Below are 144,179 nucleotides of genomic sequence, written 5' to 3' on the forward strand. Positions count from 1 at the left end.
GAAAAGGGAAAGGAGACAACTTGATTTACTCTGGGCCTAGTCTTGGGCATATAGCCTTGGGGTTTCCTGTAGGCTGGCTTAGCTCACTGGGACAGGGCTTCCACATAAGGTTTTGGGGTCAAAGTCCCAGTGACCACTTGCTTGGCCTTATCTGCAGTGCAGGTGTGTAATTATGGAAGAACAGGATTTGAGCTCAGGATCCAAGGTCCCATCCCTATAAGGCCAACCACATAGGTGGGTTATTAATAGGTATGGCGATGGATTTCAATCACCAGAGCAAAAACTGTAGACAAGTTTGTATTCTTCTGTTCACTCTACTTAGAATATGAACCTTGTCTGCCCAATACTGTTATGTAAAAAGATACTAAGAGTATTCTGGACAAGAGCACAGGGTAACCCTGGGGCTGCTACTATTCCTATTGAGATAGAAGTAACATGACGGCCTGTACATGTGGATTAGGGGCTCCTCCAAAGTGCAGTGACTCAGAAGCAGCTTGTCCCCCCATGCCTGGGGGTTGCTGTGTCAGACTGTAAGCGAGCCAGTCTTTTCATGCAGACACCCAGGCTACAATTTACAGCTGTGACTGGTCACTTTAGGAAATGTGTTCACTCTCACATATGGGTGTGTTGCTGCTTCTTCTGTGAGGTGAAGGCTTGAGAATCTGGGACCTCAATTAGGTGTCCCTAGGTTAAGAGTCAAACTAAGAATATATACATATTCTCATATATATATATGTGTATATATATATATATATATACACATATATATATAAGTATATATAAGTATACACACAAACACACAAGCATACACATATCCCTGGATTAAGAATCATGCTAAGAATATGTGTACATTCTTATAGATATAAGGATCTATATAAGAATTAATAATTACATATATACACACACACATCTATATACATACATATACCCCTAGATTAAGAATCATCTATTTGATTTTATACACACACACACACACACACACACACATATATATATATATATATATATTATGTTTCTGATATGATCAACCTGGAATATTCTTAATCTTGGGTACCTAAATGAGTATGGAAAGGAAGCAATTCAGCTCCCATTTTGGCCCCTGGCTCCAACTTCCACGACTAGATTTTTATCCTGGTGACTCCAATCTCCAACTCCCCCACCTCACTATCCTTGGTCTATTCAATTCCAGTGACCTTGACCTTCACTAAACTTTAACCACACACTCTTATGGCCACATTCTGGATTTTTCCCCCCAATTTTTTTTTATTTTTTTATTGAGGTGTAATTTACATACAGAGAATTTACCTTTTCTGGAGTACAGTTCTATGCATTTTGCCAAAGAATTGTTGCTTCCACCACAAACAGGATGCGAGACAGTTCCATTTCCTCAGAATATTTCTCTGTGCCTCTTTATAGTCAACATTTCCCCTTCCTCAGCTCCTGACAACCTGACAACCTCCTGACAATCACAAGGACAGCTGCCTTCTGTCCTTGTGATTTTGCCTTTCTGAGGATATCATATAGATGGAATCATATAGTACGTACAGAAGATTCACCCATGTTGTGGCATCTACTTTATTGCTGAGTAGCATCCACTGTGTCAATATACTGATTTTGCTTATCCACTGACTGGTTAAAAGATATTTGTGTTATTTCTAGTTTTGAGAAATATGAACAAAGAACTATATACTATGTGAACCTAAGTTTTCATTCTCTTGACATACACTAGGTTTTTAAAAAACTATTACTGTGGTTCAAAAAAAAAAAAAACTTAACATGAGATCTACCCCCTTAACAAACTTTTAAGCGCAAAATCCAGTATTGTTAACTACAGGTGTAATGTTGTACAGATATTTCTAGAACTTACTCATCTTATATACCTGAAGCTTTATACCTGTTGAAAGCAATCCTCCATTCCCCCTCTCCCTGGTTCCTGGCAACCATCATCCTGTTCTCTGTGTCTGTGCGGTTGACTATTTTAGATATCTCATGTAAGCAGATCATGCAGTATTTGTCCTATGTCTGGCATATTTCACTCAGCATCATGTCCTCTTGCTTCATCACTGTTGTCACATGTGGCAGGATTTTCTCCTTTAAGGTTGAATAACATACCACATCTTCTTTATCCATGCATCTGTGGATGGACACTTAGGCTGTTTCCATATCTTAGCTGTTGTAGATAATGCTGCAGCTCCATACTGATGACTCACTAATCTCTGTACTTTTCACACAGAACTCTCATGAGCTTCAGACCTATAAAATCAACTGTTCATTAATAATGCCCACCAGCCTGTGAATTTTATGAGCATCTAAAATACAACATGTCAAAAAATTAACTCATGTCTTTCTCTCCAAACTGGCTCTGTTTTCTCATGCTCCTCATTTCAGTGATAACACCCATTTAACTGTCAGCCAAGCACAAAGCACAGCCAGCAATCATTCTTAACCTCATCTTCTCCTTCTGTCTCCACATGCAATTAGTCACTGTGTCCTGTGAATTCTCTCTCCAGATTGTCTTTAAAATTTGTTCTATCTCTACCTAGTTAAGGCTCTCATTACTCCTTGGCTGGATTATTATAACAGTCTAACCAATTTCCCTCCAAATAATCATCCACACAGTAGCCAGAGGGATATTCCTAAAATGCAAATAAATCTAGGCAATTTCTTATGTATCTTTAGTGACTCACCTTGCACCCAAATTATTAAGCATGACCAACAATGCCATTTCCTGGCACCTCCTCCTTGTCCAGGCTCCTTTCTTGCTATCACTCTCCAGACCTACACTTTAGCTACAATGGGCCATTTGATGTGCCTCCAACATGTCATCTCTATAATGGTCGAGTCCCCTTTGTTGGAGCTTTTCCACATGTTATATCCTGAGGCTGGCATGCTTCCTTGATACCGTCTTTAAAAAACTTTTTTAATTAAAAGATATTATTTATTTATTCATGAGAGACACAGAAAGAGGCAGGGACATAGGCAAAGGGAGGAGAAGCAGGCTGCATGCAGGAGACTGAAGACCTGAAGGCAGATACTTGCTCAATCACTGAGCCACCCAGGCGTCCCTTTAAAATGTTTTGAATTTAATTTTCACTTGCCATGGTTTATTTTTGGGGAAAAGTTATATTTATTTGTATTAATGTGTTTATATTAATAGTAGACTTGTAAATTAATCTTTTCCCCAGGTTTATTATAGTATAGTTGACAAAATTGTAATATATTTGAAGTGTACATGATAATTTGATATGTGTATGCATTAGGAAGTGGTTCTAATAATCAAGTTAATTAATAATTCATCACCTCACATAGTTTCTTTCTTTCTTTCTTTCTTTCAATGCTTAAGATCTACTCTTTAAGCAAATTTCAACTATATAATACAACATTATTGTTTCCCATATTGTACACTAGATCCTGAGAATTTATCATATTATAGCTGAAAGTTTGTACTGTTTGACCAGTACATCTCATTTCCACCACCCACAGCTCCTGGCAACCACCAATCTACTACCTGTTTCTATGACTTGAAGTTGGTTTTGTTTTTAAGATTCCACTTGTAAGAGATCCCATATAGTATTTGTATTTGGCTTTGTCTGGCTTATTTCACTGAGCATAATGTCTTCTACTTCCATGTTGTTCAAAGTAGCAGGATTTCCTTCCTTTTTTTAAGGCCAAATGATTTTGCATTATATGTCATATATATATATATATATATATATATATATATATATATATATATATCTTCTTCATCCATTCATTCGTAGATAGACACTTAGGATGTTTCTATTTCTTGGTTGTTGTGAACATGCTGCAATGAACATGGGAGTACAGATATTTCTTTGAGATAACAATTTCATTTCTTTTGACATATACCCAGAAATGGAATTACTGGATGATATGGTAGGTTAGTTTAGTTTTTTGAGGAAACTCCATACTGTTATCCATAACAGCTGTTTTAATTTGCAATCTTATCAGCAGTGCCTGAGGGCTCCAATTTCTCCATATCCTCACCAGAATTTGTTATCTCTTATCTTTCTGATAGTAGACATCCCCAAAAATATGAAGTGATATCTCATTATGGTTTTGATTCACATTTCTTTGATGATTAGTGATGTTGGACAACTTTTCATGTTATCTGTTGGCCATTTGTATATCTTCTTGGAAAAATGTCTACTCGGGTCCTTTATACATTTTTAAATCAGGTTATTTGGATATTTTTGCTATTGACTTGTAGGCGCTCTTTATATTTTGGATTAATAGCCACATATTATAGGTATATGGTTTGCAAATATTTTCTCCCATTCCCCAGGCTATCTTTTCATTTTGTTGATTATTTCCTTCCTGTGCAGAAAATTTTTAATGTGATATAGCCCATTTGTTTATTTTTTTTGTTGCCTTTGCTTTTATTTATTTATTTATTTATTTATTTTTTGCCTTTGCTTTTAGTGTGAAATTCAAAAAGTCATTTTTAAAAAGATTTATTTATTTATTTGAAAGAGAGAGAGAGAGCTTGTTGAGGGGGCAAAGGTAGAGAGAAAATTTCAAGCAGATCTTCTGTTGAGCATGGAGGCCTACATGAGGCAGACATGGGGCTCTATCTTATGACTTGAGCTGAAATCAGAATCAGATGCCCAACTAAGCCACCCAGGCACCCCTCAAAAAGCCATTGTTAAGGCCAATGTCAAAGAATGAGGTTTTTGGAACAGAGAGGAATTTTTTTTTTCAATGGATAGTCTTAGGGAGAAGAGGAATATTTCTTCTACTGTTAAAAAAGTTAAATGAATTTCAGATGGCATTAGTTGAAAATGAGATCATAGTTAGAGCAGAGGATTTGATGGCACTTCTTATCCTTGGCTATATTTCTTCTGTGAAGTAAGAAATGAACTAGGAAGGGGATCATATGCTGGAATGGAGTTGGGAGGAGCTTGGTGGCTTACATTAGGAGATAGAGTACAGCTGAGGTCCTGCACTTCTCATCTTCAATAAAATGATTATGCTCTTATATCCTGTAGAACAAGGGTCCCTTGATGGATTAATGCAGAGATAGGATCTTGTCAGGCAGGTATTAGAGATCAAAAGGCAGAAATGAGATTGAGGGTAATATCACAAGAGTAACCAAATCATTGATTCTAGGGCAGGTAGGGAATGTAGTGATAACAGAAGACTCTTCTAATAGATTGAGGACAAAATCAGGTGTTGAAGGAAGTAGGGACCTCAATGAGGGAGTGGGATCTAGAAGGATAAGAGGATAGGATTATAGGTAGAGCAGATTTTTGGTGGTATCAAAATCCAGGGTATGTATGATATAGTCCTACTTGCTTATTTTTACTTTTGTGGCTTGTGCTTTTGGAGTCATAACCAAGAAATTATTGCCTAGACCAATGCAATGAGACTTTCCCTGTATGTTTTCTCCTAGGAGTTTTAAAGTTTCAGGTCAAGTCTTATATTTATATTTAAATGTTTAACCCATTTTGAGTTGATTTTTGGGTATGATGTAAGATAGGATCCAATTTCATTCTCTCACTTGTAGATCTCCAGATTTCCCAACACCACTTTTTGAAGCAACTATTCTCTCCCACTGTATGTATATTCCTGACACTTTAGTTGAAGGTCAGTTGACTGTGTATGTGTGAGTTTATTTCTAGGGTCTCTATTCTATTCCGTTGGTCTGTATGTCAATTTTTATGCCAAAATCATACTGTTCTAATTACTGAAGCTCTGTAATATATTTTGAAATCACAAAGTATGATGCCACCAGCATATTTTTCTTTCTCAGAATTGTTTTGGTTACTGGGGTTCTTTTGTGATTCCATATAAATTTTAGGGTTTTTTTTCTATTTCTGTAAAGAATGTCATTGAGATTTTTATAGGGATTGCATCAAATCTGCAGATTGCTTTGGTTAATGTGGACATCTTAACAATATTACTTGTTGCAACCCATGAAGATGGGATATCTTTTCATATACTTGTCTTTAATTTTTTTCATCAATGTTATGTAGTTTTCACTGTACAAGTATTTTATTTACTTTGTTAAGTTTATTTCTAAGTATCTTATTCTTTTTTAATCTATTGTAAATAAGATTGTTTTCTCAATTTCCTTTTCAGGTAGTTTGTTGTTAACATAGAACACAACTGATTTTTGTAAGTCAATTTTGTATTCTGTAAACTTACCAAATTCATTTGCCAGTTCAAACAGGTTTTTTTGTGCATGTGTGGGTGTATAAGTGGACTCTTTAGGGTTTTCAATTTATAAAATTGAATGTTATCTGCGAACATAGACTTTCCCAATATCTTCTCTCCTTATTTCAACTCCACTCTTCCCCAAAACTCAACTCATATGCCCCTCCTTTCTTGTATCCTATTAGGTTATGGGCCACTCCTAAAGCTCCCATAACATTTCATACTTTCTTCTACCACATCACTGATCATATTATATTACAGTGGTCTTGTTACATAACAGAAAGAAATCTTTAAAACTAGAGGCTATGTTATTCAAGAATGGTTACTACTAAAGAGTCAGTATGATATGGAAAGAGCATGAAACTTGAAATTACAAAGACCTGAGTTCAAATCTTGACTGCAAATTGTGAGTTGTGATTATGGGAGCCAAATGAGATAGCTATTGAAAAGTACCTCGTAGAGTGTCTTGCACTTAGAAAGCACTAGGTAAATGGTCATTATTATCATTATTGCTGGACTGCAGTCCTTGGAAGATTACTTAACTTCTTTATTGAAGCTTTGTTTTCTTCTTTTGTAAGATGGGGATGATAGCGTATTTAACCAAGCAGACACATGTAATTCTGATTCTTCTTCTTTAGTATTTCTCTTCTGAAATGCTCGTGTGTGTGTGGTGTGATTGCTCAAACATTTATTCTTCATTAATATTCCTCCCTTTTGCCTTAAGAGAGAATTTATAGAACTATTGAATCTCAAATCCAGGTCTGGTTTGAGATCCTAGCTCCAATCTGATGATATCAGGGAGTGAGAGTTCTTTAATATACTACACCTATTTAGATTTAAGAAATTTCTCAGCTAGTTAGCTCATACGCTTTCATTGACTTTTATTGTGTGTTTACTGACTGAGGGCTCAGTTTCTTAATTTATGGTGGTTATTACGGGGTCAGGGACTCTCCGAACAAAGACTACCTTCATTGGTTGAGAAACTCAATATGGCATAGAACAGATTTTATATAACTAATTACTGTGATCCTGTTATTATGATAGCTGACAGCAGAGGATGCTTTAGTCAAATTAATCTCAAAATTTTAACTATGAAATATTCAATTATACAAGAGTGTAGATTAGGGTTGTCCAATAGCACTTTCTACAATGATGGAAATGTTCTATAATCTGCTTCACTGCGTATGGCAGTCACTAGCCTTCCAGTACAGTAGTCACTAGTCACATATGTCATTGAGCACATGAAATGTGGTTAGTGTACTGAGAAACTGAGTTTTAAATTTCATCAAATTTTAATGAATTTAAACCTGAAACGAATTAGCCACATGTGGCTAGTAATTGCTGTGTTGTAAGGGATAATATTGAAAAGCCCCTTGTGTCTACCACCCAGATTTATCAAAGATTTTTCATGTGTGCTTCAGACTTTAAAAAGAAACAATGCAGTTACAGATGCAGTTAAATTTCCCCTATAATCACTGTCTGCATCCCCCACCCCCATTTCACTTACATCCTTTCCTCACCAGTTATAATCACTCTTCTGAGCATAGTTTAACATTTCCATGCACATTTTTATACTTGAACAAAATATCTATCCATAAGCAAGATGTTGATGTGTTTTGCACATTTTTAAACTTGGCTTATATCATACTTTACATATATTTCTACAACTTGTTTTTCCCATATGCCCTTGGGATTCATCCATTTTGATATAGATAGCACTAGTTCATTTCTTTTGCCTCCGTATTCTACTCCAATAAATGAACATAGCAGGGTCTGTTTACCTGTTCTCCTGTAAATGGAGATTTAGGCTGATTTGAATCTTTCACATTTACAAATAATGTTGCAGTTAACAGTCTTGTACGTATCCCTGAGTGTGTGAGAGATCCTCTACAGCTAGGACTTCAGTCATTAGTGTATATGTATCTCCAACTTTACAAGATGCTGCCAAATTGCTCCCCAAAAGGCTCGTCCGAATGCAAACTTCCACCAGCAGTACATGACCATGATGATTACTCCACACCTGGGAGTTTCCAGAAAAAAATGTATTAACTGGATACCTCCACATATCTGCCTTAGGGTATGCACAGGTGTTTTGTGCATCTCTCCTGTCCACAAATTTTGTATGAGAACTTGACAGTAAACCATTGACCTTCCCCAGGGTCTGTATTCTTCGGTTATATTAAGAAATGCTCTCTCATTCATTGCTTAGACCTCTCCTTCCCTCCATCTCTCCTTTCCTCAATCCTTGCCTCTCTCTTCCTTCCTATTCACTAAGGAAGCAAACACAAAGGCATTTAAAATGTAGATGGACATCAAGATGAAAGGCACAGCTGTTTTCTTAAGGAGCTCCCAGCTGAGTGCACACACAGGGCTAAACCCCTGTGCACACAGGCTGCTGGCCGTGAAAGATGGAAGCATAGAATTCATGACAGTCTGAGTATCAGGAAGGGTTTTCTCTTAAAAGATGACATCAAAGCAGAATAAAACACGGTTTGGGCAAAGAAACAGGCAGGGGGTATTTCCAGTAGAGGTTTAGAGGTGAAACAGAAAGCGGGGCCTTCTCCAAGAACTGCAGGTTGTTCCGCACCATCAGAGCACAGTTAGAGTCCTAAGAGATGAGTCAGGGGAGGGAAATAGGGCCAGATGGTAAAGGCCCTTGTATGTCATGCCAACGGGCTTGTATTTCATCTTGGGGGCAGTGTTGTACCATTAGTAGTAGCTGTCTGTTGTTTCTGTCTGCCACGCATTCCATTTCCTTTCTCTTGTGAGATGGCTTCCTTTTGCCCATCTTCTGGTCAAATTGCCTTTCTCAGTTCCCCACGGTTCTGGGGAGCTAGCCAATCACAGCCTTCTTCCACCGGCGTGATCCAGGCCTGACCAATCACAGTCCGCCGAACTCTTCGTGGCTCAAGGCCTGGGTATGTGGTCTAAAAGGACCAATCAGGGTCCTCATCAGAAGATATAAATAAAGAAGAGGTGACGTCCTTGCAGTATAAAGGAGATAAAGATTTTACTTTTGGATTTCTCATATAATATTCAGGAGTAGATTTTGAATGAATAGAGAGATATTCTGTCCCGGAGATACAGATGTTGGGCTTGTTTACTTGATTACTCACTTTCTGTCATCCTCTTCATTCTAGAGTTAAGTCCCGAAAGCTCTGCTTCCAAAATTTATCCAGAATTTACCCATATTTCTCCATTTCCATAGCTGCACTCAGTGCAAGTCATGGTCTTCTGTCTTCTGGGCCATTGCACTAACCACCTGTCATCCACTGCCTCGTCTTTTTCCTCCATACAATATGCTCTTCACCCAGCAAAGTGATCTTTACAAAGTGTTGTATAAATATAACAAAATGACCACCCCCTTTACTTCCCCAACAGTTTCCCGTCAAATGTGGAACAGTTTAACTTCCTAGTGTGCTTTGCAAGACTCCACATATTCTGGCCTCTGCCTCTTCTAACTTTAATTTACAGCACATTTGGTGCCCATTCTTTGATTGATTCATTCAACAAATATTTATGTGTTGCTTACTCTACTACTTTTTAGGCAATGGGGATGCCATGCTAAACAAGGTAGACTAGGTCCCTATTTGGACAAAGCTTACATTTTAGGGGGTGGGGAGAGAAAAATCAATAACACATGAACAAGTGATCAGCACTTATGAAGGCAATAAAATAGAAATAACAAAGCAGTGATGGGTATTGGGTTAAATGGGTAACACTTAGATTGGGTGACTTTCTTTTTTATTCCAGGTCAAGGGGCCAGGAGGTTAGGAGAAATAAGTAAAATGATCTAATTTACATAATTTTTTTTTTTTTTTTGGTCTAGCTATTGGGTTAAAATACAGTCTAGAAATGAAGGACAGAAGCAGGCAGAGCCAGTTTGGAGGATCTTGCAAAAAATTGAGGTCAGAGAGACTGGGAGCCCTCTTTCTCTTTTTTAATGTCAGATATGCTTCTATCTCAGGACTTTGCTTAGAGCCCTTTGCTCTCAGGTCTTCCATGTCTGCTTTATCCTTGCCATTCATGACTCAGTCCAAATTCCATCTTCTCTGTGAGGCTTCTCCAACCATGCTGTGTAATGCAGCAGTAATTGTACTTTCCCTCTGTTTCATGAGATGCCCAAATGGGGATCTGGGTGTCCATGAGCCAGGAACTGGGCAGGTATCTCCAGAAAGGGGAGGAGCACTAGAGGAACATTCATTTCTCAACTCTTATTCCAGGCTCTTGCCCATTTCGAACTGTAAGGGGCTGTCTCCACAGCAGTGCTCTAGAATGCTCATGTTTCATATAAAGTAACCAAAAGTGCTAAAATAATAATACAGCTTAAAATAAAATCCAGAAATCAATAGGTATGTAGGCCATTTTTTCAATCAAGCTGAATGCTGCAAACAGATCCTCTCTACTTCCCTCTCCCTCTGTCTCTCTCTCTCTCTCTCCTCCTTCCTGGATCTCAGCTTTTTCATATGTAAAGTGAAGTTTTTAAGACCAGAGGGTTCTGGAAAACCTCCGATTTTGGTTTTTCTGAGCTCTGCCCACCTTCTGCCCAGTGTCTGGGGCACCAAGCTACTCCATATGGTTCTGGATTGCTTGCTGCTGGCATAGATAGAGAGGAGAGTCTACTGTTTGCTAGAAGAGTCCACTTTCACATTTAGTGACTCTTGGGGCTTCACCAGAGACTCAACAGCCAGCCTGGAGAAAAACAGGAAAGCCAAGGGAGCTAATTAAAAGCTTTTTGATTGATCACTGGAGAAAGGATGAAAAACAAGGGTGAGCCTAGGAGTTGTTAATGCATTTGCAGCTACAAATTGCTTTTTGGACTCAGAATTGGCTCTAAGGAGGGACCTATTGCACATGAAGTTCTTACTCCCTGCCATCATCTCCCAGACTGTCATGTCTCCAAGGAACTGATAGAGAAGGCAACCAAGGGACCATGTGCATGAGATGTGTGTTGGAGAGCCGGAAGTTAGCATTATCTGAACAATTTCATACATCCGAGGTTGCAGCTCAACCTCTTGGTATCTAAAAAGGCCGGAAATCAATGCACCTGCTGTGTGTCTGTTGGTGGTTCCTTCCAGACCCAGATTCCAGCCAGAAGGAAGGTTGGCTCTGCCCTGTAACAACTACAAGTCTAGGGCCGCAGGTACAAGAAGAGTGAGGCTGGGCATCTGTGGGGCATTGAGTCTTCTAGCCCAGACTTGAGGACATGCTTCCTACCTCAGTTTCCTGTTGAACACATCACTTCTCAGCCGTGCTCAAAACTCCATCCTGACTCCGGCCTCCTGACTCCTTGATTCACCTCTACCTTTTAGCAGTCCCTTGGGGTCCTGATCCTGTTGCTGGAGCCCTTCTGATGACCCCTTCGAAGATCACAGATGCGACATGCCACCTGACTCTGAGCATCATTCATGCCCAGAACTAGACTTGTTAGACTAGGTTGTTGAACCCCTAAAGATATGATGGACTGGACCACAGGGTGCCATGATGACTGCCTCTACACCCTATTACTGCCAAGGCCCATCATCCTACCCAAATACCTTCCTTGCAGCTGCATCTTCCTGTTCCGTGATCGATCGCTGTGAGGGAGGGACATGGGAGCCATTCTGTGCAGGCACTAGGCCATGATAGAGAGAGAAAAGGTCCTCAGTCCCAGTGGGTCACAGACTTGTGAAGGATGTTCAGAGTTGGTCAAAACAGGGGAGGTAGAATTAAATGTCCCGGAGCTTGTGTGGAGTAGGTGGAAAGCAGACAGTAGTCAGTTCCAGGCAGGGCAGCAAGGCCCCGGCTCCCTTTTGTCCATCAGCCACCATCTTCTACCATTCTACCTTCCCCTCACCTTGTTCCAGGTGACCTGCCTCCTTGCTGTATTCTGACTGTGCCTGGCGGGATCTGCTTCCTCCGGGTCTGTGTGGGTCCCTCCTTCATTTTATTCAGGCCTCTTCCACTCTAGTCTCAGCCCTCTCATGAGAGAGCCTCCTTTCACCACTCGTCTTGCAGAGGTGCTGCCCTTCCCTCCATATTGTTGGGCCGGTGGGATCAAGGGCGATTGGGAGGCACCAACAAAATGGTGGCGGACTGTCCATCTTGTTACCCTTGCCTTGGAACTTTCCCACCACCAGCAGACCGCCCAAGGACAGTCATCAGGGGAAACAGGGCCTATGCAGGAAACCCGAACTGCACCTTACCCAAACCCCATACAAGGGCATAAGCAGTTATCTCCCCATACAGACACAAGCCCTTACCCCTCCCCCCCTTAAAAAGCTCCCATGTGCTCCCTTTGGGGGCGACTTCCCCGCCTGCGACTTCTCCGCTCTCTCCCTCCCCTGTGGGGCCGTGGAACCTCTCCTGAGAGCCCGTCCCATTAAAAGCTTGCCTCAACCAACTTTTGCCTGGCCTCTCTATTTCATTTCACTACCAATCGGATTAAACCTGACACATATCACTCCATCACCATACACTGCTTATTCTTCCTTACAGCATGTGTTACCATTTGACATGTTATGGATGTTCATTTGCATATTTCCTTATTTTCTGTCTCCTCCAACTAGAAGTGAAGTCCTGTCGAGGCAGGGATTTATTCTTTGCACTGCTGACTCCCCAGCACCTCAAAGGTCACCAGGCATACAGTACAATGCTAAATTGATGCTTGTTAAATGAATGGGTAGATGATACAAAGGGTTGCCAGCAGATGGTAGACCTTGGGCTGGCCTTGAAGGATGGATGGGGTTGAATGGATAGACATTCCAGAAGGAAGCATTTGTGGGGGCAAAAGCACGGAGGCCAGGAAGTGCAGGAGAAATGCAGCAGGTGGAGGATTGGGATATGGGAATGGAAGGTGTGAGTGCTCATAGCCAAAATGGGGAAGGTGCATGTCAGAATGTATAAGGAAATTCACTTCGGCCTGTGATTGTGTTGGATACCCACCCATCTACCTCCATGATTCCTCCTCCATTCTAAACACTCCATCTTCCTCCTGGCTCTGTCCCACCCGCCTCACAGGCTGTTGACCTCATGCTTTGAAATCTCTTAAAGTTTGGTTACAGTCTTGCCCTTGGCCTTTACTTGCTAGGTGACCTTGCCGCCTCCTGTCTCAGAGCCCCTGTGTCATGCCCTGTCCCACACATTGCAAGAGTGCTACCTGGGGCAGGCTCTCAGCACTTCAGGTGATAGCCTTCATCCATTGTCACCTGCTTCTCTAGGACCTGACCCTGATTTTACATCAGAATTATGAACAGTGACCCTCAGGTTAAGGAGGAAAGCAAGGGTGAATCTGTTCTACCCCCTTACTAGCTATGTGACTAGTATCCCGACCTCGGTGTCCTTGTCCATAAAATAGGAGTCAAACCACTTCCTTCCCAGGTTCATTGTGAAGATTAAATGCAATTCCACTGAAGGTGCTGAGCACAGGGAGGTACTTAAAACAATAGATCAAACTCCCTCACTGCCAGTTCCACCCCTCCCCGCACCCCCTACCAAAGGTCCCACAGCTTCCTGTAAAAACCTTCCTGCACAGCCAACTCCTTGGCTCCCCAGAGGGCCTGGACCACCCCAGGCAGCCAAGGCTCTTGCTAATTAATGGGCTGAATTTTCAAGCAACCTTAGCCTCTCCGAGGGGATCATCAGCCCCATTAATCAGAGCAGGCCTTCCCAGGTCTCCTATAAGGCAGCCTCGGGCATCGTGCAAAATTCATCATAAAAACCCAAATGAGATGGCAAAAGTATGTTTCCATTTGAAAACTCTGATTACCCGTTTGCTAATGCAAGCTGGCGCCAAGACAGGGGTGACATTTTTATTTATTTATTTGTGGCTCGGTGTTTGTTCTTGTGATGGTGTTTTTTTACCCTTCTTCTGAAGACTGATTGGAACTCATTCAGCAAGTGGGGTATGTTTATTTGCTTAGAATCTAATTACATTCTAGAACAGCCAGGCATGGCACCTTGCAGTTTTTCTAGGCTGCTTTCCTTTTCCAAACATGTGGGAAAGTGGACCACAAAGAAATGTTATAAAGCAATCATTTCTCTCGGATTTGGTAAATAAGTGGGGACCAGAGGATATGAGTGGATCTATTTCTGAAGGTGAAAAGGCCAAACCATCCCTTTCAGTTACCTACCCTGAAAACACTTTACATTCTGCTCACGTAGGTCAGTGGCTACTGTGTCCAGAGCATACTCCGAAAAATGTACTTCTTCCTTCCCAGATTTACATGGTAATAAGTACTAATACTTACTGAGCTTTTACTAGGTGCCAGGCACTGTTATAAGGAATTTAGTTGTATTGTTTCATTTAAACCCCATGAAAGCCTTATTTATTAACTGTGTTATCTGCATGTAACAGATAGAGAAATTGAGGCATACAGACATTAACTGGCCTGCCATCAGTTATTAAATGGTCGGGCTGGGTATCAAACCAGGCAGATTGGCTCCAAAGCTGTGTTTTTAACTGTATTAATGTATTAATATTAATGTTAATGTGTTAATATGTATTATTGACATAAGCATATTGTTGATAAACAGGTTAGTTGGCAGATAATGACAAATAATTAAATTGATGGATTATGATCGGGGCTGACTCTGCTGTTGGCTTCCCATTTGATTTTCCCTTGCAGTTCCTGGATGCTCAGTTCAGGCTACACTTCTTAGCATCCCTAGCAGTGAGATAGAGTCATGTGACCAGGCATACCAATGGAATAGGAGTGGAAGTAATGTGTGTGATTTCTGTATCCCCTGGATAATAAGAAGCCTCAGTCCTGGACTTTACCTATTTCCTCCCCATTGATTGGCTATGGTGATTATTGGGATAGTGTTGGGAGCCTCATGCTGAAGGGAGAGCTACACTCCAATCCCACCCCAGTCTGGTTCCCATGCTGATTTTAAGCAGAGGGTGACAGTCTGCCCCCTACACTGTTATGCAGAGAGTCACAAATTTCTTTGCTTTTTTATTTAAAAAAAATTTTTAAAAAGATTTTATTTATTTGAGAGAGACGGAGAAAGTGAGAGCATAAGTGGGGAGAGAGGCAGAGGGAGAAGCAGACTCCTCAATGAGCAGGGAGCTGAACATTGGATTCAGTCCCAGGACCCTGAAACCATGACCTGAGCCAAAGGCAGATGCTTCACCAACTGAGCCACACAGGCACCCATTTTTTTTGCTCTTTAAGTGATTGAAAGTTTGAGTCTCTTTTTTTATGGCAGCCTACCTCTTATTCCAACTAATATAGTGATACCCACCTGCCTCTTTCATAGAATCAAAGGTTTTTTGTGGTTTTTTTTTTTTTTTTTTTTTTTTTTTTTTGCCTTTAAAGGTAATCCAGGCTAACTTTGAATCTATCACCTGATAGAACATTTCTTGGAGACATTTAGTTGTAGTTGGCTTACTTCCTATTAAGTCATCCCTAAAGTTCTACCATTATAAAATTGATAAAATTTAAATTCTGAGGTAATTCTAAGGTAAATGTAACTCAGTAACTCACATGCAGGGTTCCATTCTCCTTAAGACCATATAAAGTCATTGAGATTCTCTTTCCTACATCCAGAGCCTTCTATTTTCTGAGGACAATGATCCTGCCCCAGAAGTGGTCTTCTGGGCTAAATGTTCTCCATTTCTTCAATTTTCTTCTTATGACATTGTTTTGAGATCCAGGCACCAAATCCCCAACCGTATTTCAGGATGTGTATAGTCCTCAAAGTATGGTGACTCAGGACAAATCCCAACCTTGCATATGTGTTTTGCCCAACTTGGAGAATAGCAGGATAGCTATTCTTATTTTCATTTCTATGCTTGTATTTATTCATCTCATATTAAGCTCAACAAACATTTATCCAGCTTTTTCTGTGTTCAAGGATGCTTGGAGGTAATAGGTGTGGCTTCGGTAGGTGCTTAGCATGGCTGATTTACTCTGAGCCTTCTGTGGGCTGCTACCATATTGTCCTCACTGTTCTGTGAGGACGAGTGCCAGCTGGAGTCAGGGAGGCAAGAATTCCTGTCCTCTTCAAAGGCCCTCTAGCTGGACAAAGAATCAAATAGACATGAGACAGATCAACAAGAGAAAATCAAATTTAGTGATGTGTACACATAGAGAATCCATGCAGATAAGTAAATTCCAAAGACAGGTAAAATGAAGTATATATGTAATTCTGTAGTAAAGAGAAGGGGGTAGGGGTCTGGGACTACAGAGGGAAGGGATGCAATGTACAGGAAGATGAAAACGAGTAAATGTTTGCTAGATCACTTGGAAAGAATGAGATCTAAAGGACTTTGATCAAACAGGTCTTGTTAGGTTTCTCCCTGTCCGCCATACCTAGTTCACAGTAAAATGTAGTTATCTGTGGTGATATGATAGCTCTCTTTCTGGAGCAAGTCTTCTATCCAAATTCTTTTCAGGCAGTTGAGGGGGAGGTAAAGAGCTTTTCCTGAATCTGCTGGGTTTTGATTGCTTTTTAACTCAAAATAATCTTCATGCCAAAGCGGCCCATCTTGGGACAGCCTACGCTGGTTTTTTTAGACACAAGTGCAGGACCTAACAAACACCTCTGTACAATTCCATACAATGACAGTTAGTTCCCCATACCGTCCAATCAAGATCGTCACCGCCTGATTCTGTCATCTTATGCTTCCTTCCAGGAAAATGATGAAGAGATAGACACAGTTTTGACAGAGAGCCTCTAAAGAGTAATAAGCTTTAGCTTGTCATCCACACACCACATCATTTATCTTCAATCTAGTATTTAGTTTATGTGTACAAAAAATGTCATTTTTTAATATTAGAGTGGACAATTTACTTGACCTTGAGAACTACATTACCCAGATTAATATTGTTTGGAGTGGTTGGGTAGAAAAGCCTATGTCATATTCCATATAAAGCCTTTAGGTCTCTAACACAGGTTTGAATTTCTGGTACTTGGTGAAACAAATAGTTCAGTTTATCAAAATTAAAGACTTGTTAGAGGGCCTTAGTGGAATGAATGGACGTGGTGTCTGAGGGTATTTGAAATGTCTGCCGAAGAAGGAATTCTTGGATGTTTCTCCAGTGAACATTGCTTTATTTGTACACTCCCTCTTCAAGTTCACCCCATGATCATGTGCTTTTGCCCATCCCCCATGTCTGTCTCTTGTCTGTCTCTGTCTCTGTCACATACACATAGCCAGGAGGGTCTGTTTTCCATGGCTATGCCTTCCAAGGTTTTCAGCATTGCTGCTGGCTGTCTTATTCTTTCTGGTTAGGTACCCCTGGTGACTTCTGTGTATACTACCATCCAGACCTGCCCCAAGGACCCTCATCCCTGGTCAGCTCCCCACAGCAGAGAGCAATTCCTGCACTTATGGTGTGCTCAGACATCTTACGACTAGTCACCTTCCTCAGGACTATTTGGGACTCTAGAAAACTCAGTGGCCCAGGAACCAAAACTGACAAATGTTAAAGGAGGCACAAGAGACAGACAGAGAAGACCCAGTCATCCCATCATTTCCTGAGGAGCTTGCTGGTGGAACAGGGTAAGACAGGTGCTTTTGCTTAGGGCTGCCAGGCACGTATGTCTCTTGAGGACAAGTGTCTCAGTCTGGTCAGGCCGCCATAACAAAATAAGATGGGCTGTCTGACTCATTTCTCATGGCTCAAGAGGCTGGAAGTCCAAGATCAGGGTGCTGGATGATTTGGCTCTTGATGTGAACCCTCTTCCTAGCTTGCAAACAGGCATCTTTTGCTATGTTCTCTCACATGGCAGAGAGAGAGCAAGCTCAGGTCTCTCTTCCTCTTCTTACAAAGGTACCAATCCCATCATGGGGGACCCATCCTCATTACCTCATCTAAACTGAATTTCCTCCCACAGACCCCATTTCCTAATACTCTCACACTGGAATCAGGACCTCAACATATGAATTTGGGGGCACACATCCATTCAATCCTTAGCAGCAAGGAAAATAGGCTGACTATTTTCACACCCCAATTTATAATCCCAGCTCTGCCATTTACTAGCACAAAACATAAAGTCTCCCACCTCAGCTTCTTCTCTAGGAAGTGGGGCCATAAGCACTTATGTTAATGCTTTTAGTGATATCTGCATGCTCAAGAGATGTCATTTCCTATCTCTGTTCCTTGAAAACTGGTTCATACTTCTTTCCAGTATTTGCCTTTGGTCATCAGTAAAGGTAGGGTTAAACTGGAGGAGATTAGAAGCCAAGTGTGTGGATAAAAATATCAGATCATCATCCCAGTATGGCTAACTCGAGAGGAAGGCAGAGGCTCACCCTCATGTCTACAGTCTCTTGGTATCCACTTCCTGCCCTCCCAAGGCTCATAGTTATTTCACAAATCAAGCAAGCAGTGGCAGGACTGTTGAGTGCTGATCCCCCTGCATTCCCAAAATGTTGGACTGGCCCCTTGGATGACCCAAACAGACCATAATGGCTGTACGGTGTTCTTAATAAAGAGCTGTTCATCTAACATGTATTTACCTGGAATCTCCATGTGTTGAACTTTTATACTGGAGGCTGAGGAGTCACAATTACATTGGTGAATAACAGGTGCCATTTCTTATGCTGTTCCCTCTGCCTCAAACACCCTTCCTCCTAACCCTCTTGTCTGCCTGGCAAACTGATATTTCAAAACTCTGTTCACACATCATATTCTGTTTCATGGCTTCCCTGATCCTTCTAGGTATCATTACTCTCTACCCTGTGTTCTTACGGCATTTGTTCGTAATCTCATTTTAACACAGCACTTTAAGTTATAGTGGTTTGTTATAGAACAAGAACCCCCTCCAAGACAGGGATAGTGACTTAATATTTGTCTTTTGGAGATCTTGTATGGATCTCAATAAATGTAGGTGCTCAATAAATGAATGAATAAAACGATTTAAAAAAAGTTTCTCTGTCATAGAGAATTTAGGGTCTAAGAGGGAAAGAACATTTATTTCCTCTATAATCCCCACACAAAAAACAAATCGTAAATTTAATTATGTCCATTTTATGGACGAGGAAACTGAGTCCCACTGAGATTAAACCACTTACTTGAGGTCCCACCATGAATAATTAGCACACTGGAGATTCCAGTAGAAGCTGGAATTCTTCCCACTACTTCATATGCACGATTAACTGTGATATGGTGATCTGAAGACTCCTATAGCCCCAGGTGGAATGCACACTCTGCAGGGTTGAGAGTGTCACAAGAAGATTGTCAGGTCTTCCAGGTCTGGGAGACATGTAGGAGGCTCACAATAGATATTAGGGAGGCAATGGCTTCTCACTGATCAGATATTAAAGCAAGACTCTGATGAGGCTTGGGATTACCTGGCTGAAGTAAGACCACCAACCTTTGGATGGATACTGCCAAATTTATCTCCCCCTTACCCCACCCAGGGGAGTCACGTGAGAAGCCTGGGAGAGAATGTGAGACCATATTGAATCCAGAATATCCACCTGGTAGAGTGGAAATGTCCTGCTATTTGATCCCATTTACCTGAGTAGGACTTTATATACAGGCATCTCAGGTTTTAAATTACATGTCATTGGCAATCTTGCTCTCTGGACGTGACATGAGGGGTTGTCCTTTTAGGGAAGCCAATATGAGCGTAGTGTTGGGCATCTCCATCTCAAGGAAGGAGAAGTTTCTTGGTTTCGTACTTTTAGCAGATCTATGCTGAGTATCCCAGCAGTGCCAGGCCCTGTGGTAAGTGTTGGGAATACAGACATGGCCTCCTTTACGGGGCTCAAAACATGATAACACTAACAGCTACGATTAGTCTATTCATTCCTCCAACAAATATCTGTGTTACTTACTTTTCACAAGGCACCATGACAAGCACTTGGAGTCTATCAGTGACTGTTAGATAAAAAAAAAAAAACCCTGCCCTGTTGGAGTCTACATCCTAGCTGGAGAGGAGAAGTAGTAAAAAATACAACAAATGAGTAAGCTATGTAATATGTTAGAATATGATACATGCTTAATAAAATGGGATGGTGGTGGGGAAACATGGTTAAAAAGCTGGAAAGTACTGATAAGAGGGAGGTTTGCATCTGCAAAAGGTGGTAAGGTGGCTATCTTTTAGGAAGCAGCCCATGATGGAAAACATGAAGGAGAGAATGAGCACGCGGATATCTTAGGAACACACTTGGAAGTGATGGCACAGGCCATGCAAAGGCTCTTATGTGGAGTGTGCCTGGTAGGTTTTGAGGTACAGCAGTGGGGTCCCTATGGGTGCAGAGAAAAGAGCAAGGGGGAGAGTAGGAGATGAGGTCAAAAAGAAAAGTGGGGGAGCACAGTATGTAGGGCCTTGTAGGCCATTGCCAGGACTTCGGCTTTGACTCTGAGTGAAATGGGAAGCTATGGAGGGTTTTGAGCAGAGGGAGGATGTGGTCTTACTTACAGCTGGAGAGGATTGATTATCCTCAGATTCCATCAAAAGTGGAGGCAGTGAGATAGGTGAGGAAGCTCACTTCAGTTAGGTGAGAGATGGAAGTAACTGGCTCTTTGGGGTCATAGAGGTAGTGAGAGATGGTCAGGTCCTGAGTATGCTCTGAATGCAGAACCAGTGAGATTGGGAGTGGGATATGCTAAAAAAGGGGGGATGATGATGCTGGCTTGAGCTCTAGAAGGTTGGTGTTACCATCTACTGAGGTTGGGAAAGCTGTGTAGCTTTGGAAGTGCCCATTAGGCATCAAAGCAGAGAAGCTGAGTGGATGGTTATTCACCTAAGCCTAGAATCTCATTAGCGTGGGAGCAGATTTTGAGGGAGGCTTGGACTGGAGATATGAATTAACAAGCACTTACCAACTGCCAGCACTGTATTAAGCATTTTATAGACTTTGTCCCACTGAATTCTTAATGCAATCCTGGAAGATAGTGTTTCCTCATGTACAGAGGAGGAAATGGAGGCTTACAGAGTTTCATGCAACTAGCCCAAGGTCATGCAAAGAAGCAGTTATGCAACCAGATCTCAAACTCAATGTCACTGTGGGATAAACAGTAAGTCCTAGGGGAATTGGTCCACTAAGCTTGGGTTATGCTTTAAAAAAGTATAAACCTTTTATACTTTTATAGTGTCAACCTTTATACTGCACTGGGACAGAGCTTGGGGGCAAGGAGGGTTTGTTGCGGTGGGGGTGGTGCAGGACCACTTAAAAATCTGGAGCATCGAAGAAACACTATAAGCTGGTATAGGTGAGATGACTTAGGTACCCAATCCAAAGGAACCTGAGGCTGCTAGGCTGAGTCTAGAAGGATTGGAATTAGACCAGAGAGTGATAGAGGTGGGAAAGAGGAATGTTTATGGGGGGCCTCTGGATATCCTGACTTCTGGTGGTCCAGCTTCAGACTCCCTCTGCTCCTCGTGAGTCTTCCAGAGCCACAATGGTGAGTCTGACACACAGAGCCAGACGTTTTACCATAGATTGTTCTCTGTATGACACAGTCATGACATCAGAACAGTTTGGCACGTCTGGGGATGACTTCCAGAAGGAAGAGTGTCTGCCAGCATCCATTGTAGATAATGGGCAGTTAATAGGATCCAGGTGAAACCACTGGCCCTGAGTCTTCCCAGAGTCCCCTAGTCTGGATTAGGTATATAATGAAAGATAATAAATGTCCTCACCAGATCTCCATGCCTGTCTTGCTTTGGATACTTGTTTTCATCCAAGGGAGCTCCTTGTCTTGATCTTACTTTAGAACACTGGGATTGACCAGGTCCTGAATGGAGCAGCCAAGTGAATCTTCTCTGCCAATCTTACAGGATTTCAAAGGTAAAAGGACATTAAATTATAATTCCCTAGTGGATGAATTAATCTCTCCTAGCATCCCAGTCTCTTCTTGAATGCCCTTAGTAATAGAGAACTTCTTAGACTATTAATGGAGAGAAGACAAGTTATGGCTAAAAGCCAATAGCCTTTGGAATTAGATGGATATGGGAATAAGCCCCTGTACTGATCCATCTAGTACCTGAGCCCCTTAATTTTCCAGCAAGTTCCTTCATTTGTGCTTTCGAATGGCTCATCTATAAAATGCAAATCCCATTCTCTTCCTAGCTGGTTGCTGCAAGGACCTTGTGAGGCAGGATAGTTCTATGGCTGTGGAATTAGAGTGAGTTCAAATCTTTGCTTTGCTCAAAACCTATGTATTCTTGGACAACTTACCTAAACTCCCTAAGGCCTCATTTTGTTTAGCTCCAAAATGAGAGCCAGAACAATGCCAACTTCCTAAGCAGGCAGGGCTACTGCCAGTTCATGCATCACTTGGACATGAATGAGAAAAAGGTTCTCATTCCTCTAAGTGAACACAGCTCCACACCTGGGCTCGAGCCTTGGCAGGCACTGTGGTCCCTCAGCCAGGCAGACCTCTTTCTGCAGAACACACATGCATGAGAGGCCATGGCATTCTGCTTGTGGTGTTATTGTGACGATTATTCCTGTGAGCCACTCAGAACATTGTTTGGTGCACATAAGAAGCATTTATTTAATTCATGTTAGTAATTATCATGATGTAAAAATATTAGTTCTTATGGCAGCCTGTTTTACTATGGGATAGTTTGGACTCTTTCCTCTTGCATGTGCTGAGATGAAATCTGTCTTCTAACAAATAAATCTTCACCCTAATCCCTGTGGCTTCATAAACTCTCCTCTGCAACATTGTCAGGTGGGCTTTTCTTATGGGGGAGTGGAAGACACACACCCCCGTTCTCCACCTGCCTTTGTATCTGTGCCCATTGCCATTGGATTTCTCCTCCGTCAGGATTTAGAATCTCTTTTTCCCATCCCAAGAATCTGAGCTGGCCTTGTGGCTTGGTCTTTTCTGCTTCTGTTCTTTCTTGAAACTTTGCTACCACTGCACGAGCAACCCCAGGCTAGCCTGTGGGATGATGGTGGACGTGTGGGCCAGTTCTGTCTTATATGGTTCAGGACTTGGTACCCCAAAATATGGCACCTTGGCATATATAATATCTTAAGCTGAGGGAGTTTGAGAAAAATGGCAGAAGCAGAAAGGTCACCTTGACCTTGTTTCTGTCCTTCTCCCCCTGCAGCTGCAGTTCATAGAATCCTCATATGAGAGGTACTCTTCCCGTACCTGCTGGAAAGGAGAATCTTTCCATCTGGAGGCAAAGGGATAGAAGTATCCAAACAATCAGGCCTTACTATTGTTTCCTTCAGTTTCCTACACTTTCCTATACTCATCTTTGTTCTCTCCTATTTCTCTATGACTGTCCACTCTTCATCAAACCCAGCATAAACACACTCAGGTTTAGCTGTTTCTTTGGGTCTTCATTTCCTTATGAGGTCTCCTGTGTCACATAAAGCATGATTAGATAAATTTATATGCTTTTCTCCTGCTAATCTTTGCCAGTTTAATTTTCAGACCCAGGTGGGGCCCCTAAGAGGGCCAGGAGAAACTTTTTTCTCCCTACACCCTCATTGCTTCAGCTGATAACCAGCCAACTACCAGACCTGTAAACAAAAATGTTCTAGATGAGCCATGCCCTGGGGGGGCCCACCCACTGATCACAGACACAACAGTAAGGCCAGCTCAACCTGGCTCATAAACTTGTGCTAGAAAACCAGTGCTTGTCGTAGGCCTCTGAGGTTTGGGGACTGTTTGTTACACTGCACTATTGGGGCAGGAGATAGCTGATTCAGGTCTGGACTTATTGGTGGCTGTATCCAGACTATGTCCCAATTTTAGACAGAATTCAATCTGTCCCATGTCATTAACAGCCTGCTACCCACCCAGCTCTGAATTTATAAATCTCCCCCACATCTGTCTAGAGCCCTGCCCCTAAGGCCAAAGTGATTTTCTGCTCCCCCCCAGTTCTTTCTCTGCCACCTCCTAGATGAGACTATGGGGACTAGACTTGGTCAGAAGGAACGTAGCACCAGCCTTGAGGCTTTCTCTCTGCTGGTCTCGATTTCAAAGGACATTTGATTCTGGCACTGCCGCACACAGTTCCAGGCTTAATGACATCTCAGTGCTCCCACTAGAAAAGCCCTGGTTTTTCCAAGGGTATATAACTTAGCTATTATGACTCACTCTAGGGTAAAACTGGGCAAACAAGTCCTACTGCCCGAAGGCGATTTTGATTTTTAAATTATGAAATAAATCATCCTGAGCTTTTATGTTTTGTTGGAGTTTGTTTTTGTTTTTCTCTCTTGCTCCAAAACTTCCACAGTAGCTTTCTGGTTTGGGATTATTTATCACTTGGCTCTCTTCTTGCCCAAACCATATTTGTTTTGTAAAATGACAAATCACCCTGTACACTCCAGGCCAGAACCTTGTGCCGAGTAGAGCATGTGGGCATGGAAGGGGTCAGAAGTAGAACAACAGAGGTTAGCTTCACTTCTGCTAAGAGGCAGGGAGTAGAAGAAAAAAAAGAAAGAATTCCCAAGGCATGTTGGCATGGGAATAGGTGTAAATACAGTTTGATGCTGAAGTCCCTGCCTTGGCAGATCTACTTTTATTATGTTTGAATATATGTTTTGAAACCAGGTGTTTGTTTTCCTCATTTAAAAAGTCTCCACAGATTTGTTGTGAACCCCAAATATTTTAAATCAGAAATTAGACACCTCCCAGAAGTCATGGGGCCATGGGTCCTCAAATCCATGAATGTTTTAGACTTGTCTGTAGAGTAGATAGATAGGATGTCTCACAGGTTCACATGTTCATCTTTTCATGAAATGTGTAGTTACCTCTGCACAGACAAAATTCTATTTTGGGTAATAAAGCAGAAATTTTTTAAAAAGCAACCTCTAAATTCATCACAGATTTTAGCCATAATACGGCTTCTCGGTTAATGAGCATTAAATATATGACTTTTACCATGAGGGAGGAGGTTGGCTACACATTATTATTATTATTTTTTTTTAGATTTTAGAAGAGTCTTTGCACTTGAAATCTTTGGGAAGCAATTTCCAATATGGAAAGAGTAAGGGTGCTGGAGCATTTGGGCATGGGGAATGCCAAGAGAACTAAGTATTTTCCTCCTGGGAATTGCTGGCCAGTTTTATGGATATGAATTAAGGTCACTGCAAAGGTTGCAAGTCTGGGGAAACAACAACAAAATCGTCAATGGTAGGTTCCCACCTGGCTTCAAGCCACACACCCTTCCTCCCAACTGTGTAGTAGCTACACTGAGGAGTGTGACTCATGGTGGAAACAGAAGGGGAAAATGAGAGAAGATGACAGCATGGCTACTTACGGGACACACAGTAGTGGCGACCTCCAGACTTCCTGTCCCAGGAGGGAATTCCATGTTATCACTCAGCCACTATGATGTTACGTGCAGTCAAAAGCATTCCTGACAGTGCAAATATGCATGAGTGCTTGCCGGATATGAGTCCATCTTGCATTGCACATCTTGAGAGTAGACTGTGATACTGTTCATATCTCGGCTTTCTGCAGCTTTAGCACAGTGCCTGTTAATACAGTTGGGCTCAAAACACATTGTGTTGAGTTACATTCCCTCTGTTCTCCACCCAGTAAGAAACCTAAATAAACCTAACTAATCTTGTCCCTGCTAGTCCCTGCTCCAATCTGTCCTTTGCACACAGACACCAGACAGATGACAAAATTCCTCTTCCCTACAACTCTCCATGGCTCCCCAGGGGGTCCCATAATGAAGTCAAAAATTCATTTATAAGGCAATCAAGTTACTCAACAACTTGACTCTGACTTGTTTCCAGCCTCATTTCCCTTTGCATCCTGATCAATCTCCAATTCTGCACATCCCAGTTTCTTTATTGTCCTCTCTCCATATTCCCACGTGGGTCTCCCAACGTGGACCACCCATCTGCCTCGCCTCCATGCTTTCAAATTCTCAGCACAAGCTCCACTGCCTTGTGTAATCATTCCAACCAGGAGGAACAAAGCCTTGCTTGGAAAGGACAAGACAGATAGAAGAGACTTTGAAAGAGAAAACCAATGACTGACAATTGAACCAAAAGGACAATTCAGCAAAATCAGATAGAGAGTGGCCTGTGAATAAGTCCATACAGTAGCAAGAATTTTTAAAAGATTATCACGGAGCCTGGTTTTCCACTCAAGTGGAATCAATCATGCCGTACACTTTGACACCACAAAGCCATCAGATCAGAAGCTTATTTGCGAAAACATATCTCAGTCTGCTAAACTGAAACTGTTGTGCTGGGTTTACCACCTGGCCTGAGCCCCTCCTCCCACAGGGCTCCTGGAAAACATGATGAAGAACAATATCACCCCTAATTGAAAAATTGTTCTTGCACCTGTGAGCTGTAAACTCTCCACTCAGATGGGGGCCACATGCCCATTTATGTGAAGGCTGCTCAAAATTCATAGCCATGCTGGGCCTGATGCTTGGCTTCTGCAGCCTCTGGGTTGTTTACTGCTATTGTTCAGAGCAGGGTGAGTGCACATATGCACATTTTTGTGTCTTTTTTTGTGGGGAAGGCAAGTGAAGGCACCTGAGTGCATAAAACTTCAGTCCAAGTTCACATGCAGCTAGAAGAAGTCCACCGAAAGCCATTCATGTGTGGCTCACTTGGAAATTCATTTGGAAGGGAACATTTCAGGTAAAGTTGGAGGCCAAGCAATTTCTTTTCTTGCCAGAAATGTGTGGTAATGGCCTTTGGTGTGTTAGCAACAGGACACGGAGAGAATCGGTACTCATTGCAAGGTGCTTTGCATGCCTTCTCATTTAATCTTTGTAATAAACGGAAAAGAAGATATTGTACTTCCCGTTTCACAGATACAAAAAGTGAGGCTCCGGAACTGACATGAGTAACCAGAGCAAGTGGGGTGAAAAGAGTGGTGCTGGTGTTCACATCCATGCACAGCTAATGTCTCACAATTTCATCCTTTCATTCAGCTGAGATCTTTGAGTGCCTACTGTGTGCCAGGCACAAGTCTACACCCTATACTGGGGACATGTGTTCTACATTGCAGTGTGTGTAACTTTCAGAGATGAAAGGTGAGTTGGGCAAGTCTTAGCCATCGACTGTGTAAGACCAAGGTCTGGAGGGCTTTATTAACTTTCCTGAGGTCAAAGGCCAGTAAGTAGTGGTGTTGGAACTAGAACTTGGTTTATTCTGGCTTCAACCCACACTGCCTTTAACTGCTTGCCACTTCAGTTGGGTTAGGCTCGTGTCTCATTTCTATGCCTACAACTATCCCTGGAAGAGCCTCTCAAGGCTCAGCTGCACTTTCCCGTGCCACAACCCTTCACTGCCTACTGGGTGGTTATTATCCGATCCAATAAAGTAATCTGTGTCACAGTTTTTTTTTTAGATTTTATTTATTTATTCATGAGAGACACAGAGAGAGAGAGAAAGAGAGAGAGAGAGGCAGAGACACAGGCAGAGGGAGAAGCAGGCTCCATGCAGGTAGCCTGACGTGGGACTCGATCCCAGGTCTCCAGGATCAGGCCCTGGGCTGAAGGCAGTGCTAAACCACTGAGCCACCTGGGCTGCCCTGTGCCACAGTTTTATTGGGCACCTTAATGTCTTATGGAGCCCGGTGAGCATATTTGCATTTTAACAGCAGCTCTTAATTCAGCCCCATTCACCCTGGCTTAATTCAACAAATACAAGGTTCGCTGTTTGCTACATACAAGGCACTTTGCTACGTGATGTGGGGAGACAAAAGGTGAAAACAACCCAGAATGTCTCTTCAAAGGACTCTCAGATTCTTGAGCAGGCGTGGGGGAATGTAAAACCTGAATACACAGAAAAATGATGCCAAGTAAAAACATAGAAGCACATTATAGAAGCATGAAGAACCATTTTGTCTTCACTCAAATGAGTGACTAAAGGTTTAAGTAAAAGGTAATGAGGGTCCTTGTCACCCAAACCCTGAATAAGGAGACTGAAATCTGAGTTCAAAAGCCTAAGACAGAGGTAATCTAGCTTCACAAAACATGTGTTAAAAGAATTTAAGGGCCAGACGTTCCAAATGAGCCAGCCACCATCTGGAACACTGTAACAGCTTACTAACTGATTTTCTGCCTTTGGTTTTGAATCTTCCAGTCCATTCTCTTCTCTGAAGAGCAGGAGTGATCTTAGTGAAACTCAATTCTGCTCATTATTCTCTTGCTTAAAACCCCTCAGTTACCCTCTGTTGCCTTTAGGATAACATTTGAGCTTCTGGACATTTGTGAAGTGGCTGCAGAAATAGATAACTAAAATGTCGGGTACGACTTCTCCTGCTCAACCATGCACCTGCTACATAACAACTCAAATAATTGTGTCCAATCACGGGGCCTGTGCTGCAGAGGGACAGAGACAAATTTGAGCCCATGCAGAGGATATTATGAGGACATTAATATGACTTAAGCTCATGTCATAGGAGGAAGATAAAGGGCCTGGAGATGTTTAAATGAGAAGACCAGATGCTAGGACAATGACAGGGGAAGCAAAGGCTGAGGACTTAGCCCAGTCCTCAAATCTCTCTAAGACCTCCATATGCAAGAAGGTGGAGTCCTGTCCTTTTAGTTTCCAGAAAGTGAAACCAAGGATAAGCAATGAAGTTCAGAGAAAGTAAGATTATAACTTAACCAAAGAATGTCCCAAAGACCAGAGTGGCTCAAAGATACAGATAGTAATTTGAGATATCAGGTGAGGGTTATTTACTGTGATATCTTCCACTCACCTTGGAGTACCTCAATCTCATTCCCCAACTTTATCACAATCATGGTCTGACACCAATGACATAGGCAAGGTTTTGGGTGGATCTGAACTAGAAGAGACAACAATCTTGAAAGACAAAGCTTTTGTTGTTGTCATTACTATTCTGAGACAGTGAGTTCATTTTTGTTTTTTTGGTTCTGAATGCTAGATGTTGAATATCAAGAAGGAAAGCTCTTGTGGAATTTAAACCAGAATCAGTAGTTTGAGAGGAATACATGATGATAAAGAGCTGATTTTTACCACCATTCATTCATTCATTCATTCATTCTTTATTTATTTATTGATTGATTGATTGAGTTATATTAGTTTCAGAGGTAGAATTTAGTGATTCATCAATGGTGTATTATACCCAGTGCTCATTACCTCATGTGCCCTCCTTAATGCCCATCACCCAGTTACCTAATCCCCTCACCCACTTCTCCTCCAGCAACCCTCAGTTTGTGCCCTAGAATTCAGCATCTCTTATGGTTTGCCTCCCTCTCAGTTTTCATCTTATTTTATTTTTCTTCCCTTCCCCTATCTTCATCTGTTTTGTTCCTTAAATTCCATATATGAGTGAGATTATACAGTATTTGTCTTTCTCTGACTGACTTATTTTGCTTAGAATAATTACCCTCTAGCAAAGAGCTGGTATCCAAATCTATAAATAACTTATCAAACTCAATAACCAAAAAACAAAAAAAATCCAGTTAAGAAATGTGCAGGAGACATGATCAATACATATTTATTATTATTATTATTATTAAATATTATTATTATTATTTTATTATTATTATTATTATCATTGAGCACTTATTATTCTCCAGGTTTTATTCAAGACACTTGGGAATTAAAAGTGAACAAAAATAAGTTACATGTCGTAGGATGGACATGTATCCAGTGTAAACCTAAGAAGCAAATGATATGATATATATGTTAGAAGGTGAGGAGGACTATGGGGAATATGGGAAGTGGGCTCAGAGGTGCTGGCTAAAAGTGAATTGCTATTTTAAAAATGATAGTGTGGACCTTACTGTAGAGTTGAGATCTTTTTTTTTAAAAAAGATTTTATTTATTTATTCATGAGAGACACACAGAGAGGCAGAGACACAGGCAGAGGGAGAAGAAGGCTCGCTGTAGAGATCCCGATGCGGGCCTCCATCCCTGGACCCTGGGACCCTAGGATCACACTCTGAGCAGAAGACAGACACTCAACTGCTGAACCACTCAGGTATCCCTGAAAAGTTGAGATCTAAGCCCAACCTTGAAGATGTGGGAGTTAGCTGTTTAAATAATTGAGGGAATAGTGCTGTAGGCAGAAGGAACAGCCAATGTCGAGACTGAAATATGAGATTATGCTCTGCAGGTTATGTTAAGAAACAACAAGGGGGCCACTGAGGCTGGAAGGAGTGAGTGGGGGTGGGGAGAGAGATGAGACAAGAGAGCAGGGTCCAGGAGAGGAATCTGAGAGGTCTTATAGTTTGTTGTCAAGACTTTAGCTTTTTCTCTGAGCAAAATGGGAAGCTATTGAAGGGGTTGGAGCAGAAGAGGGATGTAGTCCAACTTAGGTTATAATGGGATCACTCTATTGCTGGTGAGTACAAGTGGAAGAATGAGAGTGGGAGCCCAGGTGAGTGTAATTGCAATAAACCAAGTGCCAGAGATAATGGGATGGAGATGGGCAATAGTCAATTACTGGAGGTATTTCAACAGTAGAGCCACCAGGATTTCCTGATGAACTGGATGTCAGTGAGAAAAAAGAGGCGTCAAGGATGAGTTGAAGGTGTGGGAGAAGCAACTTGAAGTCCCTCCCCATGGTGATGGGTAAGAGTGAGTGGAGCAGGTGTTAAGTCAGGTGAAAGACCAGCAGTCCAGTCTTAATTTTGGTTTGTTCTACTTGTTAGACATCCAAGTGGAGATGTTGATCGTGCAGATGACAGTCAAGGCAGAATTTCAGGGGAGAAGTCTGGCCTGGACATACAAATATGGGAGCAGTCTTTATGGAAAAATCTTTCCTCATCTTACCCTATAGTTACATTCCTAGAAAATCAATGTATATTAAATTCAATGTATATAAAAATCAATGTGTATTAAAGCAATGCAAAAAATTGCTTTTTGCTTATTTGGAATTAGTGTCTAAACACAGGTCATTATAAACAGCAAGAGAGTCATGCAAGATGAAGGATTCTTTACGTAGGAATGTCTCCAGCTTTGTAGGACATTTAACATACCTGAGCCCCACCCAATAAAAGCCGACCAGTGTCCCCAATCACAGTGACAGTTTAAAAGTACTTGCATACATTTCCAAAATGTCCCCTGAAGGGGATTACAACATTTCCTTTCTGAAAAATCTCTGCTCTGCACACTCTACTTTAGGCTTTAAAGATCACATATACTCTAGTGACAATTCTGTATTGCCAGGTGGACCTTTCTTGCATCTTAAGCCCAACTGGCTGCTAGACACCTCTGCTTGAGTGTCTTGCCAGCAACTAAAACCCAACATGTCCAAAGCTGCCTTTATTGTATAATCCTGCCAAATTGCACTCTTCCTCATCATTCCTATAAGCAGCACATGCAGCCACCTCATGGCTGAAACTCAAAACCAAAGCATTATCCTTATTTTCCTTCTCCCCTAGCCAACCCTCTAATTTAGCAAGTCATCCCAACCTTACCTACCCATCCCAACCTACCCTCTATGTCTCACCAAAGGCCCCACCACTTTCTTCCAACCCTGCTGCTATTATCAAATCTAGGCCACCATTCGGGACATTGCAACACCCTTCTCTGGCTTCGTGCCTTGTCTTGATTCCTCCAATGCATCTTCTCTTCTGGAGAGCTGGAGTGATCTTCAGGAACCTTAAATCAGATCATTATTTATTCTGCTTAAAACCCTGTAGTGACTCTCTATTGCCTTCAGGATAAAGCTCAGGTCTCTGGACAGCTTTATATTCTTTCATCTGCTGTTCCTCCTGCCCTATATTGAGGGTAACTCTCATCCTTTATTCTCAACAATACATATTTTTCTTCAGAAGGCATTCCTTAACCCCTGGCCCCAAATCTGGACAAAGTTCCCGTCTACATGCTCTCAAAGTGTCCTGCTCTTTCTCTAGCATATTTTTCCCATTGTCTTGTAACTGTTATTTGTTTGTCCCTCTCTTCATTCAACTGCAAATGACAGGAAGGCAGGAATCTTGCCTTGTTTTCTACTGTCTTCCTACTGCCTTGAATGGTTTCTGGAACATAGAAATTTCTTTTGCAATGACTGAATGGCAGTGGATAGATGGTTAGATGGAAGGATGCATAGATGGACAGCTGAATGACAAATGTAGGAGTTATGTTCAAAATAAGCCTGAGACATAGGCCCCTACCAATCAGAGTAGATGCTGACCATAAAAAATACCACCCACATCATATGCACTTACTGAATGTCAGCACTGGATGGATGGATGGTTGGTTGAATGGATGGATGGATGGATGGATGGATGGATGGATGGATGGAGTACAGCTCTGAGAAATTGGGAAAAGTAAAAATACTGAGAAATGAGATCAGAGAGATAGATGCTCACTCTGGTCCTTCAGACAAGACTTAGAAAAGATACCTTCATGTAGACATCTTGGCCATGATTTCAGAGTAAGAATCCTTATTGTGTGTGGGGTCTGTGGGTGGTGTTCAGGGTGTTGCCTACAAGCCCATGGCAACAGCAGGCAACTTTTCCATTAAACTTGTTGATTTTAATGGCATGTAACTCCATAGCTTTTTACTAGGTTTCCAGAGGGTTCTGTGACCTAGAAAAAGGTTAAGACCACTGCTTTAAAGACCCAGACCATCAAAGGTGAACACTGCCCTATCTTTGAAGCTTTGCCCACCACGGTGGCTTTGAAGCTGAAAAGGCCATTCTCAAAGGTTTTTATGTTCAAGCAAGGGCCTGAAATTTTTCTGATGAGAAGCTATTTTTGACTTCTCTGAAGCCTCCTGAGAATGGGACTAGCAGGTGGAGGGGTGAGGTGGGGGCTGGTTCTAAAGTGCAAGTAGGTGAGGGATGGTATGGGCAGGTGCTGTGGTCTGCTCCCTATTGGGGATCCCAATGAGCTCCAGAGAAGGAAGGCATGTGATAGAAGCATCCAGCTGGGCAGTCAGATCTGTTCAACTTTGCACTTGTTTGAAGATTTTACAGACAGCTTTAGAAAAGATCATTTGGGGGCCCTAGCTCCAGTGTAGAGCAAGCACAAAAGGGTACCACACCCCAAAAACTGGATTATGATAAGCCAGTTGACAAGGGCCCTTACAGAATAATATTGGTGACTGGCTGGTCTTATCAGATGCAAGCTGATGGTTTGGGGAGGAGGAACTGCCATTCCTGCTACTGACATTGTGGATTGAAAACTCTACATAACATCTATCCCTGGGCTTCTTCCAGAAGGGCTATATGCACACACACACACACACACACACACACACGTATGATGTGATATTGGATTTGATATATATAAAATACATATGCCTATATAAATATATATTTTTCTTTATATATATTTCCCTATATGTATACACACATTTCTTTTCCAAGAATTGCAGAACTAATTATTATTTTATAAATACATTCATTTGTACACAATTTTATTTTTTTATTTTAGTTTTTTAAAGATTTTATTTATTTAGTCATGAGAGACACACACACAGAGAGAAGCAGAGACACAGGCAGAAGGAGAAGCAGGCTCCATGCAGGGAGCCTGATGCAGGACTCGATCCTGGGACTCCAGGATCACGCTCTGGGCCAAAGGCAGATGCTAAACCCACCCAGGGATCCCTATACACAATTTTAAATGAAATCAGATTTGTATAGTTCAACCATGCCTCGGGAGCCTGGAGCTATCCAATCTGGAGAGGCCAGATGAGCTCCAAGCAAAATAACATGCAGCCTTCCTTGACTCCAGGGCAAATGTGTGACCTTCTCCAGGCATTATTCCATACCATTCACATACTTCCCTTGGTTAAATCATTTCGTCATCTACACACACACACACACACACACACACACACACAAGGAAATTGTCCTCTGTTAATTTTCCTTTGGGAAAATAAACCCTCTGCTTTTTGAGGACCCAAGACGGAAGTTCCCAAGCAAATCAAGCTCTCTTTCTCTCTGAAGTGATGTGAGGCCCCTCTGTCTGGCTGGAGAGAAGGGAGGACACCGGCCCGGCTACCAGGAACATGTCTTGTCTGTGACTACAGCTTGTGGTGCCCAGGTTGCTTTCTGAAAGCACAGGGCCACAATTAACTCCCTGGGCTGAGCCTGGCCGTAGCTAATGAAGCAACTAATTCCCTGGCAGGAGCAGCTCCTCATCCTGTGGCAGGAGACTCAGAAACCTGCCCTGCTCAGACTCAGTTCCTGCGTGTCACCCCTGGCATTTCTGCACATCTCTGCCCTCTGCAGGGCGGTTTTGCCTGGACTGGCTTCTTTGACATGAAAGGTTTTATTGTTCTTTAATGTAGTACTGATGGGGATCTCAACCCCTGCCCAGGCAAACCCCAGAGCCTTCCTGTGTATGTGCATTGGGGGGCATGGAGCTTCTTCCCACCTCATGGTCATTCTGTGCCTGTCACTCTGGAGTCCACAGCACATAAAGGGTGAGAGGAATATGAGATTACTTACCTGGTCTTTTTTGAGGGACAATGAAAGAAGCTCTTAGCCCCTAACCACAATCTAAATACTTGTACAAATTCGTGAGGTGCCTTTAGAGTTCAGAATCCTTCATTCCACAAGGAGGCCTTAGGGTAAAGGGGAAAATATCCCACAGATCAAAAACCCTTTGACTTGACTTTACTTATGAAAGGACACACAAGAAGGAGATGGGGCTGTTTATCAGAAGAAGGCAAGCCGCAGTGACCGTCTGGCACTGCTGGACAGTTGGCAGGAGGCAGGAGGAGTGCCTTGGTCTGGGCAGTCTCCGGAGCTGTGATGCACAAAGCAGAGGAGATGCAGAAGGGTGATTCCAGCTTAAAACCAGGCAGGCACTTCCCTAGAGGCAACTGCAAAAAGGACAAGGCAGGAGTGAGACCTTCTCCAGGTAAAGCCAGGGACCCACTGCTGGTGTGCAGGGGATAGCTTCCCCACTTCAGGTGGGTGTTTCGAAAAAATAAAATCTACAAGCCTCATCTCATTTAAGATTTGATAAGAATTGCTGATGTCTATGCAAGAGCTTGCTGACTTATAAAGGGAGAGGGAGAAGAATGGGCGAGTCTGGAGGATCTGAAAAGAAATTGGTGTACCAGGAGTGTCAAAGAGTATGGGAGAGGGCTCTAGGCCTTGGGCCTGAGCTTGGTCTGCTGTGCCCTCATGGGTAAGAATGTGCCCTGTGCAGACTGAGCGGCTGGGCATTAGAGCTCAAGTTCTCCTACTGTTGATGCAAAGCAGACTCGGAGTAGCAGGGTTTAATCAGGAAAACTAGGAGAGCATTCCAAGGATCTACAGCATGGGTAAATTCTATGTACAAGCAAGTATCAGTGTAAGCAAACCTGTAATCTAGCAGTCAAAATTCCACACCAACATTTCCCAACAGTGGTGCCAGGTATTATGATTTTGTCTTTTAGATAGAAGCCATTCCCTTCTCTCCCCTCAAAATGCTTGCATTTCCCAATGGGCCAACACTAACACGTTAGAATGACTCGCAGAACAGCTGGATACTCCTTTCCACCACTTGGAAGTGTCACTTACCATCTCCCAGCCTGCTACCTTATCTCTTGCTTACAAATGATGCATATGGGTGGTTACAAGTATCAGGGGCTCAGGGTGGGAGGGTTCCACTCTTCTACAGTGATCTCTCCTTTCTTTTGGGAAAGAATTTATACACAGGGAGCAGGAAGCAAATAAGAACCATGGAATTGTTTTATTGAGAGCTCATCTACCGAGGTGAAGGCAGCACTGGCAAAGGCCCCAGAACCCAGGGTGATATCCTATTGATGCCCATAATCTGAATTGTAGGGTCAGTAGGAGCAGAGGGGATCTGTGTTCATTTGTCCAGCAAGTCACAGGGTGAAGAATAATGTAGTTGTGAGTACTTAGCCTTACAATGCCTGGGACAGGGTAAAAAGCTCAATTTATAGTAGCTATTATGAGTGATAATTTGATCTAGGATCATGCTCTCCTAGAAAAGATTAATGCTTTCCTAAATCTTTTATATTGAGAACCTTTTCCTTATTACCAAATAAATTTAACTTTCAAAAAACATACTTTTAGAAAGGCAGAGGTGTCAGCAGTCCAATTATAGCTATTAGATGAGGTCAAAAGGTCTCAGGTACTCAATTTATTTGGGGGATACATGCTAAAGTGCAACAAGACACACCTGGATTTCTCACCATCTCCCTTTGTTTGTCTCAGTTTACCTTTAACAGAGGGACCGCGACCATTTCTTATGCTTGCAGGGCGGCGTGTTGCAGGCAAATGTGGGCAACTTGGAGTCAGAAAGCACAACTTTTGTCTTCATCAACTCTGGTGTCATAGGCAGTCTCTGTCTCTCTGTCCCTCCATTATCATGTCTGTGAGATGAGTTTAGAGATGCCAGCCTTGCCACATTGCTGCCAGGGTCCCATAGCTCTTCTCTCTGGTGCTTGGCACATCAGAAATAGGTTACTCATTGAAGTTACTTGCAGTCAAACGAAAAAGAAAATTCAATGAATTAGAAGTCACATTTCCAGCTTCCACTTCCCTCACTTAGAAAACAAAACATTGCTGTCCTTCATTTCCATGCTACAATCATAACTAAGAAGCCGGTACTAAAACAGTTCATAATAAGAAAATCTGGATCGAATGGAAGGATCATAAACAATTGAGCCACATTTAAAGAGAGAGCTAGAACTCACATTCAGGAGATCCAAAAGTGAGAGTCTTTCTGACCCGGGACACCAATTCTGAATATGCAGCTCTGAGTATTTTTCATGCCTGTCCCTGAGGACATAGGTGAAAGGGTGTTCATGGTAGTGTTGTTTGCAGTGTCTGGGAGGTAGACGCCTCCTTAGGATCCATTGCTGGAGGGAATGGCTACAAGTAATGAATGGATGCTAGCTAGAGAATGTTAATTAGCAGGAGTTAGAAGAAGCCAACTGGTTATATACATAGCAACACAAATGGGTCTGATAAATATAGAATGAAAAAGGTAAGGAAAAAAAAAAGGTAAGGAATGTAATGAACCGTATTCATGCAATGCCATTCCTGCAAGTTAAAGACACCAATGCTCATACAACAAAATTACATATTTACAAAGCTATATGTACATTCAAGAATAGCTAACAAGCATCAGGATGGCAGTTCAGGAGGGTAAGTGAAACAAAATGAGTTGGGAATGGAAATTCTTTTTAAAAGGACACCAGAGTCAAGAAAGGGGAGACAATATAGCAAGGACAATATAAGTAAGAGTCTTGCCATCAACAACCAGTGACCCACACGGGATCATGTTATGTTTGTATTCTGGGCAGATTCAGAACATATGGAGAGAGCAGGAAGCAGGACCTCAATCAGAGTGAAGCGACGGTCAGGTTTTGTGTGGAGAACATATGGTCTGGAGCTGGGTCATGGTGCTGGGAATTTTCTGTGTGCCTCTCCAGATCTGCTGCCCACACTTGCTTTGCACCCAGAAAGTGGACTTCTATAAAGAGCATCTGCCTGGATTCTTTGCCCTGGGCTTCCTGGTGGTTTTGGTCAATGGGAGAGGCTGGCAGGAGATGAGCAGGATGAGGAGGGAGAGGTTGGGGTGTCCAGTTCCCTGGGTTCCTCCCCACCAGGTCTTTGTTTAAGAATGCTGTGCTCCTGTCCTGAAAGTGCCAGCTCTAATGGGCCAGGCCTCTCTCAGGGGATGGCTCTCACCATCCCATGTCCCTTCTAGACCTAAGATGGGTTACAGCTACCTGCTGTGGATGACCCCAGGTGCTTCACCCTCTCTTACTGTTGCTCCTTAGGTCTGTGCACGCATTTGTAAATGGTTCCTTCCTGAAACTCTTAGCCAGGACCCTGGTTCATACAGCAATTGTGCCAGAACTCGTCAAATAATATTCAGGAATTGGATTGCTCACATATCTGATGAGTCCTCTGACAATTTCCTTGCTATCAGAATGAGACACTGGTTATCTGTGGCATGTGTTGGTGTCAATTACTCAAATTATTGCTGGTGACAACATGGGAGAGAGTGCTGGTGGAGACCAAGACTTGGGGAGATTGAAGGACTGATATACATAGTCACTATGGCAACAATAGAGATTTCAGAGATGTCATGTGGGCAGGTTGCATCTGGTGGCACTAGAGAGAGTATACAGAGAAAAGGACAAATTGCAAGACTTGAATGTCCTTGAGAAGGTATGGGGGTAAAATTAGAAAGCCCCTATGGTCACTTTGAATGAGTCTCTTATGTCCATGAATAGCTTCTGGTGGTCAAACTCAGGGCCAGATTATAAGGGCTATGGCTGCCACATATCTTATGCTAAAGCAAGGGACTAGAGGACAGAATGAGGCCCTAAGATATGGGATGAGGATTTTGGCTGGAAAGAATTGCAACTGAGAGCTCTCCTTGAACGTTCCTTGTTGTCCCTGTCTGTGGAGAAGACTTCCTAGCCATAATTCCTTCATCCTAGGAACTGTTGAATTCTCAGGACCTGCGTGCACAATCTCATTGCCTCCAGGCTTGAGGTGACAGTTAGAGTCCTATTCAGAGAAGTACAACACCTGTTCCAAAGGGAGAGAGACTATTATTGTAGTTTAAGTTTTAGGGTGGATTATTACTCAGCAAACTAATACAAACAGCAAAGTGTTTGCAGTCATCTTCACCAGATCTATATGACCTGCTAGATTTGCAGTATCTTGCTGACTTTTTTCAACAAAAGTCTAGAGATTATGGGTGTTGATTCTAAGAGTAATAGATCAGAGAGATTACAATATATATGATTATATCAGAAGAAATCTGTCAATGAGGGACATTCATTTATGTTTTGAGATTGATGTATTGACATAAATGACAGAGAATGACGGTAACTGCCTACTGGATTGGGTAATGGAACATGGATTCAATAGCATCCTCTAGCATCTTTCCCTCAAATGGCAAAGAACTGAATCTTGCCAATACTTTGAATGAGTTTAGAACTGGATTCTTCCCCATAACTTCCATAGAAGAGCCCAGCCCAGGCAACACCTTGACTTTGAACTTGTAAGACCCCAAGTGGAGAACCTTCATCTTCCTCTTATGTAGGCTTAGTTGGTTACTTCCACTCTGAAACAGAAACCATTGCTGAGCTTCTGATTTGGCACTTTTCTTTGGAGAATAAGTCATCTACCTTAATGCAGGTAGATTCCATTAGATTTCTTTTCTTGTGGATGAAGTAGCAATTTATATACAAGAGAATGTGTGTGTGTGTGTGTGTGTGTGTGTATGTGTGTATGTGTCGGTAGGTAGGTAGATATAGTATAAATATAAACTAACCTTCTTGGCTTGCAGTGCTTCTGTCTGCACCACCAGTCATTGACTTATGAAGGTTTTATCTATTGCCATGGTGTCCCACACTTACTGCCTCTGCCTCTGACAAAGAAATTTATTTTATGATGAAAGAAGAACACCACTACACTTACATCCATTTATTTCCATCACGGAAGAGAAGATGATTTGATAAACTGAGGGAATGCCTGTTGAAGCACTTATGGTGCCAGTTGAAAGACAATACTCTAGGAAGTGAGAATTTCTTAGGTGTAGTTTGTGCCTTAAATCAGCTGCCTGTATATTGTGTAGTCTCCCTTTCTACAAAAGAATAGAGGTGAAAGTGTACTTAAGGAATTTTTGCTTCCTTTCCCAACAACTTTACCCTTAGAGTGTTTAGAGGTCCTTGTGCCCAAGGGAAGAATGCTACTACCAGAAAACACAGCCATGGTTCTGTTAAATTTGAAGTTGAGAATTTTCCTAGACATTTTGGACTCCTTATGCTACTCAATCAACAGGCACAAAAAGTGTCACTGTAAAGATTGAATCCTGATCACCAATGAGAATATTGTGTGCTGTCTTATCCATCCTGGTGATAGCCCACAGTATACCATCTGTTGTATTATTTATCTATTGCTACGTAGAAAATCATCCTGAACCTTAGTGACTTAAAACAACAGGCAATTTATTAACTGAATCTTAGACTTTCAGGTCTCTCATAAGGTTACAGTCAACGCATCTGTCAGGGTTATATCTCATCTGAAGGCTCAGCTGGAGAAGGATCTGCTTTTAAGTTTACTCACATGGTTGTCAGCAGAATTTAGTTGTGCAATAGCTGTTGGACTGAGGGCTTTCATTCCTCAGTTCCTCGGCTGTGGACTGGAGGCTACCCTCAGATCATCTCCATAGGGTCCCTCACAGCACATCAGCATGTTTTATCAGAACAAGTATGCCAAAAGTGAGAAAAATGGAGGGAGGGAGACAGGGAAAGAGATCAAATCCTTAATAATCTCAGTGTGCCTTGTGAGATTAGTCAGGAATATAATTCCATAGATTAGAATCAAGTCTCCAAAGTCTAGCCCACACTCACACACTTAGGGGGAGGGGTTTACACAAGGGTGTGAACTCCAGGAGGCAGAGGTCACTGGGGACCATTTTGGTCACTCATTTTATGATAAAGGATTTGAAGCAATAAGCTTCTATCCATTATGCCCTATCACCCAGAAGGACTAAATTGAAGACCAATCTGGGAGCCAAGGAAGTTTTCTGGGTCCTTCTTAGTACTTCCTTGCCCAATAGTCTTGATCAGTAGAAAGCTGGTCCTGTTCAATAAAGAAAGGTGATCAATTACTCAGAATCTAAAAAAGTGACGGTTTCATCATTCCACCAGGTAGAAAGATCAAGAGATGTTTTGTAGATAGTAATTTTGACGTGGTAGAAGGAAGCTATGGTTATCAATCCATGCATTGTGACTAGTTACAGAAGTGTGGACTGTAACAGCTAAATTTTGGGTGAATTAATTATTCCCTTGTCTTCTTCCTCTCCTGCCCCATTACCTTATACAAAGAGCCCTCTTGGTGTTAATATTTTAGGTTTAAGGTGGGAATGACTGACTGAATTGGCATTATTAGGTGATGATACAATACCTGGAAAAATTTTGTGTGTCCCACCTGTTAAGGACAGGTATTTTCCATCCAAACAATAAAAGTGAATGCAAATGGACAAAGGCATTGAGTTGGATTGTGTTGGATGCTCTTCATTTGCTCTCCCAGCTGCACTCCCTACACTTCCATGGCTCTTCTGTTCCCTGAGAGACTGGATTCTAAGGGTTGTTGGGTTCCTGCGGGATTCAGTCAGAGTCATTTACAGAAGACTGGAAGAGGAAGGAGACAAAGGCTTTGAGTATTTACCTCCTTGTGTTCCTTCTGGGTTACAGTTTGGGAATGGGTGCTTTCTTCTAATGAAAACCACAGTTTCAGGGAGGCCATAATCTCTAACAACCACAGCTCTCTTCAGTTCTAATAGGAGCTTCTTCCCTTGCCTCTTTGGTGTAGGGGAGGTAAAAATTTTCACTGTTGCTGGCCCCAGGGTGCTTCATTGTCCCTTGTGGGTTTCCCTTTCTGCACAGGCTTTTATAAATAGTCTCTTCTCCAAACTCTATCCTTTTGTGTGAACCATCTGTTTCACTTTGGGGCCACAATTTTCATGAACAACTTTTCTTTCTTTTTCTATTCAGAAAATATACACAATTTAAGTTTATGCTCATGAATTATTTAGTATAGTTTTTATTATAAAACTTGTTTTGTATTTCACAAAGGATGTTCAGCAAACACTTAGTGAATGAAATGCGTGAATTGTGACCTGAAATCTAACAGGATCATCCTTTTCATAGAGACAAAAAGCTAAGGAAACTTCAACTATAACAAGTCACTGCCAGAGTCCAGAAGGATTTATGTAACTGATCAGAGTTCATTCAATGAGTTAGAGAGCTCAAGTATAGGATGTACAATCCTGAATTTTCCTTAAAAGGGAAGCTGGCCAAAGTTTGCCCTCTTACAGAAAAAGGAGAGAAAGAGGGAGAGAGCATGGTGGATGAGGACCTTCTCTGATGAAAGGGCTGAAAAGTTTAAACACAACCTTCTGCAAATAACAGCTACCCAAGTCTATCTCTGAACTTCCACTCTGGTCCCCTAAGAGCCATCAAACCTGGACCTCCAGTGACTAGAAACTCATAAGTGAGTATTTCACTTCCTGTCTGCCAAACATAGGCTGATGCTACTCACTCAGTGTCCATCAGAACATTTCAGAGAGGACTAGTTAGACTTGCAGAATGCCTTTGACTATTTTTAAGACTTGACTTTCACTTGACTTTAAAGCAACATATTTGGCTAAATAGTTTGTATCTTTGGCTTTGGGAAGCTGGCGTGAGTTGGCCCAGTGAGGCACTGTTTGATCCAGCTTTCTTCAAGTAGAGAGAGCCCTGGACCCCAGTGAGCACCAGATTCTTGACCTGTTCTGAAGTCCCTTCAAGACTTGTACCCTGACCCCTGGAAAGGGCCTGCCAAAATCTGGGTCTCAAAATTTCCATCTGTCTCTATGTTTCTCTCTTAATCTTCTTCAGAAAGATCGTCCCTGGAGCTTTTTATTTCCAGCTATCTTTGGATGTTTTCTGAGTTCTCTAAGATTTGATGGTGTTTCTGATTGATATCTATGGATGAACCATTTAAAGTGAGATTGATAGAGATTTGTAGAATGTGTAAAGAGCTTATGTTATGTTATATTAGGAAAGAACTGTACAATGCCATCTATACAGTATGATCATAACCCCTTAAAATATGCTCAGGAAATATAATATCCTACAGGCCTTTGGGATGTGGAAAATGGAGTTAATTTTAATATACATTAGAAATAATATTTTAAAGAGTATGCATCACATGGGTAGTGTAAATATTTGCTTTATTTAAAATAGGTTTAGGGTTATCACTTGAAATTGCAGAGTTTGTCCAGGGCTCTGGGGGCACCTGGGGCTGAAATTCAGACCACACCTGGCCATGGCATAGAGGTGCACTTGTTCAGGGTCCCACTTCTTTCACATTTATTTGCCCAGAGGAGGCATCTTTTTCAATCCTTATGGAGTTGTTAGAAAGAACAATGGCATCTCAGAATATGAAGCTGGTGAGTAAGTTGATCAGCCTTATAATGGTGAGGTTGGGGTCCTAAGTAATTTATCTAAATGAGACAATTGTGTTTTACATGTTCCTCACCCTCTGACATCATTTAGAAGCCCAGAACAATTGTTGTGTAATTGTGCTTTTTGGTTCCAAATAGAGCGGAACGATTCAAATCCAATCTCCTGTGCTATGAAGACACGCCAAATACAGTGGCAACTTTGCGCCTAAAGTTTGATCGCAGTGAAACATGGTAGGTGTTTTGGATCGTTCAGCGTTAAGACTCTGAGTAAGTGTTGTTCTCAGAAGGAAGCTGGGCTGATTCTATCTGTGCAAATTAATCAGAAAGTTCTTAGCCCAGGTTTTGCAAATTGAGTTCTGTGAGATGTTAATGCGATTTATAGCCACACATTCACAAATAGATGATGGAACTATGATTTGTTCTAAAATCTACATAAAAGAATACTAAATTAGGTGCTTCCTATTTTTTCAGAGTCCTCAAAGGTCAAGAACAACCTAATGGTCTGTGGGGCTCCTACATGCTGAAAAGTGTGCTTCCCAGGATGTGAACACATCACTGCTTATACTGCTTCCCCAAACCCCTTCTAGCTTCAGTAATAGGAGAGGTAAGGGTGGATAAAGGACTTCGGAGAGATTAAAAAGTAAACACTGGTCAGAGTAAGAGCTGCCAGGGACCTGTGAGTCCCTGCTCCCCTCTTCACCAGTAGAGTGGGGGTGCTTCCCCCACAACTCCAGCCAAGCAAGGAAAGCTTCAAAAAGACATTTCAAGAACTTGACATGTGTTCCCTGGAGTTGAGGGGTTCAGAGCCTGGCATCTGACTCACATTCAAAAATTCAGGAAATGAGAGCTGAGGTAGACACTTCTCCAGCTGGCCTGAGAGCAAGAACAGCTGCTCTGGGAAGGGTCTGACTTCTAGGGTTTTGTGGTCCAAGAATGCATGCATATTTCTGGAGATTCAAATGTGGACCTCTAGGAAGGGCATGTGGCATCAAATCACAAGACAGACTCTCCCTAAGAAGGCCATCTGCAGGTGTGGAGAGGGAAGTAGAATAGGGGAGTGGGCCAGAAAAGACCAGGGATCCTAGGAGAAAGTCACCAAGGGAACAGTGACTGAGAAGATCCAGTGACCCAGAGAGTTTATGAAGAACCGACAAAGTCACTGGGAGACAGGAAGAGCCACTTCTGGACAACAATCTTATCCGTAAGGTTCCAACATGAAACAGAAACAGGGCTTATCAGAATTTCTCACACCTGCAGGAGTCTCAGGTGGTAGCTGGTGGGTGGAGAAGGTAGCATTAAGAGAGAAAATACACAGAAAAGACACTATACACTATACTTTCCTTTTACATCTCTGCTTCCCTGACTAAGATTGACATGAACAGGGGGCAGAGAAAGATTTTAAATTGTCTAAAGTTTGGAGTTTCAACATTTCACTGGACTTTATTTATTTATTTATTTTTTAGTACTGGGGCAAAGGCTACTTGTTCAACAACATAGTTATAAAACTAAGAGACCTTTCTGAGATTTCACCACAGACAAGGAGGAATGAGTCAAGAGAGGGGTTCAAAGGGAAAGTGGTGTGAAAGAACCCAGTGAGTTTCTGCTCTTGTCTTACCAGGTTCAGCTCATTCGATTGGCTGGTTATGGATGTCTAACTGTAAAATCTTGGTTATTGATCTCACTTGCTGATAACAGCAGCCTTGACTCATGCTTCCTTTACAACGATATTATAGAAGGAGCACCCACTATCCTACTTGCTGGAGATGATTTCACATCAAAGTGCCCCTCTTTCATAATTTCTGAGGATTTTCTTTTCTTGTGGAATTGTAATCCTTACATGGAAGGGTACATTTTTCTGGCCCCCATATTCCAATTTTCTTGTTTCAATTTGCTGTCCCTCCTGTTGTTGGTTCTTATGAAAAATAGCTACTTTCTGTTGGTTCCATGGAATAGACCTTGGTGACTCCTCCCTGGCCCAGGTGGCAAGGCACTGCTTTCCTCATGTCCACAGTATCAACCTTGTGTGCTCAGATGGCTACTCTGGAGCAAGAAATCCAATCTTCCCCTTGAAACAGGAAGTCTTACAGCTGCTATTTTAGGAACTAGAATTTCACTATGCCCCTGGTACTGATACTGCCACCAATTTGAGAGCTCCTGCAAAATCAGAATGTTCAGTGGTGCCACTTATGCTTAGTTATCTCTGCATATCCTAAGACATCTCACCTCAGCTACCTGAACCACTCCAACTCTTCCCACATATCGCCACTGCTCCCAGCCTCAGAGAGGAGGGAGTCTCTTTCTTCCCTATTCCAAAACCAGTCTATTTCTTGACCCCAGATTAACTGCTTCTCCAGGATGACTGGCAAGGTAATTGTTAATTTCCTTCAGGAGAGTGCCCTACCACCAACCACTCCTGTGTAATATTGGCCCCAGCAACTTAGCAAGCCAATAAAAAATTTGCTTTTTCTAGGGTTAAGACTATCTATGACTGCCTTTTTACTCAGGAAGCTAAATATATTTATGTAATTGCCTTAATTGTTATGTGATAAACTATCTTTACAATGTATTATAGTATGTAAAAACCATACCAATTGACCACCACATTAATATCATCTTTGTTATGCGTATTTCCTATCATTTCAACACACTTTTATGGTAATATTCAAATTGTATTGCATAGTTAATATTTCCATGATTCCAACGTATTCCCTGTAGATCTATGGCAAAAAGAAGGAAACCTTGAACCAATTGTGGAGTCTCATGGCCCTCAAACTGTGTGAATCAAACAAAAACTCAGAACACAACCCCAAGCGAAGACAAACAATTGCACTTAATAATGCATGAGCCGTTATTGGCATTCCATCAATGCAAAAAAGTTGTGACAGCTTATAAAGTACCAAATAGTTCAAGAAATACTGTTATTAGTAGATGAGAGGGGGCTGGTAAGTAGGAGGCAGATGGAGGTTGGTCAGGTTGTTTCAAAATCATGTGTCCACTGTGCTAAGGTCTCTGTGGCAAAGAGGATGAACAATCAGAATTTGCTTAGCAGTTAAGAGTGTGGGAGTTTTAGAAGGTGCCACAAAAGATGGTCATTTATCTTGCTGCCCAGGAGGTGTGGACAGAGCTCCAGTGACCTGCAGAGAATAAGTTATGTTTGTCTTTCTGCCTGCAGGCTCTCATCAATTACAGGTTCTATAAAAGTAAATTGGGTGCCCTGCTGGGGAGAAGGTGAAAGGTCCATAGGGATTTCTCTCTGGGCTCCTTCTTATTAGAGAGGATAAAGCAGTTCCTGAATGGGTGGGAGACATATTCCAACAAAGCAGTCAAACAAAACAAAACAAAACAAAACAAAACAAAAAAAGGATTCAGAGAGGCAGAGGAGGGATTAAAACCACTGTCATGAGACTGGCCAGAGGAAGAAGGCAGTGTGGAGGAATAAGGGAAGGGAAAGGCTTTGAGGTGGGCAGGCTGGCAGGTCTGGGGAAAGCTGTGTCTTCTGAAAGAGCTGCTGCAGCTCATGCTTGGAAACAGGCTGAAGGAGGCTTGTGACTCCAGGGGTGATCTGGAAGTCTGCTGAGCTGCACAGGGTGTCTGCATGCAGACCCGACATGCCTGATCTGGAGGAGAGCTGACTCCTGTGCCAACTGCCCCATCTGCCCAGATGTGTCAGACCCAGCATCACTTCCCACTTCCTCCAGGCTGTGTGGGTGAAATTGATCCAGCCCTAAGCAGCTTGAAACTTGCCTGGGTATTAATAGTTTGATGCCTGGGAAAGAAGACTGAAGGCCCTCAAGATGCAGGTATTGACATTTCTTCTTCCTCCCACAGAAGGATGGTCATTTAGAGGAGAAAGGAAGTGTGTGGAGTGAACCTGGTAGAAATTCAAAGAAATGGGTCATGGCCTTCTAGACTGTGTGTTGAGAAGCCAGAATAATGAGCTTGCTACCGCTAGAGGCTACTGGGAAGAGAGGGTCTTGTTAAAAGTGAACTTCTCCCCTGATCAAGGAGGCTTTCAACTGAAATTTGAGAGGGATGTAGGAAGGACCCAGATAAAAAGGTGTGTCAGGAGACCATGGAGGATGAAGGGTACCATCTAGAACAGCTATCCCCAAATGTAGGAGCTTCAGTTCTACATGAGGTTAATTGTTGTTCAGGTAAAAAGGATTTTGTGATGAAGGAGGAGTGGGAATCCCCAGGTTATACTCTCAAGTTTCTTTGGGGAAGGGCAACTCATATTACATGTGTGGTCTTTCAAAGGGGATTAGAGAGAAGTGTCCCACAACTTCTTTGACCACAGAATATGTTTTTTTTCCCCTCACTAAACCTCTTAATTTTTTAAAAGGATTTTATTTATTTATGAGAGGCACAGAGAGAGAGGCAGAGACACAGGCAGAGGGAGAAGCAGGCTTCCCACAAGGACCCCGACGTGGGACTCGATCCTGGATCCCGGTATCACACCCTGAGCTGAAGGCCTGAGCCACCCAGGTGTCCCCCTTTTAATATTTTATAAAACAAAACATAATGATGATCCATGGCACCCCATTTGGGAAGCACTGATCTGGAGGCATGTAGCAACTCTATAGAATTCTCTCCATCTCCTTCCACAAGGAGTAGGTCAGTTGGCATTTAAGAGAGCTCAATAAATAAAGTCCTATTCTCTGTCAGAGTTAGGAACTGATCCAATGTGAACAGCTAAGCCAGAAGGAAGAACATCCAGAAGTCCCTTTGTTACTAATTGGAGCTGGGTGGACAATATGGCTTAAGGTTTTTTAGTCATGTGGTGCCATGGACTGAAATGTGTCCCCCCCCCCCCAATTCCTGTGTGGTAGCCCTACCCCCCAGTGTGGTGGTATTTGGAGATGATGCCTTTGGGAGATAACTAGATAAGCCCATGATGAAGATAATGCCCTTATAAGGAGAACCCCAGACCCTGCCATGTGAGGACATGGGAGAAGGTGGCCAACCAGCGAGCCAGAAGAGAGCTCTCATCAGAGCCTGGCCATGCTGGTAGCCTGATCTCAGACTTGCAGCCTCCACCAGCTGTGACATTTTAGCCATCCAGACTGTGGTTTCTTGTTAGGTTGGTCTGAGCCCATTAAGACATGTGGCTTCCCTAAATGAATTCTACTTACGCCATCAGTCATAAAGAACTCTGGAAAAATGCAACCTTCCATCATGAGGAAGTTTGGCTTGGCTAAACTTGGCTAAGAACTGACTAGAATCCTTACAGGTGAGCAGATCTGCCATACAGGCCAAGTGGGTCCTCCCAAACTCACTGATTAGATATGTCATACACCCTACCTTAGGGCAAGGAGGGTGGAGAGTAGAAGGCAGCATTAGGGATGAATGAGAATGTGCTCTTCCCTCCCAAGTTTTCCATTCACCAAAGGAAAAGTTATCTAGTGAGGGAGCATTTGGAATGCTACTGATGTCCTGTGTGACCATGGAATGAAATCAAACAAAGAAAAGCAAGAGTGATTTCGTGGATGTTCAGGGCCTGACCTGGTGCATGGCTTGTGCTCAGTAAATATCTGCTGACTGTAAATCTGTGAGAGGCTACCTGTGTCTCCCAGTCTGCTCACAGAAACTCCAATGAGCTCATTAAGAGTAAACACTTCAATGTACACTAGTTCATACTTGTGGACCCATCTTGACAGCATATCCAGGACCACATGCAGTGAAGAGAAAAGAAAGTGAGCTGGGTATGTCCTGAGATGCTAACAGGGAGGTCAGAAACTCAGTGTGGATTCTAAAGATTCTTGGCAGAGAGATTGGGCACTGGGAGCCATGGCTCTGAGACCTGGGAAATTCTGATGCTTGTAATATTCCTCCATAAGGGATTCTTCTATTTTCCATAATGAGTAATAGTAAAATTCATAAATGGCAAATTCTAGGAGAGAAACAAAGAGATCAACTGGGTTTGGAGGGAGGGGCTTCCCAGGGACAGAGTGAGCTGTGGGATCCATAGCAAGGAAGAATGGGGTGTCCAAGTTTGTCTGGGCCAGAGGGGAACCTTGGCCTTCAGCAGTTACAGGATTCAGGATGGTATTTATGCCCAAATATGAAATAGAGGGATGCAACTTGTTTTAACAAAAGAAGTCTAAAAACATGGACTTGTTCTATCCATTATAATGACACCTGCAGTGGAGAAGTTTATTTATTTATATTTAAAGATTGTATTTATTTATTCATGAGAGACACAGAGAGAGGCAGAGGGAGAGGCAGGCTCCCTGCAGAGGCTCGATGCTGGACTCCATCCTGGGACCCCGGGATCATGACCTGAGCTGATGACAGATGCTCAAACATTGAGCCACCCAGGCACCCCACAGTGAAGAAGTTTAAACACTCAAGTTGAAGCAAAGGTTCTGTCATAGTGAACTCATTCAACAGGCATCTGCAAGGTGCGCGCTGGCATAAAGCCATAAATTCATTCATTAATTGAATACATAACTTGTCTTACATAGATCTCTATTGGTTATAACACAACTGAGAGTTAGAAATGCATGTAAGATATAATCATTGCTAAACTTCTCTTGTTGTTGGTTTTTTGTGTTTTCTTGTAGGTATTTTGTGTGTGTGTGTGTGTTGTTGTTGTTGTTTTTTAACTCTTGTGATCTTTGGCCTCCCAGTTTAGTTAGGTATATGTTACACGTAAAACTGTTCAGATCATGGTCAAGGATCACAAGTGAGACTACCTGTGCATTGCAGGGCAAACACAGCTGCATTGTAGTTTGGTTTTGAAACATTTTTTAAAGCCAACTTATTCTTTTTAGCTTGCAAAAACAAGACCAACTTTGAGCTATTAAAAACACCTTTAACTCTGGAATTTTTGGAAGAAAAACAGCTTTGTTATTTTGAGTCTGAAATTCTCCACTCTGAATTCTTTCCTTCCTAAAAGAAACGATTGTTATTGTAACATGATTTCCTGACCAAAGTTGTGTTTTCTCAAGAACACAACTTTCACATTTTGTAAGAGAACAAAACGTGCTCACAGGACCTGTTATGTGACAGGCTACTCTTTTCTGATCAGTGTCTTACCTTGGTTGCCACATTTCTGGGAAGTCCTCCCTCCCCCATCTCCATTCCAAGGTTGGACCATATCACTGTGGGCTATTGTTTATTTATAATTTGGCCACGTCTTCACCTTCCTAAAGGGTCTTGTTTACTGTTCTTTTTTTTTTAAGATTTTATTTATTTATTCATGAGACACAGAGAGAGAGAGAGAGAGAGAGAGAGAGAGAGGCAAAGACACAGGCAGAGGGAGAAACAGGCTCCAAGCAGGGAGCCCGATGTAGGACTCAAGCCCGGGTCTCCAGGATCACACCCTGGGCTGCAGGCGGCGCTAAACCGCTGAGCCACCAGGGCTGCCCTTGTTTACTGTTCTTATTACATAAAACAGACCTTCAGTAAATAGTGATTGAATAAATGACTTGACAAAAGGCAGATTTTCAGTGAAGTTAAAAGGGAGAAGGAACAGATGAGGTCTTGCAGGACTCTGGAAAAGGTCATTTGGCCAAACCAAGACACAAAGAATGAGCAGGAGCAAGTGAATTGAAGAGGTGCCGGGGTGGGGAAGAGAGAAAGGAAAGGAGAAAAAAAGAGCTCCATACAGAGGACAAGTATTTAGAAACCAAAGAAAGGGAGGACACAATGCGTCTGTTTTGAGAATAAGAATGTAATGTTCTTGAAAAACTTCATCTGATAAAAATTCAAATTATTAAAGTATCATTTCAATGGGAAAAAAGGGTTAAGGGGTTAGAGATTTTCAGGCTCAAAATAACAGATGATGCTTTTTCTATATAGGTCTCAAAATCTGCAAAGAATTAAGATCTTGTACCAGTAGGAATTTCAATGAAGCAGACATCTGCTGGAGGTCTAACTCTGTGAAAACACACCAACTGATAAATTGTTATAAAAACCTAATAATCATTTCATTTTTCAGAAGCTGGAGTAAGCAATAAAGGGGATAGAACTTAATAGCAATGGACACAGCACAGGGCAGTGATAAGCAAGTGGAGGACCTTTATGTGAGCCCTCCCCTCATCTTCTTTCCTATTCTCCTATTTTTCTTCAACACTTACTGGGTGCTCAGTGCCAGAGATACAAGATGAAGATTAATAATGTTCCATTCTTTTATGTCCTCTAGGAGCTCAGGGACCAGAGAGAAAACAGTAGCAAAACACAACTAAAAAGTGATATAAGAAATGACATATCTGGGTTCAAATTGTGCACTATCTATAAGGAGTTATATGCATCTGATGGCATTGGCCAGGGGGCTGCGTCCACTTTGAAGTTGACCTATAAGAATGTATAGGAGCTTCTACTTCGACCAAGTGGGATAGGGAAAGGGCTTTCAAAGAATTCCCAGTGGAAGGGACAGCTTAGGGAGAGGCAATATATATGAAGGGGAATCATAACTGTATGGGGTAGCTGAATTAAGAGGATTAAAGAAAAAAAAAGCAAGGTAAGGCTGGAAATGTGAGCCTGTAAACAGTGTCTGCCTTCACACATGTTGTTATGTGTCAGATGAATGTGAATTACAGAGGCAAAGAAACAGACAGAAGGGTTTTAAATGGAGGAATTAAACGAGTAGATTTGCATTTTAGCTCATAGAGCCAACTGAGTGGTTAATGGCATGGATGGGAGGGCTGTACTAATAAAATACAATCTGCTTTCCTTAGCTTTGAAGATAGTAGATTTTAAAAGGGTCCCCAAAAAGATAGGAGTGGTCTTACAGGTTCAGATGTGACAAGGGAGAACTTGTCAGGATATTCTACAAAACGTAACTCTCGATACATTTATTTATTCACTTATTCAACAAAGTGTCACCAGGTGCCAAATATGTGTCAGAGGATGTATTGGGTTCTGGAGAAAGAGCTATGAACAAGAGCTGAGAGCCCTGCCCTGGTGGCACTTACAGTCTGGAATGTACTAGCACTGCCTGTTGGTTGATTGTGAAGTGAATTTAATGGGTTTTGTCCATGAGCAGCAGCAGAGGAAGGAGAAGAGGAGAAATGGAAGCAGAAGGAGATAAAGGGGAGGAGGAGGAAGGGGACAGACAAGGAAGACAGTTAAATAGCATGGCACAGAGTGGAGGAGAATAGGAAATATAGGGTGACATCTCACATCATGGGAGTAAGAATTGCCTCATTAAAATGCTCATGTATGGCACCCATGTATGAGTCCATGTAGTGGCCCATGATGTAAGATATATGCCTCACCGTGCATCACAATCAAGAGAGTCTGAAGAGCTGCTGGTTTGAAGCAGCAGACTTTAGGGGTTTCCTCTGTTGGAATCCATTGCAGATACAACTCAAATCCCAACATTCCCTATTGATTCCACCCCATCTGGTTCTCTCTCTCTTCTACTCCTGGTACCTCTTTTCTCTTCCATTCTTTTGGTACTTTTAAAATGAATGTTACAGTTACTTACTTTTATGTGGAATCTACTGGTAATTATTTAGTTAATACAACGTTCATGGAGGCCCCCTGCCCCCATCACCATAAACATTGATGATTCAGAAGTGACTTCAATAGATTCCCTGGCATAATAGTGTTTACAGTATAGTAGGGGAGACGAACATCACTGAAAATATCACACAAATAAATAATTACAAACTGTGATGAGTGATCCCAAAGAGGAGCTTAGATTTCCAGGAAGGTGTACCAATTTGTGCACGGGAGGCAGTGAGGTGTTTCTGAAGAAGCTGGAGAGAGAGGCTGTGCATGAGGGAAGGTGTATTCGTTTCCTGTGGCTACTCTAACAAATTGTGACAAACTAGATAGCTTAAAACAACAGAGATGTACTCTCTCAGGATTCTGAAGGCTAGAAGACCAAAATCAAGGTGTCAGCAGAGCCTGCTCTCTCCAAAGGTTCTGGGGAGGGGCCTGTTGCTGGCTTCTGGAAGTTGCCAGCAATCTCTGCTGTTCCTTTTCTCAGAGTGGCATCACTCAGATCCTTGCCTCTATTGTCACATGGCCTTTGTCCCTCTGTGTATTTCTTTGTGTCTTGTCCTCTTTTTAAATGTTTTAAAAGATTTATTTATTTATTTATTTGAAATAGTGCAAGTGAGTGGGGGGAGTGGTAGAGGGAAAGAGAATCCTCAAGCAGACTCCCTGCTGAGTGCAGAGCCCAACATGGGACTCAGTCTCATGACCCTGAGATCATGACTGAGCCAAAATCAAGTCAGATGCTTAACCAACCGAGCCACCCAGGCATCCCCATTCCCCTTTTAAAAAACACCAGTTACTGGACTTAGGGCTACTCTAATTCAGGATGATCTTATCTTAAGGAATTATATCTGCAAAACTATTGAATTAGGTGGCAATTTCTGCTATTCCTAAACTTCTTCCCAAGCTATATTAGGCATCCATTAGACTGCATTCTAAAGTTCTGAGATGGATATCAATTTTGGGGAGTACTATTTGAATCCCCCCCTCAGCCAGCTTCCCTGAGCCATGAGCTAAGTGTAAAAGCATGTAAAGAGTGCATTAGGCAAAGGGGTTTGGAGGGGATAGCGATCCAGAGAGAAGGAAGAGTGTGAGTTGGGAGAAGCGTGGGAGAGGTCAGAGCCTCAAGGGGGCTGGCACAATGTGGGGTGCATTGTGGCTCCTTTCATGGGGGCCAGATCAGGAAGTCTGAGCTGCCATGAAGGGGCTGGGTCTTCTAGGAGAGGGAGCAATGGAAGCCCCTGATAGCTTTAACCTGGGCCAGATTAACATATTACCTGTCTAGCTGGCCCGTCCATGAGAATGCTCTGTCAGGGGGTGCCCAGGATCATTTCTGTCCTCTTGACATACATCTGTTCTTCATCAAGCCCTGGCTGAGTAGGCCTTCTTAGCCAAGCCCTCCCTGACACTCCATCTCCCCCATAAAACAGATTGGGCGGCTCTTCACAGGACTCCCAATGAACCCCATGTTTCCTTCTTCCCAGTACCTACTAACCTGTACTGGAAGTGACTGCTGACTTGTCTCTTTCTCTCTGTGGAAGTGTGAGACTCCCAAGGATAGCTAGGCCCCAATGCCTAACATATGACTTAGTAACAAGTATATTGAGATGAAGGAAGAAAGAGAGAAAGGAATTGAATAGGGGAGGATAATTTCCAACAGTGAGAAAAGGACCTTCCCCCTTGCAAAGAAAATATGCAAACAAATGCAAAGAAACCTTGCTCATCTCTGTAGGACATTTTCTCCTGTCTTCTTGAAACCCTGTGGCCAAATCAGCCCCTTGTCTCCATCCCTCAGATTCCATTAAATGGCTCCATGTGTATAGTCTGGGAGCTGAGGGAAGAAGGGTATTTCTTATGGAGCCACTTATTCCACTTTGTAGTCCACTGGATGCCTAATGCAGCTTGGGAGGAGGAGACAAGTTCATTACTTCCCAAATTAGGAGTTGAAAGTGAATTAAAGTATCACTGACTGGCTCTCATTTTAGCCATGGTTCTACTTAGGAAGCTTTTATATTTTTTTTCTAGGTCCATACATAAGATCTACAAATTGGACTCATTCTGCCATTTAGATCTTATTGATGGGCAGGAGTATTGCATCTTCGTCCAGAACATTCCTCTGCATCAGTACCTGCCTTCAGTACCTGCTTTCCCTCCAGGCTAGATGAGAATAGTGCTTCTTCTCATCTGTGTCTGTAAGGCAGAGGCAAGGAAATCAATTGGATACCAATGTCAGTGTGATTCAGTGCGCACTAGGCAGAGGCTGGGGATTGTCTCTGATTCCATGGGTAGATAGGGAAGCAAAAGACCAAAAATGGAGAGTTACCAGGCACAGAAGCTGTAAAAGTGTTTTTAAGATGAAGGCACATAGCACACCAACGCGATTAGCAGAAGGGGACTCTGGCATCTTACAAAGACAGAAAAAAAATAAGAGGAAAATAAAAGTATCCTTCTGGAATCCAGGAATCTCAGAGATTTGATTCTACCCTAGTGATTCCAGCTCAGCTCCCAGGTGCCTCAGATGGCCCCTAGCAAGGCATGCATGCAAAGAAGGTGACCAAAGCCCTGAGAGCCAATCCCCTGCCAGGTGCTGTACAGGGTGCTCTTCATCTCCAGTCTCAACAAACCTCCTGACAGCTCTATGAGAAAGGTCTTGTCATGCCATGGACAGCACATGGTACTGAAGTTCCCAGAGGAAAGTAGCTTGGACAAGGTCAATCATTCATTCTATACCAGTGACCTCTGTTCAGCTTTACAATGGGCAAGGGGATACTGTGGTTAACAAAACAGGCAAGATCTCTACCCTCAAAAACCTTCAAAAGACAGAGAACTGGTATCCAAATAAACAAAAATAAAATTTCAGAGTGATGAGTGCCATGGAAACAATAATGGTGTAGTGTGATTGAGAATGGCTGGAGTTTGTTTTAGGTGCTATGGCCAGGGAAAGCCTCCCAACAGAGGTGACATTTGAGCTGAGAATGCTTGACAAGAAGGAGCCAGGCATAGGGATATCTAAGAGAGGACATTTCAGGCAGGAGACCACCAGTATAAAATGCCCTTGGCGGGGAATAGGCTTGTCATACTCAAGGGACAGGAAGGCCAATGTGGTTGGAGCACCATGAGAAAGGGATCACTGTGGCCCCTCAAGTAGGGCTTGATCAAAAAAGCAAGAACACTACAAATTATATGGACAAGCTATTTGTTATGGGGTTCAGCTTTGTGCAGTTATGGGAACTAGTTAAAGGGTTTATGGAAGATTGTTGCTTCTACATCTGGTGTTGGGCCTGAAGTCAGCAGACAGGCAGTTAGGATGGAAATATGGATATGAAGTGGGAGAGGGTGACGTCATGTGTGACCTGCAGAAGCTGACACCCTTTGGCATGGAGGTGCCCACATTGGTGCAGGATTTGGGGTGGCTGAAGGAGGACATGGAGTGTGAGCTAGAGTTGCTGAAGCCATGTCATCAAGATGAGGCAATGGAACAGCAATATGTCTGTGAGAAGTCACAGCACTGGGCTCTATACTGACTTTTGTGGTGTTAAAAAAAAAAAAAAAAAGAGCTGCCATTGTTTTTCCCCTTCCACTTCCAAATGCCTCTTATGGCTAATGCATCCTGGAACTGCATAGAGAGTTCTGGAAGCTTTGTTCCAGATTACTAGATTAGTAAATATTTCACTCTAGGTCAACTTGGCACCCACATATCTCTTTTAGCTATATTTAACTTCTCAATAAAAATAATAGGAGAGTATTGCTTCTACCTAACATGTTTTTATGTACAATAAAAAATACATGAACACTGTCTCCAAAAAAGAACACAAAGTTCTTTACTCATCTTTATTTTTATTTATTTTTTTAAGATTTTATTTATTTATTCATGAGAGACATAGAGAGAGAGGCAGAGACACAGGCAGAGGGGAACCTGATGTGGCACTTGATCCCAGGACCCTGGGATCATGACCTGAGCCAAAGGCAGACCCTCAACCACTGAGCCACCTTTATCTATTCTTTTTCCAGCTAAGTCACTTCTCCTTAGATAACGTGTAGCTTAAATATTGAGATGTAAGATTAAACACTGTTACACACATTTTATGTTAAGTGGTGTGCAAATGAGAAGGCAAAAGAAAAACTGGCTAATATATATGCAAATAGATTCACATCCAAATAAGGAGGAAACACAACTATTATGGTCCTTGTTTCTGCAACTGGTCATGTAGTGGTAGCTGATATTTATAACTTCCATTTAGCACATACATCCCATATTCCCTTTGCCTTCAGCAAGCAGGTTAGTTCCTTATGGTTCTGTGCCTGGTGGGTGACTCCAAAATTTATTCCTGAAGAGTGTGGGTCACTGGCCATCTTGCCTATATTGGGTCATAGTTTTACATTTGACTTTAATCATAGGATATGGAAGTATAAGAGGCACCCTAGGGCGTCTCTTCCTCCAGATGTATCCTTCCTTCCCCAGATCATATAAGAATAACCAAATTTCCTCCTGATAATCAAGATCAATCACCCCATGTGTTAACCCTCTTCTTAACCTCTTCCACGTGGCTGAATACAAGTCTTAACTTCCAGTTTAATTGAGCCAATCTTTTGTCCACAGTGGCAGTGCTATACCATGGATATCTAAGACTTTTAGACCAGCATAGTCTACAGTTGCAAGATTGGGAAGCAAAAATTTAACTTGTGGATCATAAGAGAAGCCACTGCCATTTCTATTCTTTGACTCTCCATCTGTGAAACCTGGCTGTAGGGACACACACTATGCATTGGTTTCTAACCAAGAGCATGTACTACAACATGCAGGAGGACATTACCCTGGCTCTGTAAGATGTGACCCTCTTAGTGCCATTACTGAGACTTTATATATTCTGTTCCAGTTGTCTGCTGTTGGGTAATGAATCATCCTCAAACATAGTGGCTTGCAGTAATAACAATGATTTTATTCTTTTTTAAAAAAGATTTTATTCATTTATTCATGAGAGACAAAGAGAGAGATAGAGACATAGGCAGAGGGAGAAGCAGGCTTCCCACAGAAAGCCTGATGTGGGACTGAATCCCAGGACCCTGAGATCACAATGTGAGCCAAAAGCCAACGCTCAATGACTAAACCACCCAGGTGCCCAACAATGATTTTATTCTTATGTCTCACAGTCATAGAGTTGATTTGGCTCAGGTAGTGGGTTACAGCTCAGAGTTTTTCATGTGGTTCAAGCCGGCACTGGTGATGGAGTCACCTCAAAGGATGCCTTCACTCACATGTCTGGTACTATTTCTGGCTGTTGACTGGATTTCATCTGGGACTCTCAGTTAGAACATGTATTTGTGGCATCCCTAGGTGACTTGGGTTTCCTCATAGCAAGATGGCTACATCAAAGAGTGCTTGTCCCCAGATGCAGGAAGTAGAAACTGCTAGTTTTAAGGTATGAGCCTGGAAAAATGGCCCAACATCACTTCCACCATCTCCCATTGGTCAAGAAGTTACAGAACACAGAAAAAAGAGAAGAGCACCTGGACACACCTCTTCTTGAGAGAAGCGGACAGGCATCAACAGAGTGGGTTTTTAAACACAGATGCAACGCTATGTATTCTTTATTTCTCTATGCTATCTTTGACTAAGAATCCTGGGTTTAGTCTAGATAAGAGCTAATTCTGTGATGTTGAGGAGAGTATTGTTTCCTTTCTAGTTATATATGAAAGTGGAGGCTTGTATGAAGTCTATTCAAACTGTGTGGTACTAGGTAGGCCTTTTCAGGGTCCTGGGGACCATCTTCATCATGACTGGTTTTTCACATACTGAGGCCTCCATAGAAGCTTTCCCAAAGCTTTTCACAAATGAAACACCCTAAATGTCCATGTCCATAAGTGAGACGTCCTAGGTAAAGTCCTAACTCCTCTTCAACCACAAGCTGCAGTAGTGCTTTCCTCTGTAGTTTAGCACCTTGGCCCATAATGCTGTATTGTATCTGTTGATTAATTTGATATTTCACCCTACTTCAAAGAAGATTTGGGATGTGTTCTCTGATTTTCCAGATTGATTTAGAAGGGATCGGGGGGTAGTTAGAAGAGTATTGATTCTGAGCTGCCACTCTGCCTTCATTTTAACTCTGTTCTTGAGACTAGGCAAGCCATACCTCCTTTCCAGACTTCAGTTTTGTCCTCTATAAAATGAATTGGGAGACAGGGTTAGGTAGGATGATCTCTAAGGCTGCTTCTGACTGGTCTCAAACGTATTTATGAGATAGGTTAAGTGAAGGGGAGTGACTGATGCTTTTATATTTTATTTTATTAAAAAAATCTTCTTTTAGATAGAGCTTTGTATACAGTGGGTGTTTGAAGCATTTATGCTCCCAACATGGTGACTTCTTTTGTCTTATAGACATTTCTCATGTTTGGTATCCCTAGTGAGATTATTGGTTCCTTAAAGAGAGGGGCACAAAGAATTGGTACTTGCCAAATACTTGTTGAATCAACACTAAAATGTTAGCAACTAGCTGAATACCACTTCAGGCTGGGATGGGGAGTCATAAGAAATATCAACAAACACAGTGTAGTTACTTCTTGATTCGTTAACCACTCCTGTGTTAAAGCATAGCCCAGAAGCTCTGCAGACCATATGGAATAAAAGAAGTGATCCTTGGCCTTTGGCACCTTCCACACAGTGTGGAAAATTCAAGGAAGACTAAGGCAGATGGTAAAATATAAGTCAAAAATATCTTGAGACAAGAGAGAAGATGAACTGTCTGGTGAGATCATCAAGAAGACAGGATTGGACTAGGGATATGAGGAACAATCTGACCCTAAGGGAAGAGATAGGAAAAGAGGTAAAACAAGGGGCAGGGGTAAAAAAAGACAGAATGCTCACAGATGGGAATTACTGAGACTTCTTAAAAAGAGGAGAGGGGAATTGCAGACCTTAGATTTTATGTACCAAAAGGGAGAAAAACACAGAGAGTGGACATAGTAAAGACAGTTGAAGCCAAGCCATGGATGGACAGCAATGCTCTCCTAGGACTTTGGGCTTTCACTGTGTAGGAGATGGGAAGTCATTGCTGATGAGGAAGAATGCGGTATGATCTGACCTACACGTGGAATACTTCTTCCTCCTTCCCTCCCTCTACATAGAATCTTCCATGTGTCAGCCTGCATGCTAAGCCTGGGGAATGCAGAGGGGAGTAACATAGGGCCCCTGCTCTCAAGTTGTTCATAATGTGTATACAAACTGTGAAGTAGAATAGAAGAAAGAACCCTAGGTCTATGGTTGAAGTCTGGACAGGGCCCCATGGGAGATGACAGGAAGGGACACCTAATTATAACTGGGAACAGCAGGGGACTTGGAGGCAGAAGGGACACTAGGAAGGCTATTCATTTATTTGGTAAACATCTTTTTTTTTTTTTAAAGATTTTATTTATTTATTCATGAGCGACACCGAGAGAGAGAGAGAGAGAGAGAGAGAGGGAGAGAGAGAGAGAGAGGCAGAGACACAGGCAGAGGGAGAAGCAAGCTCTATGCAGGGAAGCCGACGTGGGACTCGATCCTGGGTCTCCAGGATCAGGCCCTGGGCTGAAGGCGGTACTAAACCACTGAGACACCCGGGCTGCCCCAGCAAACATCTATTGAACACAAACTATGTGCTAAGTGCTTTTGTGGACACGGGAGACAGAGGTGCATGGAAATTATGTTAAAGTGGAAAGAGACAAACTACAGATGATAGCAATGGTATCTGACACTCCATTCTTGGCAGTGTGCCAGGTATCACTCTCAGCACCTTTGATGAATTCACTTAATCTTCATAACAACCTTGTGAGGTGGGTGTGGTTATTCTCCCCTTTTACAGATGGGAAACTGAGCCATAGAGTTTGAAGTTAGGTAACTTTCCTGAGACTTTATAGTTAATAAGTGGTATAGATTCAAACCCAGACTGCCTGACCCCAGAGAGAAAGGTCTTAGCAACAGGGCCACATGACCTCTTCATGAATCAAATAAAGAGATTCTGGAGAACCAGAAGTGCCATAAAGAAACTGAAACAAGGCAACAGGATAGAGAGTAATGAGATGGGGTGGGATGGTGCCACTATAACGGGATGCTATCGAAGACCTTATTCCAGAAATGACATTTGAATGATGTCTGAATGATGGAGAGGATCTGGCCATGAAATGATCCCAACAGCAGGGTCCAATGGCCTCCACTGGACCACTGAGAGTGAAGGAGAGAAAAGCTACAGAAATGCAAATTTCCTCCTGGCTGGATGTACAAGTCAAGAGACTGCTGAGCTAGAGATGCTTTCAAAGGACTCTTAAGCCCAAGTGGCATCAGAGGGAATGGGGCACTGACTTGCTTCCCAACATGGTCCAGAAGCCTTCCCCTTCCTGCATAGCTGACCTGGATACCAGCTTGCCACAAGTTGTCCCAAGTCTCAGCTGTCTCTGGCTAATGTTCATTGGCCTGGAGTTCCAGCTGAGAATTTAATGATACACATAGGCAATCTGGGCTTTGAGCAGGTGAACGTGTATTTCCTAATTCTGCCAGAACTGGGAGCCAAGTCTCAGGGAGCAAATATGTAACCAGATGTCTTTGAAGTGGGTGAGGTGTTGAAGCTTACAGCAGAAGGCAGAGGGGCTCTTTGCTGGCCAGAAGACCAGAAGCCTCTTCCAGAAGGCTGTGTGGGAGGCTGGGTCTTTGGAAGGAACTCTGGCTAAGTTTCTGGGAAAACGGGTGGGGAAAAAATGCTGTTCAAGTCATGGATCAAGAATTTGAAGACCTCAGTATTTACACTACTTCTGCTGCCAGCTTACTGTGTGATCTTGGCTAAGTCATTTTTTTCTCTCTGGGCCTATTCTCCCTGTAAAAATAGGGCTTTGAGCTGAGTTACCTCTATCCTGGCAGGTGCCCTGATCTTGGAGTTTGAGCACTTTATGAGCTGAGTCTTATTCTTCTAATAACTTAATATGTCAAGTATTTCAACAAATGCACCTAAGTCACTATCATGAGGAGGTATCAGAACTTTGTAGGATTCCTTATTTTTGTTTTGAGGTTTAATATGGTTTTTTGAAAGGTGAGACATACACCTAAGGATGCTTCTGAAGCACTGTCAACTGAGGGTTGAGTGTCCCTGAAGAGCTAACCCAGGTTTGCTCAGTTCTGCTTTTGCCTTCATTCATATCTAGGGTGGGGGCAGACATTTGGGTGGGGGGAATCCCACCTGTCTTTCCAGATTCCTGTTCTCAGTAGAAAACTTATGCTTTTGCCAAAAGTTTTTAAAACATAGCACTTAGGGATGGCACTGGGTGGTGCCATTGGGCTAAAGAGATCTCCATCAAATTTTTGCTTCTGTTTCCCTCATAACCCAGGCTCTGTACTCAAGACTCAGAATGCAGCTTGAATGATGGAATTTGTGAAGTGCAGACACTCTGATTCCCTAGGATGTGATAGCAGATGTTTCTACAGATCTTCTGAAATTTGCTGCATTTGTTCTCCCAACTTAGAGACCTCTTCACCATCCCTAGTGAGACTAATGTGATGCTTTAATTACAGGGCTGATGGCCAATTGGACACTTGGCTAATCAACTTCACACTTAAAAGGGGGGGGGGAGAGTCCTTGGGTGCAGCCAAGAAGCCCATTGTAAATGCATCATTTCTTAGAGAAATGGAAACGGCTATTTCAAATTTGAATGCTGCCTCCTTGAACAGGATGATTTGCCCTCTTACTCTTTTCCTTGTCTTTCTTTCAGGGAGGTTTCAAGCTTCTCCCAGAGATGGGGACAGATTGCCACAAATAGAGATACAGCAGACAAAGGGCGGAGACTGTTCCAGGCAGAGCCCCTCTCCTGGAGGGATCATCACCAGAGGTGGGTTTACCTTGAAAGCAATAAAGGAAGCTGAAGATTCAAGACCCTCCATTGCACAAGATCCTATAGAGGCTCTGAAGGAAGCTCTATCCGTGTGTTCACATGAGCAAGTCTACCTTAATTCATTTGGGCTACCATAACAAATGCCGTAGACCAAGTGGCTTAAAAACAATAGAAATGTATTTCTTAGAGTTCTGGAGGCTGGAAATCTAAGATGAAGGTGCCAGTATGGCTGGCTTCTGGTGAGGCTCTTCCATAGTACAGATTGTTGATTTCTTGTTGTATCTTCACCAGATAGAAAGAGAGCCAATTAGCTTTCTGGCTTTTTCTTAGAAGAGCATGAATCCTATTCATAAGGGCCCTACCCTTCTGACCTATTTACCTCTCAAATTCCCCACTTTCAAATGACATCACACTAAGTGTTAGAGTCACAATATGGACTCCTTGGAACTCAAACCTTCAGCCCCAAACAATGTGTTGTAAAATTTGCAAGGGTAGGATGTATTAATCACAATCAGTTAAGGCAGTTGCCCTCTCATGCTGGGTGGTTGTTTCTCTAAAGTGGCCCTAGGCCTCTATGGTACTGACAAAGGGGACACTGAGATGGGGACACATTTGGTTTGGGACTAGTGAGCTGTATTTATGTGGTTGAGGCCAGTTCTATATATAGTTACTGTATTCTTGGCCATCCTGGTTAGGAATTGTTTTCCACTGTGTTAATTCACTTTTCAGTATGACCCCAAGACAGGGTCTAGGTCTGATTATAGTATGAATATGCACTGGAGCACTCAGCACTGGAGGTTCATAAGTAGTAGGAGAAAACAAGGTTTGAAATGTGCTGAGCCAGAAATTAGTACATTGCCTTTTCCTTTTTTTTTTTTTTTTTATTTATTTTTTTTTATTGGTGTTCAATTTACTAAACAAATGTTGGAGAGGATGCGGAGAAAAGGGAACCCTCTTACACTGTTGGTGGGAATGTGAACTGGTACATTGCCTTTTCTTTCCCTTGTTAGAAGTTGTAAATTTGTAGGTTGGAGGACTGATTCATTTCCTATCGATATCTGGTCCATAGGGAAGTTCTTTTGTCAGAAATATACTCAACGGGCACCTGGATGGCTCCGTTGGTTATGTGTCTGCTTTCAGCTCAGGTCATGATCCCAGGGTCCTGGGATTGAGCCCCACATCAGGCTCCCTGCTCAGTAGGGAGCCTTCTTCCTCCCCTCCTCCTACCCCCATTCGTTCTCTCTCTCTCAAATCAATAAACACCAATAAAAAAATAAATTTAAAAAAAAATAAAAAAAAAATAAATTTTATCATTTATTGAAAAAAAAATCTTAAAAAAAGAAATATACTCAATAATGCAGCATGAACAAATATCAATTGTTTAGGGGCTGAGGGGTTTGAAAGGAATTGTAGAAAATGCTGTTTATCATAATTCTCATGTTTTTTAGGGAGAAAATTCATAGTCATAGCACAAACATGAGTACACCCATAACAGCTCATATGTAAAGCATATGTGATAGAAGATTTACCATATTTTGACTACAATCATAAACATTTACATGACATTACAATATGGAGTTGTGAACCTAGAAGAGCCTTTTTATAAACTATTAATAAATTGTTTTGATCTAGAGCGAAGCTTAATTATCTCCCTGTGCTTTCCATGGAATAATAGTACAAAATTGTTATCACATGGAGAGCTCATTGAAGAGTTATGTAGCCAAATGGAGCATTATAAAAGTGGTTGATTAATAATAATATTTATCTCTCTGATGTTGTGATTTTTCTATGTGTCATCTTTTTAAACAAATATTTGAAATTCCATTTTAAACCTAATTTTGCATCCCTTTTCTTAAAGGAGGACCCCAAACATATAGGCATCAGACCCCATAAAGCCTGGATCCATCCAGCACTTCAGTGTGGCTTCCAGTGCCCCCAGAGCAGCCTGCAGCCCACACCTGCTCCTGGAACCAGGCCAGCAGAGGCACCGTAGCTGCTTCCCTTCCTTGTATCTGCAGAAGTTGGGGTGCAGTCTCATTCTCAGATCTTGGCTGGGGCGCAACATACTGCTGGGGCCTCTGCTGCCTCGGGAGCCCCCACATATCCCGCCCAGGTCTAGATCTAGCAGCATAGTGGTGAACCTGCTCTTGTGGGCAACAGCCCCTCTCCCAACCATGCGCGTACTCCCTATTCTCCTCCCTGGCTCCCCACCAGAAATGACAGAGCTCAGGAGTCTGGGCCCCTGTCCAGGCTTGATCCCATTCAAGCCAACACACAAACCTGGGGCTTATCCCAGGATGCGGGACCGAACACCGAGTGGGTTATAGCACTAGGAACGCAAGAGTGAGTGACAATGAATAGGAATAACAAGCCTGTCCTAGCCTCAGGTGAATATGAAAATTCAGTGACATACAGAGTGATATGGGTACTCTTGGAGGTTGCATGGAGGGAACAGGGGGACAGGAGAGAAAGCAACGTGATTGATTCACTCTCCTTAGTGATTCGTAATAATAGATGATGGTAACACTGCACCTTTTGCTAATAACAATCTGCAATGAGAAGAGCAATCGATGGTGAATTGTATAAGGGCAGAAGCCATGCGGGTTGTAAACTCGCAGATCTGCAGCGTCTGGACCAGAACGTGGTATGGAGTAGGTACTCAACAGACAGCTGTTAAGTGAGTGAAACGAAAAAGATTTTGAGTGCTTACTTTGTGCAGGCACTGTGAGAAGTGCGCCACTTCATTTAACAACCCTCTGGGAGGTTTCACAGGTGAGAAAACCAAGGGGGGCATAGGTTATGTGGCCAAGGTCCACAGTCACTCGGGTGGGTCCTCCCTGGTACTTGGCTTTCTTGCCTCATTCTAAGCCCGGAAAATTGCTTTTCATTACTCAACCTCCATCTGTACCAAATCCCAGACCATTTGGTTGGAAACGGATGACCCCAACTGCCAGTCTTTGGTCTAGTCTGAGAGTCTTGCTGCCTGTAGAGACAGGTGTTCTGGGATGAGAACAGAGCAGCCAGTTCCCAGGTGTTGGGTCATTGGCTGGTCTTGCTACCTGGTCCACCTCACCCACTGGCTGGATATGATCTGCTTCTGAAATTAGGGCTCATCTGGCTGCCCAGACTGAACCCACAGACACAGACAGGTTGTCCTGCATAACAGAGTTAAACTCACGCCTCCCAGTGGGCTTCTGTTTGTGTCCACCTCTCCCCTAGTCTGCCCATCTTTAGAAGTTGCTAATAGCTTGTATCCCTGTAAACATGATCAGTGCTTGTGCTCCCACCTCCTCCAATAGACTATGCATCCTCAGAGGCAGGGGCTGGGTGATACGTGTACCTCCATGCCTTGTGCTCTGCATGAAGTCCTGTATGTCCAGATAGTGGCAATTTCATAGGATGATTTCAATCCTCTTACTGGCTGTTGATCTTAGGCAAATGACTTCACTCCTGTTTTCTCATCTGTAAAACAAGGGGTGATAATGGCATATACCTCACAGAATTGCTGTGAGGTTTAATTTAGTCTTAGTCAGTAAATATAAAGACAAAAAGTGGTACCTGGCACAGGGAAGCTCTCTATCAGTATTAGTCATTATTTCTCTTAATGACCATACAGCACCTTCTTTTCTTCCTTTTTAAGCTTGTTAATAGTACATGCAACACATTTTAACACCAAACCGTTGGCTGTCTGGTGTTTTTCTCTGATTGTTTCTTAAGGACAAGCTTTGGTGTCTTGATTATATTTTATAAACTCTCTTATGCTAAGTTAGGATACTGCTGGGTTTTTACCTGGGTTGGTTTATAGATCTCTTCGGAAATCTGAGCAAAATCATAACTGTTCCTGCTCAGGGACCCATAGATGCAAAGTATCACTTCCCACTTTTAGGAGTCTTCCCACTGCCAGCAAGGGCTCTCTGATCAAGAATATCTAGCTTGGGGCAGTCTGGGTGGCTCAGCAGTTTAGCTGCCTTCGGCCCAGGGTGTGATCCTGGAGACCCGGGATCGAGTCCCATGTCGGGCTCCCTGCGTGGAGCTTGCTCCTCCCTCTGCCTATGTCTCTGCCTCTCTCTCTCTCTCTCTCTTTCTCTGTGTCTCTCATGAATAAATAAATAAAATCTTAAAAAAAAGAATATCTAGCCTGATTCTAGATCTGGTCCTGCCACCAACATGCTGTTGCTGGGCAGGCAACTTTCCTTCTATGGGCTTCTGTACAAGGGGCTTGATGGATCCTTCTAGTAAGGACATCTCATACTTTTCATCTTCTGCTTTACCAAGCAATAACTTCCTTCTAAATTCCATTAGGTCAGATAGAAAGGGGAGAAAAAAAAACAAACAAACCTCAAAAAACAAATCTCATTCCATTACAGCTCAAAGCTTTCTCTTCTCTTCATAGTACCTTTAAAATGGGATAGACAGAAAGGAAGCTTCATAAATCTCCCATAAGCCAAGAGCTTGACTAAAGTAATTGCAAGACAGGGCAGAGAGGGCAGCTTGCGCCTCCACTTGCTGTGTCTGGAATCAACTACCCTTAGGCTCCCATATATCAAAAGCCAAAAGGAGGGCACTCCTTGTATATCACCTCACCCCCAAACAGAGGTGGGGTCGATGGTAGGACTTCAGTAGGACAATCAGATCCCAGGGACCTCTCCATCTCCTATCCCAGGTGTCTTCTCAGGGGTCTAATAGGGTCCATTACTCTGCCCCTATTTCCTAAACTGTTCCTTCTACACCCTCCACACCCCAGATACATGTTGGTACTGGGCAGAAAGTACATAAAATAAGTCACCTTTTGTAAGCTCTTGGCCTTACGTTCTTAGACTTTAAAACATCTCCCCACCCTACCAGGTTGGTATTTCCAAGGTAAGGCTCCATCAGAGGGATGATGACATACAAAAGCCCTATGATGGGCATGCTCTACAGGAACTGAAAGATTAGAGCAGCTGGACACTGAAGGATGTGGTATAAGATGTGGTGAGAGGGACCAGTTCTTGCAGGACCTTGAACTTCTTGTGTAGTATTTTAGTGTCCAAGACAAGTAGGATGCCTACTGATAGGTTTCAAGCAAGGGGAGGGGTGGAGATAGTGCTTTAAGTCCAATGAAGAGGAAGAAGAAGAAGAAGAAGAAGAAGAAGAAGAAGAAGAAGAAGAAGAAGAAGAAGAAGAAGGAGGAGGAGGAGCAGGAGGAGGAGCAGGAGAAGAAGAAGAAGGGCTGGAACATGACATTCATCCAGACAAAGCTCAGTCCCCAGGTAACAGGCACTAGGTGGGTCTTGGGACCCAGGAAGCAAGCAGGGACTTGGTTTCCAGAACTGAGATACAGGTTAGCAAGAAAAGCAACAAGGCAGCTTAGGTTGTGATTAAACTAGAGATTCCTGCAACCACACCTCTCCTTCCTAGGGAGTGGGTCAGTGATGGCCTGTGCAGGCACAAAAACAACTCAGTCTGCAGGTGTGGGTCAAGTGACACTAGCTTGGGACTGGAGTGCTTCAGGGTGGGCCATGAAAGAGTTTAGGGCCTGAAATTAGGACCTGCACTTCATCCTGTCTTTAGAGATCTGTGGAGGGGAAGATGATAAGGAGGAGGAAGAACGTGGAAGATGGAAGTACTGGTGCATAGGCAGAGTGGCTGTTGGAAGTTTATGTAAAATGCACAGAGGAGGAGGCCCATTTCCTTATTTTTAGTGCATTTGCATTCAGGATCTTCCTAGCTGAGAGCTGGCCAAGGTCATTACGATGGGCATTTTCTCTTGCAGGGACCCGTTAATTTATCCCATTATAGCTACGCCTCTCCATTCTCCATAGGTACTTACCATACATCTAAATTCTACCTGTGTTAAAGCTGAGCCATGGGAAAGGCCCACTGAATTATGGGGTCAGGGCCCTTCTTCCCATTCCCTCCCCCAAAATTTCCTCTACTTTTGGTTGTCACAGAAGCATTATCACCTGTCTGGAGTAACCCATTAGCTAAAGAGCATATTAGCATAGATGGCTTTTTCAGACACACACCCTCAGGAAGCAGTTCCACCCAGCCCTGGGCTTTAAGGGGGTGATCAGGAGAGTTCATTGCAGTGGGAGGCAGCATGGTGTCCTAGAAAGAGACGGGACCTCGGATTCTGGTTCTCATCATGCCACTTCTCATCTACTTATTCATGTAAAGGGTTTGCCCTCATACTTCCTGAGTGCAGACATGGACCGTGCCCTCAAGGATTCTTGAAGTTCTGCAGGAATGACATGATAGTTGTATGGAGACTTAATTTAGTGATGTCTTGCATTCAACTAAATTAATTTGTATTTCAGTTTGGGGTAAATCAAGAAGTCTTTGTGGAAGGGCTAGCCTTTGAATTGGCCCTTGAAGAATGGAAAGGGACTGAACAACTCTTGGGACATCATCTGTAACATGTAACTTATTCTTTCTGTGTTACAGCTTCTGGCCAGATCTGCAGATGGAGAAGCTTTCCTCTAGGTGTGTAATAGACCAACTTTCGGTGAGCACTTTTCATGAGGCCGGTGTCAAGCTGCACAATAGGGTACAAAGATGCAGTGGCTGGTATCCCTTGGTAAAAAATCCCCAAGGCCATCACAACATGGAGCCATCTGCTCCCTAACCTCTGGCTTTCCCACATACTCCCACATCTCTATTTCTGACAGAGACCAGCACTCTGTTGCTTCCTCCCAGGTGAATCACTTTTGGTCAGATTCTACTTGTTCATTAGTAGTTCTGACATGTTTGGAGTGTTCATGCATTATCTTGAGGTGTCGTACAAACATGATTAACACCATCATGTCTGGTAAAGGAAAGAGCAGAGAGTATGGAAGTTTCTAGCACGAAAGGGGCTGTTATTATGGAAGAAAAATTGTGGTCAGGAAATGATAGATGTTGAGGTCTACATGGGGTGATTTGTCTGTAAAGGTAAAGGTAATTCCCAAGGGCAGAACACATACCATGAAGCATACAGAAGAGGCTCTGTGTGCAGAGTCATCACTCGCCAGAAAAGGCAATGACAGTGACAATTTCAGAGTACCTGCTACTTGCCAAACAATTTCAAAATGCTCTGCATACACATTAACATGTCTATTTCTCACAAAAGTCTTTGGAAGGTGGGGGTCACTATTAGCATTGCCCCTGTTTTACAGATGTAGAAACGGAGCCTCCGGGTTGTTACACAACTTACCCAAGGTCAGGAAAAAGCATCCCCAGCCACTAATACATTGGCACAATTGGACATGCATTGAATGTGTATTATGTGCCAGGCATTGCTCTAGGCTCTTTCTATCCACTATTTGTTCATTTCATCCCTACCGCAGCCTTATGAGATAGGCTCTAATTATGGCTCTCATCTTGCCAGTGAGAGGGGTTAAGTGACATGGCCAAAGGAAGTGAATCCAGCCTACCCAATTCCACAGCCTTCCTTCACATAGAAGAATGTGAAGGTGGTACAGTATTTATGGAGGGAAGGGGACCAAGCTGAGAAATACTCAAGGCACAACCCAAATGGCTTTGTGGCTGAGGGTGCAAAACAAGGAGAAGCTGAGATTTCTCTAGGATTTCTTCCAGCTTCCCCTCTATGTTTCAAAGGAGGAGAGCAGATGTGGGGGCTGTGGTGAGCTGTCTGAGCCTTTGAAGCAAAAATTGAACTGGCATGGGAACGTGAATGCTGGCTCTGGTGTGCAACCAACTTCTGACTTCAGGCAAATTATTCTTACTTCAATAAGTCTGTTTCCTCATCTGGAAAATAGAGGAAATAAGATCTGCTCTCCACTTACTTCACTTCAGTGTTTTTCAGATAAAAGACCAAGTTATGCAGAACACCATGTCTCCATCACTCTGGGGGAGAGCCTAGGTGTAAATGATTGACATCTGCAAATTCATTCATTCGCTCCCTCATGCATTCAGGTACAGGATCATAGACTCTTTGAGCTAGAAGGGGCCTTGAAGATTCACTCCACCACTTCCTCATTCCACCACCTCCCTGAAGCTGGAATTCCACCTAAAATATTTCTGAGCCATTCTAGGTTCAAGCACCTCCAATGATGGCTAAACACTTACATCTCAAGGGTGTTCTTTCCATTATTAAAAAATAAAATCTGTCAGTGCAGGAAGTTATCCTTCCATTTAACTGAAGGTTAACCTTTAGTAGCTTCCTCCTCTGGTTCTTATTTTATTCATTTAAAAAAAATCCATGTCAAAATGTAACTTTTGGTGATTCATTGGCCATGTATTAGACACTGTGGAGGATCCAAGAGAAATAGCCATTGACATTGCCCTTGAGGAGCTTTTGATGTGGCTGACAAGATAGGATAAACATTCCTAAAGATTTGCACAGCAAATGAAAAAAACAAGAGACACCAGAAGGCTGAGCCCTGTTGGAGCCACATGGATGGTATAGAAATAAGTGCCAGAGGGACTCAAAGGGGGAAGAGAATCCAGTGTGGACTAAGTGGCCAGGAAGACCTGCCAGAGGGGAAATCTCATGGGATCCTTACCAAAAGAGTGCAATTTGAACAGGCAGGGGATCATTGGGACAGGGGAAACATTGAGAGCAAAGTTCAGAGACAAGACAACAGAGAGGCAGTAAAGATTGCCCTTCAGAGTTACTGTGTGAGTAGCCCAGGTCCAGATGTGTATTGAGCAGCTGGCGAATAGGAGCTGCTTTGGTGGTTTTGCCTGTACTCTCAGAAACGTGGAACCACTAATCCTCTTTAAGCTTCAGGTTAGCATATTTTTCTTCCTGGGCAAAGCCATTTATCTTACTGAGACCCAAACTGACAGTCAGACTATTCTCTTTTGATTGTTCTGGATCCTTTTCTGGCGAGAGATAGCAATGACCCAAAAAATGGTCCAGAGGTCTCTTTGCTAAAGGAAAAAGAGAGAAATCAACAGACCAGAGGGAGAAATGTCAATGTTAATCTCAGCTCTGTCACTGACCTTGGGTGAGCCCTCTACCCTGTCTTGCCCCACTTTCCTTACCTGTCAAGTGAGGATCTCCATCCTGGCAATCACTAATATCCATTTCCCCTTCACTCCTGGGCTGGGATATGCAGTCTTGAATAATTGTGGCTTGCCTCTATATGAAGCATAATCATTATTCAAATTAACTTTTGTATTTGTCTAGCACTTTTTACACTTCATAGAGCCTCCACATCCATCACCTCACCTGCAGCTTGTCACAACTCTGACATAACCAGGGCAATAGCTCTTGTAATTCCTGACACATGGGGAAACTGAGTTCTAGAGCAGAGAAGTGACTCGCCAATAGGTCTAGGGCCTCCGAGTCTCTGGATTTTCACTTATTATCTCTGGGCTGATTTTCATCCCATTCCAGGAAAACCTTAAAAAAAAAAGTCCAAAACATATTATTTTGTAAATTGAAAGTTGTTTTTCTTTTTCCAAATGAAGCAGTCTGTTTACTTTCTTCTCCAACAGCAATCTTTGTCCCTAATTTCTCTAAACTTTTTTTAATTGGAGCTGCCAAAATTTCAGGTTGCTTGCAGTACAAATATTAATTTGACTAATGAAACTTGGAAATTATGTGATCCCATTTCCCAGTTTGTACCACAATACAGAAATTAAAGAAACATGCAGAGATTGGAGTAATAAAGGAGTATCAGTTCCTTTATCTTCTCCCTGAGGAAGATCTTAACAGAGGCTGAGACCTCTGGAAGGTTAGACGGTATATGAACCCAGTGAAGCTGGTTGAGTTAAACTTAAAGACATATTTGAATATTCAAAATATCAACACTTGAAAATATTGGGTTTAAAAGTATGAAGACTGGGCACCTGGGTGGCTCAGTCAGTTAAGCATCTGCCTTTGTCTCAGGTCCTGATCCTAGGGTCCTGGGATGAAGCTCCACATCTGGCTCCCTAATCAGCAGGGAGTCTGCTTCTCTCTCTGCCCCTCCCCCATCTTGTGCACACACACACACTCTCTCAAATAAATAGAATCTTAAGAATGAATGAATGAATGAATGAATGAATGAATGAAGATTGGAGCTCTTGGACTAGGTTTTGAGTTGTTTTGCCACTTACCAGGAGTGTGATATAGGACATGTCATTTAAACTTTTGGAGCTTTAGTCTTTTTGTTTCTTGGGGTTTTCTTGCAGGATCTTTTGGTTTTTTTAGAGCTTGAGGTTTTTGGGTTTTTTTAAATTCTTTTTATTTTTTTATTTTTTTTAATTTTTATTTATTATTTATTTATTTATTTATGATAGTCACACAGAGAGAGAGAGAGAGGCAGAGACACAGGCAGAGGGAGAAGCAGGCTCCATGCAGGGAGCCCGACGTGGGATTCGATCCCGGGTCTCCAGGATCACGCCCTGGACCAAAGGCAGGCGCCAAACCGCTGCGCCACCCAGGGATCCCTTAAAATTCTTTTTAGTGGTGATACTAATAACATCTACCTCTTAGGATTGGATTAAAGATTGAATAAGGCAATTAGTCTAGACCGTTCTTCGTAATGTTTGGTATATACTAAGAGCTCAGAAAGGTTAGCTGCCATTAGCATGAGCTTAGGACCTAGAAGCCTGTGTTTCCAAGATGTGCTCATATGTTAAAGTCCTCAGGGCATTTGTATCTCAGCCCAGTTCCTTAGCTGGGCTTCTGACCTACCTATCTACCCATCCAATACCTCTTTCTGGAAGCCTTATAAGCACATTGGTCTCAACTGATCCCAAGGGCTCTAATGGTCTTCCTCTCAAACCAGCTTATCCCCAGGCTCCCCTATCTCAGTTAACAGCATAGATCCCCATCCAGTTGCTCAGTCAAAAAGGCCAAAAACAATCCCAGATCTTCCCCCTCTCCTGCTGTACCATCACTAATCCCATTAATTCCACCTCCTAAAGATCTTTTTTTTTTAATTTTTATTTATTTATGATAGTCACACACACACACACACAGAGAGAGAGAGAGAGAGAGAGGCAGAGACACAGGCAGAGGGAGAAGCAGCCTCCATGCACCGGGAGCCTGACGTGGGATTTGATCCCGGGTCTCCAGGATCGTGCCCTGGGCCAAAGGCAGGCACCAAACCGCTGCGCCACCCAGGGATCCCAAAGATCTTTATTCTTTTCATTCTCCTCTATATCCATTGCCATCATGCTAGCCTGAGAATCACCATGTCTCTCTTGAAACCCCTCATGATCTCTCCCCATCATCTCTGGCCCATCTCTAATCCACTTCTCACAATCAGCCAGATGCACTTTTGAAGCCAGCTTCTTATTGGGACCCATGCAATCCCCCCATACATGCTGATGAATTTCTGACCACAGTCCTGTATACCTCAATCATCCATCCACTGTTCTGGCCTGTTCACTGTGCTTACAGCTCAGGGCTCTGGGGGTGGGGGGTATGCACTTTTATCAATACACTTTATTTTCTACAAGAGCTTTAGGTTTGCAGGAAAACTGAGCATATGATACTAGGGGTTCCTATATATACCCTCACTCCACACAGTCTCCCCTATCATTCGTGGGAAAAATTTGTTAAAATTAATAAAATAATATGGATATATTGCTATTAACTAAAGTCCATAATCTGCATTAAGGTTAACTCTTTGTGTTGAATTAGTCTATGGGTTTGACAGAGGTAAAGTGTCATGCATCCACTGCAGAATAGTTCTGCTGCCCCCAAACATTCCAATGTTCTACTTACTCATGTCTCCTCTCCTCCCCCAAATCCCTGGCAACCAGTGATCTTTTTCCTGTTGCTATAGTTTTTCTTTTTTCAGAATGCCATACAAGTGAGATAATACTGTACATAGCCTTTTTATATTGGCTTCTTTCATTTAGCAGTGTGCACTTAAGGCTCCTTCCTATAGTTTTGTGACTTGATAGCTCATTTCTTTTTATTGCTGAATAATATAACATTGTATAGATAGAATGTGGTTTGAATGGCCATTCATCTACTAAAGAACATTGTGGTTGTTTCTAGTTTTTGACAATTACGAATAAAGCTGATAGAAACGTTTGTATGCAGGTTTCTATGTGGACGTAAGTTTTCAACTCCTTTGGCTAAATACCTAGGAATACAATTGGTGAATTGTCTATGTTTAACTTTGTGAGAAACCACCAAACTATCTTCCAAAGTAGCTCTTCCATTTTGCATTCCCACTAGCAATGAATGTGAGTTTCTGTTGTTCTATATCCTTGTTAGCGTTTGGTGTTGTTAGTGTTTTGAATTTTAGCCATTCTAATAGGTATGTCAGAGGTATCTCACTGTGGTTTTAATTTGCAATTTTCTAATGATTCATGACATTGAGCATCTTTTCATATGCTCAGTTGCCATTTATATATCTCTTTAATGAGATATCTGTTCAGATCTTTTGCCCATTTTTTAATCTGGTTGCTTGTTTTCTATTGTTGAGTTTTTTGTAATTTTTGATACAAATCCTGTCTCAGATATGTATTTTGTAAATGTTTTTTCTTAGTCTATGTCTTGCCTTTGCAGTCTTTTAACAGTATATCTCAGAAGCTTCTAATTTTTATTAGGCCAGCTTGTCGAGTTTTTCTTTCATGGATTTGCTTTTGGTGTTGTAGCTAGAAACTCATTACCAAATCAAATCCCCTGGATTTTCTTTTATGTTACCTTCTAGAATTTTATGGTTTCACATTTTACATTTAGGTCTGTAATCGTTTTGGTGAATTTTTATGAAAGTCTGTGTCTAGATCTTTTTTTTTTTTTTTAATGTGGATGTCCAATTGTTCCAGTACCATTTGTTGAAAAGACTACCCTTTCTCCATTGTATTGCCTTTGCTCCTTTGTCAAAAATCAGTTGACTCTAATTGTATGGGTCTATTTCTGGATTCTTTATTCTGTTTCATTGGTCTATTCTTTTCCCAATACCACACTATCTTGATTACTATAGTTTTATAGTAAGTCTTGAAGTCGAGTAATGTGAGTCCTCTGATTGTTATTCTTTGTTCTGTGGTTTTGACAGCCCTATAATGCACACCAGTCATCCTGAAGGTTGACTCCTAAAGGATACTTGATAAACCTCACAAATATGAGGGGGGTGGGAGAGCCTAACAACTTGTTCTGTAGGAAAATTTCAAACAAGTTCTATTCTGTTCCACCCTACCCAGGAAACAATATGTTCCTTCTCAATATGAAGAAACTGCATGAAGGTTTCCACTCTTATAGAAGATGTCCAAGTTTTCTGCCTTTTCATCACTAAATGGGGTTGCTTACAGGTGTCTGTGACAACTAACAGTTCTCATAGGGATGAGTTAGTGAGAATATCCGCAATGGCAGACACACATCTTTTGAGTCTCTTTCACTCCCTGACTCTCCCACTCATCTTTCACTATTAATCAAGTCACCACTTCCCTTTTGGAAATCTTCTGGTGAGAATTGGTTACTCTCCATATATAGAAATTCTGGAGTCTCTTGTCTCTTCCAGAATTTTCCTCCGTCTATGTTCTAGTGGCAGATTGAGATGAGGATATGATACCTGCAGCTCAAATAATGTTCCAGCTGGAGAGTTAGATATCAATTTCCTTCCTGGGAGAAAACCTGCATTACAATGGGGTTTTCTTTAGAAATCCTCTCACTGTCCTTCGAATAGGAGTGGTCCTATCTCACACTGAGGACAGGAAAAATGCAACTGCGCTCTTGATGAGGCCAACAATTTCTTCAAATGTTAATTTTCTCTTCCATGGGTTGGTTGGGACAATGGAGGTAGGAGTTGAAGGATCAGGTCTTCTATCTTTTAATAATACCCCTGAGGGGAAATGTGGCAGCTTCTAGAAGGTGAACACACTTTGATCCTATTGTTTTTAACTATTGGCCTTTAGTCAAATACGGAGACCACAGAGAAACTGCCAAGTAATATCCAGTCATAAGCAAACATGCTCATCTGAGTCCTTTTCTCCAAATCCCCAAGTTTCTTTCTTTCTTTCTTTCTTTCTTTCTTTCTTTCTTTCTTTCTTTCTTTCTTTTTTTATCCCCAAGTTTCTTACCATAACTTATTCAGACTCTACAGTTAGGTCCCTGGCTTCCTCCCTGAACTCATCATCCACCTCACTTCCCTAGCATATTCTGCTCTAGCTATACTTGCTCCACACTGTGGGTTATACACGCCGTGCTTAGCTGGCTTTTAGTCTGTGCTTCTGTATTCCCTCTATCAGACACTCTTCTTTCAGACTGTTACATGGCTCAGTCACTTCATGTAGGTTTCTGCTCAAATAAGACCTTGGCAGATGTCTCCCCTGGCTACCTCTAGTGAGCTCCTATACTCTCCCTTCTCTCATCCTGTACTTACCATTATCTGTGTATTATCTACCTCAGTACCCTTGAATATCAGCTCCATAAAGGTGGTTGGGTATCTTTTTCACCTCTGTGTCTTCAGTGCACACAACAGGTGCTAAGGAAATATTTGTTAAAGATTCAATGCACTAAGTACTATGGCAGCTTTGATCACACATTTGCTATGTACCATGTCTCTTGTGATCATCTCTACATTTTATTCCTATCATTTTCCATATTGTTTTGATTTTAGGACAGAAATCATTACCAGAAGATGGTTAGCGGACTTAGTACAGAGCTGGGTACACACTGAGAACACAATAGCATTTGTGGACAGAATGAGCTCTGCTGGATCTTTACTGTTAGGTTGTGCCTTGAGCTGAGTACAAGATATGCAATACCTGCATGCAGCCTATGGGAGTAGGCGTTCCAACAGCATTTAATAAGATATTCAATAATGTACTAATTTTTCTCAGGACTTTCAATTTTAATTCGTTCTAACCTTCTCTTCTTTCACACTCCCACTGTGGTGCCTTTGAGCAGATGTCTTCATTGGTGCAGACATCTCTGTTGAATGTTCTGGGATGACCTGACTCTCCTTTGGGAGCCAGCCACTAATTCTGCCCATTACAACATGCACAGAGAGTTAGCGTTTTTCCTTCCAGCACATTCTACCAACCACTTGTCTGTGTCCTATTTTGTTGTCTGCTGTATTGAGTAATTATTCACTTTAAAAAAAAATTCCTAGAGGTTCTCATATTCTTCCTTTGCCCAAAATCCTTTTTATCCAAATAGAAAACTTTTAGTTTCACATAAGTCTGCATTTTAGGAACATGAGCTAACTGGCCCCACTCTTTTGATCTACTCTCACTCATGAATGTGGGAGTGATGGGTTGTGGTGGGCTCAGGAGGTTAGAAATGGGTACTTGTTTCACAGGCCAGAAATAAGAGTGAGAAGTTCCTAATTGACTCAACCAATGGTACTGAGAACCAGAGAGTCATACAAAATCAGTCTTTTTGGGGCATCATAAATTAAAAACATCAGGCACACTAATTCAAACCCCCAAATCCAGCATTCCAGAATCGGAGATCAGGATAGTGTCTCGAAGCCAAGAGTTGACAAACTAGTTTAGATGGGGTGGGATGCAGGAGATCAGGATGGGATTCTGAGTGTTCTCAGCATTTTGGTACCAGACTGCTTATGCAGAGGATGAGAGAGTTGGGCCAAAAGCAAGGAGAATAATCACTTTTTTTGAAGAACTTTTGATATTTCTGTGTGACCACAACAACAGTCACACGAACATTCAAATCTTGATATAGAATTTATGAAGGATTTTAACATGTGTTATTGTGTGTGACCAGTTCTGCTAATTAGAAATGATTATATTTTTCTCGTATTTATAGCTGAAAAAACTAAGGGATAGAGAAGTTACATGACTTGCCCAAAGTTACAAGCAAAGAAATGGTTGAGCCAGGATTCAAGCAGAGTTGTATCTAATCCTAAAGGAGTTAGGAGTTTGTATCCTAAAGGAGTTTGTATCCTAAAGGAGTTCTTTTTATTTACCCCATAGATAGTTACTCAGTACTAACCATATGCCAGACACCATTCTACAGGCTTAGGAAATTTCAGCAAATCAGAAAGACAAGCACCTGCCCTTCTGGGCCTTACATTCTCTCCATTATCACTGTATTACGCAGATCTTCTGGGTAGGTTCTTTTCCTGTTTTTAAAGATTTTATTTATTTATCTGAGATAGAGAGAGCACCAGCAGGAGGCATGGGAAGAGGCAGGAGGAGAAGCAGGCTCCCTGCTGAGCAGGGAGCTGGACATGGGGCTTGATCCCAGGACCCTGAGATTATTATGTGAGCCAAAGGCAGATGCTCAACTGACTGAGCCACCCAAGCACCCCTGTAGGTTCTTATTCTAACGAGCAGAGGGTTGTTGTACCTAGTGCACAACCACAATTAATGAGAAGAAAAACATTTATTAAAGATTTATTATGTGGTAAGCATTGCAAGAAGTGTTTTCTGTGCATTATCTACTTTATCTTCACAAGCACCCTCTGAGGCAGGTATAAAATGTCACCATTTTATAGATAGAGAAATTGAAGCTTGAGGATATTGTTTAAGTGATTCACATAGCTAGTCATATTACAGCTGGATTTGGATCCAGGAGGGTCTGATTCCAAAGCTCATGCCCCTTATCATATCACCTCACTGTTGGTAGTTTTGTTGCCTGATGTGGAAAAAAATAGAAGATATACTTAAGGGCAGGGTACCATTCTGACTGGACATGTGTAGAAACTTTGCTTTTCTTTCTTCTCATCCCCATCAACCAGACAGTGGTTCTACAGGATTTTCAGCAACTATCAGGTTCAGCCTCTCTCCTGACAAGGTTCTGTGAGATTAAAACTATTTACAAATCAAAATGACTCTTAGTGACTTTAGTTAATATACTCACAAAAGTCGGGCACCTGTGTGGCTCAGTATTTGAGTATCTGCCTTTGGCTCAGGCCCTGACCTGGGGTCCTGGGATAGAGTCTCTCATTGGGCTCCCTGCAGGGAGCCTGCTTCTTCCTCTGCCTATGTCTCTGCCTCTCTCTCTATGTCTCTCAAGAATAAATAAATTCATTAATATATTAATATATAAATTAACATCAATTATTGCTATATTAATATTCATATTATATATTAATACGAATTATATTAATTAAAAATTAATAACATCTTTAATATATATATATACAGTCACAAAAGAGAGCTCAAATGTATTCACAAAATGTAAATATAAAGAGAGTTTAAAAATAAATGAAATATTTAATAATAATACTCCAGGACTATTTTATAAGCAAATTCTATAAGCCATACAAGAAAGTTGGCAGAGAAACATTCATGGAGAGAGATGTTTGCTCCTGTCTTCATTATATAGGGGAGTAATCATGGTTTCATTGTTGAAAGTGATAAGAAGAAAAATATAATTTCAAGTATTTTTTAGTGCACAAAGGCTTTGGCATTAAAGATAGACTCCTAATTCTGAGAAATGAACAAGAGGTAGTGGAAGGGGAGGTGGGTGGGGGTTGGGGTGACTGTGACGGGTACTGAGGGGGGCACTTGAGGGGATGCGCACTGAGTGTTATACTATATGTTGGCAAATCAAACTATAATTTTAAAAATGTACAAAAAAAAAGATATGCTATTTCTTCTTTTCAAAGTCTCACTAAAGGGAAAGTATCCCACAATGATGATCAGAATGGGAGAAGGCTCCTTAGCCGTGGAAAGAATGGAGGAAACGTGGGAGGAAGAAGTGGCAGCTAATCACACGATGTCAGGCTTGCTTCATGGCCCGGCATATTGTCAATTTTAGTAAGTTTTTTTTTTTTTTTTCCTGTATGCCTTGGAAAAGTAGATATTTTGCAGTTTCTAAATGCATGTTTTGTATGTTTTATTATTTCTAAAATTAAATAAGTACCTGTTATTTCCAAATTATCATAGTAGGTGCTGCCGGGAAAGAGCTTTATTTTTTTTTTTCATTTATTTTTTATTTTTTAATATATTTTTTAATTTTTTTATTTATTTATGATAGTCACAGAATGAGAGAGAGAGAGAGAGAGAGGCAGAGACAGAAGCAGGCTCCATGCACCGGGAGCCCGATGTGGGATTCGATCCCGGGTCTCCAGGATCACGCCCTGGGCCAAAGGCAGGCGCCAAACCGCTGCGCCACCCAGGGATCCCGGGAAAGAGCTTTATTAAAAGACTTGGTGCCTATTCTTTTTTTAAGAGATTTTATTTATCCATTCATTCTTAAGAGACACAGAGAAAGAGAGAGGCAGAGACACAGGCAGAGGGAGAAGCAGGCTCCATGCAGGAAGCCCGATGTGGGACTCGATCCCAGGTCTCCAGGATCGCCTTGGGCCGAAGGCGGTGCTAAACCACTGAGCGACCCAGGCTGCCCGTCTTGGTGGCTGTTCTTAAAGAGCTTAGACCCCATTGCAATTTGAAAAATAGATTTATGAAGGTAATAAAACCATCTGTAATCTAACGGTAATCTAATAAAAAACATTTTTTATTTTATTTTAGTTTCCCACTCCATCCCAAGCATCTATTACTTATCTGAATCATACTACTAGAGCAAACTTACACAATGCTTTTCCCCTACTCTGTTAGATACCTTTGCTTTGTCTTTTTACATCAATTCCCCTTAGCTTTACTCTGTCTTCTGGGATTTTGATGGGTATGGACACATTAATGTGTTCTCTTCCCTCTCATTCCCACTTGGCATTTGGCTAATGGAAATCCCAGCAGGGTTCAGAAGGAGGGAATAGAATAATATTGGGTTAATTTTTCTCCTTGCTCCCTTCCTACAGGTTCACTGCAGGCAGACTTCATTCTTCAGCTGAAGATCAAAGCTCCTGTCAAGGAACTCCTGTCCATGTGACTTTCTCCTTCCAGGTGCCAGTAACTTTTTCCTTCCATCCACCCTCCAGACTTAGGGGTTGCCACCACCTGGGGTAATATACTATGTGGCCGTACTGCACTCTTCTCTCATCTTTGTAAAGTAGTCCATTTATTAAGCTTGTATCAAATTAGTCTAGCTATAGCTTGCCATTTATCTCCTGTTGGGATCCTGATTAAAACAATAAATGGTATTGTATGAAGTCCCAGAACAGAGACCTTCAATATTGGATTCTGAGATTGAGTTGCTCATATTTGACTAATGTAGGGATAACCTCCTTGCTAAGGGGGAGATAGGATATGGGTTATCCATGGTAAGTGGTGACATGCATCATGATTATTTAATTTTTCATTAGCAGTAGCATGGATGACATGTAAGTGGGGGCAAATGCAGTGCCTATGATACTTTGTTGCTGTGGTGATAATTGTCATAAATATTGTGAATTCACATGGCCTCTCCTCTTGGCCCTGGGAAGTATTCTTTGGGGAAAGGAGAATTTGCAAGCTGTAAACATTGAACTGAGAACATGGTGGACACTTAGGAGCTTGCATGCTGTGTTTGAAGAAGCCCCTTGGTTGCGGTCATAAGGCAGCTATGCTGAGGACCAAGCCACATGTCTTTGTAGCACTAATCATTGCACATTTGGTGTAACACTACACCATAGACAAAAGACTGGTGGGGAAAAAGTATGTGACCCTGAGATGTGGGATGATGACATTTCAGTGGGTATGGATGAGGCTGAGACTACAACTTTAAATCCTGAATTTCTCAAATTCCTCTGAGCCTCCTTTGTTTATGACACAATTCTACCTATGCACCCCCTTTGAGTCCCACCGGGCAGTCACCATCAGCCACCCTGCCATCTGAGGGGCAGTTGCATTGGAAGCTGAAGTTGATTATCCCAGAACTCACTATCAGCACATTGCCTTGTCTCTAGGCTTGTTACCGGACCCAGCAGAGCAAGGATTGAGAAGCAGAAGATTGTTCCTACAAGAAAGAAATTATTCACCATAAGAATTTCAAGGCCTGAACAGCAGGCATGGGACTGAATTATAAGGATATTAGTATAAGGTGGAGAGAATATTAAGTTCTGATGGGCCTAATTTGTGAACTTGGGACCATCTTTCTAGGATTTGGGATTGAATGTGTTGGTTAAGCCATGTACCCTGGATATTCATGATCTACTAAGTTGGATCACTGAAGCTTGGACTCAAAGAGTTTAAGTTAATGAGGTTTAAATACTGGAACTTCCTTGATAATGTTTCAGAGAAGGGAGTCTGAAGGCTCAAGGAAATGGGGATGTAAGAATGGATCTACTACATGCCATCTCTTTAGCTTGCTCCTAACCATATCCTCACAGGAGAGCTTGGAGACAAGCCCTTCTCCAAGCCATTAACACATTCACTAGTGAAAGAAGCCGAAGCATCCTTACAGCACTTTGTGTTGGCTAGCTCCTGTGGGCTGGAGATTTGGGAACTGGATATCCTGATCTTGGTGGAGTTAATGGGATTCCACACAGCATAAGCTATATGGCAGCTCTTCACCATTAGAGACAGGTAACGAACAGGATAGACACAAGGATGGAGTGGTCACAAAAACGTTTTACCTCTCAGGTATCTGTGGAGGTGATTAATTGATCAGTATCACTACACACAAAATAATCTACTAAGGTGCTGCTTTATATATACAGGGAAAATTCTAAGACTATTGGGTAGGATTATGACTTGAGATCTGCAGTGGGGATTTTCAGCTTTTTCTTAATCCCTAGACCAAAACCAATTCACATATCCACAACCTCTCAGCCATGGGTGAGACTGGCCCTCCTTGAAAAAAGGATCCTGTTGTGTTTCTCCACTTGTATAAATGTAAATCTTCCTCAAAGACTTCTCCAAAGGGATCTGCAGTCATTTATTAGGGTGTTATGCACTGAAAAAAAGGATAGTAGCTATGTCTTCCATGGTCATTAAATACTGGGTCCTAACTGATTCTAACATACAGAGGCCTGAAATATTGCCATGGTTCACTTTTCAGTGTAGGGCCTCATAGAGACTAGGTAATAGATGGGATCTTGGATCTAGAATGTCTTATATGGATCCAGTGGCCCAAACACCCACCTGTCATTTCTCCCCAATCCTGGAATATATAGTAGGAATATATTTACAGAATTGTCACAGTAAGGGCTATGATAGTTGAGAGGGCCAAGACCAAGTGAAAGGCCTTGTAACTAATGTGAACTGACAACTATCCCCAGAATAAGACACATAAATCAGAAATCAGTGCTTCCAGCAGGGATTTGAGAGATTGCAGGAATCATGGTTCCTACACAATTTCCATTTAACTCATCTGTTTGGCTGCTACAAAAGGCATTTAGATCACAGAGTATGACAGTTGGTTATCACAAATTTAACCAAATGGTGCTGCTACTCCCAGCCATAGTTCTGGAAGTAGCTACCATCTTTACTGAAGCAACCCAACACAGTTCCTGCCACATGTAGCCACAACTAGCAAATGTTTTTTTGTCCCAACCAATTAGTAAGCAAAATCAAAATCATCCTGTGTGTATAATAAAGCAATATATCTTTACTGTTTTGACCCAGGGCTGTGTCTGCTTTCTTGGTCTTTGTCACTGTAATCTAGAGGGACTGTGACTAATTCTCATAACCTACCAAATATCACCCTAGTTTGTTACATTGATGACATTATGCGAATTGGTTACAGTTAACAGGAACCCCAAATGTCTTAATAAGATATATCCATGTTAGAAGATAGGGGATAAATCCTGTTAAATTTCAGATACCTAGCATATTGATGAGGTTTCTGGGGTCCAATAGCCCTATGCTTATCAGCATTATGCCACTGCAATTAGAGCCTGCTTGCTGTACCTTTCATCATGCACCATGAAGAAAGAAGCACAGCACTTGTGGGCCTTTTTGTGTGTTGCAGACAACATACATCGTATTTGGTCATGCTCCTCTGACCTGTTTATTGAGTAACTCATAATGATGACAGCTTTGAATGGGGCTTAGAGCATAATAATGCTCTGTAACAAGTTCAGTCTGTAGTGTAAAGCATTTCAAAGCTTTTTGATGCTGTAGGCCCAATGGTATTGAAAACATCTATAGCAAACAGCGATACTATATGAAGCCTCTGGCAAGCCCCAAAAGGTGCTTGACTCCTAGTGTTTGTAATGAGGACTTCTTCTGTGACAATTATTCTCTATTTGAAAAGCATTTACTGGACCCTGGTAGAAACTGAATGTCTAGCCATGAGACACCAAGTGACTATGAGACCTGAGTTGCTCATCATGACCTTGATGTTATTTGATACACTGAAGCATAAAATTGGCACATACAGTAGCATTGCATTACAAAGTATAAATGGGACATATGGAACCAGGCCTCAATTGTCTAAGAGATACAAATAAACTGCACTTACAGATGGTAAGACTCCCCTAGAGCCTCATCTACTGCTTTGCTGCCTCTCCCTCAACTCACACCTCTGGCTTCATGAAAGGTTCCCTGTGATCAGTTAATGGAGGAAGAAAAAGTATGGGCCTGGTTTAATGATGGGTCTGCAAAGTATGAGAGCATATGCTGGAAGTGGATGACTGCTGCACTTACCCCACTCTGAGATGTCTCTGAAAGAAAGAAATGAGGGGCTGCTGGGTGGCTTAGTCAGTTAAGCATCTGACTTTGGCTTGGGTCATGATCTCAGGGTCTTGGGATCAAGTTCCACATTGGGCTCCCTGCTCAACAGGGAGTTTGCTTGTCACTCTGCTCTTCCACCTGCTTGTGCTCTCTCTCTCTCTCTCTATCTTTCTGTCAAATAAATAAATAAAATCTTAAAAAAAAAGAAAGAAATGAAGGAGACTAATCCAATAGGAAGAACTTTAGGCACTACATCTGGTTGTCCAATTCATGGGGAAAGGAAAAATGATCTGAATTGTAGTTGTACACTACAGACACAAAAGTAGTGGCTATTGGGTTGGCTGACTGTTTAGGGTAAAGAACAAGATTAGAAAATTGGGGACAAAAAGATCTGTAAGGAAGAGATAAACTGGCACCTAGAATAGGTAAAGAGAGTGAAGTCATTTATCTCCTACATTGATTCCTATCTGAGGACATCCATTGCAAAGGAAGCTCTTATCAATCAGGTAGACAAGAAAGAATGTCTTGTGGATGTCAGTCCCTACACACCCTAGGGCTTGCTCAGTGGGCCCATGTGGGCATGACAGCCGAGATGGAGGTTATGCATGGTCTCAGCATCATGCACTCCCCCTCATCCTGGCCTGGCTGCACCATGCTGAGTGCTTAACTTGGCAAGACCGGAGGCCAATTCCAAGTTCCAGATATGGCACCATTCCAGAGGGAAGTGGTTAGGTATCTGTTAAAATAACATATCATTGTACCCCTCCTCTCACAAATAGGAAAACTCTTTGTTCTAACAGGGATAGGCACAAATTTTGAGTGTGGATTAGTCTTCCCAGCTCAAATTGCTCTTTTAGTACCAGTGTTCTTAGTTCAAAATGCATTATGAAACACTATCTGAAACACTATCTCTGTTGACCAAGAAACTCACTTTATAGCAAAGAAAGTGTAGTCATGGAATCATATCCATTGTCTTCACTGATCCAACCATCTCTCCACTATTCAGAAGCAACCAGCTTGACAGAATGAGGGAATGGTTATGAAGGTCTCAGAATGGCACCTTGTGGGAGCCTACTATAGGTGCATGGGGTCCTAACCTACAGAATGTAAGAAATACTATAAACCAGTAGATAAACCACAAAGCCAGAATGCACTGGTTCATGTGGATGTAGGAACAAACTCATTTGAAGACTTTTTGGTTCTTGTCCCAGCAATCTAGGGCTTGGTGGCTTTGTAGGTAGTACTACCCAAGGAGTAGTATTTCCACTATCATGGTTCCAGTGATTTGTAAGCTAAGGTCTGGCCTTTTTGGGGTCTTCCTGTGAACAAATCAATAGGAAGAGGAAGGATCCCCATATTGGACTGCATGACTGACCCCAATTGTCATGGGACCATTGGAAATTACATTTCTGCTACAAAATAAGGCCATGCTTAGCTTAGGGAGGATTTGCTGAGGTGCCCCTTAGTACTTGGTCAGTGAAAAACTTCCAACCTCTCAAGACTCAGATCCTATGGAAATGAAAGCTTCCTTAAGATCCCCATCTTCCTGAGCATACTGGTAGAATGTCAGAGAAGTAAAAAAGTAGTGGAAGAAGGTGCTAGTGCAGAGGCAAGGAATGAGATATATTTTAAGTTAATGGTACATTTTTTTTTACCTCCTCCCTGCTCCCAGATACCTTAATATAAGGATACTGTTATGTAACATTTTAAATATTAGTGAAAGTGAGTTAACACAACTATGCAATGATACAATAAGAAACGAGGTCTGTGCATCTCCTGGGCTGGAGATAAAAACTTGTGAAGCATATGACAAAAGTACAAGTGGTATTTTAAATTTTATTAAATGCCTGTGATATGCCAAATACCATGCTCTGTGCTGGAGATGCAAAGGTTAAAGAGAATAGTTCCTGCCCCAGTTCAACAACCTCAAATTTGGAAAATATGAAGAAAAGGAAAATTTACTAAAAACATTAAGACCTCAACACAAAACGTACTATTTTAGTGTATTTCTTTTATTTCTTCTTTTCCCTTGGTTCACACCATAAGGATAAACTTAAACACTGCTTTTCTCCATTGTACTGAGTCTTTTCATTGTATCTCCCCTGATCTCTTTATGTCTCCTTTCCCCCTGTTCTGTTCCTTGAACGGTTGATGTGAGTAGATGATATAAAAAAATCCACTTACTCTCTAGCTTCTCACTGGTCTTAGCCAAAGGGGGATCTTGGAAAGTTATTGAGGATATGAAAATGAACAAAGAATAACCTTATCAAAAGTCCTGAAGTGTTCTCATGCATCTTCCATTTGTCATAGCTTACCTTTAATACCTCAACAGAAAATAAGCTTTACAAGTCTCAGGAGGAGGAAAGATTTCCTCTTTGCCCAGCAATAACGTAGCCAATGAGAACCACCACAACTCAGCCAATGAGAAGTTGCCACCTCCCTAAACTCTCACTCTTCTCTAACGGACTTTCATTTCAAGCGGTCCCTCCCACCTTCCTCCTTCTTCTCTATAAAGGTGAGCCCCTCTTCTTGTTCTGAAGACTTGCCTTTGGTTGGCTATGGTTTGCATGTCCTGAGTTGTAAATCCCCTGCCATTCCTGAATAAACTCATTTTCTTGGTAAACTAATTAACTATGTTTATTTTTAAGGTTGATAGGGAGAAGAAGGGGAATGATAATAAAATATTCTCCTGTATCACTCCATGGAGACTGGCTTCAGGATGGCTGTGTCCCTTGACTTAAAGAAGTCATAAGTCCTATCAAGGTGCACCTCACCACACAACTCTCCTTGCTCCTTTCCCACACCTCATTAGACTTAGAGTTTGCAGGAGCTCTTTTATTAGCTACATGTCATAAGTTTTCCTATACTCTGCCCAAAATTTTGTAAATAATTTCTTTCCTAAACCTGTCTCAAATCAATCTAATGTGACCTCATCACCTATTTCCTTCCAGAACCCTGACTGATATACTTAGTAACATCATATAAAGCATAGATGAATATGTTATAATTGACACCATTTTCTCGACTTATAATGATTATTATACTTATAATTATTATTTTGAACTATTAATAACTATTATTTTGAACTAATAACTATTATTATTATACTTATAATGATTATTTTGAATTATGCTACAGAGAGCCTCTTGCTAATGTGTCTCCTTCTATGTCTCTTCTCACTCTAATATTTAAAAATATTTTTAGTTTAGATTCTGAAAATTGAGAATGCCCCTTAAAATTATCTGAAGTCTTTTCAAGTGTCTTAGTATGAATTATGAAAATGTTTTATAAAAGCATTACACAAATTCCTGCTACTCCATGCAGTGGATAAGTGTGATAACTTCTTTATACCAATATCAAATATTTTTATTTTAAAAATTCATATTTTATTTTAAAATTTTCCATTCTCTTAATTGCTATTGAGCTTATATCTTTTCTCACATTAACAGATATAGCTTCTTCATATTTGAATTTTCTGTATCTTTCCCATTTATTGATCTATGTATTGGTATTCTTTTATATTGATTGATATGAGCCATTATTAGAAAAAATTAACACTTTGTTATTACTGCAACTATTATATAAAGTCTTGTCTTAGCTGTTGTATGTCTGTGTATCATGATTTTAAAAATTAAATTGTAAGTGGTTGAATCTGTTAATCTTCATGCTTTATTCTATTGCTCTAAGCTTGAAAAGTTCTTCCTCTGGGGATTTAATTCTTATTCACTCTCTTTTTTCTCTGGTTTTTCTAAGATTTGATATTTTTATATTTAATTATTTAACCCATCTGGAATTGATTTCTCTGCAAGATGTGAAGTAAGAGCCTAAAATTGATTCCCCCCTCTAAATTGCTACCCAGAGGTCCTAGCCCCATTTGCTAAATAATCCTTCTTTTTCTTACTGATGTGTGATGTCTCCTTTATCATATATTAAATTCTCATACATACTGGAATCTATTTGTAGACTATCTATTTTGTTTCATTGATCTATCTATTCCTGTCTGTCTATTCTTACCTATTCCTATCTATTCTAGTCAAAAAGGACTACTTTAGATATGCATGGAATAAGAAGATATACAAGGAAGAGATAGGCTATTTGGGGTCAACTGTAAAAATTTGATGTTATGATGAAAAAATCATACTCTTTATTTTTTCCTTTTTCTCTTTTCTTTCAGGAAGATACCTCATTAAAAAAGAAAGGTGAAATATTAGTCAACAGGGTAGTGGAAGCTAAAAATGGGTAAAAGTTATTTTAAAAAGAATAAAAATTTTCATGTATCTTTTTTAAATGAGCACAAGTCTCCTGGCCTACTAAACAAGTTACTGGTATCTTCCATGATCCAGGAATTGTGTCTGAACTTAAAATCCATGATCTCATTAATCCTCAAATAATTCATTCGTGGGACATGTGTTATTATTCCTGTGTGTCACATCTCCAGAATTTCTCAGGCTTGGGCAACCCAACCATGATTCAAAATAGACTCCCAATAACAAAGACAGAACACACTATTTTTTTTTTTTGGCTTTATCCTCAATTATAATGTCAGAACCACAGTACTCTTCACATTCTTTACAAATAAGCCAGTGGAATCCACAGCCTATGTGGTATGCTCTATGATTAGTCCTCTCATCACCCAGATGGCAACTTAGAACTTACCTCCTGTCCTGCTCCAATAATCTTGATTATGCTCCACCAAGACACCATCAATTCTGCTGAAACTTTCCAATATTCAGCCTAGGCTGCTCATGCCTCATATTCAGGGAAATGGAGCAGGCCTGGGGGGAAAGAGATGAGGCACCTGCAGTGGAAAGAGGATAACTAGGCTTAATCAAGGAATTGATTGGTTCCCTAAGGATATCCAAGTTGCAAAGACAAAACACAGGTTCTGATGCTAATAAAATTAGGAAAATAATAATGAAGTTGTTTAACTATAACCAAAGGATGCCACTTAACAGTTCCTGTGAACCAGGAGGAAGTCAACAGGGGCTAGATGACCATCTCCCTCTGTCTTTGTGCCCTATTTAATTTTTTCCCTAATGACTTGGATGAGGCTGAGGAAGGTACATTCATTGTGTCTGAAATTAACATTGGAAACATAAGTACACATAGGGTGAGGTAATAGGAACTCAAATCATTCTCAGCAGATTGATCAGTGGACCCATATAACTGACTTGGAATATCATAGGCAGCTCAAGTACTGGATCAGGACCAGAAATATGTTTGAGAAAGGCTAAGTGCTAATCGATTGTGACTACAGCATGGCTGCTGCAATCTTAGCTGTCCTATCTTCCAGCTTGTTTCTTTTCCCCACCACATTCTGTGTCACACACATTAGTTGCTCAAGAGATCTTTATTTAGTGTGGTAGTCAGATATCTAAGATCGGGATCCCTGGGTGGCGCAGTGGTTTAGCGCCTGCCTTTGGCCCAGGGCGCGATCCTGGAGACTCAGGATCGCATCCCACGATGGGCTCCCGGTGCATGGAGCCTGCTTCTCCCTCTGCCTATGTCTCTGCCTCTCTCTCTCTCTCTCTCTGTGTGACTATCATAAATAAATAAAAATAAAAAAAAAACAAAAAACATCTAAGATCATCTCCAGTGATTTCTCCCCATGTACAATTCCCTCCCCTGTGAATATGATGAGATATCACCCTATGTTAGGTTATGAGACAAAAGGCATTTTGCAGATGTAATTACGGTTACTAATCAGTTGTCTTTGATATAGGTTGTTCAGGTGGGCCTAACATAATCACATAAGCTCTTTAAAAGCAGAGCTTTCTCTGGCTGGTGGCATAAGAGGAAGCCAGAGGGACTTGAAGTGTGAGAAGGACTTGATGCAATGTGGCTGGTTTGGAGATGGAGAAGGGATGTGGGCAGGCTCCAGGAGCAGAGAGTGACCCTGGCAGTGAGACATGGGAGCCCCAGTCCTGCAACCAGAGGAACTGAATCCTTCTATTAATCTAGATGAGCTTGGAAGTGGATTCTGCCATAGTGTCTCCAGATAATGGCCCGACCCAGTTGACATCATGGTTTTGGCCGTGTGATACCCTAAGCAGAGATCCAGTTAAACGCATCTGATTTATGAACCACAAAACTTTGAGTTAACATCTGAACATTGTTTTCAGTTGTTGCATTTTTTTGTCATTTGTTATAGACTTCATAGAAAATGAACACATTTGGTTAATGTGCCTTGATATCATGGTAACAACAACAAAAACAACAGAAATAGTAATTTATTGCAAGCCTGCTACCTGTTGAGCACTTTATAGGACTTTTCTCAATTAACCCTCAGCTCAACTCCATGACCTAGGTTACAAATTGCTCGAAGTGGCCTACTAAGTAGTAAAGCCAGGATTTGAACTCAGCTGAGGCCTTATGTTGAAATATAAAATGATCCTACTCCCCATACTTTCCTGCCTTGGTTCGTTGGCATCCCGCTGGCCTGCAATCTCTTTGAGGAATTCTTAGATACAGGTGCCACACTCCCACATCATCATCATCATCATCATCATCATCATCATCATCACAATTTCCCTCTCACTGTGGTACCACAGTGTCTTAGGGATACCTTCCTGTGCTCCAGCTTCCCCAAATTCCCTCCCCATCAAGGCTTCTCTGGCTACCCAAACTCTTGAATCCCTTAATTCTTCCTCTTTGCCTTAGCACCAGTTATTAGCATGATCTATTTGGCATTCAGTGCCCTGCAGCATTATGACAATTTCCCCCATATTTTATTTCTTGTATTTCTACTCCCAGTAGAGTATAAGCCCCATGAGGGAAGCAACATTTCTGTTTGGGTCAGTGCCAGGTCCCAAGCACCTAAAATAGTTGTTAAATCATTGGGAATACTCAATGCATTTTTGTTGAATGAATGAGTAAACTTGGATACTTCTCATTCTCTCACTCAAATTTTGGTGATCTAGTTCATTTAAAATCAGCTTCTTCCAGAGTTCTCTCTGCATGGCCTTCCATTCTCTGCTATATCTGAGCTTCTTGGAGGTCATGCTGAAGATGAAATGTTGGAATTCTCCCCTGAACACATAGCCATTAGTGCTCTAGCTATGGAAAGGAAATACCATTTGTTGATTACCTGCTTTGTTCCTGGCCTTCATTAGGTATTTTACATGTATGCATTATCTCATATAACAATCATGCTACTGTACAAAGTAGATGTTATAGCACCTATTTAACCAATTAAGAAATTGAAGATCAGGGAAGCCAGCCCAAGGTTCTCTGTCTAGTAAAGGCGATAACCGTCATTCAGGTGTTCCCGAATCCAAAACCCACATCTTTCCCCTATAGCATGACTACTAGAAAGTCAGCACTGTGAAAATGGGTTCTTGGTTTTTGTTTATTTCTACATTTTTAGTGCATAGCACATATTTGGAGGTCAATGTATATCTGAATAAAACTAATCAAAGGACAAATAATTGAATCATGCTTTGTCTCTAGTCCTACTTTAGAGAGAAAGACTCTCATCTTTCATCCAAGTGACTTTGATTTATTTTCTCCTATATATGTTTCAGCACACCTTCCACTTTCTTCTTGGCTTAATAGGGGTATTAGCATATTGGAATTGGAAAGGAATTCAAAGGGTTCTTAGAAGGTGGTTTTTCAGCCTCCCACCAATGTAGAAATCTTTTTTATAGCATCTTGGACAGATGGTTGGCCAGTCTCTGCATGAACACCTCCAGTGACGGAAGACAGAAGAGAACAGGAGGTGGCCTGCTTTATTTTGGAAGCAGATCTGGTGATTGGAAACATTTTCAATGAAAAGAACTGGATTCTGCTATGTCAGTAAGGATTCTTCATGTTGCAAAAAGAAGAAAGAAAAACTGAGGTTGGATTTTAAAATAGTGAGAATTGATTGACTCAATAATTGTGAAGTTCAGTGCTCAGGTGAGTTCCAGGTATAGTTTGAGTCAGAGATCCATAGTGTCCTCAGAGTTCTGACCCATTTTGCAGGCAATCTCTGCGCCCTGAAATCCTCCCTGGGATACTTTTACTTTGTGATGGGAAAAAAATAGTAAGAGCACATCTAGGACCTTCTAGCCTCATACTACCATGATACAGAGGAAGAAAGAAAGAGCTTTTATTCCAACCAATAAAGCAAAAGTCGTGAGGCTTACTGATGAGACAGGACTGAAACCTGATTAACTTGTGGGTCCAGGATAATGAAACATGGTGACTGATGGAGTGTCAGTCAAGGATTCCAGGAATGGCATGATCTGGGAAGGCAATTGTAATGTACAACATTGGCGACCCTGCAATCCTTCCACCCTTCCAACAGGAACCAGATTTTATTCATGGATCAACTCACTGGCCATGAAGTCCAAGTGACTCAGAGGAAGCCACTCTATCCATACATAAATTCGATGGTTAATCTCTGATTAGCCTAACATAATAGTACATAAACCCCCTGGTGACTGCTATTGGCCTGGGGGTAGGCCATAACCTAACTTGAACCAATCAAATAGAGATGAAAGATGCAAAGATTATATTCTGTGCTGGAGAAGAGGTTTTCTTCTCTCTTTCATGGAGATGAAGAGGAAAGTGTTTAGTTCTGATTGCCACCAGCAACCACTTTGTGACAATAACAGTAAGTGGTCAGACTTCAGACAAAGCAGCAGAATGTAGATGAAAGGATCTGGTTATCAATACTACTGTTGAGCTTCTAATAGTTCTATGACTGAACCCCTCCCACCAGTAGCTCCCAGTAACCTCATTATTCAATTCTTCTCGAGTATTTCCCTTTGTCGAAGTCAAAGTTGTCCTTATTGACACAAGTAGAATGGATGTTGGAGTGGCTGTTGACAGGCAGGTGCAACCTCTTGGGATCCTTCTGTCATCTGTCCATTGGCTCAATTTCCACCACTCAAGAATTTAAGAATGGGTGTCTTCTGACATGGCACAATGCTTTTTAAGTTAGCTAACATGCCAGCCTTCGAATTCTCACAACTTCCACCAATGCTAGGATTGATGATGGTTTGTTTTGTCTTGAGTGACTGTGCCATCTGCACTTACAGACCCCTGTCTCTGGTTTTTCTACCAGGTAAAGCAATAGCATTTAGTGCTGTGCCTCTGGTGTTGACTGTAGCCCTTGTTGGCGTCTGGTTCTGATATGCTCACAGATAGGGCTGTGATCTTTCCCAGGGCCTGTGAGTGAGTCTGTGAGAAAGAGAGCAGATCCCTAAAGCCATGATGGTATATGCATGAGGATGTGTTTCTTGGAGGTGTGCAGCAGAGAGAGTATAAATCTGCTGGTTAGCTGCAAATGAATACAAATCAGCCCTCATTTGTATTCATTGATTCCACAAGCAAGCATGTTTGGGAGGCTGCAGGGTGTAGCACACTCCAGATGAGGTGGGAGAAAGCCAGAATTCAGGTCTCGGCTGTGCCTCTAACTTATAAGTGAACTTGGGTACATTATTTGCTGAATGAGTCTGAGAGTCTTCTCTATGAGGCAGGTTCATTAATAACTGTCTGCAGAATAGTCATATTCTTATGGGTCTGACAGGCCCATCCTTGAACCCCAGCTCCACCACCTGCCAATTGTACAGCCCTGAGCATGTTACTTAAACCTCTGAGCCTTGGTTTCCTTATCTGAACAGTGGGAATTAGGATACTCCCTCACTCAGAGGGCTACTATGGAGAGGAAGTGAAGTAGAACCCATATTTCAGAAGAAACTGGGCACATGGTAAACATGAAAGCCCCATGAGCAGTTCTAATCAATATTATTCTCTCATAGGGTTGTTTAAATAGAAAATGAGATTTTATTTTCCCAATTGATCCAACCCCAAGAAGTAGTCATAATTATATATCAACAATAAAAACTGCATTATGAATTTAAATGATCACTGATATTGAGCAATACATAGCAATCTACTAAGATAATAGAAATATCTATCTTTAGACTAATAGGATTTTAGAGATGATTTAATCCTGCTCTCTTGTTTTATAGCTGAGGATACTAAAGTACTATGAAACAGAATTACTTGCCAATATCCAGAGCTAATTAAGGGCAGACTGGGACTAGAAGCCAGATCTCTTGACTCAGATATGGTTGTATTTCCATCTGTTGCATTTTATATATGAAGAAGTCAAAGTTGGAGACTAATGAGTTGCCCATGGTCACATAGGTCAATAGTGATAGATCTAGGACTCATATCTATGTATGTAACTCACATGTCCGGTGTACTTGGTATATGCTGAGCACTGTTCTCAGTGCCTTGTGTGTATCAGATCATTTAATCCTCCCTACTTCCCTATGAGTTAACTATTAAGACTCCCAGTTTTCAGATATGGGGATGGAGAACAGACAGGTCAAATAAATTGCCTAAGGGTGCACAGGGCACACTCACATTGACCACCTGGTTTCTGAGTCTGTACACTCCCCCATCACAGTGTCCCTCAGGCACCAGCAAGTCTGAACTAACCAGTTATAGCCCACACAGAGATCAGCAGCACAAGTACATGCAGTTCAAGTGTGGCTGTATCATTAGAATAGCCCATGGTAGAATACTGGCCACTGACCTGCATCCCACTGGGGAAGGAGACTGCCTTGCCCTCCACCTCTGCATTCTGGAAAAACCACTGCTGGACCAGCACTGACATCCAGCAGCAATCTACTGGCTCACTGGATGTGCGGGGCCAGGATTTAACATCGAGTCTGTAGGAAGCAAGAGCAAGAAATGGGGGTCCACCTGCTGACTGGATTCTCCAGTCTAGATGAAGCATTTGCAGCAGAGCTGCCTCCTTTGTGCTGATTAAACATTCTTGGACCATTTCAGGGCAGTCGAAAGGGCCCCAGTAGGAAATTCTGGGCTTCTTGGTAATCTGGGCATATGGGGAGCTTGACAAATTAATCGTACCATTAAAAGAGATGTGACTTTATTTGTTCTGCAACTAGTTACATGAAATAGTAGCAGGGACATTTAATGAGAACTTACAGTGCTCCAGGCACAGTGTCAAGTAATTTACATAACTCCTTTAATCTTCGCAACACAAAGGGGTAAACTGTATAATCCACCCTTTGTACACCAGGCGACTGAGCCCCAGGAAGTTAAATCACTTGTCCAAGGTCACAAAACTAGGGTGTGGCAAGATATTCATAATCAAGATTTCTAATAGCAAAGGATGTCCTTTTCACTGTGAAATGCAGCTATGCTTAAATATGGAGGGGAAAAAATAGTAAACATGCTAGATGAAAGGATGCATGTGTGTTTTTGTGAGTTCTCTGGCAGGGAAAGAACTAAATGATCAGTGTATCTTGCCTTTAAGAGAAAAGTTTTAGTGGAAGAAACTGGTGTCCAAAGGGAGATGGCGGGGGGAAGAGCCCTACTGAGCGAATAGGCTTGCCAGGTGAACTTGGCCAAGTCAATTTTCTTTCTAGTCTAGAGAGCAGCCCAGCTGGAAAACTGGGCACAGCAGAAGAGCCTTTTCTGAAAACCAAATTTCACAACTGAGCCAGGCTTTGTCCCTTGGAAAGAAATTGCCACAAAATGAAAGGCAGGAAGGGTCCTTTTCTAACTGGAAGAGCGATATGAGGGCTGTGTGAGAATGCTGTGCCAGGAGGCAACGCAATTAGCGAATCTTGACACCAGTGGCTGCTTCTCTCCTGGGCAACGTCTGTGTCGGAGCCAACATCTGCCGGCTTACCTTGCCCAGCCAGGACAGGGGCTATGCCAGCCTTGCTGCCCACGCAATCCACGCCAGAAGCACTTGGCAGGGCTCTGCTGTCCCCCCTCTTTCCTCTGCCCCCTCCGAGGGCTCTGTGGCATGGCTATCTTGAGGAAGGGACAGACTAAAGGCCCCAGGTGGTCCCACAATCAATATTAATGCTGCCAACACAACCCCTTGCCTGTAAATACTGACCATGGCTCATAAGACAAGATAAGCCTAATAAATAAGATTGAAGTGGACACTGAGCATATTAGAATGTCTTTGCTGCAAGGCGCCTGCAAAATGTGTTTGTTCAATAGAACTAATAATATTAGTTACCATTGACTGAGCTGGGACTCAGTGCCAGCCCCTCTTCTAAGTGCTTTGTGCACATCCTCTCAATGGATCCTTACAACCACATGGGGAGGAAGGTGTGATTTCACACTCCATTCTACAAGCTGGGGAACTGAGGCCAGTAGGCCAGGTAACCTGACCCACAATATTGTGAGTGGCAGAGTCCAGGTAGGGTAAGAATCAGCCTCAATCCTGAAAACTGTCTCTCCACACTGCCTTCCCCCAGTTCCATCCCTGGCTTAGTGGATTCTGAAGCACATACCCCAGACAGCCAATCCCTTTTAAAAAGAACACACAAAAGAGCACTTCTGCCTACTGCATATGCTTTTGTGCCCATAGATTCACACCCATGACTAGCAATAGTGGAGTTTCCCAGGTGTGATAAATCTAGCTTGTGACTCTGGTCAAAAAAGTGATTCTCAGAGTAAGTTTTGGAATTTTAAGCAAAAATCTGTGTATTCTTTCTCTCTCTAGGCCTTAATCTCATCTCTAAATCCAGAGGACAGGATGATAGAATAGCTGAAGTCCCTTCTACCTCCCAAACATTAAGATTTCTCAGAATATCTGCACCACAGCCATGTTGGAAACAAAGGGAATGCAACCATCCCCGATGCACAGCAATGGTGTATTAATGTTGGGTCTATTACTCTCTGTCCTTCTCCCCACAAATGGCCTCTTTCTCCTTTTCCATCTGTCCAAATCCTCTCAAATAGCATGATCCCAAGTCATGGACCATCTGCTTCCTGAGGCCTTTGAGCCCCTGAACTAGAGGTAGCCTCCTTTTCCTCAAAACCATGTGAGCTAGCAGCCTATGAGTGCCTTCTCTGTGCTATCCTGTAGCACACCAAGGTTGAGAATCCCATGCTTGCTCTCTTGGACTGGCCAGCAAATGTGAACAAAGCAGATGGCCAGGGGGTGGTTGTGGCTGGGGTGGAGGAAGGAGGAGCATGACAATGAAGGAAGTGTGTGTAAAGACTTGGAGAACAGTGGAAGGGGTGAGATGGTTCATAGGCACTGAGTGTGAGACTTTGGGAAGAGGCATACAAACCTAAAAAGTAATATTAGGAAATCTTGGAATCAATGGTGTTCTTATCCTTTGGCATTTTTAAGTAAGAATACTGGGGGAAATTTGATTACCACTGATTGCCTTTTGGTAACTAGACTCTTTTTTTTTAAGATTTTATTTATTCATGACAGAGAGAGACATGGGGGGAGGGGGAGCAGAGACACAGGCAGAGGGAAAAGCCGACTCCATGCAGGGAGCCCAAGGTGGGACTTGATCCCAGATCTCCAGGACCAGGACCTGGGCTGAAAGTGGCACTAAACCGCTGAGCCACCCGGGCTGCCCCTAGACTCTTTCTTTGAATGTGACTATACAGAGATTGGGCCATGTGGAGCACTGGGATTATAAGGTTTACAGCAATGATGTTAGCTGACACTATTCCCACCAGACTCTAAATCCATCTGCCTCCCACTCCAGGTCTGAGATTTGCCCCATTGCCTATGGTTCCCTTCATGTCAGTTTGCTTTTGTTCTTGCTTTTCTTTCTGCCTGAAATTCCTTTTCTTCCCATGCTCTGGAAGCCTGCTTTCTTTCTTTCTTTCTTTCTTTCTTTCTTTCTTTCTTTCTTTCTTTCTTTCTTTCTTTCTTTCTTTCTTCTTTCAAAAGATTTATTTATTTATTTTAGAGAGAGAGCATGAGCCAGTTGCGGGGGGGCAGGGCAGAGGAAGAGAGAATCTTCAAGCAGATTTCCTGCTGAGCATAGAGCCTGTTGTGGGGCTTAATCTCAAGATCCTGAAATTGTGACGTGAGCTGAAATTGAGTTAGATGCTTAACCGACTGAGCCACCCAGATGCCTCTGGAAGCCATCTTTTTAGAATTTTCTGAAGCACCACCTTTTCTGAAGTCGGCTGACATCTTAGCCAATAGCACTGTCCACTTGCTCTGTGGCTGGCACTGTAGCTGGGATAGATATGCTCCATGACGGATGCTATAGGCTTATCTCTATTGATTTGTTTACAGATCTGTGTCCTCTACCACACAGTGCAACCAGAGGGCTGAGACTCATATTGGATTCCTCTTTAATCCCCAACACTCAGTAAATGTTTGTTGAATTTGCAAAGGTGAGTACTTTCAGAGCACCTAGTACAGAGTTTTATAAATTATTAATAATTAATAATATCTCACATTTACTCAGTGTTTACTATTTACCAGAGAGTATGTCAATGTTTTTTTTTAAGGTTTTATTTATTTATTTGAGAGAGAGAGAGAGAGAGTGGGGGAGAGCACATGTGGGAGGGAGGAGCAGAGGGAGAGGGAGAAGCAGACTCCTCACTGACCTGGGAGCTCGGTGCGGGGCTGGATCCCAGAACTCTGAGATCATGACCTGAGATGACAGCAAATGTTTACCCGACTGAGCCACCCAGGCATCCCATGCCAATATTTAAATGGATCATCAGATTTAATCTGTTCAACAACTCTGTGAATAACCTTATGTGGTAGGTTCTACTATTATGCCCATTTTGCTTATAAGAAAAATGAAATTTAAGAGGATTAGCTCAAGGTCTCTACTACTAATAAGCAGCTGAGCCAGGAATCTAAACTAAACTGAGCTCATGTATTCAACCTCAAAATTATATTACATCAGGAAGGAAGTAAGCATAAAGGGAACAAATTATATGTAATATGAGAACAGGGGCTGAATATTACTAAGATATACTAATGAAGTAACATATCTAAATTTTAAGTAAGCATGCCTCACCTTATAAATCTTGATAGCCACCTGGGGAAGCTTGAGGTATACCAGAGTAACAAAGCGATGATTGGGATCATTCCTGCTCCTTCTCCCTAGGACAGCTGCAAATCTTAGAGCATATTCACTTGAATTTCTTCAGCAAGAGACCAACTCGAAGACATCTTCGTGCACTAAGAGAAGGTGCCCTATTTGGAAAGTGTCAAAAGTCACTGGGATCCACACCTGGTGGGCTATGAAGCAAGAAGAAAAGCTCCACTCTCTTAATTAAGAAGTTAAATGCAATGTTACAGTTAGAGAACGTTCTTTGAAGCCATGAAGCCTTCAGTTCCCATCTCTTCCCTGCCCCTTCAAAAATGCGTGACTTTGGGACAATCACTTAACTTTGAGCCTCTATTTCTTATAGTAAAATGGAAATGATAATAACATCTACTTTCCAGTGGAATTTGTTGTGCAGCTGAAATAAGATAATGTATGCAAAGAATATGCACAGGGCTTGGCACATAGTAAACATGAGCTAGTACTCTGGCAGGTATGACTTTAAAATTGTAAGCCTTGCTTTCAAGTGCACATGAGTGTGTGCTCATGAAGTACAGGCCGTTCCTAGTCAGAAATCCAGAAAAAAATCTGAGGCAAGACTGCATCCTGTAAGGTCCTGTAAGGAGAACTTTCATTCTAGTGCACTAATTTAGGTAGTTTGTGAAATCAGGGAACGTCTTCATTTAGATATACCTCATGCATCGCTGTACCTTCCAAAGTGTCTTGTGTGCAGAGAGATCTCCTCAAACATGTAGCTAGTTGATTCGTGATTTGAGAACTTGGATGGAGCTTATGGTGGTGGGGAGGTAAATACTCCAGATTTATCCCTCCACGTCTTCTGGCCACCCCTTTCAAGTATTCTTTTTTTTGTGCTGCCCAGACTAGAAAACTAAAAATTTCCTAGGTACTCTTGCAGCTAAGATTTTTGGATGTGATTTTGGTTTCACAGTCAGGCACACCTGGCAAGACTTGAGTCAGTCGTAGGTTAAGCAGGGACAGTTGGAACATACATGGCATTGTGTTGTTGGTGTTAACCTTGCAGTATCTATATGACCCTGCACACAAGAGCCTCTGCAGTGCCTTCTCCTTAAGATAGAGGAAGTAGTTTCTCTGGTAGTCAATTCTACAGCCATATCCTCTGGCTCCTCCAATAATTCCCCGTATTAAATCTCAAAAAAACTTAAAGGAGTCCTGCTATCTACATCTAAGCCCTGATGGATACAATATTTGGTACCAGAAATGGCTGTAGGCATTAGGCTCCCAAGGATGAAAATCTAAGACAGGTTTTGTCACCTGGCTGGATTGAAGGTAGCAAAGCCCTGGTTACCATCAGAGAATATAAAACTAGGAGCCTGTGGTACCCAGTGGTAAAACAGTACTTAAATGCTCATTTGTGGTCATCTGCAATGAAGCAGCTATTGGAGATATAGCTTTGGCACGCAGAGTGGCGGCGGCTTTGGTTCTGCCAAAACCCAGTATCTGGCATCTGATGGAGGCATGATGAACTACGATAGTAAAAGGGACAGTAGGTCTGATTTGCCTTCCTCTCCCAACAGGGCAACTTATTTGAACATCACATTACTCTCCCTTACCAGAATTGCACATTTTCCCTGAAATTGGCAGAGCCCTCCATGACTATACCATGCATTCATTCTTCCAAATGGAATTATTACAGTTTTAGGTAAGTGAGCAAGTATGTGCTTACAAATACAAGTGAGTAAAAATTACTCCCTAAAATAACTAACATTCATTTTAGGGAAACCACAACTGGCTTTATGGTCTTTATGGATATGCCACACTAGTATGTTTTAGTTTTCTTCCACATACTATTCAGCCTCAAATTTGAGAAATGCCACTCTATTAAGGGCACATGAGGACACATGCTCTCTCTGCCTCACCATTTCCCCTGCTGCTCGGCAAGTCCCACCAGTTGGGACGGTTGGACTGGTCCTGTTGGCGGCATCCATGAGAAGCCCCCAGAGACCCTTCTTCCCAATTTGGAATCCTGTCGACTGTAATGTGCACTGAGGCTTCCTGTTCCTGATGCCAGACAACATTGCCTACACAAGAACAAAATGAGTCTGTGCCTCGAAGTAATTGCCAGCACCCCTGAAGTTGATGTGTTGATGCAATGGAGATAAAGTTTCTCTGACTCTCAGCATATCTGGCACATTTAATTCCATATTCTTACTTACAAGTTTTGTCTGACATTACTTATTTTTTTTAAGTGCTGTAACCATTTTTCTTTTGATAAGACTCAAGCAGCCACAGCTCAGTCTTCCCTTGGGTCCTCAACAAAGCAGTTTTATTCCTCCACCTCCTGGCCACAAACCACTTGGAGATCAAGGCTTCTGCAGCCCTTTGTCTTGAATGGAAGCAGGAAAGAGAAGCTGGACTGCTGAATATGTAAATCCTCCCTGGCAGACAGCCTTTATTGTCTCTTCTTGGTATGGGGAAGCTCAATTAAGGGCTGAACTCTAACCCTGGAGCCCAAAAGCCTTAGGAAGAGGCTCTGTAAGGTGTCCATGGAGAAAATATTGAAGGTTAAAGAAGAAAGCTAAAAGCAATCTTAGTGTAAAGGCCTTGATTATGGTGGGTTTTCTTTTCTCCTTTTCTTTTCTTTTTTTCTTTTTTTTCTTTTCTTTTCTTTTCTTTTCTTTTCTTTTCTTTTCTTTTCTTTTCTTTTCTTTTCTTTTCTTTTCTTTTCTTTCTTTCTTTTCTTTTCTTTCAGTTCAAAGGCCAGAATGGCAGCCCCATGCTGTCACTGGTAAAATGGACCCTAATGAAAGCTAGTCTCTAGAATATTTCAGGGCTTGGAGTTCTTCAACTGGACCAAGTAAGTGTGTAGTCTGCAGGGTCAGTTGACTACACATCGGAGATGATGTCAAGCTGACTTTAAGAACTGACTTTAAGAACCAGTGGCACCCAAGCTGGGCAGAATAGAATAATGATGGACAGCAATGTGCCAAGGGGTGGCCCCTAGAATTGGTGTTTTGCTTCCCTGAGGCCCACAACTGGAGGTTTTACCTTTCCTCTATTTTCCTCATTCTGCCTCACTTTCTGATGGACCCTTCAGTGCTAGAACTTGGCTCAGGACCTGGGTTGTAGCTCAGACTATTCTCCTCCAGGATGGTTGAAATTACATGGCTTCCATTAGCATGATTCAGAGTACTGCCCCTTCCCAGGGTTTTGGGGAATTGAGGGGACATTTACCAGATTCAGCCCTAGGGAGAGTGATGTTGACACTGATCAAGCTTGCCATGAACTTTGAGCATGGTAAAACCTTCCCTGAAAAGGAACTACTCTCCATTCCTGAATTCATGCCTTTTTTTGCCCTGAGGTCTTTGTACTCTGGGCAAAGTCTAGTACTTTCTTTGTCTAGTACTTTCTTTGTCCCTGCCCAGTCGTTAACTCTCACTTAGTCTGCCTGCTTTAGTCTTTGCCTCAGATGTCACTTCATTGAGGAAGAATGACCTGACTTTCTACCTTCCTGCCGTCCCAGGTTTGGTTGAGAGGCTCCTGCTTCCTTGATTCTTGCATTCTATTGTAACACTTAGCAATCCATAGCCTTGCTTTCTCCCCCACTAAATTTCCATTTGATTGGGGCAGAGGATGCAGTGGGGGGCAGGCACAGAAGGTCCAATTGGGTGCTGGGGTTCAGATCATGAAAAGATCTGGGTCTCAAACGAAGGAGATGGGAGCTTCTATGTGATTATAAGGCAAAGGTGGATAAAGTGGAATCCACAGGCCAAATCTGGCCTACCACCTGTTTTTCTATGTGGAGTTTTATTGAACACAATCATAGCCTTTCATTTACTTGTGTTTGCTTCATTAGTTAAGCAAGAGCAGATTTCAGTAGTTTCAACAGGGACTGCCTGGCCTCAAAATCTAGAATATATACTCTCTGGCCCTTTATAGAAAGAGTTTGCAGATGCTTGCCTTAAGCCAAGGAGTGACATGGTCAGATTGACATTTTGGGAAGATCATTCTAGAAACTGCATGGTGTTCTGCATAAGACATCATTTGGAGGACTAAAAGATGATGTTTCTAGAAGATCTGAAAACCTCCAGGCTGCTTGCCAAAACCCCAAATCCGTCCTCACGTGCAGCATTATGATGATTTCTTTGCCTCATTTTAACCTGTGATCATGTTTATGTTCCAGTCTCTAAGAACAAATTCTTCCAGGGTATTTTAATTTTTTGTCTTCATGTCCCTGATGTCTATCTCACTGCCTGCCACCTATGGCTTAATGACTGAATTTCAATGCATTGTTGAATGACTGTCCAGCCAACATGGAGACTCACCATTGTCCTGTTCACCTCCTCCCAGTGTCCATCTGGCTGAGGGCCCAGCTACAGGCAGGAGTGCAGAGAGAAGACAATCTAGTCCTCTGCCCTGCCTGGAGCCCTAGCAAGGACTCAGTTGAGAAGGTTTTATGCTATTATGTCTGCCTTCGGGTAACTTGAGAAGATCTATTTTGAGGTCTTTTCCAGGATGGGTCCCCAAGTAGGCAATCCTTTGGCTGAAGTCCCAGAGAGAAGAAAGCAAAAAAATGAGGTGAGGGTTGGGTTTACTCCTGGCCGCCACGAGCCCTTTAGGAGGCTAATCGGCATTTGCAAATGAAGATTAAGGACCAAGCAAACAACTCAGCAAGTGATAACTGCAAAGCTGACCTAATCTTAATGAAATCTGCAACATATATTTATATAAATCATAATGACTCTTGCTTGCTTTCCATGTAATTTGCTCCAATGGGTTTGGAATGACACAGCCAATTGTTTCACCACTGGCTTTGCCCTATTTTCAAGAGCTCCTTAGCAGGCCATGCCATGCTAACAATGACACCCAGCTGGTCCAGTGGGACTTCAAGCCTGTTGCAAATGCGTTATGTTTAACTCCTTATCCTTTTGGGAAACCCATGCATTATCTTCTAACCTGAATCTTGGAGAGGACTCGGTGAAAGAGAATGTGGGTGTGCTATCACTGGGGTCCCATTAGCAATAATTTCCCTCCATCCCATACCAAATCTTCATCTGGATATCCTCAGGGATTCCTGGGCTTCCAGAATCAAGTTCCTTAGTATTCATTGCTGTCATTATGAGTTAGCTTGCTGATCTGGGCACAAAGAACCAGATACAAGCAGGTAATGGCAAGGCATTGGGTATGCTGATGATATAGCCTCCATCCTCCCTCTGATTCACTACCTCACCTAGTACCTGCACATTCACTGTCTCCTCCAGCACCCTGCACTGCCTATGCTTCTCCTTTGCCCAAGCGCAGGCCTCTTTCTTGTCTCTTTAATTCAGTGGTTTTCCAAATGTATTCTAAGGATGGTCTGCATCAAAACCAACTCAGGTGTTTGTTGAAAAATTCTCTAAATCTCTTGGGGTGAAGCCCCAGAATGTGCTTTTGTAACAAACTCTCTGAATTATTCTCATATTCATTCAAGTCTGACAACTGTTGTGCATTACCTAGATATTAGAGGATTTTGTTCTTACACTGTAGCTTGGATCAGTCTTGTTTTTAATTTGCCCAGTGCCCAAGACCCCTTTCTTATGATACTACAATTTATTTCTATCCATGTTTGAGATTACCCAGGGTATTTGTGATGTTATTTTATTCTTTTATTTTTTTAAGATATTATTTATTTGTTGAGAGAGCATGAATGGGGAAAGGGACAAAGGGAGAAGGAGAAGCAGACTCCCCACTGAGCAGGGACCCTCCCCCCCCAACATGAGGTTCAATCCCAGGACCCCGGGATCATGACAGCTGAAGGGAGACACTTAACTAACTGAACCACCCAGACACCCCTATCTTATTCTTTTATACCTAGAGTTTTATATGTGGAGTCTTGTCCAGCCAAGCCAGACTTTCCCTATTGCTGCATTGGCTCCACAGCACGTTTTTCAGATCTCAGTTTTATGTCATCTTCTCAGAGAAGCCTTCCCTGACTATCATATCTAAAGTTTCTCCCACAGCTCGGTACCCACCACATTGTTCTGCTTCTTTTCCTCTGAGCATAGAGCACACTCTGTAATCATGCTGTTGTTCACTTATGTGTGTTATATCTAATGGGAATATAATCTTTATGAGGTAACGAGCCTTATTTGTCTCAATCCCTCTGAATCCCCAGATCTTAGTCCAGTGCCTGACAGTAGATACTCAGTAAACATTTGTTAAGTGAATGGATGAACAAACATTACTGTGTTCAAGGAAGATGACAGATGTCAAGAGGAGTCAAGTCATACATGTTATCCTGAGCAAAATTTTGGGGGCTACCAGATGACTGGGCAGAGTCAGAGGTATCATGCCTCACTCCATTCAGGGCTGTCCACCATGGGGCCCTAATCTAACTTTTTGGCTCTCCTCTCATCAGTCCTGCAATACATTGATTTATAAGAAATACTTATTTTGTCATTCAGATGACCAAAATATAGTTCTTGAATGTATTTGATCTTTGCCCAGAGTTCTGGGCTCAGGGATCCTAAAGCCTTTGGAATTTCCTATGATAAGGGTGATAGAGGCATCTATTTTTTATGTTAATGAGATGACGTTTGGACCCCATCCAAGGGCAGAAGCTGGTTGCCAGGAGGACCAACCTTATGATTAGAAATTGGAACTTTCTGTCCTACCCCCTGACCTTTGAGGAGGGAAGAAGGGCTGGAGATTGAATCAGCCAATGGCCAAGGATTTAGTCAATCAAGACTATGCAATGAAGCCTCCATAAACCCAAAAAGACTAAGCCCAGGGGCTCTCTGGAGAGGGGACACGGGTGCCCTGGAGAGGGCATGGAAGTTCAGGGTCATTTCCTCAGGCCTCGCCCTATGCATCTCTTCATCTGGCTATTGACTTGTATCCTTTACTATGTCCTTTAAGAAACTAGTGAACCTAAGGAAGTATTTCCCTGAGTTCTGTGAGCTACCCTAGCAGATTAAAAGAACCCAAGGAGGAGGTGGTTGGAACCCCCAATCTATAGTGGGCGGGTTAGAAGCACAGGTGCCAGTGGGGGGGTATGACTGATGTATGAAGTGGGGGTTGGGCATGCTTGTAGGACTGAGCCCTCCCCCTGCAGTATCTGCTGCTTTCTCTGGGTAGATAGTGTCAGAATCGACTTGAGTGTCTCAGAATTACTGGGTTTTGTGTGGTGGGGGACACACCCCCATGTTGGAATTGGGTCTGGAAACCTAAAAGCAGGACCCTACATGTACTCTGTGCTCTGCTAAGCACTCTCTCTTTCTGAACCCCTCCTTTTCTTGCCTCTAAGACCTTTCTTAAACTATCAGAGGCAGAGCAGAATCTCCCCTCTAAGAATTCCTACCTGCCTTATAATTTTATTCCTTTGAAAGTGCTACATCTAAGACTCCACCCACACATATAGAAATATTTAGTGATTGACCTGTAGATGCCTGGGACTAGGGCTGAAGGGCTGAAAAAGATGCCCATACTTCCTGGATGACCTCAGGAACCCACTTCCCCCCTGCCCAGCAGGTCTCACTGGATTCGTGTGCCACTGCTGTGGGTGTTTGGATGTTGTCCTTTGGCTCTAAAAATACTCTGACACTCATAGTGGAATGATGGGCCCTGTGTCCCTGTGTTGGACCAGAGGAGACAAGGAATACCTGGGGCAGACTTTTTGCCTTTCCTCAAATACTGGAACATAGGAACATTCTGCTCTGCCTCTGATTAGCCCTTGTCTTCTCTCACCTCGGTGTTCCCGGACAGCTGGGCAACGTTTAACATGGGGCAGAAATCAATGTGGCCATTTCTGAAAAACAAACAAATAGCCCCAGTGTCAGGTTGAGGGTGATAATAGATTAACAGCACCTTTGGATCAGAGAAGTCATTAAATATCAGGCTTCCCTGAGCACTTACAGGAAAAGAGCTTCCAATACCAAGTTGAACCTGCTCCACCTGAGCGTCTTCTTGAATGTGGAGCTGCAGAGACAGTCATGGTGAAGAGTGTACAGGGCAACCAGCCCAGGGCCTGACACTCCATCCACCTCTTCCAGGGCTTATTGGAATGAAAGACATCAGAATTAACTTCCTTGTCCTTATATCTATATCCGTGCAAGACACATCTGAGCTGAGAACAGGCCTCCCGGGGTCTACTGAAAGCAATGGCACATAGGGGCTTTGGGGACAGACAGACCTGAGTTTGAATCCTGAACCCTCTTTTTATGCTAATGTGGACATTGATCACATTGCTTAACACCTAGTTTCTTCTTCTGTCAAAGGAGCCTTTGTAAGAATCATTAAATCACCCACGCGAAGTGCATGCTGGGGATACTGGAGGCAATCACTAAGTTATGTTTCTTTTCCCTTTGTCTGTTACTTAGATCACTGCTGTGAGTCAAACTGGTCAGCTTCAAATACACAATTCTTTCACTGTGTCCTGACCCTCCAACCCTACTGCTTTCAATCCAGGTGTTTGGTGGAAGGTATGCAGCTCTGCTCTTGCCCACAGGCCAGATTCATCCCCAGTTTTCTGACTCAGTCCTCACATTGCAGATCCCCCAGCCTAGTGCTTAGCAAAGTCAATCATGGTTGGCTGAGCTACATTCTGGCCTCCCTCCCAAGATGGAGAGTTATTTAAGGACCCGTGGATTGTGTTTGTTTCTGTATGCCTATTACTGAGCGAATCGCCTGGTACATAATAAGTGTTCTGATTTCTTGTGGCCACGAGATTGGAAATAGTACCCTAGAAGAAGGGGAGACACAGTGACGGACGGAGATTCAACGTCTGATGGCTTGGCATAGAGGTCAAGAGGGACACATAGCTCTACTGGCTACAGAAACCCAATATACAGCAACAGAACTTCATTGGGAAGAAATGCCTTTTTATTCTCTACACACTCATTCATTCAACAAATATTTATTGAACATCAATGTTGCATGAGATGCTGTGAGGCAGAACTAGAAACAAACTTCAAAGATAGCCTTATTCAACTCAACCTTGTTCAACTTGAAGAGAGGCAAGGTAGCCTGGAAGTAGAGTCACTGTAAAACCAGACATCCTCTTTGCTTTCAGGAAGCTCAAAGTTTGGTTGCAGACACAAGATGGAAACGCAAGGAGTAATTACAGATTTAAGATTTTAACCATATGATCTGTCATGTTAGTGCAAATATTGTGTCAGTTTGTTATTTGCTTTTTATTTTGTTTATGTGGATTTTGACATGGAGAAACTTAATTTCTATGTAGTCAATCTATTAGTCATTTTCTTTCAGCCTCTTGGGATCTATGTGTGTGTTGTGAAGGCTCTGATTGTTTCTGTGCTGGTGGGATTTTTTTTTTTTCTCACTGGCAATTTTTATTTCTGTTCACTAGGACTAGATTACATTTGTAATAAAAACTTTTTTTTTCCATTTTGCAAAGGAAGTCACTTTAAAATCAAACAAAATGCACAGCAATTGAACAAAGAACCTAAGTACATCCAGGAAGAATGAAAATGTGTTCCAAACCTCCGCTTAAGAAGGCAAGGAAATGTGTATTTGTTCCCTTTAAGAATTATTTCCATGAAAAATGTCAAACCAAAATAATAATAATAAAAAATCTTTTTTTAAAGATTTTATTTATTTATTCATGAGAGACACAAAGAGAGAGGCAGAGACACAGGCAGAGGGAGAAGCAGGCTCCATGCAGGGAGCCCTACGTGGGACTCGATCCTGGGTCTCCAAGATCATACCCTGGGCCGAAGGTGGCACTAAACTGCTGAGCCACCTGGGCTGCCCATAATAATAAATCTTAACTTCAGTTGTATTAACAATTGATCTTACTTCTTTCTTAAGCATTTTAATAAGTAAAGTGTTATTGCAAAAACAAGACATATGTGAGCATGAGGAGCATCCCTGTCAGGGCTGTGCCATCAGAGGAGGGGACTGGGAAGTTAACTTATGAGTCAGTGTCAATGCACAGTTGTTGAGATTCTTAGAATGTAACTCATTTAACTAATGTAACAACCACGCAGATCTGTGCTTTTATTTCCATTTTAAAGAGGAGGAAACTGGGTGCTCAGTTGGTTAAGCATCTGCCTTTGGCTCAGATAATGATCTCTGGTCCTGGGATCGAGCCCCACATTGGGCTTCCTGCTCAGTGAGGAGTCTGCTTCTCTCTTTCCTTCACCCTCTGCCCTTCTCACTGCTCATTCTCATTCCCTCTCTCTCTCTCTCTTTCTCTAAAAAATAAAATCTTAAAAGAGAGCAAGAGAGAGAGAGAGAGAGAGAGATGTATGATTGGTGGATTGTACATTTGAAATCCAAACCTATAAATTTAGATCAAATGTAACTGAACACCCTCCAGAAATGTCCCTATGTGCAGCCTAAGACACCCCCATCCCCACCACCTAAAGCTGTGGCTAATATTTTTCCCTCCCAAGGAAGCATATGAGACTGTTATAGTAACATGGAGGCTTAAAGTTCCCTCAAGCAGAGAAAACCATGTAAGCCTCTTGAGCAAAACTAAACCTGGCTTATTTCAAGGATATGAGAGACACTTAACAACTAGGTTGTATCTTGCAAGTAACTCTGATAATCATAAACAAAATTGACGCCATCTTTCTAAAATGGTACAAGATAATCGCTTATAACCACTCCCCTGTCTTCTGGAAATCCCCATTGTAAAAACCAATCACTGTAAAGGTTAACAATTTCTTCATTTTTCCTGTAGAAGCCATTCTGTAAGATCATCTCTGAGCTTCATATTGGGTTTGGGCTTAAAGACTCCCAGTTTGAGAATTATTCTTTTGTACACAATAAACTCTTACTAATTACTCTTTTACTGATCTGGTTGTAATTTTTACTGTTCCAGGATTTTTGACAAGATATACAGAGTGGAGCTATTATCAATTATTTGTAAGCAAGGGCACCCCAGGGTCTGGTTGCCCATCTCAGAGATGTGCCATCCCCTTTGCCACATGAGAGAAAAGCATGTAGTATTTGCAACCTCCCCTTTAATGCCTCTTTGTTTGCAAGCATGCTCACTGGTGTGTCCTGCTTGTCTGTTACATTAGGAAGAAATGTGTGTCTTTTGGAATTTAAATAAGACAAAGGATGATTCTGAATGTATTTTCCCATAAGGAGTGACGTGTGTCTCCAGGGGAAGATTCCCACCTTCACAGGGCATCTGGGGGATGAAGGGCCACTGAACACGCATGTCAGCGTTTGCTCCCTCCATCACTGCATTCAACTGACAATGGGGCTCTTTTAAAAGCTTAAACCTACAAAGGCAGAGAAAGTAGAAAAGGACAGCACATTGGGAGCTGGGAATCCAATAGATACAAGAAAGTTTCAGGGAAACAGTGTTGAAAGCAAGTGCATCACCTCAGAAAGGCTCAGAGCATGGACGGGGTCTGAGCAAATACGGGACCAAGTGTGAGGTTGCCCACAGAGGGGTCACTGAGTCTGTGCAAGGAGGAGTCAACGCCCATCCCTCCCCAGGTCTGATAGAAGACTGCTGTTTCCACTTGGGTGAAGGAGAGCTGGTTGGTGCAATGGGAGGCTCAGCAGATGGCAGGTGCTGCCAGAAAACCTGGGGCTTGAGGGGGAATCTAGATCATGAGCTCTCCCCCCATTCTGACTTTGGGGACCTATAAACTGGAAGCCAGGCTATTCTATGCCTCAGCAGGAGATGCCATGATTCTTCTCAGGAACCTGTGCAACCCAAGGGAAATATTTAAAGACACTGTCAAAAGAAAAACTGAAAGAGCTTTACTTGATATGAATAATTTATTGCACGGGAAATAAACGGTTCATGAACAGAGATACTTCACACCCAAACCTGGTATGAAGCTCAGAGGTGACGTTACAGATTGGCTTACACAGGGAAAATGAGGAAATTGTTCAACCTTTACAGTGATCGGCTATTACAATGGGGGCTTCCAGAAAGCAGGGGAGCGGTTAAAAGGGATTATCTTGCACGATTTTAGGAAGACAACCAATGTTGCATTTATGATTATCAGAGGCATGTACAAGAAATAATGTAGGTTATGTTTCACTCCTGTGCATGAAATAAGCTAGGTTTAGTTTTGTTTATGTAGCTTAAATGATTTTGTCTGCTTGGGGAGTTTTCAGGTCTGATCTCCATTTAATTGGGAAGGTCTCCTAACCAGGTGGCCTAGCAGATTGCTTCAGGGGCATAGCCCTCCACTGGATAAGCCTTGCAGCCCTGCTCCCCCCAGGGCTTCCCATCAGGTTTCGATACCAAGCTCTCAGTATGAATATATAGAGAAATGTCACCAGACATTTGAAGAAAGCCTGGAAAGGCAGAGAAAAATAAAGAAGAGACAAGGAAAAGAGTAAGATGAAAACAGTGACTTTTCAAAAGCGACTCTTTACAAAGAAGACAAGGAAGAAAATTAACTGCTCGGGCAGATAAGGAAAGATAGTGTGTCCACGTAGCAAAACCAAGGCGCTATAGAAGGGAACGTTCTGAGAACCAAAAAGAGCTCTGGAAAACCAAAGATATGACAGAAACAAAAGACTCAGTAGCATGTATGAACGATCAATGTGAATAAATATGCCAGAACAGAGATAAAAAAGAAATGGGCACTAGCAACAGTTTAAGCAGAGAAAATACAGAATAAAGAGGGAAATAATTTGTAAAAATAAATATATTACTAAAAGGAAGGTTTCCAGAATCACACAGCGTGACTTCCTAGACCAAAAGGTCCACTGACCAAAGTCTTGGAATCTCAGAACTCTGGAGACAAAAAAGAAGATCCTTCAAGCCTCTAGAGGAAAAAAAAAAAAAAAGGCAATCAAAAGACCAAGCATCAAGATGGCATCAGATTGCACAACAACAGCATAAGAAGGTAAAGACAAAGTAAGAATCCTTTTATAATTCTGAAGGAGTTCGACAATGCTGAGCAAACCTCCAGTTCCATATTCTGGCAAAAGAATCAATTAGGTATGAGTGTACCATAGATGATCAGATATGCAAACTTCTCAAAATTTCCTTCCCCTGCAGTTTTCCTTAGGGAGCTGCTGGAACAAGGCAGCATCGAAATAAGGGAATGAGCCCAGAAATAATAGATGTGGGAGCTAAGAAACAGGTGCATGGACTGGGGAGGATAGGAAAGGCTGGTTCTGAGGACCAGTGGGATAGCAGGCACAGGCTGAGGCCGACTTCAGCAAAAACATCTCCAGGGAGAAGAAGCTGGTAAAACCCAAGGCTTCTGAGTGTACTGAAAGGAGATTTACACATGCGATGGAGTTGGGGAATGCATGATGGGGACATGAGAAACTCTGGACCTGAAGGAAAAATAAAGGTTACTTCCAGGGTAGGGGGTGGGGGCAGGAACAAGAGAGGAAAAGAAATCAGAATATCCTACGTGGTTCAGCTGTAACTGTGCTCACACAATCACATAACGTCATCATGGGATGGATTCCTATCTTCTAATACTGGGAAATCAATATACAGTGACCAAAACTGGGAGGGTAAGATTTTGTAATATAGGGACATTATTTTGGGACATGAAGGTGAATTGTAAACAGAACAAAACAAACCCCCCACACAATGAGAAGAGTTAACAAAGATTATGTCTGAGGAATAGGAATGAGGAAGTTGGGAGCAGGAGCAGGAACTACTGTTTGTCATAGTAAATCTTCTAGAGCCATTTGATTTCTATAATACTCAGGTATGAAAACCGAGACCTGCAGGCAGAAGGCTGCTGACGTGCAGGCTGTACTTGGATAATGTTTTGCACTGCATTTAATAAGAAATAAAAGGAGAGTGAAACAGGGCAGGGAATCATCACACAATTTAGCTCTTATGGAAATAAAACAAAGATCAAAGTTTGGTTTGGATGTGAGGGTAGGTGGCTCAAGTTTGGCAGACCCTCCCTAGAGGTTCAAACTCAAAGCTGCAAAGTAAAAGCAGACACATTGTTGAATTTGATTCTCATTTAGTGTAAGTAAAAATCTGTCTGCATTTTACAAATGAGAAATCTGAAACTTCCAAAGATGAAGTGACTTGGCAAGGGCACACGGCTCTTGAGAAGCAGGGCTGGGACACTGAACCCCAAGTTCAGCATTCCTTTCAGTGCCTGTTCCTCTAAAGGATTGAACCTGAGCTCAAGGATGGATTATTGATATGGAGAGCAAACAGCCAAGAGGTGCATTTATTTAAAGAGTTACTAACCTTCCGTAGTCATTGAAATGGTTACAAGATGCTTAACCAGGTGGTCACTATTCACTGCCCACATGTTCTAGAGCCAAATCTCAGAGAGAAATTGGCAAAATAAGGCGATTAAATTACACTATTTATAAAGTGTTTACTATGTGGCAGAAATTCTAAGTCCTTTAGAGACATATGGTTATTTGTTTTATTTCTTATTTCCTTTCAGTAGGATACAGGGTTCATGGAGGTAGGAGGAGAAAAAATATATATATATATATTCCCCTAAATATTTGTTGGGATAATAAATGAGGGATTTTATTTAGTCCTACACAAAACCATAAGGTAGCTATACCCACTTCAGTTTCACAGATTAGGAAATTGTTTTCACAGGTTTAAATAATTTGTTAATGGCAAGTTATTGCTTATGAATGGCAGACTCAGAATTCAGAATCAGGTCTTCCCAAGCCAAGGACCAGCCTCTTGCCCATTATGCTGAACTAGCATGTGACATGTGAACCATCCACATGGTGCTGGGCCATCATAGGAAGATAAATCCCTTCCTCCCACTCTTCTATACCCTACTCCTTGGTCATGGCTGCAGCTAACACAGAGATGTGTGGCCTGTAAATTTCAGGCCCTGGCAACTGCTTTTTCGATGCCTTTCTAGCACACTTAGGCCTATTCCAATAGGAAGGCAAGCCCGGTGGAGCAGCATTAATTGCTGGTGACTGGTGTGCACATCTGAACCAAGGAAGTGGCACCTCCCATCAGTGCTTGTCTCTTCACATCATACTGGGAGTAATCTGACCTGACACCCCATCACCATTTGACAGGAACGTCGCTGCCTAGAGACACAAAAATAATAAACAGCAAAGCCCCAGCAGAGTGACAGTCGGAACATCTGTGTGTGACAACTCCGAGTGGCCAGCACAAGCAGACCAGCACAACTCACATGCTGGTGGTTGCTCATTCCCTTTCTCAAGCTGAAAACCCCACATCTGTGTCTGGGTCTGTCGAAAGTACAGGTTCCTGGGTTTGCCTCCTGGCTGTGCTCCCCCACAGCCATGTCCTTACATGAGAGACCTAGAGGATCTCTTCTTCCGCCCCGTCACTTACCTTTTCCTGCATCTCCCAAGGCTCTCTGAGTCCCTGGAATTTTGCAGTATTCTTTGATGCACCTTCCTCCCCAGCATTCACCTGCAGGTGGGACATACCCTTTGTCTGTAATTTTCTTTTCTTCTCCAAATAAGATCAAATTAAAAAAGCACATGTGTAGTACAGTGGATTTTGCTGGAGACTTTGGCATCACAGAGCCATTAACTAGAAATCTCATATTCAACATTGTCTCAACACCTTCCGGCGCTTCTTCCTGCCCCTCTCCATGCCCTCACCTTGCTTAACCTCCCACCTGCAAAATTCTGTTTCCTTTCTTTGCCTTTCAGCTCCTCCCTCCAAAATAAACTCAGAACCTCCAAATTCTTCTCCTTTTGTTACCCAGAACAGAGTAGATTCCCCTTACCTCAAGATATTCAGAAACGAAGGGCTTTAGAAGGTGGTTTAGGGTGAACAGAACGTGAGAAAAGGAAGATAGCCTGTGCCCTAGTATCAATGACTGAATCGTCATTCGAGACGACCCACTCTTCCACTTTGCTCCTGCAATGGCTTCTCTGCAGCTCCCACTCTGAGCTGCTTGCAGTGGATTCACACTTACAGTGCTGTCACCTCCAGTTGACCACGGACATCTCTCCTCGTTGTTTCTGCCTAACATTCACTCTCCCTGAGGCATTCCACACAGAGCAGGTATCCCAGGCTCGGAAGGGGACTGCATTTAGGTTAATGAGGGGTTAGTGTAGGACCCCAAAAGGCACTAAGCCCTAGAAGAAAGAACTGATCACAACTGGACTTAAATCATGCATGCCCTCAGAACCAGCTCTCACTGACCTTTGTGCTTCCTCAGGCCCTGAAGCAGCCTTTGGACTCAGGCCCCACCTTTACTTCTTTGGAAAGTGGGTGCTTGCCTGTGGATTGTCCCAATGTCCACCCTCTCCAATCTGCTTACACTTTCTTCCCACTCTTTAGGATTTTATGTATCTGAGAGAGAGCACAAGCAGGGTGAGCAGGAGAGGTAGAGGGAGAAGCAGACTCTCCACTAAGCAAGGAGCTGGACTTGGGGCTTGATGCCAGGACCCCAGGCATGACCTGAGCCAAGGCAGATACTTTACCAACTGAGCCATGTAGGTGCCCCCAAACTGGGTTTTTTGAAACTACCTCCTCTACCACAGTTTTTTTTTTTAAACCACCCCCACACTGGGGGCACACTGGGTTTTTTGAAACCCCCCACACTGAGTTTTTTGAAACCACCTCCTTCCCAGTGAAAACAAAAAGTGAATATATGGCAAAATTGAATCACTAGATGCTGTACAATCTATTAGCATTGCAGTGTGACAAGGTATGATGTATTCATTTCTAAGAATCCCCAGAATTTCATTCCTTCTTCTCACGCCTGCCCCTCATTTGGGAGAATTTTCTCACTCAACTTTCCTTCCTGCCCCTCCCCTTAAAGGAGTTCTGCATTTGCTCAGAGGTCTCCAAACATACTGTGCAGAATCAGGAATCTGAGAACAGAGATTCCTAAAGGGATCAATCGAACATGAGAATATAACATTTGTAAATACCTATACACCCAACCTACGAGTCCCTAAATACATAAAGAAATAGTGACAGACATAAAGAAAGAAATGGCCTGCAATACAATAGCAGGGGATGTGAATGCCCCACATGCACCAGTGGATAGGTCACCCAGACAGAAAATCAATTAGGAAACATCTCCCTTAAATGACACTTGAGGCCAGATGAATTTAACAGACATATACAGAACATTCCATCCCAAAGCAACAGAATACACATTCTTCTCAAGCACACATGGAAAATTCTCCAGGGTAGTCAGATGTGCAGCCACAAAACAAGTCTTGATAAAGTCTTAATAAAGGAGAGATTGGGGACTGGAAAGATTGAGGAAAGGAGATATTTGCTGTTGGGCTTCACTGTGAGCAATGGGTGAAGTAAGAAACATCCAGAGAGGGCGATGGTGGAAGGGAGGGTAAATATGGCAAAAATAAGACAGGGATGTGGGTGAGCATGTGGAGGATTCAGGGTGAGACACTCTACAGATATGCCGTCCATATAGTAGCCACTAGACACCACCAACTATAGAATCTAAACTTAAATTAAGTAAAAATAAATAACAGTAACAATTTGCATCCTCAGTTGCCTTAGCCACAGCTCAGGTGCTTACCAGTCTCATGTGGGCAGTGGCTACTGTCCTGGACAGCTGGAGTAGAACATTTCCAGCACCGCAGAGAGTTCTTTCAGACAGTGTTGCCTAAAAGTATTATAGAATGTGGAAAAATTAAAGAGGGAATTTTTAGGAAGAACTATTGTGTTCTAAATTAGATTTTCTTTTATACTATAAGAGAAATGAGTCAATGTTGAACTTTTTCTTTTCTATTTTTTTGGGGGGGTCATGGGGTCACTTTGGCAACTGATATCTGTTTTGTTTTGTGTGTAGCCAGGAATAGAGTTGGGCTCCATGAGTACACTACATTGGTTCCTGTTACAACGTACTATTAATTGGGTGGTACAATTACATAGGAGAAAGAGTATTGGTGTTGGCTTCAGAAAATCTGGGTTCATATCCGAGCTTCTCCACTTACCACCTGCAGTCGAAGAACGCTGGCTGAGAAGAGTGGTTCACTTTTTCATTGGCTTCATCTTGTTCTACAAGAAGAGAAATGCCATGCGGTGAACATTTACTGAGCTCCCACTAAATCTATCCTACAGCTCAGATCAGAGAGCAAATCAGATGGGGTGGGGGGAGGCTTTTCTGGAAGAATTCTGATCATAGAGAAGCAGAACAGAAGACAAAAAGCAGGGATCCCTGGGTGGCGCAGCGGTTTGGCGCCTGCCTTTGGCCCAGGGCGCGATCCTGGAGACCCGGGATCGAATCCCACGTCGGGCTCCCGGTGCATGGAGCCTGCTCCTCCCTCTGCCTGTGTCTCTGCCTCTCTCTCTCTCTCTGTGTGTGACTATCATAAATAAATAAAAATTAAAAAAAAAAAAAAAAAAAAAGAAGACAAAAAGCAACTGAAAAAAAAAAAAAAACACCTTCAGGATATCTTCACCTAGATATACAGACACATGGCAATCTCAGAGAATCTGGAATGCAGGTGGAATTGAGCATGATATGAGTGGGTCAGGTATCCCTTGGTCTTGGTCTACCTTCTTGAGGCTATCTATCTACCTCTCAATTAGTCTGTTATTCTTGGAGGTGATTTTATCTATAGCCATTAAGTCAAAAGACTCACTGCTACTCAATCTCCTAGACTGTTAGGCATTCATTGGCATAAATGAGATTAATTCACTTTTGCAAAGAACCCATCACCAGATGAGAGTCTGCACCTGGAGGCTCCTCAGGTATAAAAAAATGTTTAGATTAGTTTTGTCAAATCAGGAATTTGTTTGGCTTTTCTTCTGCCAGTTAAAAACAAAAACAAAAACAAAAACCCTGGCCATGGATCTATGCATTCATAAAGTAGAATTGTTGTTTGAGTTTCTTTTGGAACTTAAGATCTAGATGTTTGATGAGAACCATCCTTGGATAAAACTACTGTTCAAGGGACCCTACACCCTTCCCTAGCTTTGGCCTGATATTGAACTGTTTACAGAGAGGCTTCAGAAAGATGGTGGTTTCCTTAAATAGTGTAAAGATGATCAGAGGCTCAGGTTCATTACAGTCATAGACATCGAACCTCCTCACCTAAACTTGTGCCTCACCAGTTCACTCATCCATGACTTGGCAAATGGGAAAATTAAACCACGTGCACTGAAGAGTTCCAAACTATGCAAGCCCTAACAAAATATAACTTAAAAATCCATTGTCTTTTTCCTTGCAAATTAGAATGCCTGTTTGTTAAGTAATGCAAAGCACTCAGCAAACAATTCCTGTTCCTAGTCTCCACCTAGCCAGGCTTGATCTGTGATACAGTTCTTAAAATTAAGAATGACAACTCTAATAAAATAAGTAGCATTTACCAATCTCCATGATCCAAATGTTTCTACCATGGTTGATACTAAGCCACCAATGGTTAACAATTGGCACATAAAGTCCCTAAAAATCTGACAAGCAACTCTTGCAAGTTGGTACAAGCCAGTTTTGGCAGATGACAAAGAGGCATTGACTGGATTCAGCTGGGATTCCTGGGAACTTTTTTTATCTTCCCTGCAAAGGAAGATATATGTTACATGTGCCATGGTTTCTCTATCCTTCCTGTCTTTTTTTTATTTTTTATTTTTTTTATTTTTTTATTTTTTATTGGTGTTCAATTTACTAACATACAGAATAACCCCCAGTGCCCGTCACCCATTCACTCCCACCCCCCGCCCTCCTCCCCTTCCACCACCCCTAGTTCGTTTCCCAGAGTTAGCAGTCTTTACGTTCTGTCTCCCTTTCTGATATTTCCCACACATTTCTTCCCCCTTCCCTTATATTCCCTTTCACTATTATTTATATTCCCCAAATGAATGAGAACATATAATGTTTGTCCTTCTCCGACTGGCTTACTTCACTCAGCATAATACCCTCCAGTTCCATCCACGTTGAAGCAAATGGTGGGTATTTGTCATTTCTAATAGCTGAGTAATATTCCATTGTATACATAAACCACATCTTCTTTATCCATTCGTCTTTGGATGGACACCGAGGCTCCTTCCACAGTTTGGCTATCGTGGCCATTGCTGCTATAAACATCGGGGTGCAGGTGTCCCGGCGTTTCATTGCATTTGTCTCTTTGGGGTAAATCCCCAACAGTGCAATTGCTGGGTCGTAGGGCAGGTCTATTTTTAACTGTTTGAGGAACCTCCACACAGTTTTCCAGAGTGGCTGCACCAGTTCACATTCCCACCAACAGTGTATGAGGGTTCCCTTTTCTCCGCATCCTCTCCAACATTTGTTGTTTCCTGCCTTGTTAATTTTCCCCATTCTCACTGGTGTGAGGTGGTATCTCATTGTGGTTTTGATTTGTATTTCCCTGATGGCAAGTGATGCAGAGCATTTTCTCATGTGCATGTTGGCCATGTCTATGTCTTCCTCTGTGAGATTTCTGTTCATGTCTTTTGCCCATTTCATGATTGGATTGTTTGTTTCTTTGGTGTTGAGTTTGATAAGTTCTTTATAGATCTTGGAAACTAGCCCTTTATCTGATATGTCATTTGCAAATATCTTCTCCCATTCTGTAGGTTGTCTTTGAGTTTTGTTGACTGTATCCTTTGCTGTGCAAAAGCTTCTTATCTTGATGAAGTCCCAATAGTTCATTTTTGCTTTTGTTTCTTTTGCCTTCGTGGATGTATCTTGCAAGAAGTTACTATGGCCGAGTTCAAAAAGGGTGTTGCCTGTGTTCTTCTCTAGGATTTTGATGGAATCTTGTCTCACATTTAGATCTTTCATCCATTTTGAGTTTATCTTTGTGTATGGTGAAAGAGAGTGGTCTAGTTTCATTCTTCTGCATGTGGATGTCCAATTTTCCCAGCACCATTTATTGAAGAGACTGTCTTTCTTCCAATGGATAGTCTTTCCTCCTTTATCGAATATTAGTTGCCCATAAAGTTCAGGGTCCACTTCTGGATTCTCTATTCTGTTCCACTGATCTATATGTCTGTTTTTGTGCCAGTACCACACTGTCTTGATGACCACAGCTTTGTAGTACAACCTGAAATCTGGCATTGTGATGCCCCCAGATATGGTTTTCTTTTTTAAAATTCCCCTGGCTATTCGGGGTCTTTTCTGATTCCACACAAATCTTAAAATAATTTGTTCTAACTCTCTGAAGAAAGTCCATGGTATTTTGATAGGGATTGCATTAAACGTGTATATTGCCCTGGGTAACACTGACATTTTCACAATATTAATTCTGCCAATCCATGAGCATGGAATATTTTTCCATCTCTTTGTGTCTTCCTCAATTTCTTTCAGAAGTGTTCTATAGTTTTGAGGGTATAGATCCTTTACCTCTTTGGTTAGGTTTATTCCTAGGTATCTTATGCTTTTGGGTGCAATTGTAAATGGGATTGACTCCTACAAGGCTGGTTCAACACCCGTAAAACAATCAATGTGATTCATCATATCAGAAAGAGAAAAACCAAGAACCATATGATCCTCTCATTGGATGCAGAGAAAGCATTTGACAAAATACAGCATCCATTCCTGATCAAAACTCTTCAGAGTGTAGGGATAGAGGGAACATTCCTCAACATCTTAAAAGCCATCTATGAAAAGCCCACAGCAAATATCATTCTCAATGGGGAAGCACTGGGAGCCTTTCCCCTAAGATCAGGAACAAGACAGGGATGTCCACTCTCACCACTGCTGTTCAACATAGTACTGGAAGTCCTAGCCTCAGCAATCAGACAACAAAAAGACATTAAAGGCATTCAAATTGGCAAAGAAGAAGTCAAACTCTCCCTCTTCGCCGATGACATGATACTCTACATAGAAAACCCAAAAGTCTCCACCCCAAGATTGCTAGAACTCATACAGCAATTCGGTAGCGTGGCAGGATACAAAATCAATGCCCAGAAGTCAGTGGCATTTCTATACACTAACAATGAGACTGAAGAAAGAGAAATTAAGGAGTCTATCCTTCCTGTCTTAAACATGGATGTGAGGTCTGAAATCTCAGCAGTAATCTTGCCATCCAAAGGTGGAAACATGCAATGTTAATGTGGTAAGGTAGAAAGCTGGAGGGAACCATGAAGCCATTGCTCCAGTCATGGCTTGCCTACCTGCAGTCTTCTCGTTATGAGATAAAAACAGACCCTGTGTTTGCTAATTGCAGGTAGAAGGACCTCATATGTGAAGAGAGTTCTAAAATGAGTGAATGGGAAGAGAGAAGAAGAGACATGTGGTGCAATGAGTCACACATCATAGCAGGACGTTGAAGCTCAGGTGACAGAAATATTGGGGCATTGTTTTCCCTCTCATACAATATCCCCCTGTAGTTTTTGGATGTTATAAATTCTATTTATATTATTTAAGAATTGCCCTAGAAATTTTACTCTGTACTTAATAAATTCTATTAATTAATTAATTTTACTGTATACTTAATAAAGTTAATCTTAAGTTTAAATTTAACCAACTCTTCTGTTGGGTGTACAATATTATTGCCAAATTCTTGAGTTCTGTCTTGTTTTTTAACTCTCCAATTATCTTCCTCCTCATTCTCTCCAATACTTCTCCAACATTGCAGGTAACATATTTAACATGTCTCTTATGACTGGAAATTTGTATCTTTTGACCACTTTACTCCTCCTTACCCCTCACCTCTGGTAATCACCAGTCTATTTTCTGTTTCTATGAGTTTTTTTAAAATTCCTTCTATAAGTGATATCATACACTATCTTTTTCTGACTTATTTCACTTAGCCTAATGCCCTCAAGTCTCATCCACGCTGTTACAAATGGTAAGATTTCCTTCTTTTCTATAGTTGAAAAATATTCCTCTCTGTGTGTGTGTGAGATTTTCTTTATCCATCCATGGGTTGATGGACACTCAGGTGGCTCCCATGTCTTGCCTATTGTGAATAACACTGAAGTGAACATGGGGGTGCAGATACTGTTTTCATTTTCTTCAGATACATTCCCAGGAATGTGATTGCTGGGTCATAGGATAGTTCTAGTTTTAATATTTTTTAAGGATTTTATTTACTTATTTGAGAGAGAGAGAAAAAAAACATGAGTGGAGTGGGGGAAGAGGGAGAGGGACAAGCAGAGTCCCCACTGAGTATGGGGCTTGATAGAGGGCTCCATCCCAGGACTCTAAGATCATAACCTGAGCAGAAGGCAGATGTTTAACTGACTTAACCACCCAGGTGCCCCTCTAGTGTTAATTTTTTTGAGGAATCTCTACACTATTTTTCCTAGTGGCTGCATCAGTTTACATTCCCTCTGAATATATGTTCCAGAGATACCATGTATAGCATGTGAAGTATCACTAACAATAGCATATTTGAAAGTTGCTAAGAGAGCAAGATCTTAAAATTTTTCATCACAAAAAAAACCCCAACTATGTGAAGTGATGGATGTTAACTGAACTTGGTGAGGTAATCATTTTGCAATATACCCATATAACAAATCATTATGTTGTACATCTGAAACTTACACAGTGTTATATATCAATTATATCTCAATAAAACTAGAAAAAAACAATAAAATACAATCATTAAAAACATAAAATAAAATAAAATGTCTCTCCTCTGTCTCTTCACATTTCCTTTATAACTTGCATTTATTTATGCCTGTGCTACGTTCTACACTATTTCTTCAGATCTAGCTTATAATTTGAAAAGGCTATTTTTTCTGATTTTTTTAACCACATAAGTTCTATTTTATCCTTTCATTGAGGTATTTATTTTAAATACTACACATTTAGATCAAAATCCAGTTGGTTCTCTTGCAAATACACCAGATCATTTTTGGCCATCTCCTGTTACTCATACTTTCTATTCTTTCCAATTTCTTTAATCATACAAATTTTATTATTTTATGTCTAGCACCTGGCAAGTCAATCTGTGGGATGGAGGTAAAAGTCAATATTTCAGACTAAGGGGCAGATCCTTGCTAGCATGGTGGTCACATTTAGAGACACGAAAAGAGGCTAGAGATGCAAAGGGCTCTAACTGTGTTGGAGTGGAAGTCTCTAACGGAAACATGAATTCTTTGACCTCCTTCACTAATGTGCCTGGGTCTCCAGTGATGGGAAGATCATTACCTTCCAGGGCAGCACTTTGAGGTGTCAACTCTTCCCACCATAAGCATTTTTTTCAGTTTATTCTTGGTCATGGGTATAATTTCTGAAGTTAACCAAACCAGCTTAATCTTTATTTCTCTTTCAACCTTTCAGATATACGAATAAAATGATATCCACTTCAAGCCAATGTCATCATATATACAGAGAGAAGTAGTTGGTAGGAAGAAGGCACACTGCATGTAGTGAAAAATTCAATGCAGAGCATCTTAGGCTAAATGAGTGTTCTTGCCACTTCTTATTTTTGCCGGATCCTGCTCTTCCTCTTCCCATCCCCATTGCAGAACTAGCATTTTGATTTTGTCATTGGTTGCTGGCTGATTTACTTTGGAAACAAGGATTGACCATACCTGTCCATCCCAGGAATGGCACAAATTAGAAGACTCAGAAAAGGAAGGGGCAGGGTCTTTATAAAAGAAAACACAGAAGTGACCTCTCGTTTGGAAGAGGAAATGCAAATGGATTTGTGGCAGACAACCAGCCAGATTCAGTCCTGGGCTTGCAGTGGCCTTTGCTGATAACGGGAGGTAAGTCGGGCACCCAACTCTGGGAAACACGAAGGATATGATTTCTCAAAGGCTCTTTGCCTCAGGCAGAGCTCAGGTGAAAGGGAGTGAATTTGTGTTAGAGCCTTCGTATTTGTTCCAGCTTCTGGATGCTACTGACTGATACATGGTTTTGAGGTAGAATCCATACAGATTCGATGTGGATTTTGTGGCTTATCTTCAGAGGGAAGAATCACAGGGAGAACTAGCATTCTGGTGGCATAGAAACAAGCGTGAAGCATGGAGCTTAAGCCATCGGGTTCCAGTTCTGACTCATTAACTTAATTTATTCTTCCAACAAATATTTACTCATGGTTTACTCTATATTAGGGACTGTGGTAGGTGTGAGGACACAATATGGAGCTGAACCAGACAAGGGAGGCTGCTGCTCTCAGGTAAGGCCTTGAGCTTGCCCCATAAGAACAGCAATGATGACTCTGTTACAGGGACCAGGGTCAAATACTTTCACAAGTACCCTATGAAGAAAAAAAAATGTCACCTGGTAAGACAACTAAAGTTTCAAAAAGTTACACAGTTGGCCCCAAATCTAGAAATCAGTAAATGGCACAGTCAGGTTCAAACACACATCTATTGACACAATATCTGGGTATGCTTAGGTCTCAGGACTGCAGTTTTATGACCTGTGAAACAGGAAGAACTAAATAACATTACCTTTTAATGGGCTTGTTGTTAGTATCAAATAAAAACAGTATTAATTTCACCTGGGCACACATAGAATTGACAGTAAGTGTGGCCATATGAGGAAGTTCTATGTAAGGAGAAGCATTGTATGCAATTTATGGTCAGACTTTTAAAGGGAAGATGTAATTTCCCCTTTCTCTATTTCTCTTTCCATCTGACTGGAACAAAGGTGTGTGGTGACCAGGAGGCTGAGATAATAACATCTGAGGGATGGTGAAACCACAGGACCAAAGGAGCATGGGCCTCTGTCACCTAGGGACCTATATCAGCCTGGAACTTGCTACTGGCAGACTGTGGGAGGAAAATTAATTCTATCTTGTTTAGTCTTCATTATTTTGGATTTCTGATATATACAATGGAACCCAAACCTTACCAAAATATATCCTTGCCAAAATATCATCTATGTAAAAATGGTAGGATAGCAGAAAGGACTTGTGACTGGGGATCAGGAAACCTTTTTATCCTTTGTCTCTAACTAACTGTGTGACCTCAGGCAAGTCACTCCTCTCTGAACCTCAGAGTACTTTCATGTGAAGTAAAAGGGGGAGGATGAGAAATAATAACATCCACTCCAGCCTGGGTGGTCTCTGAATCAGTGTTACTTATGATACAGAGCTATTTATTCTACAAGTATTTACAAAGTGCCAACTATTTCAGATACTGGGGTATGTATTGGGGCTCTAAAAGTGAAAAAAATGGCCTCTCCTCTTTCACACACATTGTATTGGGTGGCTCTGTGTTTGTACATCTATTCTCCCCCAGTGAACAGCTGCCAGGACAAGGACTAAACCTTCCAGCAATGTTTAATTTAGGTTTCTGGCTGAGTGGGTGGGGAGAACTGAAAAGATGATGGTGGCGTGATATAGGCAATGTAGGGATGTGAGCAGACTCCTTCGTTTGGGAGGGAAGAGATGGGTTGAATATGGATGTATTGAGGGGCAGGGTTTGTGGGGCATCAAGGGGGGCCTGTCTAGTGACAACTGTCACAACAACCAGCTCTTACTAGAAGCCTGGCACTGTTGTAAGTGCTGTATGTGTATAGTGAAGACTTTAGCCCCACGACAACAATACACAGATATGATTACTCTCCCCATTTTCAGAGAAAGGAAGAGAAGCACAGAGAGTTTAAGTAGCTCGCCCAAAGTCACACATCTGATAAGTGAAAGAGCAAGGACTGGAATCCTGGTGAATGGGCTCTGAGTCAGTGGTCCTCACCACTAGAGCACACAAACATGAGCCAGAAGGTCTTTATACCCCAGCTGGATCCCCTGTTCTGCAGCAGAAAGCTGGGCTGGGTGGCATCAACAACTTGTAGCGTGCTGGGCTCAGACTAAATGAGATTATTTAAGGAAAGAAATCAGAAGGGGGCTGAGTTTGTGGCTCTGGAAAACATCAATATCTAAAAGCTGAGCCAGGAGACCTCCAACAAGGTAACAAAAATGCAATGTGGACAAGACCACACAGGTAAAACAATTAATCATATGATGTGTCATTGAGCACCCAATGTGTTCACTGGGGGAGAATAGATGTACAAACACAGAGCCACCCAATACAATGTGTGTGAAAGAGGAGATGTCTGAGGGGTACCATGGAAGGCCACAGAAGGGTTCTCCTAAATTACTCTGGGACGTCCAGGGAAGATTTTACAGATGTGGGAAAACTTGAGCAGAGATTAAAAAGAAGATTTGATTGATAGGGAAATAATGGACACTCCAGTCAGAAGGGAAATATGTTCTAGATCAATTAGGATTCATTGTCAGCAACTACTATGGCTGGCTGCAACATGAAGCAGGCAGACAGGGGCAATCTTGTGTTGGGGTGGTGGCTCCCCAATGCCATAAGGATACTGGACTCTTTTTTCATCATTCCTCTCTGCCATCCTTAGCATTTTGTCCCATCGTTTGTTACCTCATGGTCCCAAGATGGCTGCTGTACTTCCAGACTCCTACATTTACATTACAGGCAAAAATGATGAGAAAGGCCTTCAAGGCTGGAGCGATGCCCTGAATCTGTGCCCTTTATAGCAGTTTCCCAAACACCTCATGTGGTCAGTGCAGGCCCATGTGGTCACACCTTAGCTATAGGAAAATATGGAGAAGGGAGGGTTGCCAACTGGGCATGCTGTTATTCTTAGTGAGAATAAAGAGGAATGGAGGTTGGGTAAGTAACAGGTGTCTACCGTACTGCTGCAAAAATTGTGGGTCTGGAGGATGGGAAAACATGTCACTGGCTGTAACTATGACTTTAGCCAAGCCAGATAAAAAACTGTGTCTCCTAATTTTTCCTTCTGTGGAAAACAGACAGTGATAACACCCCCCCTCCCATGTCACATGATTGGCAGCAGCATCAGTGGGAAGGTGCATGGCAGAGTGCTCCGGACAAAAAGTTAACAGCTCTGCCTACCTGTGAAGAAGCCCTGCGGTATTCTATTAATCATTTTGAGAAGGAGACTCAGGAAATGGACTACCATCCATTCAGGAAAATGTTCTCCAAGGAACTAAGGGGACGTACATGATGTGTGTTTATCTCAGCAGTGGCATTTTTAGCATATGCATCTAATGCCTTAGACTGTCTTCCAATTGTAACAGATAGGTTCTTTTTTTTTTTTTTTTTTTAGCACTTGTAGATAAAGTATGTATTGTTGGAACATATTGAAGCCAGATTAATCAAGAAGTAACAATGCTGGAAGCACAAGGCTGTTGTGCTGGGAGCCTGTCACCCTGGGTAGCTCAGCAGCAAGAGAGAGGAAGGAGAGGAAGCTGATAATGCCGTTATCTGATGGGGAGAATGTGGTCCGTGGGGTCGCCTCCTCCAACAAATCCTGTCTTCTTTCTTCATTTCCTGAGCAATCTTGCCAGTGGCTAGGAAGGGGGCAAGCTGGCATTTTTGCTGCCTGCCTGCGGAGTAAAGCCAAGATGATTAATTTTCATTTGCAGAAGGCTGAATTATCTCTGCCCCCCACATGTTAGCACACATTGCCCAGTAATTTCTTTTCTCCTCCAACTCCATTCCAGCACGAGTCCAGATGGGATTCTGGACCAGCAAGTCAGGATCACCAAATGGCTGTGTCTTTGGGGAATTAGCATGTTTGCCTGAAGATCATAGTAAATGAATATTTATTATTAATAGTAATAACAGCTAGCAATTATTGAAGGCTACCTATGTATTAGACTTCAATGTGCATAATGCGACAGGTGCTGAAATTGAGGCACAGGGAGGTTAAGCAACCTGCTTAATGCGTTACAGCCAACAAACAGCGTGGATGGGATTCAGGTCCAGCTTCCTCTGATTCCTGTGTCCCTTAACCATCATGATATATGACGACCAGATACTGTGCTAAGCAGGAGCAATACTGTTCCTGACCTTGAGAAGACAGGCTTATAAACAAGTATTATAAATGCTTGTTGAAATATGAACAGGAAGGTGACACAGAGTGAAATGGACAGTTCTAGGAGGGAAGAGAGGAAAGGTCATGAAGAAGGGGAATCTTGAGCTGTGAATTGCTGGCTACTGAATCAGAAGTCCTAAAAGTCATCTCTTCCTTAATCTGGGTGGTCGTGTGACATTGGGCAAGGTGATTCATCTCTCTAAGACTCAGTCTCCTCACCTGCCAAATGGGTAGGACTGCCTTGACCATCTTGCTGAGCGGTGGTGAGATTCTATGACTTTGTAATTGTCACAGTTGGGTAAAGCTGGAAATGTTTACCACTATGGGTTTTCTCTTATTCTATGGCTTTTGGAACTGGAGCAGGGAAAATTTACTAACTTCCTCCTTTACTTGCGTACTCTCCCCTTTTCTCCTTCTCTATCAGCGCATTTCAATATGATGAGAAACCTAGGACCAGAAGCCTTCCTCTATACCTCATATAGAAGCCTGGGCGTGCCACCCTCAGAACAGGGGACTTTGTGACTGTCTCTGCACTGATTGAGCCACCCACCTCGATAGATCAGGACATGAGGGTCAGTGGGCAGCCTGACCAACCTCCCAGGGCTTCCATCTCGATTCAGCTTATTCTTAATCTTTATAGCATATATATTTAATAGTGACAAATCTGGGGATTCATGAATTATTTCATTCAGTCAACAAATATTTATTGAGTTCCTGCTGCAAGTAAGGCATGGTTGTAGGTCCTGGGGATACAATAGTTAACAAAATCAGCAAAGAACTAGCAGACCTAAGGCTTACATTCTGGTGATAGAGGCAGTTACTATAAACACAACACCAAGTGGGCAGCCCAGGTGGCTCAGCGGTTTAGCGCCGCCTTTAGCCCAAGGCGTGATCCTGGAGTCCCAGGATGGAGTCCCACATCGTTCTCCCTGCATGGAGCCTGCTTCTCCCTCTGCCTGTGTCTCTGCATGGAGCCTGCTTCTCCCTCTGCCTGTGTCTCTGCCTGCCTCTCTCTCTCTCTCTCTCATGAATGAATAAATAAATAAAATCTTAAAAAAAAAAACAAGTAAATGGGGATCTGAGAAAGCCTTATTATCAAGCCTTCAAGGCTCCTATTTTATTCTCTCATGGTTTATCCCATCTTCCCCATAAGACACCACACTGAACTTCTTATAGTGTTTTGATAGGTCAAGCCCCCTTTGTCACTGCTTCATTGTACATGCAGTTCCCTCTACCCAGCCTTCAGCACATTCTTACTTGGATAATTCCTCATCATCTTTAAATGTCATTTTAAGAAAGAATTGCCTATGTACTTCCACATTTCTGCCACGCTTTTCCCAGTATGACATAGATTATGCTATTTAGACTTACTGGTTTTCCATCTGAAGGACAGGACCAAGTCATTTGGATACTAACCATGATAGGAATCAGATCAGGGATTGTCTAGGCTGAAAAGCAAGGGGAATTGAGGAAGGGGCAGGAAAGAACATTTTGGGGTGATGGGAAGTTTCCATGTCTTGAATGGGGTATTGGTGTGTGAGTGTATACATACGGCAAAATATTTCCTATAGCTCACTTAAATCGGGGGCATTCATTTATTTTACCTAAAGTCCACTTAAAGAAATTTGATTTAAAAATTCTCTCTACTATTCCATAACCAAGTATTCTTCCCATTCTTTGGGAATCCCGATAATTGGGGATTGGGTAGGGGCATATCTAATGCCTCTTGGTTTGTCATCAGCCTCTGTAGACGCTCAAACCTTCCCCTGATCCTATTTGTAATATCCTTCAGCTGGCTCATCTGTGGTGGTGACAATCATGGCATTCTTAATGACAGAGCATCTCAGAGCAAGTCCAGGTTGGCTCTGCCTCTCTTTTTTGCTCATGGGAAAAGGCTCTGGCAGTGATGGAAGACAGCTTAGGTGAGTTGTATCCGAGGAGTCGGGGGACACTGATATATGTTATCCTCCCGCATAGGGAAGTAGAAGCTAACGAGATGCCTTCTCCTTCCCAGCAGGGCAGGGACACAGAGGCAGAAGCTGGGCCATCCTTTCCTGATCTTGCCATGGGCTTGGAAACAATGTCCTTCGATCCACCTATGCAAGCACATTCTGAGGAAGAAGTCAGTCCTGGGCTGGCTCCAGATCAGGATGGGCTTGAAGTCCAGTCAAAAACCCTAGGGGGATAGTTCTCCTTTCCCCTGGGTCCTCTTCTCGGGCTCATTGGGCTTTAGTTATCTTTGGGACCACAATACACAAAGGGTCTGATAATCTTTGGAGGACAGCTACTAGAGACTGTGTTTGAAATAAGAAACCACGTGCAGTGGACTCAGGGTGCCCTGCTGTCTCCTCCCATCTGTCTTTACCTCTGACCATCTCTATCCTTTACCTCAGACTTCAGCAAGTCTGTTATTCTTTGGTGCTTTCTTTGACTTGGGGGTCAGGTGGTGTGGGGTGGCAAAATTTTATTCTCTAACAAGACTCTTCATCTCTTTACACATATGTTTCTCAGAAGATTGGCAGCCTTTTGAGGGTGGGAATAGTGTTCCATTCATCTCCTGCCTGCAGAGCCTAGCATAAGCTATGGCATTGTGTATTGTATGAACATTTATTTCTGAGCCTTGCCTACATATATTAACCATCATTAGGGGACAAAATAAAGAGAAGACATGTTGCTTTTTCCTCAAGGAATGTGTTCTGCTGTCATGAAGACGAAACATTTCCACATAAAACAATTAGGAAAAAACACAAATGAGTACAAACTTGGCTCCCGGCTCTTACGGTCAATTCCCCATTCCTGCTATAAGAAGGCGGACACCAGGAGTGATTTGTGTGGAATGCCTTAGTATTAGGAATAGTGTCATGGAGGGAATGTGATTTGACCCAGTATTTGGTGAATTGGCATACTTTAGGTAGACCTGGGGGGAAAGGAGAGTGACTTCTCAGCACAGGACGAGGCTTGTGCAAGACTTGAGATATGCGTTATCATTATTAGCATTGTTTATCCAGTTGAGACTATCATCTTTCACAAGCTTTCCATTTCAAATGCTTCCCAGATTTCCTATCACTCAAGGGATGTGATTTTTCTTTCCTCCATGTTGTAGGATAGCAAAAAGCTCATTGGAATGCAGTAAGGCTCAAATGTCTGCTCCATGAGGGTAGTGCTTGGCACTCAATTCAATGATTTTTTTTGCACAGAGATGAAAACAATTATGTGTGTGTATTATTTCTCCCACTGGAGTGCATAATCTTTGAAAAGTGGTTCTATAATTTATCTCTAAAACTAATACCCTAGTACTAGGCACAGAGCCACATACAGATTAAACACTCAGATTAAATATTTACTGTAGCAAACACAAGTATCAAAATTTAGTGATTAGCACTTTTTTTCCCAGCTAAGCCCCCTGAGAGTAGGTTTTCATGATGTAGGAAAAGGCAAAGAAAATATCAAGACCCCAGGCTTAGAAGTATGGGGAGACCTTGGTCATGGTACTGAAGTGGTAGTTTATGAGTGGGGCTTAGGTGGGGAAGAGCACTGCCTATGTTGGCTGTGATCACTGCTCCCTCTAACTTCTGACTGAGACCTGCCTTAGGATCCTGGATGTGTTAGATTGCCTTAATGATTCCAATTTTGTGCTCTTCTTTGTATCCACACCCTTTATCATGAAACTTAGTGTTATCTCCCTATTGGTATTCTGGACTCATCAATTTGACATTCTTTCTCCAGCAGAATGAGGTGTAAGTAACCACATTCTAACTCCAAGACTTGTTTTGGCCAATAGAATAAGAGAGAAGTGACTATGTGCCAGTTGCGAGACTAGGCACATGTCTCTCCTTGTTCTCTCTGACCTGTGCTATAGCCATGAGGAGGACCTTCCCAGGCTAGCCTGCTGATCCCAGGACAAAGATCAGAGATACATAGAACAAACTTACCCATAGCAGAGGCCAGCCTAGATTGGCTCACCCTTGGAAAACCCAAAGATACATTATAAATCATAAATGATTGATGTTTACATTCCTGAATTTTGGACTTGCTTGTCAGATCATAAGAGCTACTAGGAATACACTGGCCTTTTCATATATTCATTGGGTGACCCTAGGCAAAACACTGACCCTCCTGTCTTAGCTGTCTTGGGCTACCATAACATAATAACATAGACTGGTGGCTTCAACAACAGACATTTCTATTCTCACAGTTCTGGAGGCTGGGAAGTCCAAGATCAAGGTTTTGGTAAATTTGGTTTCTGGAAAGATCCCTCTTCTCTTCATGGCTTGCAGACAGCTGCCTTCTTGCTACTGTGCCCATGCAACCTCCTCCTAGTGTTTGTGCAAGTGTGGGAGGTGGGGTGGAGTGAGCAAGCTCTCAGGGGGCTCTAATTATAAGGACACTAATGCTATCAGATCAGGGACCCAACCTTATGACTTTATTTCACCTTAATTACACCCTTAGAGGCCTCATCTCCACATACTAGGGGTTAGGACTTCAACATATGGACTCTGGAGCAGGGGACCCAAAAGCATTCAGTCCATAAAACCCCACTTAGGTTTCTTTTACTCATCTGAAAGTAAGGATACCTGGTACATAATACACAATCAATAAAGTTTTGTTGAACTGAGGAAACTAGACTTTATAATTTCTATGAATCCATCCAAAGGGGTTTCTGTTTAACAATTTTCTATTTGTTTCTTTTTCTTTTTGCCACAAAGTCATCCAGAGTTGATGTGAAAGGAAACATGTCCTCCTCTATTGAAATTATTATTTTTGTATATTTTTTATTGGAGTTTGATTTGCCAACATATAGTATAATACCCAGTGCTCATCCCATTAAGTGCACCCCTCAGTGCCCATTACCCAGTCAACCCATTCCCCGCCCCCCACATCCCCTTCCACTACCCCTTGTTCATTTCCAAGAGTTAGGAGTCTCTCATGTTCTGTCTCCCTCCCTGATATTTCCCACTCATTTTCTCTCCTTTCCCTTTTAATCCCTTTCACTATTTTTTATAATCTCTGAATGAATGAAACCATATGTTTGTCCTTCTCTGATTGACTTACTTCACTCAGCATAATACCCTCCAGTTCCATCCACGTTGAAACAAATGGTGGGTATTCGTCATTTCTAATGGCTGAGTAATATTCCACTGTATACATATACCACATCTTCTTTATCCATTCATCTTTCCATGGACACAGAGGCTCCTTCCACAGTTTGACTATTGTGGACGTTGCCGCTATAAACATTGGGGTGCAGGTGTCCTGGCATTTCACTGTCTCATTGGGGTAAATCCAACCCAATTACTGGGTTTTAAGGTAGCTCTATTTTTAACTCTTTGAGGAACCTCCACACTGTTTTCCAGAGTGGCTATACCAATTCACAATATCACCAACAGTGCAAGAGGGTTCCCCTTTCTCTACATCCTCTCCAACATTTGTTGCTTCCTGTCTCATTAATTCTCACCATTCTCACTGCTGTGAGATGGTATCTCATTGTGGTTTTTTTTTTAATTTATTTTTTATTGGTGTTCAATTTACTAACATACAGAATAACCCCCAGTGCCCGTCACCCATTCACTCCCACCCCCCGCCCTCCTCCCCTTCTACCACCCCTAGTTCGTTTCCCAGAGTTAGCAGTCTTTACGTTCTGTCTCCCTTTCTGATATTTCCCACACATTTCTTCTCCCTTCCCTTATATTCCCTTTCACTATTATTTATATTCCCCAAAAGAATGAGAACATATAATGTTTGTCCTTCTCCGACTGACTTACTTCACTCAGCATAATACCCTCCAGTTCCATCCACGTTGAAGCAAATGGTGGGTATTTGTCATTTCTAATAATATTCCATTGTATACTGCAGAATTTAGAGCTAATCAGGCAGAAATTAAAAATCAATTGAATGAGATGCAATCCAAACTAGAAGTCCTAACGACGAGGGTTAACGAGGTGGAAGAACGAGTGAGTGACATAGAAGACAAGTTGATAGCAAAGAGGGAAACTGAGGAAAAAAGAGACAAACAATTAAAAGACCATGAAGATAGATTAAGGAAATAAACGACAGCCTGAGGAAGAAAAACCTACGTTTAATTGGGGTTCCCGAGGGCGCCGAAAGGAACAGAGGGCCAGAATATGTATTTGAACAAATTCTAGCTGAAAACTTTCCTAATCTGGGAAGGGAAACAGGCATTCAGATCCAGGAAATAGAGAGATCCCCCCCTAAAATCAATAAAAACCGTTCAACACCTCGACATTTAATTGTGAAGCTTGCAAATTCCAAAGATAAAGAGAAGATCCTTAAAGCAGCAAGAGACAAGAAATCCCTGACTTTTATGGGGAGGAGTATTAGGGTAACAGCAGACCTCTCATTGTGGTTTTGATTTGTATTTCCCTGATGGCCAGTGATGCGGAGCATTTTCTCCTGTGCTTGTTGGCCATGTCTATGTCTTCCTCTGTGAGATTTCTGTTCGTGTCTTTTGCCCATTTCATGATTGGATTGTTTGTTTCTTTGCTGTTGAGTTTAATAAGTTCTTTATAGATCTTGGAACTAGCCCTTTATCTGATATGTCATTTGCAAATATCTTCTCCCAATCTGTAGGTTGTCTTTTAGTTTTGTTGTTTCTTTTGCTGTGCAGAAGCTTTATATCTTGATGAAGTCCCAATAGTTCATTTTTGCTTTTGTTTCCCTTGCCTTCATAGATGTATCTTGCAAGAAGTTGCTGTGGCCAAGTTCAAAAAGGGTGTTGCCTCCAGAATTTTGATGGATTCTTGTATCACATTTAGATCTTTCATCCATTTTGAGTTTATCTTTGTGTATGGTGCAAGAGAGTGGTCTAGTTTCATTCTTCTGCATGTGGCTGTCCAATTTTCCCAGCACTATTTACTGAAGAGACTATCCTTTTTCCAGTGGGTAGTCTTTCCTGCTCTGTCAAATATTAGTTGACCATAGAGTTGAGGGCCCATTTCTAGGTTCTCTATTCTGATCCATTGATCTATGTGTCTGTTTTTGTGCGAGTACCACACTGTCTTGATGGTCACAGCTTTGTAGTACAACCTGAAATCCGGCATTATGATGCCCCCGGCTCTGGTTTTCTTTTTCAATATTCCCCTGGTTATTCGGGGTCTTTCTGATTCCACACAAATCTTAAGATCATTTGTTCTAACTCTCTGAAGAAAGTCCATAATATTTCGATAGGGATTGCATTGAACGTGTAAATTGCCCTAGGTAGCATTGACATTTTCACTATATTAATTCTTCCAATCCATGAGCATGCAATAGTTTTTCATCTCTTTGTGTCTTCCTCAATTTCTTTCAGAATTGTTCTGTAGTTTTTAGGGTATAGATCCTTTACCTCTTTGGTTACATTTATTCCTAAGTATCTTATGCTTTTGGGTGCAATTGTAAATGGGATTGATTCCTTAATTTCTCTTTCTTCAGTCTCATTGTTAGTGTATAGAAATGCCACTGATTTCTGGGCATTGATTTTGTGTCCTGACACATTGCTGAATTGCTTTATGAATTCTAGCAATCTTGGGGTGGAGTTTTTTGGGTTTTCTATGTACAGTATCATGTCATCTGCAAAGAGGGAGAGTTTAACTTCTTCTTTGTCTATTTTTTTAAAAGATTTTATTTATTCATGAAAGACACAGAGAGAGAAAGGCAGAGACATAGGCAGAAGGAGAAGCAGGCTCCAGGCAGGGAGCCTGATGTGGGACTTGATCCTGAGACTGTGGATCATGCCCTGAGCCAGGGGCAGGTGCTCAACCGCTGATCCATCCAGGCATCCCTTCTTTGCCTATTTGAATGCCTTTTTTTCCTTTTTGTTGTCTGATTGCTGAGGCTAGGACTACTACTACTATGTTGAATAGCAGTTTTTAATTCTTCTCATCCCTGTCATGTTCCTGATCTTAGGGGCAAGTCTCCCAATGTTTCCCCATTGAGAATGATATTTGCTGTGGGCTTTTTGTAGATGGCTTTTAAGAGTCTGAGGAATGTTCCCTCTATCCGTACACTCTGAAGAGTTTTGATCAGGAATGGATGCTGTATTTTGTCAAATGCTTTCTCTGCATCTATTGAGAGGACCATATGGTTCTTGTTTTTTCTTTTGTTGCTATGATCTATCACGTTGATTGTTTTAAGAGTGTTGAACCAGCCTTGCATCCTGGAGATAAATCGCACTTGGTCATGGTGAATAATCTTCTTAATGTACTGTTGGATCCTATTGGCTAGTATCTTGTTGAGAATTTTTGCATCTGTGTTCATTAGGGATATTGGTCTATAATTCTTCTTTGGTAGGGTCTTTGTCTGGTTTTGGAATTAAGGTGATACTGGCCTCATAAAATGACTTTGGAAGTATTCCATCCCTTTCTATCTTTTGGAACAGCCTTAGTAGAATAGGTATTGTTTCTTCTTTAAACGTTTGATAAAACTCCCCTGGGAAGCCATCTGGCCCTGGACTTTTGTGTCTTGGGAGGTTTTTGATGACTGCTTCAATTTTCTCCTTGGTTATTGGCCTGTTCAGGTTTTCTATTTCTTCCTGTTCCAGTTTTGGTAGTTTGTGGTTTTCCAGAAATGCCTCCATTCCTTCTAGATTGCCTAATTTATTGGCATATAGTTGCTCATAATATGTTTTTAAAATTGTTTGTATTTCCTTGGTATTGGTTGTGATCTCTCCTTTTTCATTCGTAATTTTATTAATTTGAGTCTTTTCTTTTTAATAAGGCTGGTTAATGGTTTATCTATTTTATTAATTCTTTCAAAGAACCAACTCCTGGTTTTGTTGATCTGTTCCACAGTTCTTCGGGTCTCTATTTCATTGAGTTCTGCTTGAATCTTTATTAACTCTCTTCTTCTGCTGGGCATAGGTTTTATTTGCTGTTCTTTCCCAGTTCTATTAGGTGCGAGGTTAGCTTGTGTATTTGAGTTTTTTCTAATTTTTTGAAGGATGCTTGTATTGCGATGTATTTCCCTCTCAGGAATGCTTTTGCTGTATCCCAAAGATTTTGAACAGTTGTATCTTCATTTTCATTAGTTTCCATGAATCTTTTAAATTCTTCTCTTATTTCCTGGTTGACCCATTCATCTGCTCTTTAACTTCCACGTGTTTGAGTTTCTTCCAAATTTCTTCTTATGATTGAGTCTAGTTTCAAAGCATTATTCATATGAAAATATGCAGCAGAGAATCCCAATCTTTTGGTATCAGCTGAGACCTGATTTGTGACCCAGTATGTGGTCTATTCTGGAGAAAGTTCCATGCGCACATGAGAAGAATGTGTATTCAGTTGTGTTCAGATGCAAAATTCTGTATATATCTGTTAAATCCCTCTGGTTCAGTGTATCATTTAAAGCTCTTGTTTCTTTGAGGATGTTGTGCTTAGAAAGCTGTCATTTGCAGAAAGTGCCATGTTGAAGTCTCCTACTATTAGTGTATTATTATCTACGTATGTCTTGACTTTGGTCATTAATTGATATACTTGGCAGCTCCCACATTAGAGGCATAAATATTCATGATTGTTAGGTCTTGCTAACAATAGGATTGCTACCCCAGCATTCTTCTGAGGACCATTTGAATGGTAAATGGTTCTCCATCCTTTCATTTTCAGACTGGAGGTGTCCTTAGGTCTAAAATGAGTCTCTTGCAGACAGCAAATAGATGGGTCTTGCTTTTTTATCCAGTCTGAAACCCTGCATCTCTTGATGGGATAATTTAGCCCACTCACGTTCAGAGTTACTATTGAAAGATATGAATTCAGTGTCACCATAATACCTATTCAGTCCTTGTTTTTGTGGATTATTTCTTTGGGCTTCCTATTTCTTTTGCAGGGTCCCCCTTAATATTTCTTGCAGAGCTGGTTTCTTGCAGTTTCTGCCTATCTTGGAAGCTCTTTATCTCTCCTTCTATTCTGAATGAGAGCCTTGCTGGATAGAGTATTCTTGGCTGCATGTTCTTCTAATTTAGTACCCTGAATATATCCTGACAGCCTGCCAGTCTCTGTGAAGAGGTCCACTGTTAATCTATTATTTCTCCCCATATAAGTTAGGGATCTCGTGTCTTGCTACTTTAAGGATTTTCTCTTTATCTTTGGAATTTGCAAGTTTCACTATTAAATGTCGAGGTGTTAAATGGTTTTTATTGATTTTGGAGGTGGAGGACCTCTATCTCCTGGATCTGAATGCCTGTATCTTTCCCCAAATTATGGAAGTTCTCAGCTATGATTTGTTCAAATATGCTTTCTGGCCCTCTGGCCTTCTCGGAGCTCTCTGAAACCCCAATTACATGTAGATTTTTTTCCTTCTGAAGCTATCATTTATTTCCCTTAACCTTTCCTCATGGTCTTTTGTTTTTCTCTTTTTTCCTCAGCTTCCTTCCTAGCCATCAACTTGTCTTCTATGTCACTCACTCTTTCTTCTACCTCACTAACCCTGGTTGTTAGGACCTCCAGTTTGGAGTGCATCTCATTTAATTGATTTTTAATTTCGACCTGATTAGATCAAAATTCTGCAGTCATGAAGTCTCCTGATTCCTTTATGCTTTTTTCCAGAGCCACCAGTAGCTTTATAATTGTGCTTCTGAATTGGCTTTCTGACTTCAAATTGTAATCCAAATTTTGTAACTCTGTGGCAGACTACTGTTTCTGATTCTTTTGTGGTGAGTTCTCCTTTCTAGTCATTTTGCTCAGTGCAGAGTGGCTGTAAGAGTGGGTTGAGTCAAGAATATCAAACAGGACCTAGGTGAATTTCACCCTAGATGATTCTGCCGAGGTCAGAGACCAGAAATTGAAAACAAAAATCAGAACAAAATAAAACAAAAAGACCACTAAAGTGAAAAACAAATTTTAAAACAAAGTAGTAAAAAATAAAAGGCCAAGAATTCCAAGGAAGAAGAAGAGAAAAAAAGAAAAAAGAAAAAAAGAGAGAGAAGAAAAAAAGGGGGGGGGGCGCTGGGAAACGGTGGTGGTGCCATAGTTGTAGTGAAGGGAGAATGTAACATACCTGAGGGTCCTACAGGGTGATCCTCTTGCTTCTGAGTATATTAAATTCTGTATGTTAGATGCTCAGTCCCAAATTTATATAAACCAGAAATACTTGTAGAGGGCCCCAACACTGACCACCAAAACATAAATGAGATAAAAGAGGGGGGCAGAATGGGAATGAAGAGAGAATATAATCTCACAGAATGAACTAGCACGGTATGCCACTTGGTTCTGGGTGCATGCTGGTCATGTTTTAGAAGGTATTAATTTCTGCCATTGCAGAACAAAATGAGGCAGAGAAAACAAAAAACACAAAACAAAACAAAACAACATGTCTTGTATATCTCCCAAAATTAAGTTGAATATGTTGAAGGGGGTCAGCCCTGGTGGCTCAGCGGTTTAGCGCCACCTTCGGCCCAGGGTGTGATCCTAGAGACCCGGGATCGAGTCCCACGTCAGGGCCCCTACGTGGAGCCTGCTTCTCCCTCTGCCTGTGTCTCTGCCTTTCTCTCTCTCTCTCTCTCTCTCTCTCTCTCTCTGTATCTCTCATAAATAGATAAACTCTTAAAAAAAAAACCTACACATTTCTTTAAGAACAAAAAGAATATGTTGAAGGGAATCTAGAAGTGGAAAATATATCTAAGACTTGTAATTGTAGAAATATGAAAGTCATAAAGGAAGAAACTTAAAAATGAAGAGGTGGTAGAATATTGTAGTTAAGGTGGGAAAAGAGAAAAAAAAAGGAAATTTATGGTCTGGTTTAAAAATGAGTTGTACTGGAAAAAGGAAGAGAATAAAGTAGGAGGGGTATCCTCTGGTTCTATATACTGTAAATCCCTTGACTTCGCCTGGAGCTTTCCAGCTCTGCTCGGTCAAGAGCCTGCCCTTCCTCTGTCCTTCCAGCTAGTCTCTGGGGGCGGGGCCTGCTATGCTGCTTCTCAGGTGTGTGCACCTGGGGAGCTGCCCCGCCCCCTGCCAGGTGCCGGGCTCAGTGGGAGCTGTTGACCCCGGGAGGCCCCTGTTCCCTGGCGGCCCCGCCCCTCCCAGGAACACGGTGACACCAGGAGGAACAACGACAGTGACAGCAGCAGCCAGCTCTCCAGCCCTGGAGTCAGCTCCCGCAGTAACCACCACAGCTCCCAGTCTGCAGGGGCCAAGGTGCTCCCGGGGCGGGGGGTGCCGATCTGCACAGCCTGTGGGCGCCCGGGGCAGGAGCGTCCTCGCTGTCCTGGGTGCTCCCCGCCTCCGCCTGTCCCGGGGGCAGTGCAGGGTCCCGGGCTGTGTCCCCCGCGCCCTGGGCTCCAGGGCTTGCGCCGCTGGAATCGCGCTCCCGGGCGGCGGCTCCGAAGGCAGCAGGTGCAGCCGCCTCCCCGAGCCCCGCCTGACCCCCGGCTTCCCCCCGAGGCCCCGCTGCCCGCTCCAGCCCTTGGGGAGACGGGCCGCCGTGTGGGTGCGCTCTCCCCGGCGCACCTCCTCTGTTAGTGACCCCGGGAACCTGGGGGCTCCACTGCCCTCCTGCGACTCTGCTCGAGTTCCCTGCTGAGCGCCTTTCCATCCGGGAAGAATCCCGTGCGGATTTTTTAAAGTTCCTGCTTCTCCGGGGCGGGGCTCTCCTGTCCCGAGGCTCTCAAGCCCGCTGTGCCCGGCTCCTCGCGCCCCCCCCGCCCCCCGATTCTTTTATATCTTATTTGTTCCGCCTTCCTACTTTGTTAGAAGCGAAAACCCTTCTCTCTGTAGCATCCCGGCTGTTCTCTCTTTAAATCTCAGGTCACATTCATAGGTGTTCAGGATGGTTCGAAAGTTATCTAGGTAAGTTGGTGGGGCAGGGTGAGGTGAGGACCCTACTCCTCCACCATCTGGCCCCGCCTCCTCCCTATTGAAATTAAACTGTCAGAGAGTCCATATCATTGAGCAAAGAATTAAATGGTTTCATTCGATGTGGTTTCCCTGGATTCTATATCAGCTTTTGGTATATAGGAGGTACCTCAGTATATTTACTGAATAAAAAAATGAATGATCCAGTCAGTGAGTCAAATAAGGGCTCATGCCTGCCTGCAGCTGTCCTCAAAGAGTTCAGGGAGATGAAGCAAATGAAGTGAGTCATTGGGGAGACTGGGTCGTCTGCTCCAGTAATAGGAAGTGCAAAGATGGAGGCAGAGGAGGTTCTAAGCTGTCTGGATGGCTGGGGCACCTTTGGTGTAGTCAGCAACTCCTCCCTTGTCCCTTTGCCACCCTTCATGATTTTCTTCCCTCCTCACAGTCAAAGGCATGTCAGTTGCAATATTCCAAACCATGCTCATTTTTCTCCTCCTTTCTCCAAACCTAATTGTCCTTGTCCTCAGTATCTGCCTCGTCCAAGTGAGAGATGAGTCATCTTCTACTTTGCTACAGCAACTTCACTGAAATGAAGAAATACAACACACCCTTAATTCTAACCACTGAGCTACCATTCGCTGAGAGATATGCCATGGGTCATACACTGTTCTAGATGACTAGTGTGAAAGATCTCAGCTAATCTTCACAACGCCTCCACGAGGTGCACTAGTGTGAAAGATATCAGTTAATCCTCACAACCCCATGAGGTGCATATCAACTTATATTGTAGTGAAGACATACAAGCTCAGGATGGCTAAGTGACTCCCAGGATTGGAGCACTGAATAAAGGAATTTGCACCCTACCTGATGGACTTTAAAACCCCTGCCCTTTCCACACTGTCTGATTGCCTCCAGGTCAGATGTTCTCTCCTCTTCCTTCTCCACTGTCTCCACTCTGGAACTGGGCTCTCATCTCAGTTCCCACAAGCATCTGTCTACAATAGCTCTTACCATATGAGGTGCTCATCTTTCATTTGCTCACCTATGACCTGCCAGAAAATGTTTTATTCTTCTTCCTCTGTTCTTCATTCTTGGCTCAGTGTCCAGTATACCTAGCACCTATCCATAGATACTTTCAGAAACTAATTAAATAAAAAAAAAAGAAACTAATTAAATTCCTACATTTTGAATTATCAATCATATTCTCTTTCATGGTGTGGAGGGCGACACATAAATTGTGAGGGAGAAGAAAATCTCCCTTATCAGTCCAATTTGTTCTCTAAGAACAAACTTTTTAAGCCGCCAACTCCCCCCTCCGCCCCCACCCTGCCAAAGTCCACGGTTCTCTTCAGGCACTCCAGCCATAAGGCAAAAGTTGTTGAACCACCTCCACACTCTGCTGCCTGGAGGGGATAAAGCTCCAAGGGGCTTGCTGCTCTTGAAAGGCCTGGTCTGCCAGGGAGATCTTAGTGCATCTAGCTGAATCAGGCTGAGTCAGAGACCCCTCTCCTTCTAGAAACCTAAAGGAGCTTCACCTCATTTTTCTAACTGTATTTTCTAGACCTTGTCATTACAAGATATATCCCTTAAAAAATAAGCAAACAATAACAACAAAAACAAAAATAGTAACCTTTGGCTTCCTGTGTACACACCAGGAAGGGTTCTTGCTACACACCTGTACTTCTACTTCCTCAATATCACAACTCAACTTTCCTTTAGCCATTCTATTCTCTCAATCTTTTAAGATTCATGCTGGGGCACCAAGCAGACTCAGGAAAAGACTTCTAAAAATTTGCTGTTCCAAAGAGGAAAGATGAAGCAGAACAAGCCCGATATCCTGAATTGCAAAGAGGCAGCCATCTTGGCTGCCAACTCATTCCAGCATTCAAGTAATCCCTGAATTTACTTGGCAAAAAGGAAACCAGCAATTACTCAAGACAAGAAGTGAAATGGTTTTTATTCTTGCCTGATTTTTTTGCCTGCATGAGAGAAATGACTGAATGATTTTTATCTTGCTCTCAAAATAACCAAGAGAAGAAAAAAATCACTGCTGTGTTATGTCCTGCACTGGGAATATTTCCAGGATATTTCAAAGAATGGATAGTGGGCCGGGAGCCTTGGGAAACTATAGCAAGTGCCACGGGTGTGGATTGGTGAGGGCTGCAGAATGGGGGTAATGGGTCTTCTGTGCAGAAAATAAAGCAGGGATTACTTCTGATTATCTTGACCTTATTTTTTTTCAGTCTTATCCCTGTCCTCCCTAAAACTCTAGACTCTTAGGAACATGAGTGCAATGACTTCTGGTACCAACTACCCAGAGTGAGGCCAGACTTCACAGGTTAAGTTCACAGTCCTCCATAAGATCACCCTCACCTCAAACATCAGCCACAAGTTTGAGAGTTCCCAGGATACCCCCACTTCTCATCAGCTGTCTACAAACTTAAGGGTTCTCACTAGTTCTTCAGGTTTGATAATTCACTAAAATGACTTACCTCAAGAAAATGCTATACTTATAACTACAGTGTTACTATAGCAAAAAGATACAAATGGAGAGAAACATAAGGTGAGAGGTTGGGAGAGTCTCAGATGTGAAGCTTCTGTCATCCCGTGTTGTATACCCTCTAGATGCATTATTGGGTATTACCAATAAAGGGAGCACACTAGAACTTTTCAGTGGACATGATTGACTGAATCACAGGCCATGCACTTGAACTCAATCTTCAGCTGCTCTATCCTCCTGGAGGTGGTTCTGCTACCACAGGGCAGAAAGCCCCACCTCTCTATTCATAAGGCTGGTGTTTCTCACCCTGCCAGCCCCAAACCCTGACTGATCTCATTAGCATAAAGCACTCAGAGGCCCGTCAGGAGGGACCTTGTCAACAAAACTATCAGGTGATCGGGTGTGGTCAGAGACACTCACAGGAACAGCAAAGACACTCCTAGTACTCATCAGATTACAAGGATTAAGAGGTTATTCCCCAACTGTGAGGACAAAGGCCAGCCAACTTCTTTATGAAACAATGAGGAACCCAGATTCAGACTTTATGTCTGACCTAATGGATTTCACCATTTCACCCCTGTGCATATATTGTGTGCTCTTATGTAAGAATATTTGTGGTATAAAATTCCTGGGAGAAGAATTGCTAGGCTACAGGAAGCCACGATTTTTTGTGTAGAAAATCCCAAAGTAGACAATCCCTACAAAAATCTCCTGTAACTAATGAGTGAACACAGCAAGATGAAAAGATACAAGGTCAATAAAAAAAAAAATCAATTGTTTTCGTATTTACCATCAGTGAACAAGTGGAATTTGAAATTTATAAAATCACCAAAAATAAAGTATTTAGACATAAATCTATCAAAATATGTAGTACAGGATCTATATGCAAAAACAAAACAAAACAACAACTATAAAGCACTGATGAGG

At 42.2% G+C, this 144,179-nt stretch overlaps 1 long non-coding RNA gene across 4 annotated transcripts; it reads left to right on the forward strand.

Annotated features, from left to right (window-relative positions):
• Window positions 1-28,513: 28,513 nt before the first annotated feature.
• LOC112668802 (uncharacterized) lies at window positions 28,514-99,747 on the forward strand. 4 transcript variants are annotated; one of them, XR_007413481.1, is made up of 12 exons: window positions 28,514-28,735; window positions 29,614-29,729; window positions 29,874-30,017; window positions 43,070-43,162; window positions 43,403-43,535; window positions 61,730-61,884; window positions 62,111-62,227; window positions 68,654-68,714; window positions 79,678-79,828; window positions 80,830-80,914; window positions 98,601-98,701; window positions 99,430-99,747. It is a non-coding gene; the product is annotated as an uncharacterized LOC112668802 (long non-coding RNA). The 4 variants fall into 4 exon arrangements; XR_004803205.2 differs by lacking the exon at window positions 61,730-61,884; XR_004803206.2 differs by lacking the exons at window positions 43,403-43,535; window positions 61,730-61,884.
• The last annotated feature ends 44,432 nt before the right edge of the window (window positions 99,748-144,179 follow it).

This window comes from Canis lupus, chromosome 10 (genome assembly GCF_003254725.2).
Source record: "Canis lupus dingo isolate Sandy chromosome 10, ASM325472v2, whole genome shotgun sequence".
NCBI lineage: Eukaryota > Metazoa > Chordata > Mammalia > Carnivora > Canidae > Canis > Canis lupus.